The 144,179-nt window shown below is 46.8% G+C and overlaps 1 protein-coding gene across 1 annotated transcript; it reads left to right on the top strand.

Moving 5' to 3' along the window:
• Positions 1-24,578: 24,578 nt before the first annotated feature.
• On the top strand, positions 24,579-129,991 carry MYOC (myocilin). The gene is made up of 3 exons (XM_085601441.1): positions 24,579-26,079; positions 108,914-109,039; positions 125,941-129,991. The coding sequence occupies exons 1-3, from the start codon at positions 25,503-25,505 to the stop codon at positions 126,723-126,725; spliced, it is 1,488 nt and encodes a 495-aa protein (XP_085457567.1). The 5' UTR covers positions 24,579-25,502; the 3' UTR covers positions 126,726-129,991.
• Positions 129,992-144,179: the final 14,188 nt, after the last annotated feature.

Here is a 144,179-nt window from a genome sequence, read left to right as displayed (position 1 = left end):
AGGGCACGTTTTAACTTACATCCAGCCACACAGAAAGCCACCCACACACACAATCTGTAGATGTGGAATTTTTTGCAAACATCAAGTTGGCATTTTTTTCTCTTAGTTATATTGTTAAAGTCTCTTCTACACAGATCTACTTGTAAACCTGTCGGATTAAAATCTTCGTAAAACACCTCATTGTTTTAACACAGGTGTTGCAAAAATCTGTGTGCATCCTGCCAGCCACAAGTTATGGTTCTGCAGCTGCTGCGGCCATCTCCGTGTGAGATGAGGAGCTAGGTCGCTTGTTCCTTGGATATTGATTGAGTGCTCTTGAGTTGGGTAGCACACCTGCCAACTCACACAGGGCAGCCGTGTGTCACATGATAGCTCCCTTCACACGGCCCCCGGGGAATAGGTGATTTCACACTGTGGCAGGGAAGTTGGGCTGACAAGCAGTTCACAGTGAGGGCTTCCAGGTCATCTTTGGAGGCTCTGAACAGCTGATGTCCACTGAGGGCAGTGCAAACATCCCAGCACATGCACGATGGTGACAGACTCAGCAAGCTTTTTTTGGAGGGGGTGCTCGGTGGGGAGAAGTAGCAGAAGTGTCTTTTAGGTAGGTCCTTCCTCGAGGCCCCACAACCTCCAAGGCCCGACCCACACCTCACACACTAAACTCTTTTTTTTTAAGGTAATGATCTGGGGTAGTAATATGAATAAATGCCAAATGAATGTTTTCTCCATTTTAAGTTTTATTGTGCATTTGGCCTAGTAGGTCTTTGCTCACAAAAATGATGGCCAAGGGGAAGAAAGGGGCGAATGGTGATAGTGATGGAGTGGTGACAGGTTTCATGACAAGGTATGACATTCACACCCCTTGGACCGTCATAAACCAAATTCACCGTAATAAATATTCCGTACAAACCCTCTGATGGCATCCCCTTGGAACGGCTGCAGCCAGTGACACATACAGGGAGATGCACACAAAACGGAATCAAGTCAGAGTCATATGAGGCTTCATTGATAACTTATCGTCGAGCAGGAACCCCTGGTTTTTGACCTTTTGAGCTGGATCAGGAAGAGAGTCCAGTTTTTTTGGTCAATGGTGGGGGCCCCACAGTGACGGATTCCTTCCCATCACCAACATCTCTGTCTTTTCCACATTAATTCTTTGTGAATAGTGGTTCATCTATTCTGCCACCTTACTCAAACAGGAGTTCAAGGCTTCTGAGTTGTGCTCTTGTGCAGATGACAAGGGAAAGGTAATGTGTGTGTCATCAGCATAAGACGACAACATAACACCACAGCTTTCCAGAAGTCCGCTAATGGATGCACATAGATGTTAAAAAGCGCTGGACTTAGGGAGGAACCTCTAGGAACTCCGGAACTAAGAGCATGTAGCTCTGAAAAATCTGTGGTGGAGATCACCTGGAAAGACTGATCTTCTGGAGGGGATGTCAGCCAGACAGGGGCCATCCCTTGTATGTCTAGCCCACCCAACCTCTCTATAATTGAAGCATGGGACACAATGACAAAGGCCGCGCGGACATCAAGAAGAAGAATCAGCACAGCTGGTTCGCCCTCATCTAGGAGCCGTCTGAGATGTTCCGAGACTCATAGGAGGGCAGATTCCATACTGTGCCCTGCCCTGAACCCCGACTGAGAGGGATGAACAAATTCTTTGGACTCTATGAAATTATAGAGTTATCTGTTAACATGCTTCTCCGCTATTTTTTCCATAATAGCAAGACAAGATAGCTAAATCCCTCTTTAATAAGGTCGAAGCTATCTTCTCCACATTCTCAAACACTGCAAACTTAACATCCTCGGCTGAGATGGCAGACCCGAAGAGTGTAAATAGCACAGTGGTTCAGTTTCACATCTTTTCACCCGTCGCAGTTTCTGAGGTTCAAAAACTTTTGGCGAAAGCCAGATCAGGTTCACCAATGGATCCATGCCCTCCATCAGTATTGAAACTAGCACCTGAACCAGTCTCAGCTATTTTAACAACTATTATAAATGCCATGTTCGGAAAAGGCTATTTCCCCAAAGCATGGAAATCAGCATCAGTCCTTCCCCTTTTGAAAAAAACGAACTTGGATCCCAATGACTCAAAAAATTTTAGACTCATATCTAGGCTTCCCCTCCCTGCTAAAATTGCTGAAAAAATAATGAACACCCAACTCAGTCGATTTCTAGAAGAAGGTCAGGTGCTTCCGTGGGGGACATAGTACTGAGTCTGCTCTCCTCAAGTCTACCAAAGAAATCAGGTCTATATTGGACCAAGGAGGAAAAGCGGCCATGATTATGTTGGACCCCTTCGCGGCCTTTGATACGGTCCATCATGTGTTACTGATGGACCGGCTGCAAGAGATTGGAGTTAACAGGACAGCCTGGAAACTTATCAAGTCATTCCTAGCCGATAGAGTACAGACCGTTACTCTGGGAGATTTTACTGCCAAATCCTTCTCCTTTCCTTGTGGAGTCCCTCAGGGGTCATCCATAAGCCTGACGCTTTTTAATGTTTATGTGAAACAACTGGCCTCCTTGGTTGAATCCTTTGGGTTCTACCTCACTTCATATGCTGACGATACCCAGATTGTTGTGTCCCTACTCCCAGGGGGACTACAGAAGACAGCGTCTGGGTTCCAGGACTGGCAGTTGGATGGCCCAAAACTACCTCAAATTAAACTCCAGCAAAACGGAGGTGGTTCTCTTTGGGAATGATTCAAACTTCTGGACCCCAGCATGGTGGGCAGGTTCACTTGGACCCCTCCCAATCCCTAGTGGGAAGGTAAAAAATCTAGGAATTATAATTGACAACAAGCTTTCCTTTAAAGATCAAGTTAATGCCGTAGTCTCTGCTACATCGTACACACTGAAGTCATGTAAAACTATTTTGCCTCTATTACCGAAAGAAAGCCAAAAAATAGTCGTTACAGCCCTGGCCATGTCGAGATTGGACTAATGTAATAACCTGTACCTAAACATCCAGGATGGGCTATTGAAAAAACTCCAATTATTGCAGAATGCAGCCGCCAGATTGATTTCTGGCATTCCAAAATACGCCGCAATCTCGGCTAAGATTAAAAGGCTACATTCGCTACCCGTAAAAAACGAATCCTGTTTAATGCCATGTGCGTGGTTCATAAGTTCCTTCATGGAAATGGACCCTCTCATTTGATAAAGCGCATTCGCTGGTATATACCCAGAAGAATGCTGCGGTCATCAGAGGCAAAACTAGTCTCAGTTCCCATTGCAAAAAAAGTTAACTGGGGGGGGGACAAAGTTTTTTAGTGGGAGCGGCCAAAGCCTGGAACAGTCTCCCATTACACCTCAGAAGCACAACTAAACATTTGGATTTTAGGAAGGCCCTGAAAACATGGCTATTCACGCTTTAAAGACCAGTTGCACCTACCCAACTCAGGCCAATGATGGACATCACACAATAGCGCCAGGACAGCAGTCGTGCTCTATAAGTGCCAATAACATTAACATTAACATAATAGGAAGCATTGAGACTGGTCTGTAATTATACCAATTCTTAGTGTCCAGGTTCTCCTTCTTCAGAAGGGACCACACCAAGGCTTCTTTCCATGCCTGCAGGATCTATCCTTGTGTAGAGAGATGTTCATGAGTCCTACTAACACTTGCAAAATATCAGGCTATAAGGCCCTCATCTTAGCTGGGTGCAGAGGATCTCCAGGTGAACCCGACCTAATTGAGGTCAATAATTCCAGAAACACAGGCAGATCCAGATGTCCCAGCCATTCAGATTCGGCCGGGCTTGTACCAAGATCTGTCCTGTCTCATCCTTGATCTCCAAGGGGCCATCCCTAGTACTAGGTGACCCAGTGTGCTTCTCTACGATCTTGAGAGAAACTTGAATATCTGTCACCTTTTCGAGGAAGAAATCTGCTAATTTGTCACACTGAGCCTGGGACAAAACTGGTGGAGATACAATTTTTTTTGTAGTCCAAAAGCTCTTTCACCACTCTGAAAAAAGAGTTTTAGAGCAATTTTGAGCAGTGTTAATTTGGTCCATGTAGAATGTAACACAAGATGCGTTTGGAGGGGGGAGGCATGATCCTGGGTACACTCTTAATGGAACGAGAGTGGCATGGAAAGAGGACACCTTCCGATACTTGGAAATACAGATATACCGTCAACCACTGGACCTCTTTGACGGAAATGTGAGTAGAGCTGTTACGGCTATTAAGTCACAGATACGTTTCTGGGGTACGTTGCCGCTGACAGTCACGGGCAGGGTGGCATTGTCCAAAATGGTGATCCTTCCCAGACTATTGTACTACTTTGCCAACCTGCCAGTATGCATACCGGCGGCCTTTTTTGCCACCTTCTCTAAGCTGCTCCGGGTTTTCATATGGTAGAGTAGCCGACACAGGCTGTCACTAGCGAAATTATATCTACCCACATATCAAGGGGGCTGGCGGCGCCCTGCTTAGAGCACTACTACTTAGCAGCGCAGCTGCAATGGATCGCTCGCTGGTTTGCAGATAAGGGTCGGGATGACACGGCGACTGTGCTGCCCCCGTCCTCTCTGGAACGGCTTCTTACACTTTTTCATCCAGCTGTCAAACGCGCGACGCCAACACCACTCCTTCTGAAGGTGGCATATAAATGTTATCGCAGAAGCCTATTTCTCACCAGAACTCTGATCCCTTATGCACCTGCGTTACCATTAGAGGGTTCCCCCAGCGGGATACAGACACTTACCCCTCTAGCTCTGGCGCATTGGAGGGAGGCTGACATACAGACTCTAGGAGACCTGTACCGAGATGGCTCGCTGGCAACGTACGACTCGTTAGTGGAGGAAGAGGGACTTCCGCCAGGGCAATTCCTCATGCACCACTCAATAGTTGCAACTTTGACTGCTAAATGGGGGGACATGTCCACGGAGCCAAATCAGCACCTTACCATACAATACCTCCACGTTATGGGGCGCGGTAGACACCTGGTCCGCTGGTTCGCAGCGTCTTTATGCACACATGCAGCGATCACACTGGAGCCACTCCGACACAAGTGGGAAACTGATCTGGGGAGACCATTAGAAGACAGGGAATGGGAACGGGTATTGAAGGGACCAGTGTGCATTCCCAGGAATATGAGGCTCTGACAGATTCAGTTGTTCATAGTACATAGAGCATACCTCACACCGGAAGCTATCAATAGGTATTTCCACCGTGCAGATGCGGTGTGCCCCAGATGCATGGAGCCTGGGGTGGGTCTTGTTCACATGCTATGGAGCTGCCATAGGATACGCACTTACTGGAGCGCGATCAGTGAACTGCTACATATCAGTACTGGTCGTAGCTTGCCCTTTGAATGGGAGGTATATCTGCTGCACCAGTTTCGCAGAACCCCAGTCATGAAGGTGACATCTCGGTTTCTGGATCTGGGAATAGCGGTTGTCAAACGATTGCTCACCAGGAGATGGAAGGCACAGGACCCACCCCACCTGCAGGCATGGAGACACTCGTTCTATGCATGGGCTAGGGCAGCGGGGACCACCATCAGAAGGGAGGAAACGCTGGGATTAAGGAAGGAGCCAATAGCTGCTCAATGGGAAGGTCTACTCCAGGAACTCCAGAAGGGTGAGGAGGAACATATGAGGGGACAACCTGAGGGGAGAGACGTAGGTCCAGGGTAGACGCTAGAGTCTATAATCTGGTGTGACCGCGTTGTTCCATGTTTCAGGTTTCATGTTCCATGGATGTGTCATTTCGCATCATCATCAGTGGAGACAATGATAAGTGCCATTGTAGCATTGTAGTGGGATAATAGCCTATTTGTAATGCTGGGCAAGGTTACTGGGGAAGACAAAATGGGGGGTGGAATGGGGACATCGTCACTAGCGCCGGTCTGAGTTGGGATTGTTGGGTGTTAACTGTTTTTATTCTGCTATGTCTGTTTGACAGTCCATGAGGAAATAACAGAAGGACTTATACATGGGACTCTCGAAACTACTCGCGACTGATTTAGGTGGCTAAACTAAATCCAATGCTGCCCTCAGCCAGCCATCTGGCCTACGTTGGCCTAATTCTACTCCTTGATTTAGTTACGGCAGTGTATTACTCAATAGGCTCACTTTTTATATTGGTGTTCTGACCCTTTGACAAAGTCAGTATCTCTGCTTTACTTAAAGTGACACCCTTTATATTCAGCCATGCGTGCCTGCAGGAACTTGGGCACCAGACCCTCCACCCAAATCCCCCCCCCAAATGGCTTGTGAACATGGTTGCCCACCACGTGGTACGTTGGGCACCAGCTGGGATTGGGCGCAGGGCCTAGCCTGCAATCAACCCCACGTCGCACATGGCTGGAGGTTGAAGTGACATTATAGTCAGGTGAAAATGTCAGCTAAAACACACTGTTTTAAACCAACTAAACCCTTGAAATTCCCCAGTTAGAGTTATCTCAAGAAACTGTAACTCGTGCCCTAATTTAACTATAACTCGCACCCTTGCCATGCACTGCTAATGACCTCACATATTATCTCACTCATGAAATGTTCTGTGACATTATTATTAACATCATTGCAACATCTGAAATTATATCATTGATGACAACACTGTGCATGGCGAGGGCACCAGAGATAAAATTGGAAAATATGATACAACTCTGTAGGGTATTTTTTAAACCCTTGTGATTTTGCAGAGGGATGAAGGTAAACATGCTGGGGTTGCTCTTGGTAAGCCACTGCATTGCTTTACATTTGTTTACAAAGTCACACAAGGCTGCTCAAATCGCTTCTTTCTTGGGTTTGTAAATATTACTGAAGCCACAAAGCAAAGGCTTGATATATCTGGGCCTACATGTTTCATGGTCGTAGATTGCAGGCGGTGGGCCTCAGAACTCATTTTTGGGGGGCGGGTCTTATTTTTCAACAGCAGACTTGGACACAGAGCAAGTGACAAAAAGGAAATAAATAGAGAGAGAAATAGGACGAGAAAGATAGGAAACAAAGGGCCAGATTTACTAATATTTTCATGCAAAAGGCAACAAGCTGAGTTGCTATATTGCGTGAAAGGGAGACAGCAGAAATACACCATATCTACAAAGATATGGCATATTTCTGCTGTCTATTAGTCTTGGCCACTGTGTGTTGCCTAGCGACAATGTAGGCACTCTAGCACCATGGTACAAGAGTGCCTACGGTACAGGCAGGATTGATTTTCTGAAGAAAGGTTTTCTTTCCTGCACAAAAACAATCCTTACAGATATTTTCCTCTTTCTATGTGTGCTGCAGGATGCATCATGCATAGAAAGAGAAAGTACTGAGGCGAAATAAAGATATTTCTCATCATTTCACCAGTGGCGGCTGGTGACATTTGAAAGTGGGGGCGTAAAATTTGTGCTGGAGCACACTGCGGCGAGCGAGCTTGGCTAGCGAGCCTGAACAACCTAAGGAGGGTTCGGGGGTGTTCTTCCCCAGAGTAAATTTTAAAAGATCAGAGGGCAAATGGTGCATTTTTTAAGCAAATTTGAGAACTCACGCTCTTTACTCTTCACAGTCAAAAACGAGGTGAGGGTTGTTCTAATCTAAACTAATTAATAATTAGTCTAGGCCAACGCTCACCTCCTTTTTGCCTGTCAAGAGTAAAGTGAATGTGGTTATGTAGATGGTTAAATACATACATCCTTTCCTAGTCAGCCTAGCCTGACTCAAAAACAAATATATATAATTGAGCCTCTACTTATCTCTCTTGCAGTCAGCATATCGGTTGTGTTTATGTGGCACAGTTCTGCCGAAGAGACAGCTGGGACTGCAGACTTTTACTGGGTATATTAAAGTTTTAAGCGACAAATCCTACGTCTATCAAGATTTACACAAATGTTTCGTACCTGCCAATGAAAGATGTGTGATAACGCAAGAGTCCAGATAGTCCAGGCTGTGTTTTTTAGCTAGAAGCGCTTTGCATGCTGGGCTTTTTTAACTTGTATTTCAAAACCAAGAATGCAGCATTTTGTTTAGATGAAAGCCAGGGCTCACCGAAGGTGTCACAAATGCTCAAGTTGCCACTTGGAGGCTATGAATGTCTTAAGGTTTCGCGTTCTGCCAGTCTGATTCTGGGCATGGGTTTGGAGTCTGGGCCGAGGGACATTCTAATGTCAGTCCCAGGTAGAGTTACCAAAAAAATCTAAGTCAAAGGAGTAACCATGGGTCAGACTTAGGGCTTCACATAACATAGTAGTGCGTTCTGGGAGTTGTAGTCTTAATTCACATTTACGTAACAAATATGAACTAAAGGAAAAGATATTGTGCCGTCCATGGACAAGTCAATTGGTAAGCTTAGCCTCAGTCACGTTCCCTGCACTTTTCATCGAACTGTAAAAAAAGGTAATCATTGAATCTAGCAATAGGTCCAACTCTCGTCAGATGTGCACAGAGTCCTTTCAAATTACGTGGTTTACCTTGCACCTGTGGGCTGTAGTCTCCGAGGAGTGTTTGCAGGGGGCCCAGAAGACGCAAGCCACTCCCCAAGATTGCTGCCCTGCCTTTTAGCTCCTCTAGAGCTTGGGTCGGAGAATAAGAGACTCCCTGGGCTCCTAGTTTGTACACATTTCGGAATGCGTCATCTGACCACGACAGGGAACTATCGTAGGTTAGGCAGAGACATGGAACTGTTTCCTGCTAAATAATTATTCATCAAAAGTGCGCCAAGACATCATGAATTGTAAATGATAAAATGTACAAGGTACTCCTAACAAAGCCACAGGAAAAAAACACGCTTAGACTTTGCCCATTAAGGAAATCCACCCATAGAATGACAGTGTGAATTCTTAAGTCGAAAAGATGCTGAACCGTAACACTTTTCAGAATGCCCATACCAACGGAGTAAGTTAGCGTCCCACAGCCTAGCAGTATATTTCCTTTTCTCATAAAAACCAGTGGTGAGGATTAAACAAACGCACTAACCGCTGCACATCAGCCAGCAAGTCAGGGTAAGGAATCTGCGTGACCATCACCAGTCCATGGTTTCACAATAACTAGCAAGTCGCATCGTAATACTCGCGGGGGGAGATCGCGCTGGGGGGGAGGGGCAGGGAATTAAAATAAAATTTTAAAAAGAAAGAAAACGTACCTGACCGCCAGTCCGCACCGCCTCTGCTGGGCCCTTGTTGCCTTCACTGGAGTGGCAACCCCTCAGCCAATACTGGCGATGCTCCAGCAGTGCCAGGATCGGCTTAGAGCAGGGTTACTCGCCGCCCACCTGCCCATTAGGAGGCTGAGGGTTGAACCTTTGATCAACCCTCGCTCTCCTAATGGGCATGCGCCAGCCAGAGCAGACACTAGTGCGCATGACTGGGCATGGCGGAAATATTCACCGACCTCCACCAGTCATGCGCACTTGTGGTGCTGCCTGCCCCTGGTCTGACAATACATCATGCATGTCAGTCAGTTTACTTAAGTTCACAGATGCCGAGGGAGCTGTGGGAAGGGAATGGGCGGCTTGTGAGGCAACGCCCCAGCGCCCTAATGGACGCACCGCCACTGCATTTCGCCTGGTTCAGTGAGGCATAGTACTTTGGCACATAATCAGGTTTAATTGTCTTAGTAAATCTAGGACGGTGTCAAAATCAAAAGGGTGTGTGCATGGGAATGCAAATTCCCCACCCATTGAATGCCTACCCAGTGCAAATAACGCAAGGTAGCGCTATCCGCTGCCTTGCACTAATTTTTGGTAAAATCCCAAGTAAAGCCATTCAAATCTGATTTATGTGGCTTTGTAAATCTCAGCTAAACTTTTGCATTGTGGCTGCGATAAACAAGTAAAAAAAGCCAAGAGCAGCCCAATATGTCTAAGTGAGCTTGGGTACAGCAAACAAATGATTGACGGAATGCTGACAGTGCAAACATTCCCCCCCAGTCAAAAGATCTGGGTTAGATCCATTGTTCTTTTGCCCACTACGCCACCCCAGTTTGGACCCAGCTATATGCAAATCAGTCTTGACCTTGTGCCCCATGGGAACAGTCCAGACCGAACTGCCTAGCCAGGTCCTCCATGGACCGTAAACAAGCATCCTGGGACCGGTTTCAGGGTACGTCACCCTTCTTCAGCCAGGCTAGCTTGAATCCAGTGGCACAGTGAGCAAGGGACCCACGTATGGCATACCCATCCTACTTAGGGCGAAAAGTGTTACAGCAAACAAATGATGGACGGAATGCTGACAATGCAAACATTCTCCCCCAGTCAAAAGATCTGGGTTAAATCCATCGTTCTTTTGCCCACTACGCCACCCCAGTTTGGACCCAGCCATATGCAAATCAGTCTTGACCCTGTGTCCCTTGGGAACAGTCCAGATCGAACTGCCTGGCCAGGTAACAAGCATCCTGGGACCGGTTTCAGGGTATGTCACCCTTCTTCAGCCAGGCTAGCTTGAATCCAGGGGCACAGTGAGCAAGGGACCCACGTCTGGGCATACCCATCCCACTTAGGGCGAAAAGTGTTACAGCAAACAAATGATTGACAGAATGCTGACAATGCAAACATTCTCCCCCAGTCAAAAGATCTGGGTTAAATCCATTGTCCTTTTGCCCACTACTCCACCTCAGTTTGGACCCAGCCATATGCAAATCAGTCTTGACCCTGTGCACCATGGGAACAGTCCAGACCAACTGTCTGGCCAGGTCCTCCCTGGACTGGAAACAAGCATCCTGGGACCGGTTTCAGGGTATGTCACCCTTCTTCAGCCTTGCTAGCTTGAATCCAGTGGCACAGTAAGCAAGGGACCCATGTCTGGGCATACCCATCCCACTTAGGGCGAAAAGTGTTACAGCAAACAAATGATGGACAGAATGCTGACAATGCAAACATTCTCCCTCAGTCAAAAGATCTGGGTTAAATCCATCGTTCTTTTGCCCACTACACCACCCCAATTTGGACCCAGCCATATGCAAATCAGTCTTGACCTTGTGCCCCACCCATTGAATGCCTACCCAGTGCAAATGACGCAAGGTAGCGCTATCTGCTGCCTTGCACTAATTTTTGGTAAAATCCCAAGCAAAGCCATTCAAATCTGATTTATGTGGCTTTGTAAATCTCAGCTAAACTTTTGCATTGTGGCTGCGATAAACAAGTAAAAAAAGACAAGAGCAGCCCAATATGTCCAAGTGAGCTTGGGTATCAATGTAGCAACTTAAAAATGTGTTTACATGGAACTCATTTATAAACACAATCTGATTGCTAAAACATCTGTGTAGATTTAATCTACATAATTTTTTTTCATAATAAAACACACTTTTTCTGTAAAAACTTGATCTCTTTTTCCTATTCAAGTGACAAACAACCAGTATCTCATTATCCCATTCGATTCAGCCAAATCAAAGTTTATTTCGAGCACACGTTATATAAATTATAGCATTTGAAATAAAATAAATGTTGAGAATATTTCAAGAAGCACCCCAGGTGGAACAAGCATTGGTAAATGCAATAGGTTTTGTGTATGTGATTAATAATTAGTTGCTTGTCGTTGTAAGTTGTTGCTTGGAAAGCAGTTCTCCAATATAAGTTATTGAAACAGTGTTTGGCTTTGTCAATGTTTTTTTACATTTTTTTTAACATGGCTAAAATTATAGTAAAAAAAAGCGCTATTGGCTCTGTCAATGCTTTTTTAGCTTTCTGATTCGTTATTGTGGGCCACTTTTACTTTGATTCCTGGGTTTGCTTTCTGGCCCAGTCTGTCCGTGGACCCCTAAATGTGCATCACTCCTCTACATATAACCTGACTGCATGGCTGCCCCGGGGGGGTTGCGCAGCAGCCCCCCTAAAAGGGCGGCCGCCTTAGTGCCACAGGAAGGCACTGGAGTCGCCGGTCTAGTCCCTGGGCCACTGCCAGGGAAGACGTCCGGCCGACCCATTTCCGGGGAGGGTGGAGCGGACAGGGGTATTTAGGCTGTCCCCGCCCATCCTTCGCCCTCTTGTCCCTCGCCTTCTTGCCTTGTCCGCTGCCCGTCTCGCCGGTTTACCGTGTCCGTGGTTGCGCAGGAGCTGTGCCATGGTGAGTCTGTAACCGCCCCGCCTCCCTTTTCCTCTCGTCAGCTTAAGCGGCACTGCCAGACCATTGCATTGGAGGGGTGTCCGCTGTGAGGGGGGGGCGATTCGGCTCCATGCGCCAGGGTCGGTCTTTGTCCTGACGGGTAGTTTCCCGTGTGTGACGGGGTAGCGGCAAGAGATACCTTTGGTGTTGGAAACCAGCGTTCGAGACTCGGGGTCGCATCCAAAGGCATGCGATTGGTAGAAATAGTGAGTGAGATAAAACACACTGTTTTGCAAAATCCCAACATTTTAGGGGGGCGAGGTGAGACACAAAGGCAGCAACAGCTGGGGGCCTTTGTGGGAGCGGGTCGCGTGAGGCCCCCCTCCCGGGACTACGTCTCCGGCCCCGGGGTATTTTAATTGCCCGGAGGGGTATCTGGGTGCGGGCCGGGGCTGCTGAGGCTCTCTCCTGGGAGCTATTTATGGCAGAGTTCACGCAGTCCGGTCTCGACTGCAGGACACGGGTTCGAGCCTGGGGGTCGCGTCCACATCCTGTGATTTTAGGCTAATCACTTAATCTCCCCTGCCCGAATGTGTAATGTAAATACGGTGCTCCGGCACGGCGCTCCAATACCTTTGGGTCGAGTTTGCGCCCACGTGGGGGGCACCCAACAGCCCCGGGCAGCGGAAGGCTTAACTGCCGACTTTGGGGCAGGAAACCAGGGTTCGAGCCTGGGGGTCACGTCCACATCCTGTGATTTTGGGTTAATCACTTATTCTCCCCGTGCCTGAATGTGTAATGTTAATACGGTGCTCCGGCACAGCGCTTCAATACCTTCGGGTCGAGTTCGCGCTATAGATATGATGGTACCGACTCCTGTCCCGCATGTCGCGCCAGTCGGGTGCAGTGTGGGGAGAGTCATCGGGGTCTGGTTGTGCTGGCTTGCGGTTGGTGCACGGGTGGGTTGGCAGACCGGGCTTTGGCCTTGGAGGCCCTGGGTTTCCTCCGGCCTACTGCGGGTCTCGCTGCGTGGCGGGAGGGGGGCTGTCCCGCTGCTGTTCTCAGGGGGCAGCACGGTGACTGCGTGCACAGTGCGGTAGTGCCTTGGTGGGGCCCACCGATGCGGGCCTGCCAGTGCCCCTTGACGCTTACCCCCCACCCCAGTGTTCATTGGTGAGCTGGTAGCCATGGGGCAAGCACTCGTGGTGATAGCGATTTGCATAGACGTGGCCAGGGGGCCCCAGGTTCAAGTCCCAGCACCGACATGAGTTGTGCCATGTTACCTAGCGCTTCGCATGCCTTCTCAAGCGCTGATCGGCATGCAGGGTCCCAGGCTTGCTGTGCTAGGGTGAGATAACGAAGGGTATTCGGTACGGAAGAGGGTAGGCGTTCCCTGATATCTAGTACACGCGGAATCAATCACCCCTGTGGTTAGTTACATTGAATTTTCCTGTTTCGGATCTGAGCGTCTGCAGGCGCAGCTGATGTTGGGACTGTTGTATCATGGTTTTAGTAGTATTTAACCGACAGCGACGGAGGGTAAATTAGCATTTGTATTGTGGATTGTCCAGGCTATGTGAGGTAGCGTGGTGCAATGGTAAGCTTCGCCGGGCAGCCTCCAAGTATGACTGAGCCTGGGTAGCGCTATGCCAGGGCCCGACCATGCGGGGCTCGGTGTGTGGGTAGGCCTGGGGGTTCTCGGTCAGGGGAGTCCTCTCCTCCTCGGTCTTGCTGGTGGTAGTAGCCCAAATTTCCATAGCTGGTCACTCACCCCCGACGAGTACTGTCTAGGCTGGCCGGGGGGCCACGCAGTGGCCCCTCATCAAGGCGTGCGCACTCTAACCGGGAGGCACTAATGCAGCACCTTCGCAGAGGTTCGTGAGGGCCGCCGTTTCGTGCCGCCAGCTCCCTGCTCAGCCTGGGAGGGTAGGCTCACTATATTCGGAACACCTATGCAGAGTGAGCCGGGGTATCCAGGTAGGGATGCGGGGGGGCTATGCGGGCGGAGCTGCTGCTTCGGTTGTTTATGGTAATCACCCTTTGTTTGCCTTTTTCCCGTCTTTTATACGACATCACTTTAACCATTACCAACTTCCTATTTTAATCGTCAGCAGCCAGTTGGATGTTAGGCCTTGTAGGAGGGTGCTTTTCAGATCGTTTTTATTAGGGCTCGTAGTCTTACGCCTCATTTAAGGGATAAGCAGCAGGCGTACCAAACAAACTTTAAATGTAAGCTGATAAACCTGCAACCACCAATGTTGTAAAAGTACTGGCATTAAAGATGCCCCTCCACGCGCAGTCCGTGTATTTTGAATTTAAAATTACTTATAAAGCGCACGTATACCTGCGGTTTCTTGGCGCTGTAACTAACCGGATCCTAAATTAAAAGCTGGGGGGACAGGCAAGTTTATTATTCGAAATATTTTGTGAACAGGTAGGTTTTAAGTTGGTTGCGGAATTGTGGGTAGAGAGAAATGGTACGGAGTTCAAGGGGAAGGGAGTTCCAGAGGGCAGGGGCGAGAGTAGCGAATTTGGAGCCTCCCCACTTCTTTCTCCGGAAGCGTGGGATGGTGAGGAGGGACTGGGAGGATGAACGAAGTTCCCTGGTGGGGACATAGGAAACAATCTCGGAGGAGATGAACGCAGGTGCGAGTCCGTGTCGGGCCCGGAAGGTGATGGAGGCAAGCTTGAACTGAATTCTGGCTCGCACAGGGAGCCAGTGAAGTGATTTTAGGAGCGGGGTAGAGTGGTGAAATTTGGGGAGTTTGAAAACCAGGCGGGCCGCCTGGTTTTGGATCTGTTGTAGGCGACGCAAACTGTAGGCGGGGATACCGGCATACAGGGCGTTGCCATAATCCAGGCGGGAAACCACCATGGCCAGGACGATGAGTTTTAGAGCAGAGAAAGTGAAGAAACGGGACACCCTGCGTATAGTGCGTAGTGAAAGAAAAGAAGAGGACACCACAGAGCTCACCTGAGAGTGCAGAGTGAGTTGAGAATTGAGTTTTATACCAAGTGTCTTGACTGAGGCAGCGGGGGTAGGAGGGGGGCCAAGAGAAGGGGGCCAGAAAAGAGGGGACCAGGGGCTGGATGAACCACCCGTCAACACCAACTCGGTTTTGTCGGGGTTGAGTTTAAGGTGATTGTGGTTCATCCAGTCCCTGATGTGAAGCATAACAGATTGAAAGTTTAGAACAGAGGAAGGAGAGGAAAGATTGAAGACAAGCTGGAGGTCGTCCGCATAATTAAATACGCCGACCTCCATCTGTTGAAGCGAGAAGATTAAGGGGGCAATATACAGATTAAACAAGAGGGGAGAAAGAGAGGAACCCTGGGGAACCCCGCACTGAACTTTCCGGGCGTCCGCCGTGAAGTCACCCAGGCGAACAGCCTGGGTGCGGTCACTCAGGAAGGAGGACAGCCAGACCAGGGCAGTCCCCCCGATCCCCGCCGCTCCGACACGGGAGAGAAGGATGGTGTGATCCACCGTATCGAAGGCGGCTGAGAGATCGAGGAGTACAAGGGCCTGGTGCTGATTAGTGTCCATGCCCTCCCTGAGGGTGTCCAAGACCGACAGGACAACGGACTCCGTAGAGTGTGCGGGGCGGAAACCGGCTTGACGGGGGGCAAGAGCACCATGATTCTCCACAAAAGAGCTCAGAGCACAGGTGACGTGGCGCTCGAGCAACTTGGCTAGGAATGGTAGGAGGGAAATAGGACGGAAATTGGCGGGGACAGAGGGGTCTGCCCCGGGTTTTTTTAGGATGGGCACAATTACCGCCGATTTCAAGGGTTTAGGAACGATGCCTTGGGCAAGAGAGCTGTTAAGAAGGTGAAGGGGAGGGTCAGGGCAGGAAACAAAGATATGGCGGAGAATGTGAGCGGGACAGGGGTCTAAAGGAGAGCCGGATTTGACCAGGGGAACCAAGGTGATCAGGCTCTCTCGGGTGATAGGGGGAAGTGAGGTAAGCACACCCTTAGGGGGGGGACATTGAGGGTCGACAAAAGAGGGGGAGGGTGGCGGGATATTAGCCTTGATAGTGATGATTTTGTGAATGAAATAGTTGTTGAGAGAAAGACAGAGTTCTTCGGACGGGGCTGGCTTAAGAGTGGTTCTGTCCGAGAACGCTAGGTTGTGGATGATGGTGAATATCTCCTTGGACTGGTTTTCCGCGGCTAAAATTTTGGAGGAGAAGTAGGATGTTTTTGCCTCCAAGATGTCTTTTTTATACTGGCTTAGGATGTTAGTGTAATCCAGTTTTAGAGTGGGGCAGTAATTTCTTCTCCATGCCCGCTCCGCGCGGCGTACTGTTAATTTGGTGGTCTTAAGCTCTTCGGTGAACCACCGATTAGCGTCCTTGTCGCGTTTGGAGGTAATGCGCTTGAGCGGGGCAAAAGCGTCGCGTCCGTGGGAGAGCCACTGATCTATGGCATCAACCTGGGAAAGTGTAGGAAGACCCTGAAGGGGGGGGAGGGATGAGGTAAGAAGGGAGGAGAGATTCTCCAGGTTGACACGACCCCATGATCGGACCCAGGTGTTTTTAGGCCGGGGGGGCTTGGCTGGAGGGAGGATGGGAAGAAGGAAAGAGATCAAGTGGTGATCAGACCAGGGGCAAGGGGTAATAGAGAGTGAATCCACCGGACAGTTCAGGGACCACATCTGATCGAGTATATGACCTTTGATGTGAGTGGGGGAATGGACATGGGAAATGAAGTTGAGGGAGTGAAGGGTTTCGGAGAATTCCTTGGAGGAAGGGCACTCAGCGGAGTCGGAGGGCCAGAAATTAAAATCGCCAAGGAGCAGGATGGAGGAGTTGTTGACTGTGATGGTGGCCAAGACCTCCAAAAAGTCAGGGAGAAACTGTGAGGGGGACTGAGGGGGACGGTAGGTAAGGAAGCAAGTCAGGGGGGGAGAGGTGGAGACTGTGCGGATCACCAGAAATTCGGTGGTTGCAATGTCAGGTAAAGGTAAAGTTTGGAAGAAGAGATTGGTGCGTGCGATGACCGCCACGCCACCCCCGGCCCTGCCAGAAGGGCGGTCCGCCCTGAGGGCATAGTAGGTGGCCGGTAGGGTGGATAGTAGGGCAGGGAGGGAGTCATCGCAAAACCATGTCTCAGTTAAAAAAAGAAGGTCGGGAGCATGGAGATCCAATAAGACTGAAAGTTCATGTGCATGGGCAACAGCAGACCGGGTGTTGAGATAATAGGCTGTGAGGGCTTTGGGGGATGATGAGGGAGCGGTGCTACAAGACACGAGAGGGGTGTTCACTGTGGGGAGAGGACAGAGGAAGGGAGTAGCAGGAGAGAGACCAAGGGAGGAGATACGAGAGCAGGTAGAGGCCAGGATAGGCCAGGGGCCCTGGCAGCAGCGAAGTTGGTCCGGGGTATAGGTGATAAGCGGAGCAGAGTGACAAGCCCCTAGTCCCGGCCAGTCGCGGACGGGCGCAGACGGGCTTGCCTTAGGCGCGCCTCCGGCGCGCAATCGTCGCGCCCGCTGCGCTCGTCCGCTGCGCTTCCTGCCAAGGCACATGATTTATGGTGAGAGAACAGGCAATTGGAGGGGGCGTGGCCGGCCGAGGGGGCGTGTCTCGAGGTGCGCCTCGCCCTCGTGAATGGCGGCCAGAAGGAGGGGGTCGTTGCAGCGTGGAGCGCTGTTTCGAAGATGTCAACAGGAGATAGGTAGGTGAGCCAAGAAGTAAAAACACAGTATCACAGTAAATTTTAAAAATCACGCCGAATCTATCTCCCGGCTTTCCGCCTCAGGAGTCCATAGTTAGTGCAGCGCCCAGCTTTTGGCGCGCGCTATTTATATGCGTGGTGAGGGGGCGTGGCCGGCCGAGGGGGCGTGTCTCGAGGTGCGCCTCGCCCTCGTGAATGGCGGCCAGAAGGAGGGGGTCGTTGCAGCGTGGAGCGCTGTTTCGAAGATGTCAACAGGAGATAGGTAGGTGAGCCAAGAAGTAAAAACACAGTATCACAGTAAATTTTAAAAATCACGCCGAATCTATCTCCCGGCTTTCCGCCTCAGGAGTCCATAGTTAGTGCAGCGCCCAGCTTTTGGCGCGCGCTATTTATATGCGTGGTGAGGGGGCGTGGCCGGCCGAGGGGGCGTGTCTCGAGGTGCGCCTCGCCCTCGTGAATGGCGGCCAGAAGGAGGGGGTCGTTGCAGCGTGGAGCGCTGTTTCGAAGATGTCAACAGGAGATAGGTAGGTGAGCCAAGAAGTAAAAAACACAGTATCACAGTAAATTTTAAAAATCACGCCGAATCTATCTCCCGGCTTTCCTCCTCAGGAGTCCATAGTTAGTGCCAGCTTTCAGCTTTCCCCGGTGAGTGCAGGGGTATTGTTATCCCTCCTCCCACACAGTATTTCCCCCGCAGTAGGGGGCAGTGCGGGGGGGCAGTCGTGTGCTGTGGTGGTTGTCCCCAGGCCCCCATGAGCAGTAGGGGTCCGGTCTCGCGTGGAGTGCTTCCCCGGCTGCCCATTGGGTCCCTGGGCTGCAAGAGCACATCCGAACTCTGACCTGATCTCAGGCTGTCTGTTTCCCTGTTTCGGGAATATCAGGATTGTTGCGGCCAAGTTGTAAGCTTTCCTTTAGTATACTCAAGCCTTCGTTGCTGCTTAATTTTCTTATGCACGAACAACCATTGATGAAGTCTATAGTTTTGACTGGTAGAATTGAGGCTAGTGGTGTATTGGCCACCGGGTGGCACTGCCACATTGTGTTCTTTCGGCACATACCGTTCTATTGAGTTGTCGAGTGTCAACTTTTCACAGGTGTGTGTTGCACAGTGGTGACAAAAGATGTGATCGGCAGAGATGATTATATTTGTCTGCGGAAACATAGACCTTCGACACATTGTTGTGCTGATTTTATTTCCCTCCCCTTGCATGAAGTGAAGCCGTGTAGATGGCTGCAGCCGGCAGCCGTATTTGTGTTCATCTACCTCATTGTAAGTGCGTTCTTGGCCAGACACGATGTTCAGCAGCCAGGCATATAGGCGCATATCAGGTCCCCCGGGTTATTGTGGCCGGGGTTACGCAGGTCAGGGCCAGCGGACTAGTTGAAATCGGGTTAGGTGTTCCAGATGCCATGGGCGCCCAACCTAGGTGATGTGGGTACCACCAACTCCTGCGCATTCATGGGTTGCTGAGGTTCTTATCAGAGGGGGCGAGTTAGGCCTGCCTGCGCACTTTTGATTTGGTTTATTTGCTGGTACATAGCACCAACGTTCTGCTTTGAACTGTCATTACATTTCAGCATCATTTCGCTTAATCCCTCAAAGGTTCGATAGGCAACCCTGGACTTTTAGAATTGCGGCTCCGTCACTATTTGTTTTCTTAAGTTGCAGAGTCTGGTAGTATAAGGGGAGCGAGTTTATCGTGCTATGGAGTACTTCAGAGACCGATTGTACAGATGTAGTAGTGGCTGTTGCATATTTACAATTGGCACAGTTAACCCTAGCACATGACTCACCATGCTAGGCGTAGCTTCCTCCTTGTAAGGGCCTTTTTGAGTTTAGCGTCACCATGTTTCGCTAGTAGAGTGCTTCAATCACTTGCTTAACACCCTCCACTGACTGTGCGAATATATCGAGGGCACATCAAATCTGGTGATCCACAGGCAGCATTGCAAATTTATGCACAGCAGCAACCGTCGTGCCGCTTGGGCTCCGAATCTGATCCTGTACCTACTTCTGAGGCCGCAGATTTTAGAACTCTGAGGGTTGAGGTTACACCCATCGAGCAGGATAGTCTCCTCCGGTAAGCAGGCTATGGGCATGCTTTGCCAGGTCGTGTCCGGATCGGTCAACATGCCGGTGCTCGCCAGGGTAGGGCATGCATAGGGGCTGTGCATAGGTCTGGTCAAACTCAGCAGTGCAGTTACTCGCTGGTTCAGGAGACATGCTACAGGGCTTCTGGTATAGCTCTTCACTGCACGGTCAGTTTTTATGGGTGGATTCGTGCAACATCAGAGACAGTATCTCACAACAAGACTGGAACTCCAGAATCAGAATTCGAGGGGGATCTTAGATTATTTGGGCTCCAAGCCAACTGGCCTCATGTGCAACGCTCGATACCTGGGCAGCATGTGCGCATGTGAGTATCTCCGCGTAGGGTAGTCTCAGGATTTACAAGACAGTGAGGGATCAACATAGACTTACATTTATTGGATTCACTATTGGGTAGTCTATCTCCAGGGGGAGGGACCCATACAGTTTCTCCCCGGCCACATAAAGCCACAGTGATACACGCTTTACATACGGTACCGTGCAGTAGGTCTACCTGCTTGAAACACAGCGTGCAGCCCCCGGAGCACCCGGTCTGGGTCTGCTCCAAGATTCCATCGCTAACGGCAGGACAGTCTTTTGTTCGACCCTAAATGATGGTAACAGATCGTGGGCATGTTGGCCTGTGCTAACCCAAAGCTTGCATGAGTATACAGGAAGGGGGGCTTTACTTTGAGTGCCCGGTAAATTTATGAGTGGGGCAGTTGAACCGATACCACTAGGGCTATCATGGCGATGTTTTGTTGGCCCCTGTGGAAGGTAAGGGTACCCTTTTTCGCAGTAAGTGGTGTTGGTTACAGTCAGCTTTCCTCCTGCCCAAGCTATCCTTCTAGCCTGGGAGGGGGGGGGGCTGGATTGTCTCATTTGTCATACGTGGAGTTCAAGGGAAATAGAGGCGTGTCAGCTCTCTAGTTCGATTGCCACGTTTGCTGCGATTCAATGACAGTTGTTGAATGTCTCCTGACAAGTGCTGCTTACAATTTTAGTTACATTGGGTTTGGTGAAATCATTATCCTGTCACTTGCGGTCAGAGGGAACAGACATGGGGTTGGATATAATTGGGATTTGAAGGTCCCACTGTGTGCCTTGGCCACTGCAGGTTGTTGATGGTGATCACTAAGGGCTTAGTAAGGGTCATGACAATATGCACTGGGGCTGCTCCACAGGCGGGTATGGTGGTCCCCCCCCTCAATTCACATGATGCGCCCTGTCGGGTTTGTCCAACGTTCATCTAATAGGGCTTTACGTAACAGCCTCTCTGGTCTCAGCCATAAGGGAGCAGTATGCAAGCGGTCTGTGCATCAGTATGTTAGGGTGAGCACGTCCGTTCCCGGGGTTGTGGCTGTGATTCCTGTTGTGACTCTTGGAGTACTAGTCCTGCTTGCGGTAGGTGGCTGAGGAGTGTTGATTACATAACTGGATGCGATGGATGAGGAGGCAGAACCCTGCAGCACACTTTGCTAAGCAATGTTCCAGGCGATTTGTTTTGTCCCAAGGCTGAAGCGGGAGCTTCTAGTGTAGGGCCAGAATCATGAGGCCAGGCAGCATGACATAGGTCTTTTGGGCACTGGTAGAATGGTGCATACTAAGTAGTCCTGAAGGCCCACCCACCCAAAAAGATCCTCGGTGCCGTGCGGACCAGCAATCCGTTAGGTGCCGAGTTTGCTCTGAGGTATTCGGTCATAATAGAGCCGTGAAGAGCGGTCTTTACCTGAAGTTTTTTGAGAGAAGTAAGGGTATTCCAGTCGCCTTGTGCGCTGGTCCCTGCTGTGTTGCCATCAACATCTAGGAGTGACGGGGTTCTCAGGATTTCAGCCACAATGTCCTCACCGTAGCTGAGGCCTAGGTTGTCCCCCAAGGTAGAAAATGACATGTCTCAGGGAAGGTGGGGGAGAAGGGTCAAGAAGTGGAAATGGGGAAGGAAACAAGAGAGGAAAAAGATGAGGAAAGCAAGTGAAAGAGAGGGTCCCTCGGCTGAGCCGCCGTGCTTAATACTGTATCCAAAAAAAAAAGGGGAGGGGGGGACCAGGAGCTGGTTAATGGTCCAGTGCCTGTGCTCCGAGAAGTCAATAGGGTAATTACTAGAAGGCACTGTTCCAGGGTCGGTATGGTTGAAAGTCAACCAAGACCGTACCTCAACAAGAGGAAAGTAAAGAGGAAGGGATGGATCTATCTGTTTGTGGTCTAGGATGGGGTACTCAGGATGGGGGGGAGACAACAAAAGTGTCTCTTGTTGCCCTCACACACCCCGAAGGATGTCATGCTTCATCATCGGGCAGTGCTCCTCGTCGGGCCGGCGGTGCAATGCCCTACGGGTCCCCCGAAGGGTCTCTTTAGCGGAGATCTTTTAAGAGAGCTGCCGATTGGTGCATGCGGGTATGTGGAGGGGGAGTGCCAGGGTCAGTGGTGACGGTAGAGTGTGCAGGAATAAAAATACCTAAGGGTTACCTGGGAAGCTAATTTAATAAGAAGGTACCCTTGGTACACTAAAAAACGTGGAAAGATGTTACTAATCAAAACGTAATGTGTCAGTAGTAACTGAAGATACAGGTCAAATGGTCGACATGTTTCGCGCCTTTTAGTGGTCAGAATGATCCATGGCGCTTCATCAGGACCAGTAGAGGTGAAGAGTGTGGGGAGAGGTGCCCAGACTATGTGTAGTGGGGGGGGTAAAATATCACCCTCTCACTCGGCAATAAAGGGGGGGGAGTACAGTGTCTCCTAAACAGGTAGTGTGTGAAAAAAGGAGTCTGTTGTGCCCCCTTTGCGTTGTACCTAGACCAAAAGAAAGATAAAACAAAGAGAAATGCAGAAGTTAAAATACATATGCGGACGTGCCTTGTCGATCCGCATAAGTACACAGTGATTCGAGAAATCACATATTTACAATGAGACAGTCATAGTATCATGCACCTGGAGGCCCAGGCTACTCTCAAAGTTCTGGAGAAGCGGGCAGGCGTGGGTGTGGTCCCATGCCAGTCAAAAGATGGTTGGTCCCGGGTCCCGGAGGCGGTCACAGAACCCAGCTGGAGACTCGCTAGGTAAACTGCTGTACCCCGCGGGGCCCGGACACCTCCACTTGGCTGTACAGCGGGCTCACCTGGCGTGTCGTCTACCAGGCCAGTCAAAAAGACACGTGTGTTGTGTGTGTAACTAGATTCGTAGGTTCAACACGAATGAAGTGCGCTAAGAGTAGTCTTACCTATAATAAGAGTTGGAATTACTCCTTGAGTTAAAAAGCGGCGTAGGAGGCCCACACCATCTAGGGCTGTAAGTCGGAAATGATGCGTATCAGCAGGGAATACCCAGAGGGTAAAGGAAACAAAGTGGAGCGTTAGATTTACTTACATCGTTGCCAAATGTAGAGCAGGATAAATGCTTACGTTGTAATCTGGGTAGCTGGATCGCCTCGAGTCATACTCACGGGTTGCTCAGGTGACGGCACTGGAAACCTGCAGCAATATTTCTCCACTTACAAAAGTGTTGTGTGGTTTATTGATGTATTATGTGTGTTATGTGACTACAGTTGCCGATATTGAGTTCAATTGGCACACTGCTCGTCACACCAGCAAGTTGCCCCTTACTGTAGTCAATGTAGTGGCGACGGCGAGTACGCCTATGCCATGGTGTGTATAGAAAAGTATGTGTCGCATTAGCCATCCCTGGACACGTGTTTCGAGGTAGTTGCCTCTCGTCAGCAGGGAGCAGGTAAGTGTAAAGGGGTGCCGCGTGGACTGCCAAAAATTAAAAACAGGTAGAGTACCTCTCATGGCGCGCAGGTGCTGATCCAGGACTCGTCAGTCCGGTGGCTCAAGGGAGCCGTAATATATCAAGTTCAATTGGCCGCACACTGCTCGTCACACCAGCAAGTTGCCGATATTGGCACTAATGCACGGGGCCACGTGCTTTAAGTGCGCTAGCGCTATCGACATTACTGAAGGGGACGCACAAGCATCTGCGCCCCCTTCTGTAATACCAAAGTGTCCCAGGGGCGTGCAAAGCAGCCCGGGGCACTCTCTGTAATACAGCACCAGGTGGTCTTCAGGGCCGGACTAGGAACACAAACCAGCCCTGGCAATTAAGTCGGTCAGGCCGCGGGAGGTGGGGTGCTGGTGAGAGAACACTGCTGCTTTTGGTATTTTGGTACATGGTGCTGATACTGCAGCACAGATGTAAAACCAGCCCCTACCAGTCCAAAATCAGCTCCCACCCTCATGGCCCACCGGGGAAAAGCCCGGTGCCCTCTACCGCCAGTCCGGCCCTGGTGGTCATCTCCCAGGGCCGGGCATCTTTGTCGCATGCAATGCATTGTTGTAATTGTAAGGTCCTCACATCCTCAAAAGGCTAGGGGTAGCAATGCTGAGGAAGGTGCATGCTAAACTGGGAGAGCCTTCCTGTTTGCACCGCTGGCTCCCAATAAAAAGTCTCCGCCCTGGGACTTGTATGTTTTTACAAATTAAGCACTGGAGAAAGTACTCTGCTACAGTGTGGTGAAGACGTTTCTTTAGCCCGCGAGAGACCCGGGAGAGTTTGTTTTATTGCTTGTACGTCTGGTGTCAAATTTCAGACTGGCCTGGCTTTCTGATAGGAATGTGGAGGCGCGGTAAAGTCTTGTTCGATCTCTGCAAACAGCAGCCTCGTGACTTCTGCGCTCTCTTCTGCATGCAACCGGTCCCTGGGCTGCATCTATTAGAGCCCGCGCGCAGGCTGAAGGGGGCGCCGTCACCGTAGCTGCCGGCAGAGGGCAGCCCTGGCACCTCCTCTCCCAGCTCTATAAGGGCTGCCTCCCACTGCGGGACAAGCCACTGGCGGGGTCGAGAAAACAGGAGCAGGATAATAGCAAAGCAACTGCGAACGAGCGACTCTACGCGGCTACATAGGAGCACACGGGAGCTTCAACAGGCACTTAATTTACACAGGAACACTAACACAATTTACCTTAATTTACACAGGAACACTAACACAACGTACCATAGCGCATCTGCTGACGCGCGCACCTGCGCAGATACGCAGGAGCACACGGGAACTTCACAGACATTTATATAGGGACAATCTTGCACAGGAGAACTCTTTACACGAGGTCTCCTGCGCAGCCACATAGGAACACACGAGAGATTCAACCGGCACTTCACTCACATAAGAACACTCACACAGGAGCACACTTCCACGAGCGCAACTGCTTACAAGCACACCTACGCAGTACCATAGGAACACACAGGAGCTTCAACAAACACTCTTACACGGGAGCACACTCACAGGAGCGCACCAGCCAACAAGCACCCCTAGGTAGATACACGGGAGCTTCAACATAAACGCAACCTACACAGGAACACGTTTACAAGCGCACACACAATTCCCAAGGAGCACACCTGCGCGGACACTCAGGGGGACTTCAACAGACAGTGCCACAGGGGCACACTCACAGGCGCGCAAACGTAGAAGCACTCGGAAATTTCAATAGAAAGGTTCTTCCACAGGAGCACGTAGGGGCACTTATATCACATTTACAAAGAACACCAGATACCTGGAGAGGCGCGCATACTTGGAGAAAGACTTGCACGGTTACTCGCACTCGCTCACATACACGAACTCTTAGGTTGCACACGGCATTACACACTTACACACAGGAACGGACACAAGTGCACACTACATCACAGGGGCACAGCTGCAGTGCTGAGAGGCGCTTACACCCGGGGCCGTCCTCGAACAGCCTCCTCTGGACCCCGGGATGCCTCTGCTCCGACCCCTGTTGACCCTGCTGCTCTGGGCATGCTTGGCATGGCCGGCTCTGGCCAGCACCGTGCACCTCCGCCGTGCCAACAACCCCAGCACCGGGCGCTGCACCTACACCTTCACCGTGCCCAGCCCGCACGAGGCCAGCTGCCCTGACCCGGGCCAGGCCGGGCCCGCCGCGCAGGAGCTGCAGCGGGAGCAGAGCGCGCAGCGGGCCGAGCTGGGGGCCCTGAGCACCCGCTTGGCGCTCATGGAGCGGCTGCTGGAGCGGATGCAGGGAGGGCAGGGGTCACCTGCCCCAGCCCCGCCAGAGCTCCAGCGGGAGCTGGAGGCCCTGAGGAAGGAAAAGGCCGAGGCTGAAGCTCAAGCCGCAATAGCCGAGGCTTCCTACCGGGACCTGCTGAGGGACAAGGCCGCGCTGGAAGAGGAGAAGAGGCGGCTGGAGCGGGAGATGGCGAGCCTGGGACGGAGCCTGGAGAGCAGCAGCCGGGAGGTGGCACTGCTCAGAAACAGCCAGTGCCCCCCCAGCCGGGAGACCCCCGTCCGCGATGGCCAGTCAGGGGGCAGACAAGGTGAGTGCTAGGCTAACCCTGCCCCTCATGCAGAAGGGCGCACGCATTTCATCCACCGACACAGGGTGACAAGAGGGAAGAAATGTCCGGATGAGCCCTTTATATTGCTTTGTGTTTTAAAAAGATCAAACGCAGAGGCGGAGTTATCAATAGCTCCGCAGGTGCAGTGGCACCGGAGCAGGAGGGCTTGTACATTTACCCCAATTATAGCTCTTCACTTCCAAACCAAGGGCTGGGGCGGGGGTTCATTTTCCTAGATCGCATTAAGCCCCGTGGCACCCTTGCTACCCAATGGATAAAAGGCGGAGACGTGAAGATGTGCACTTTAGTGCAAGCATGGATTCAGGGTGAAAGGAAGAACAGACGTGTCAGGAGGTGCCCTGTGCTCACGGAGGGTGTACATTGCAATAGTAGGAATATGCATGTGGTCAGATGTCCTTAGTCTAAGAGAGGCTGCAGTGTGAATGAGTAGCGACTCTTCTCAGGAGACGCTCTTTACCAGAGCATTACCATGTATAGCCAGATTTCAGGATTTCCTGCAGACCACGTATAGATACTGTGCATCAGATAGAGCATGCTTCGCTGGGGATGACCTTTATTAAAGTGCAGTGTTAGAGAAAGATAACCGTGTAAAATGTCTGGATTTGCACAGTAGTGGTAGAGATTTGTTAAAATGTCTTTGGTCCATGCAGCGATATAGACTATGATGCAAGGGCTCGAAATGACTGGTGATGTCAAGTGGAAGAAACTTTAGTTCGGCCCTATTAGAATAGGCCATAAATGTACATAAAACAGATAAAATATCAGATAACTAAAAAAAGCCAGTAAATACCCTTTAAAACAGTCCAGTCATCATGACATTATATCCATGTAATGGGAAAAAAGTGCATAAAAGAAATTTTAAGAGTAAACCACATTTTCATTAAAACCATTCAGTCTGGTGCGGCCTCTTCCTGATATGGATTGCTTTGCAGGTAAATGTGTCAACCCTAAAACAAATGACTGCAGATTCCAATGCACACAAAAGGCCCACAGCAGCTTAGTCCATTATGTTATGTACAATAAATAGGCATTGCATTTTATTAAATCATCATAAAACTGATCAAAAAAGCATGAAATCTCAAGTGCATTGTTTGTAATTGCGGTCACGCGGGCATAATCTGGTCCGGGCATATAGATGTTGATAACGTGTCACCCAAGATAGATAGGGTTGGAATCCTTCTGGGAAGGCGTAAGCCATATATGTGATAACCATGTGTTGCCCCCTATCGGCTGCAGCTCTGCTGTCAACCCTTGCATCTAATGGTGCAGCCTTCATTATTGACTTCTCAGTCCTTAGTATCTTGGTCTGTTCTTCAGACCAGAGAAGCCGAACGTCATTCTAAAGGAATTGTTAATAAAAGACAACTAAGGTATTTTAAAAGCGTGAACTAGATTTAGACAATCATGATCAATAGATCTCCTGAGTACGGTTTCAGGTTTGGCCCGTAAAGAGCGCCACAGGGAAATAAATGGGTTTTGTTGACAAAATGTCATACAGATGGTTCAACCCTACTTCCTTATGCAGAGCAAGCGCCTTAAAACTGGTGATGTATATCAGTACATGATTGTGTATAGTGTGATGAGAGCTCCAGATGTCTGGAGATGCCCTAAAGTCAGGACCAATAAAATTTTGTATCGGGGGAGAACAAAGTTATGCTGCAGAGTCGACAAAATTATGTGGCAAGAAGAGGCAACTTACGCAGCTTAATGCGGCACATTTTGTGACAGTATTTCTGCATTATCTTGCCTTTTTTACACGTTAACACAGCCTGGCCAAAGGTTCCTTGACATTAGTAAGAGTTTAACACTCAAATGCAGCCATAGGCATTTGAAAGGTGACCAGGCAACGTTTGCGAAGGGCCTTCCACTGTGCGGCAACATGAGTCTCTGCGTTTTTAGTAATGTTTGATTAAATAATGCTGTAGGCCTGGAGATGCCCTTTAGTTCACACATACTTAGAGCCTGATAGAAGGGTTACACATTGCTGCAGATATCCTTTAGTCCATGCTTGTGTATAGTGTGATGGGAGGGCTACACATGTCTGGAGATGTTTTCAGGACATGCCTGGGTTCAGTATGATAAGATGTTCACATATGTCTGGAGATGCAGAGTCAGATAGAAGGGTTACACATTGCTGGAGATATGCTTCAGTCCATGCCTGGATACAGTGTGATGGGGGGACATTTGCCTGGGGATGTATTCAGTACATGTCTGGGTTCAGTGTGATAAGAGGTTTAGACATGTCCGGAGAGGCCCTTTAATTCCCTCACATCTACAGTGTGATGAAAAGGTTACACATTTCTGGAGACATCCTTTAGTCCATGCCTGGATACAGTGTGATGGGGGTACACATGTCTGGGTTGCACTGCATTCCATGAAGTTCATTTGTCTTTGCATACATTCAGGATTATGGAAACAATAGGAATGGCTGGGGGTGCCCCTTACTCTATTTAGTGGAAGCAAGGAGTGGCGTTAAAGTTTACTATGCCATGCACGGATAGTGTGAGGTGCAAGAGACTGAGATATCTATGAATGCTCTCCATGCCACACTGTATAGTGGTGAGGTAGGGGGGCACCGATGAGTGTGGGCATTTCCTTTATTGCATGTACCCATACAATGTGAGGAAATGGTCTGGGGATGCCTTCCATCCCACATAGTGAGGCAGTGAAAGGGATAGTATGCCCTTTCTTCAACTCACTGTTGCAGACAATTATACAGATGTGGATGCCCTTGATTGGTGCACTCATTCAGGGCAGTGAGTGGAATGGACCACCTGTTAATATTCATTATTTTCAGGGTAACTGGAACGATCCAATTTTGTGGCCACATCATTTTCCTCATAACTATAGATGTGTCACATTTGCCACACGATCCATCACCTGCTGAATAATTTGCAGATTTTAACCAAAAAAGTTTCTACCCCAAACGGGTCATAAGTTACTAAATACAGTGGCACGTGTTTCTGCACAGAGGAAGGCCCTTCACAAGGGTTGACTGATATGTTTGGGTGTTAGATGAGGCACTAGTGAGGTGAAAGTTTGGTCTGGATGATGTTAATTTGTACTGACAAAATAATAAGTAATACAAGTACAAAATGTACTACATTATGCCACAGTATTTCTCTTTTCCTTATAATTTAGTTAACCTTGCCATAGTTTGGTCCTCCCTGCTGCATAATTTCAGTGACCCTGATTATTCTATGCAGTTATAGTGAGAGATGAGAGGAATGGAATTGCATAGGGTGCCCCCTTATTTAGTGCATTGACCCTCAGACCAGAGGGACAGACCTATTGCAGCACACTTTATTTCATTCACTGATGCTACAGGATGAAAAGTGATAGGTATACAGGAATGCACTTTAGCCTATAAAAGATATAGCAGGATGACGTGTTATAGTGAGGACCATTGGATTTATTCGACCCTGCAACTGTGGCGGTTTCTGTAAAAGTACTGATGCATCGAATATGCTACATAACCCACCATCTGTTGCATAATTTGCAGATTTCAACAAAAAATGGCTTCCAGCTAAAACAGATAAAAAGTACAGAAAGAGCCACAGTTGCTCCTGTGCAGTGGCATGGCCCTTCCTAAGGTCAACTGGTCACCTTTCAGTTGATTTCTGTGGTCGAGTGTTCAACTCTTGCTAATGAGGCGAAACATTTGGAAGACAGGTTTAATGGGTGCAAAAATGACAAAATAGGGAAATAAACCACCCGTACGCAGAGTGTATCACTTTGCGCTGAATAATTCGCATTTTCTTCACTGCCTATTTTAATGGACCATGTTCCAGACAGATATGTCAGAATTGCTGCATGATTCCAGTAGTCCTGGCTCGGATGAGACAAATGTCACAATGATCACCTTTGTATTGCTATAAAACATTTTACATTGTCCATGGTATTTGTTTATTTCATGCAGATTACTTTCTTGTAATTTGTGTTTTCGCTATTACGTGAAATGTATGTGAAATTATGCTTTAATGTGTTAAATGCAAGATTGTAATTTGGCACCATATTTTACTGGGTAACGCATCCCTGTGCCCTTTTTGGGCGCGAGGACACATTTTATGCCAAACAATAGCAAAAAAAACCACCAGTGCCCCCAAACAGCAGCAGATCATGTTGTGATCATTCACATTTTTTTTCTGTGGGCTTGCGCAATTTTTTTGCCACAAACTCTGCGTAATTACGCAGATGGCATAGTTACGCAATTATGCAACTTGTCATAATTACACAATTTCGGGAATTTTACATAGAAAGCCTAATGTGAAATTACCAAAACTACATGAGATTGCAATGTCGTAACAGAAATGTATCCGTGACTTAATGCACATGAAATGAAAGAGAGAGGCCAGGCATGTCTGAGAATGTTGGCTACTCTATGAAACGATATATTGAACTTTCAAGGTAAGAAATAGTCACAACTTCAGGCTGTATATTATACAGGATAAAGTACCCCGACGCTACTTATGAGGATGGTGTGGTTGACAAAGTAGCTCTGTCTGCAAATAGAGAAGCTAGGCAAAGCTCTTTTATAAAGTCACAGAACACCGAGGGGACTTGCAATATCATCCTTACAGACATCTCTGGAATTTTAAGCCATTCCAGTCATGGTTAATCTAATTTAAGATGTTTTCTGGATGAACCAGTGCAAATGAAATGTGGAGCCCTTATCTTAGAAACAAAATAAACCAATGTGTATCCTGTAATTTACCAAAGGAATGCGTGTAAAGACTTTTAGGCAGGTTGCTTGTGTTTTTTTTTTAACATGTAGGGACAAGCAGGGTCCATGTGTCGGATGCTGACAGCCACTAGAAACAGAGAAGAGGCCATTAAAAACTTCCTCGTCAGCTAATGACTGTCAACACGAAAGGAATGTGAAAAGTGAGCGCTTGCTATTTTTATTTTTACTGAAATATGATTTCAGAGCTCAACTGTGATTAGTTATTAAAGGCAAACATCTGATGTCAGTGGTAGCCTGATACGAGTACATGATGGTCAGGAATTATAAATGGGTGTCTGGTATTTAATGTTTAAATAGGGGTTGGTTGATGACTGGCTGTGCCTCGGCCTGTCCCATGTACCGAGGCAGGGAACTCCAAGGGCAGGCATTCCCCGGCCCGTGCTGTATTTCATGGAGAGGCACTCTCTGTAAGAAACAAGCAGTGTCCCTGTAAGGGTGTACCCGTGAGGACTGGGGCAAGAGAATCTACTCCACATGGGACAGGAGCTGGCCTCCCCTCTGTAGCCCCCCCCCCCCTTCCTGGTGTCCCCTATGACTTGTTACTGGGAGTTCTACTGAAGCCCCTGACCCATGTGCCTGGAATCTCTACTTGGACCCTAAACCCCTCTTCCAGAGTGATCTGTAAATGTAATTTAATCAGGGACCTCCCTAACCCCCATTGCCTGTATGTCTTGTGTTACTGTGATCTCTGCAGGGACTCACTCTCCACTCATCTTTCACTAGGCGTGGAGCTCCCTGTCCCATGCATTTTTGGCATGTGCTGTGTAGTCTCCGCACACACCCATATCCATCTTTGCATCTAATCTGTGGGACTGGAATGTGAGCCGGGAGCAGTTCAGCCCCCTGTGCCTGCATGTTATTGTAATCTCCCCTCCCCCAGTAAAACCTGTGTTACAGTAATGTAAAAAGTCTCACAGGCACATGATTGAGGGGAGATCCCTGTGGAGCTAACATTTGCACAAGTCATACAGGCATTGAGGCTGAGGGAGTTCCCTGCATACACTGCAGTAACAGAAGTCATACAGGAACAAGGAGAGAAGAAGCTGCATGCTTACATAACAGTAGTAGTAAAAACGTATTGTGTGATTTAGATTAAAAATCAATGCAATAAAATAGAGTAAGTAATAAATAAGTAAACAAATAAGGACCAAGTGTATAAAAAGGGAAACATATTGGTGCCCAACTGACAAAGAACCAATTCATAAGTAAATACATTTATCATTGTCTAAAACTTTAAAATTAATTTTGATCGGTTGGACCTATTTAAACTGGCCATTTAGACGCAAACCCATGAGTGAAAGAAATGTAGTTGTACCCCTAATTGTTTTTGTTTGTGGCCCTAGAAAATCATAAAATTATTGTGTTTTTTAATGTTCTTATGCCTGCTTCTCAAAAAAGCGGCTTTTGGTACTTGAACCTCAAATCCTGTAGTAGTGGACATAAACAAATGATATGGGCTATAGTTTCAAAGGACAAATTACAAAATCAACTTTGTCTGTTCTTGGGGCGTGGCCAACCGGGCAGCGAAATGGCCGCTCTGTGAGCGAGCTCCGCCGGCTGCATTATTAATCCTTCAAGTAATCCTGCACCGCCCGCACTGGGAGTCCCGATCCACACTCCGGGAGGCGCCGCGAAGCTCAGTGAAGCACCTACTGCAATTTGATGCCTGGCCGAGACCGGGGGACTGAGATATGCCCATTGGCGTCCCGCGCGTGAAGATCCTGTGACGCGCGGCCGCCGCTGCGGCTGCCGGGGACGGCTGGGAGCGGCTACTGGAGACCGAGGCTGCGTGGGCCTGAGGCGAGCGGGGAAGCTGTGGCCCCCACACTGCAGGTCGTGGTCGGAGCGCAAGACGTGCCGAGTGGAGCGGATCCGCCCGGAGACCTGACCGCTGTTCTACGGGTACTGCTCTGGGCGCACCGTTGCTGATCCCGGCTGCCGCTGGCGCGGTGAGAGAAGACGCGAGAGGCGGAGCCGCCATTTTGTGGCCTCTGCAGGAGGCGGACACACGGCGCTCCCTGGCTGCGGGCGGCTGGATCTGATCCTTGGTGACCCCGAGCCGCCACACACACGCTGCTGTGGAGCCCAGCGACTGCATGAGGTGAGCTTGTGGGGGCGGCTGGCGCCGGGATCCCGAAGCGAAGCTGTGAGGGCACATACGGGGCGCGCACCTGGCCTCATTGAGTAGGAACGGCCACACTAGCGGACTTGGGGCTCTGATCTACTCATCGACGGATGCATGCAGAATTGTGCGTGCGGCGCCCTGCGGTGGGTGGTCTAGAGCGGCCCGACTGGCGGCCGTGACGGATGAGCTGCGGCGAGGCCTAGAGATCCTGCCCTCCTGTCCCGCTTCGACAGCGCTTGTGGCATCGCCTGTGCCCCTGTGAACCCGAGATCGGTGGAGCGACAGCCCTGGGAGAGGGTGACTGGCCTGCCTGGATAGCGGCCGTGGCCGTTAGAGCCGTCCTGAGGCCGCCTTGCTGTACTCGACTGGCACTGCCCCATAGTCATGGGAGGGAAGAACGAGGCGAAGCAGTCCAGGCTCACGTTTGAGCATAAGCGTCAGGCCAAGCAGCAGGCGGCGGACCTGGAGGCGGCGGAGTCCTCCGCGCACGGGGCAGAGCCGGAGGTAGACTACCGAGCGCTGATGCTGGAGGTCCGCTCGAGTCTCAAGAGCATCGATACCAAGCTAGATGCCATGGCTACCCAGTTGGACTCCGTCAAACAACGGGTTGACTCGCACGAAACTAGATTGGACAGCCTGGAAAGTGGGCACGCTGACTGCTGCGAGTTCAGACATGACACCAAGAAACAACTCACGGCAGTGGAAAAAGAACTGGAATTCCTCCGGGCCAAAACGGATGATTTAGAGGCGAGGTCCCGAAGATCCAACATCCGAATCACGGGCATACCAGAGACGACGAACATTGGAAAGATGGAACTGTATGTCACAGAACTACTCCATGAGCTCTTTGATCCGGCGCTCTCCCCGGTGTTCACAGTGGAAAGGGCGCACAGATCGCTCGGTAAGAAGCCACCGGTGGGGGCGGCGCCGCGTCCTATCCTGGCAAAGATCCTGAATTTCCAGGACAGGGACCTCATCTTACGCCTTGCTCGCGAAAAGGGGAAAATTATACACAAAGGGAATAACATCTCCTTCTATCCGGACTTCACTCCCTTGGTACAGGCGGCCCGGAAGGAATTTTTACCTGCTAAGAAGCTGCTACTGCAGGCTGCCATCCCTTATGCACTGCACAGGAAACCCTTGAGCTGCGGAGTGCCACAGGGCTCTTCCTTGAGCCCTGTGTTGTTCAACGTCTACATGAGGCCGCTGGCGGGTGTTGTTGAACCGTATGACATTAAAATCGTGTCATATGCCGACGACACCCAGCTTGTGGTCTCGCTGGCAACGGAGAACAATACTCACTACGCAGCAGACCTGTTAAACTGCCTAGTGGACGTGAAGGGATGGATGACCAACTCCTCCCTTAAGCTGAATGGTGAAAAGACGGAGCTCATGCTCCTGGGACCAACCTCTCCTGTGTCTTTCACCTCCCTATGGCCCAGTGCCCTGGGTCCCCCGCCCACTCACAAAGAAAGTGTTAAAAGCCTGGGAGTATGGCTAGATAACAAACTTTCCTTCTCCACCCAGGCCAAGAAGCTGTCCGCCACCTGCTTTGGCCTACTCAGAATTCTGAGGAAGGTGCTCCCGTTACTTCCCCTAGAGGCCAAAAAGGTGGCAGTCCAAGGTCTGATTCAATCTCGCCTGGACTCAAATAACGCTTTATACTTGGGGGCCCCGGAGATGACCCTCAGGAAATTGCAAATTGTTCAGAACTGTGCAGCACGCACTTTGCTGAAAATTCCACGGACCCAGTCGGCCAGACCTGCTCTGAAGAGCCTCCACTGGCTGCCAGTGAAGCAGAGAGTGTCCTTCAAGGCGCTATGCTTGGCACATCGCACCTTTTGGAAGACGGGACCTGCCATAAACACTGGCTTGGTTACCCCCTACCATCCTAAAAGGAACCTCCGGTCTTCGGAGGCGTTCCTGGCCGTTGTACCTAGGGTGAAGCGAGCTAGGTCTGGAGGCAGGCTGTTTTCTTTGAACACCGCTAGGCTATGGAATACTCTTCCCATCACACTCCGCTCCAACCCTGACCTTCTTGCATTCCGGAAAAACCTAAAGACACTGTTGTTTGTTCAATCCTATGTACCTTAAGCTCCCTCAGTCACTTTCCCTCTATCCAGCGCTTGGACGCCTGCGGGCAGCAACCGCGCTCAATAAATACTGTTACAATTACAATTACAATTACAATTACAAGTTGTACCCAGCGAAACTGAGGGTGACGCACGAGGGTACCACACATTACTTCACAGAGGCGAAGGCAGCGCTGAAGTACGCCAAGCAACTTGGGGGGGCTGCGTCTAGGCGCAAGCCGCCACAGGCGGAGGTGGACGAAGGGCGCTTAAGTGACAATGATTGACCCTGAAGGGAGGGGGAGCTGTGTAAGATCCGTGTGGGGTGTTCCAACTGGCAGGTGGGATGCCAGCCCCGTTCCGCCTATGGTTGCTCCTGGTACACAGTTTTTGGTTGCTAAGGGGATGTGAGAGGCCTGCAAATGTTAAAGGTGCTGCACTTGCTGAATTGTTCCTTCTTGGCAAGGTCTCCCGATTAGGTATAAGCTTGGATCCGAGTGAAGCGGGCTCAGCTGGTGTGAAGCGGTGGGTTACATTGTGCAGCCACCCTGTGCAGACGGGGGAGTACGCTTGGTGCACCACGCCCCATGGGGTGCATCCCAATGTTGGAAAGTTTGAGTTGCAATCACGCGTTGCGTGATCCACGGGGGGATTTGTCACAACCTGATTGGGGGGTTGGTGAGGGTGGGGGGTGGGGGGGGGAAAGCGGGTTGGTTTGAGTTATGTTGGTTCTGGTACGATGGAAGTGTATGTTCGCAGATCACCAGGATGCTCCCTTATGCATGGCCCTGTTTGAACACTAGGAGAGAGATGCAGTTTGTAGATGGGGGTGGAGGAAACTTACAAGCAACAAGGCTGGAGTTATAGCAGGCGTTAGGATATTAACGTGGAACATTAGGGGACTCGGGGACTATAAAAAAGCTCGGCTCATGCAAGGGTACCTCTCCCGACACAAAATAGATATCTGCTTCCTGCAGGAGACGCATGTGCGGTCCACCCCCTCCCCTAGACTGAAGCGCTCACGCTGGGCGTGGGTACATTCCACCGCTTATTCTAATTATGCTAGAGGGGTGGCAATCCTCATAAGAGCAGGGCTGGATTGGAAGGAACACCGCACTCATTTGGACGCAGAGGGGCGCTACGTTATCACTCACGGAGTGTTGCAGGGGAGGGAGATGGTGCTGGCGGCGGTGTACGGACCCAATGTAGATGATCCTGACTTCTTCCGGGATCTATGGGCACGGATACTGTTAATGGACTGCTCCACGATTATCCTTGGAGGGGATTTTAATGTACCACTGGTAGATGCGGTGGACCGGAAGGGGGCGGGAGGTCCCACACACACCAGAGCGAGACAGGCAGTCCTTGACATCATGGAGGAGGGGTTGCTGTCGGACATATGGAGAGTCAGGCATCCGGATGATATTGTAGGGACGTGTATTACGAGCCAACACGCGGCCTGGTCCCGGCTGGACTACTGGCTGGTCTCGCCGGAAGTGGCAACCTGGGCGGAGGGAGTGGATATTCAGGCCCGGTCACTTTCTGATCACGCTCCATGCCTGTTGGTGGTGAGGATGCCTGATGCCCCTGCTCGCGCGTTCTCCTGGCGGCTGCCCCCGTACGTGTTTACCGACTCTGTATTTACGGAGGAAATTAGAGAGGATATTGTGCGCTATTTCGATATCAACGCGGGTACGGTGGAAACAGAGGCGGCCCTTTGGGACGCATTTAAGGCAGTGATCCGGGGCCAGTGCATCTCTAGGAGAGCGGGGGTCCTCGGGGCAATCCGCGGCACACTGCGCAGGTTGGAGGGAGAATTGCGGGACTTAGATGCAAGTTTCTGTACTGACCCGTCGCCCGCACTGGCGGTTCAGATGAAAGCTAAGCTGTTGGAGTTCGGCGAGGAGGCGCAGCGCGAAGTGAAGTTCCTGGGACGGCAGGCGGAGGCCCGTCGATATGGGGAAGGTGATAGGCCTAGCAGAACCCTGGCGAAGCTCATCTCCCCGCGTGCGCGATCGGATTTCATAGCGTCCATAAGAGATGGGTCAGGTGAACTCCGGTTAGGACATGATGCAGTCCTGACTGCTTTCGCTCAGTTCTACTCGGCCCTCTATACGTCCAGGCAAACTACAGCCCCGGAATCACTGGACGCCTTCCTAGACTCCATTGCCATTGTCTGGTTCAATGACCATCACCGTCGCTATATGGATGTCCCGTTCACTGTTCAGGATGTCGCGCAGGTGATTAAGAGCATGCCGGCGCACAAAGCCCCCGGCCCCGATGGGTTGACCACTAGTTTTTATAAGACCTATGTTGAGGAACTGGCCCCTAGGCTCCTCTCGGTCTTCGCTGAGGCCCAGGAGACGGGCTCCCTGCCAGACTCGATGCGGGAGGCGCTGATAATCACGTTGCTGAAGCCGGACAAAGACAGCCAGCTGCTCGACTCGTACCGTCCACTATCCCTCATCAACGTAGACGTTAAAATCTACGCTAAACTGATTGCGGACAGGCTTCAGCCCCTGTTGCCCATGGTGGCATTGCCTGATCAATCGGGGTTTGTCCCCGGCCGTGCCACGTCGCACAATCTAAGAACGATATTCTCAGTGCTGCACTACCTACACCCCTCCATCCGGGCGGCGGTTATTTTTCTCGACGCCACAAAGGCGTTTGACTCGCTTGAATGGCCCTACCTGTTTCGGATCCTAGGCAGAATGGGTTTTAGCCCTCTCTTCATAAACTTAATACGGCCCTTATACGCAGCCCCACGGGCGAGAGTGCGAGTGAACGGGCTGATATCCAAGCCATTTGGCATATCTCGCGGGACTAGGCAGGGGTGCCCCCTGTCCCCGCTGCTATTTGCCATTGCCATGGAGCCTCTGGCGGCTCGGGTCCGTCAGCACCACACTGCCCGGGGTATTGGCTTTAGCTCTCGCAGCCTGTTGATATCCTTGTATGCGGATGATGTAACGTTATATGTTGCTGACCCCGCTGAAAACCTAGATCCACTGCTGAGGGAGTTTGTCAGATTCGAGGGTCTGGCCGGAATAGCTATCAATTGGTCCAAGTCTGTTGCGTTCCCTCTGACGGATGCCACCCCGGAGGTAACTTCGGATTATCCCTTGCGCTGGGAAACGGACTCGGTCAAATACCTGGGGGTCTGGATTAGTCGCAACCTGAGCGATTTGTGGACAATGAACTATGGGAGAGCGGTAGACTGGCTGGAGGGGAAGATCGAGATCTGGAATAAGCTCCCCCTATCTTTAGTTGCGAGGATAGCCCTGGCAAAGATGGTAGTCCTCCCGAAATTCCTATATCTCTTTGTAAATCTGCCGTTGCCCTTGACTGCGCATTTCCATGCTCGGGTGCGCTCACTGCTATTGACGCTGGTATGGGCCGGAGGCCAGGCGAGATCGTCCTGGGCGCTGCTCACTCTCCCGTTGAGGCAGGGTGGACTGGGGGCTCCAGACATGGCGCTGTACGCGCTATGTGCGCAGGCACAATTCCTACACTTCTGGGTTTTCCCCACCCCCTACCAGCCGCATGTGGCGGTGGAGAGGGCGGTGGCAGCTCCATTGCCCCTTAGCGTGGCATTATACGTGAAGGCGCCCCGCCCGTCTGGAGACGTTGACACGGTGGCCTTGCTCCGCTGGTCGTGGCGGGAGTTGCAGAGGAGGGCACGTCTCCCTCTCCTGTATGCGCCTGCTGTGCCCCTGAGGGGCAACCCATTGATTCCCTGCCTGCAGGACAGCGGGGGGGAGGTCGTGATCAGAGGAAAAGTTCTGCGCACTTTCGCGGACATCTACCCCGACGGCACCTTTGGGGTTCCTGTAGAGGAGGACTCTGAGATACCGGAGACTTTTGCGGACACGTTCGCGCTCCATAAGCTTAAAGAATCCTGCAAGGCGCTCTGGCCTCTGTTCCCAGAGGAGCCCCCACATTTTCAGGCGTTGCAAAATTTACTGTCAAGGGCTTCCCCCAAAAAACTTGTGTCCCGGTTATACAACTGTATGCAGGAGCAAGCTCCCATTATGGTGCCGTCCTCGCTGCACGCGTGGAACGCGGAATTGGAGTCCCCTCTTTCGGACGAACAGTGGACCTTTTGTTGTGGGCAACTGAAGGAATTGTCGCCTAACTATAGGTTGCGCCTAATACATTTTAAGTTCCTACACAGATACTACCGTACACCTCGGCTGCTGCACCGTATGGGCCTCAGGGAAGACGACACTTGTTGGAAGTGTGGGGCTGAAAATGCCACTTTTCTACATGTGGCGTGGAGCTGTCCCCGCCTGGAGGAATACTGGTCGAGCATTTTTGTAGCTATTAACCAAATCCTCCATAGAGCCGACACGCCGTCTCCACATCTGGGGCTACTAGGTTATGTCAAAAATACTCTACCAAAAGCTAGCAAACTGCATGCGATGTTGCTCCTTTATGCTAAGCGACAGGTGGCGGTACGTTGGGGACGCAGGTGCTTGCCTAAATTTGAGGACTGGGTGGCAGACGTTACATATGGCAACACACAACTTGAATGCTACTGGGAATCTATGCCGGTCACTTCCCGACCTAGGGACATCTGGGAGCCCTTTCTGCACTGGTCCCGTGAGAGGGCGGAATCCCCACGTGCCACAGGTTCACTGTCTGGTGAAATATCTGATGATATGGGTTAAGGTTGATCGGAGGTGTGTGAGGGGTCGCATGTGCCGCTGAGCTCTGGATGACACTATAAGCGGTGAGGGGTGGTCAGATGTCGGGGCGGTGCAGCTGGGCCTCGCGGTCTGCGGGGTGGAGCGACAGGGTGGATAGCTCCCCGGGTCGGCGGGAGGCGGAAAGGAAGCCCACTACGGTCCCGTCTCGTTGGGGTGTGTGTCCAAACATGATTACTCTAGCTGTGAGCTTCTCCGAACGTGCTGTCCCCTCTGCAGGAGTCGTGCATCAATCGATAGTGCGAACTGTTAGGGTGTTGATACCTTCCATCTGTACCATTGTTTGTTTTTGTTATGGTTTATTTGTTGGCGACTTTAGGTGTAAAAAAAAACACTGATTGGTATATATATGCTACGTTACAGTGATAAATTGTATCAGTAATTTGCCTGCTCTTGCCATGGCTCTGCATATATTTAACTGTAATGTTCGGTATTTGCTGACCTGAATAAACAAAATAAAAAAAAACATTGTCTGTTCTTCTCTACAGGGTTTGACCAAGAACGTTTAGGCTGTAGAAGTAGGATGTATAGTGGTCTGAAATGTGCAGGTATTTTTTGTCCAAGGAATTTAAATGCGATTGCCTTCTGTTTAAAAATGTGTTATACTTGTAATGACAATTTTTATATTCAGTTATGGTGTCCTTATCACTCTCATAAGATACTGATTTCATATTTCTTTTAATGAAGAGCTCCCTAGTCGTTTTAGGAAGCGTCGCTAAGGTAGATATTGATGGCAGGTGGTAATTTTCTAATAAGAGCTTTAGCTGAGTTTCGGTGGCCACAACTCTTGTTCTTTGATATAATTTCAAGTCTTCTCCAGTGCTTCAATCTGGACAAAGGTGCATTGCAACAGTAACATAAATAATTGATTTGATTTAAAACAGCTAAATGACTGCAACCACTTTCTAATCTAATCCCAACGTGGTGTTGAAAGTCTTAAATTGAAAGTTTGCCAAACAACTTTTGTGAAGATGGTGTTTAAGGACTCAGCCATTTTTTTTATTTTTTTTATTATCACGCCATATAAAACAACTGGAACATTTTGATTGTTAGAATGGTTAATGTATGGCCAGTTGCCCCTTCCCCTTGTAAACATGCAAAGCGTGGAATTGTACGAGCTGTTATTATCAAGCTATTTATAATCTGTCGCTTATATGAAGACCAATTTATTTTCAAATCAAATTCAAAGGTTACTCCAAGGTAAGCGTATTCAATGACCTTCTCTATTTCCTTATCCAATTTCCATATGAATCTTGATTTTGACTTTCAATTATATTATTTTTTTTAAATTATAATTTATAGATAATCCATTTTCTAAGGTATATTCTCCCAGGCGTTTGAATTTTCTAAAATACCGATCTGTTTGGTGGATATTAGGACAAGGTCATCAGATAATATGAGATGTGTGATTCTTCTTATGTCAAATTTGGGTTGCTCTCCATCATCTTGATAGCGAGTTAGGTTTAAGTAAGCAATGTAAAGAGCAAACAAAAGAGGTGCCAATATATAACCCTGTGTAAGGTCTTTATAAGCATTGATTCTTGGTGTTAGTTCTTGACCCTTGGTTAATTTAATTTGTATCCAAGTGTTCACATGGAGTTCTATCAGTAAATGTAAAAGTGCTTGATCGATGCCCCATATAGATAGTTCTCACCAAAGCTTATTTCTTATGGCCTTATAAAAGGTGGTGGAAAAATCCATGAAAAGCTAAATCAATTGGTTTTCCTTTTGAGTCCAATGAATGAGCGACCACAGTACTTAAAACAAATATATTATCAATGGTTGAAGAGTTAGACCTGAAACTGGTCTGATTATTTGGAATTAGTTTGCTTCCGTCAATCCATTTTGACAAATGTGACAGTGGATGTTTGGAAAATATCTTACCATTGACATCTACCAAGGCAATAAACAGTAGCTTTTTGGCTCTGTTTTTGTAAGCTTTTGATATACTTGTTGGATGTATGAGCCTTTACAGGTCAGTAAAACTTGACCAGGGAAAATTGTTTGATTGACTTGTAAGGAAAGAATATAACTCAGATTTTTGGGTGCTAATTTAATGACCGTTACTGGAATGCAGTTTGACCTGGCGGCCTGAGAGTTTCAACTATTCCTTATTAAGAGTTCAGCACATTAGATGAAATAATATATTTTCTGATATCCTTATCTTTATCTGAAGCTATTGTTGGAACTGCAGGTCCTCCATATGAGGTTGAAATAAGGACTTTCCATTTGCCATATGGAATATGATACTCCGGTCATGACTCCAGATTATTCTCCTATAGGCTCTCTCCATCCCTACTTAAATACAGTTGCCACTGATAAACAAATCAACTGCCTAATCTAAGGTTATACTTAGCAGATCATGATCACTTTCTGTTCTTTCGATGATTTGGAAATCTAGACATGTATGGAAGTTTGACACATGAATCAGCGAATGGTCAGTGATTGAACTATTTCCTGCTGACGAGAATGTGGGCATTGCAGGTTGATCCGTACTGAACCTTTCATTTAATTGCCATAAGCCCAAGTTCTATAATGAATTTTGGATATATTTCCCAGTATTAGAGATGTTATTTTTCCATAAAAACCTGATGTGGAATATAGAAAAACTCTTCTTTCTAGGCTATCCGCTAATAGGTTTTAATCAAAGTCTTCTGTTAGTAGAAAGAAGCCTAGTGATGTATGTGAGAAGTTGGCCTGGTATATGCTGTCCACTAATTATAGTGGGCACCCTGTACCAGTCCAAACAACCCCTTATTGATGATAGGTTAAAGATAACCTTTATTGAAAGCTATCCTAGTGGTAGCTATGGATACCAGCCTTCAGGCTAAGTCTTCCAGGAATGTAAAGCAGCTTGTTTTACCAGTCTATAATCTCTTGAATGGCTAAATGAAAGACAACCACACCAGGTATATATATAAAATATATGTATTTATTTCTAAACACCCCCTAGTAGTCTCTTTATGAGGCTAGAGGTCAAAACACATAAGTTACACTTCAAATATTACAGTAAAATAGCACAAATACACGTCAGGCCCTATAGGCGAGCCAAACCATATACTAAAATAGTGGTATAAGAACCATGACATAACTAGACACAAGGCCTAGAGCCTGTAGAATCGCTGGGACCCCAAGGAACCACCCAAGGTAGTAACACAGAGGACCCACGGGGGCCGTGTGCAGTGTGAGAACACAGCGGCGAGCTCCCGTTATCTTCTATGGGGAAAGTTATGGTTAGATTTTTAAAGATTAGGGACACTTAGAAATGAGTCAGGACCAAACCCTTTGGGACTTAGGAAGTTCTAGGGTCAACACCCACGGGAGCACAGGAGTACTCGTTTTACCTCACCCAGGGAAGTCGGGTGCATAGGTGTCAAATGGTGTCGGGTCGCGTCGTCGATTTCAATGGGAGCTGGCAAAGAAATGCTGCTGCCGGGAAGATGCGAAGTGTCCGAAGAGATCCAAGCCTGGATCGAAGTCGAGAAGAACCTGAAAGCAGAGGGGATAGAGTCTGGGTCACTTACCAGTGACCAGGGGCACGATAGACGAATGCCCACCGATGTCGGGTGCTTCAGGTGAAGAAGGTGAAGCTTGACTCTTCAGCCACGAGGACCAGGAGGCGTCAAGGACAACCAGGAGCTGGATTGGAGCTGTCCCACTAAGGATGTCGAGTGCTGCAGCGTCGGTGCCCGGATTGGACACAACAAGCCTTGGCAACAGCAATCCACGCAGAAAGGAGAAAGATGCTTCAGTGCAGACCAGCAAGTTCTGAGGGACTCACCACTTGGTTGGGAGTTAGGGCACGTCTGGAGCAACCAGGGAAGCCCAAGAAAAATCAAAGTTGCCTTCACAGGGACCCACCAGTCGACAGACCAGGGATCGCGAAGGAGCCTCAAGAGGAAACACAAAATGGCGGCCCACGGGTCACTCGGTGTGACTAGGCCAACAATCCTCGTTGGATTCTCTGCTCAAGGTGGGGGCTACAAGTAACCCCAAGCACGACTTCAAGAGACGTCGAGAAGTAAATGCACTTGCAAAAGTGCACGGTAACCAGGAGTTCCGGTTCCACGCTACTCACGAGGGCTGCGGGTCTCTGAGATGTCTGGAAATCCTCTTCCTAGGCTGCAAATACTTCGGAGTCCGGCTGGAGCTTCGGAGATGCAGACTGGCAAAATGCTTCGTTGGTGCCTGCCAAGCAGGGGAGTCACTCCTTGACCCCAAGGGAGATTTCTTCAGTCCTCTAGTCTTTAGTAGAGCGTCGAAATTCCAGGATTCAGCTTCAGAGTTTCGTCCAGGGATATCTAAAGTTCTGGTTTCAGAGGTTCCTTACTTATACCTAAGGAAGGGGTTGGACTAGCTCTGGGGACCCACCTATGGGAGGGTTTGGAAAGAGGGGTGGCTACACCCATTTACTTTGTCCAGTTTCGCGCCAGAGCAGGGGCTGGAAGCCCCTGAACCAGTTTGAGCTGGACTATGCACGGGGACACCAAATGTGCCCCTAGTGCAGGACTTCAAAGCACTCTGAGAGTGCTCCCACCCATCCCCAATACACATCACCCTGTCTGGGAGGTGGTTACACCTCTCTGTGACAGGAAACCTATTGTCCAGGCCTCCCCTGCTGGAGTTTCAGTCAGCAGCAGGAGGCCAGACCCGTGTCTGTGGCTGCAGCATCTTTTTTGTGATGCCAGGGCTCTGTTAAGTTTCTACCGGGTATACCAGTACTGCCATATCTCTCCCTCTAGAAGGGTGGGATCATATCCTCACATCAAGATCTGATGTGGGGGTATGATTCCAAGGTGTTTGACACCAAACACGACATGTTTCCGTGCAGCCAGTCCAAAGTTAGCATTAACCGTTTAAGATATAATGCACTTAAGAGTATGTGGTCAGGCTGCACCACTGACAACCCCGGAGAAGAGACTCCGAAGGCTGCAGAGGGGCGCAGCTCATGCCTGGGCACCAGTGGCGGCTCCTCTATAGGGGCATTTGGGCGTCGCCCCACTGCTTTCTCTCAGTGCGAGAAGCAGATACATAAAATGGTAAAAACTACCATTTTATGTTTCTGCTTCTCGCACTGCGAGAAAGCAGAAGTGCCTGGTTGGGGGCGGGAGGATGGGCGGCCGTGCTCGAGGGCAGGGGGGGAGTGGCTTACCCACTGTTGTGGGTACTGACTGTTTGGTCGGCCCCTGGAGCCCAGTGAATAGACATTCAAGTCGGAAATACTAGAAGGGAGACGCGGAACATTGTAGTAGGTACAGGCAAGGTGTGCTACAGGAAGGGGGTGTGTCAGACAGGGACCGGGAGGGTCGCAGAATTTTCAGTGTCCAGCAGGGAAAGTCTCTGGACACTAAGGGGGACAATGCTAACTTGTTTTTATCTCTTACTTAGAATTTCGCTGTTTTCAGTCTTGGAACGCACACAAGCATTCTGACGTGTTCTCTGAGTAAGTGCCTAAGGGTGTTGGGGAGGGGATACAGCAGCTGGCAGCAAGAGTCCTGGCCAAAGCGGAGCGTAGTATTTGGTTATCTGACACTTTCTTTATCTCCATAGATTGAGGGACACGGTATCCGACGATCGGTCATGGAGAGCCAAGGGTCACCACCCCTTTTGACACAGACGTCGCAGGTGGACGATTCGTTGCTGGAGGCCACGCAGGAAGCTCAATGGGCGGCGTTTATTCAGATGGCCAAGGGGAAGGGCTTGTCTTGGGCCACGGGAATCCTGAAGACCGTAGAAGCGGAGGACTCTGGCGTCGTCTGCGAACCGCCCCCTCCTGTGCTGGACCTTAACGTTGAGGCCGGGCCATCGAGACCTTCAAAGCGGGTCCGGAAGCCAACGTCAAAGGACTTCCCGGCAGACCCGTTGCCAGCCAAATCCAGGGCCCTGCACGCACAGATGGAGATGGGGCCCCAGCAAGCTACCTCTCAGTCCTTGGGGCCAGCGACCCAACAAGACAATCCGGCCTCATCCATGTACGCTACACGAGAGGACTTTGGTAAGCTCACTGACACGCTCAAAAACTTCATGGCAGAGCTAAGAGGGGGACAGCTAAGCCCCTGCCCTCCACCTTTGAACAACAGCACTCCTGCGGGGGGGGAGGGGCTCAGGCAGCTGCAAGGGTGTGGGCTAGCCAGACGGATCTGCAGCATAACCTGGTGGGGGCGCCCGCCCCGTCATCTCTTGGGCGTCGTCTGGAGTGTCTGCCACGCTTGCAACATGCAAGGCTCTGGAAGGGGCGGGTGAGGCTTCCCTTTCCACGACACCCGCCAGCCTCCCAGCGCCTCCTAACGGACAAGAGGCAGCAGTGCATCCGGGCACTGCGCCAGTTAGCTCCCCGCCTGCTGCCAGTGTGCTTGTTAGCTCCCCTGCTAGTGCTACTCAGGCTGCGCTAGGAACGCCTTCTTTCCCGGCCATCTCGGTGCCGCTGGTAGTCCCGCCTGTCCAGCAGACCGCGCCCCCCCGCTCCAGTCCAGCTCGTCGCAGCAGCTCCTTTACTGTCTGGTCACTGCTCCTTGGCCTGGCAGGTCCCCTTAGCGGCTAAGGAGCTTATCTGGAGGCGTGAGCTGATAGACATCTTCTCTCTCCTCTTGTTGGCTCAGGATGGGGTAGATGCCAGAAAAGCGGGGGTAAAAGAGGACGACAAGAAGGTTAAGTACCAGCAGTGGCCAGAAAAGACCATAGAAAATTGGCTAGACGCGTTTGCCATCTTGTCAGCAGTCATCCTTGAGAAACATCCAGACCAGGTGCAGGGTCTGATTCAATACGGGGCTTTAATCCGCACTGAGGCGGTGAAGTGGGGGGGGACAGGGCTGGGTTACCTATGACAGGGAGTTTAGAAAACGGATATCCTTGTGTCCAGAGATGCGGTGGGATCAGAAAGAAGTACAGCTTTGGCTGGACCACATGGGATCACGCACGCTGCTAGGTGCAGGAGCACAGACTAAAAGTCAGGTTACCAAGGAAGCCAGCGGTACTACCTCTCACTCAGAGACACGGGGGGACAAACAGTCCTTTCGGGGGGGGGGGGGTACAGGTGGAGAGGGGGCAATAGAGGGGGTTTTAGAAGATCACCACCTGGGACCTGCCGTTTATTCAACACAGGGTCCTGCTCGTGGGGTAAAACATGCAAATTTTTACACGCATGCAACAGATGTGGGGGTCCACACCAAGCGACTTCTTGCCACTCACAACAAGGAGGCTCCAACAAGGGCAAGCAAGACTCTGCTAGTTAGTGGGGGGATCTCTGGTCCCTCCCCCTCTCCCGCCCCCTCCCCCTCCTGTGAAGAAGCGAGTACTGGGTCCACACAGTTTTACCCTTGCAACACACCACCTTTTCTTACGGGGGACTGACACCGGGTAGATGGGGGCACGATCAAGGGTCCCTCACCAGTCTGTTTGTCTAACCTCTTACCTCTCCTCAGACAGTACCCCCTCACACAGGACAGTCAGTTGCTTCTATCTGGATTTTGCGAGGGCTTCAGAATTCCTTTTGTGGGACCCGAAGGGGCGAGAGAGGCCGATAACCTCAGGTCAGCCAATGAACTGCCTTTAGTTGTGCGGGCCAAAGTTGAGAAGGAGAGGGCACTTGGGAGAGTGGCGGGCCCTTTTGTGCGCCCGCCCCTGGAGAATTTTGTGGTCTCCCCTCTGGGGGTGGTGCCCAAGAAGGAGCCTGGGTCTCTTTTCGCCTTATACATCACCTCTCTTACCCGGAAGGGGGCTCTGTCAACCATGGACTAGAGGTAGGCGCTTGTTCTGTCACGTATTGTACACTGGACGTGGCTTTGGACCTAGTCAGGAGGGCAGGCAAGGGTGCATGGTTATCTAAAGCGGACATCGAATCGGCGTTTCGCTTGCTACCGGTGCATCCAAGCAGCCAACAACTGCTAGGTTTCAAGCTAGAAGGCAGGTACTTTTACGACCGGTGCATGCCCATGGGTTGTGCAGTCTCTTGTGCTTATTTCGAAGCATTCAGCAGCTTCCTCCAGTGGGTCCTGCAGACATGCTATGGAGTCGTAGGGGTGACCCACTACCTAGACGATTTCCTATTCATTGGGACGGAGCGGTCACAGGACTGCAGCAATGCCCTTAAGGATTTTGAGCCACTGGCCAGTCATTTGGGTGTCCTCTTGGCGCCAGGGAAGACGGAAGGTCCAACGCAAGTTCTAACCTTTTTAAGGATTGAACTTGACACCTTAGCAGGGGAATCCAGGCTCCCAGCGGACAAGGTCCAGGACCTTGCACAGCACATCCAGTCAGCCTTGGGGGAGGAGAAGGTCACGTTAGGCTTCTTGCAGAGCCTGCTGGGCAAGCTCAACTTCGCTGCCAGGATAATACCTGCGGGGAGGGTCTTTGCACGGAGGAATGCCAGGGTAACGGCTAAGGTCAGGAAGAAGCACCACCTAGTCAGGCTAAGCAAGGGGTTGAAGGAAGACCTGGGCATGTGGGCAAGCTTCCTGGATAGCTTCAATGACGCAGTTTTATGGAGGGCACCTTGGGCGGGTTCTCCTGAACTGTCCTTATTCACAGATGCATCTGGCAGAGAGGGCTTTGGGGTCATCCTGGACTCAGAGTGGTGCGCGCAGATTTGGCCCAATGTCTGGCGCAGGAAGAAGATCACGGCCAACATTACAGTACTTGAATTGTTCCCAATAGTGGTGGCCTTCCACATATGGCCCTCTGTTCTGTCTGCACGCAGGGTCCTTTTCTGGTCCGGCAATCTGGCGGTGGTCCAGGCAATCAACTCACAGTCTGCATCCTGCCCGCTTGTATTGTGTTTACTGAGGGAACTGGTGAGGGTGTGTCTGGTGAACAACATTGAGTGTAGGGCGCGACATATTCAAGGGGTGCAGAACATAGCGGCTGATGCTCTCTCTCGTTTTCAGTGGCACAGGTTCCGGGAGGCGTGGCCGAGAGCGAGGGAGGAGATGACCCCTTTTCCAGCACATCTATGGTTCCTACTGAATCTGTCAGGCGCTTGAGGGGGATGGGCGAGCTGTCCTTAGCACCTCGGACTGTCAAGCGGTACAGGGCGTGTGTGAACAACTTCTGTTCCGTAACTGGCACATGGGACGATGGGAGGTCATCCCTGGAGAGCAGGACCCAGGACTTCATTTTGTGGGCAAAAGACCAAGGGAAGAGCCAACTGTGGATCGGGGGACACCTGTCAGCAATAAGCCACCAAGCGAGATTAAGGGGACAGGAAGACCCCACTAAGTCCTACCTGATCCGGGCGGCACTCAAAGGCTGGGCCAGGAGTGAACCTAGAGCTCCAGACAACAGGGCAGCCATAGATTTCGTAACGCTGCAAGGGATGCTGGATTGGGTTGGCAGGGCGACCCACTCTGCTTTTGAGGCGGCCCTCTTCGCGGCCACATTTAGCTTGGCCTTCTTTGGGGCTTTTAGAATGGGGGAACTTGTAGCGAGATCTAGACAGGACACGTCGGGGGTGGCGTTGAACGTTCAGGACACGGCGTTGGCAGGCGGTTCCCTCACAATTAGACTTCGGGGATCCAAAACGGACCAGGCAAGGGTGGGGAAGCTCATCGTGCTCAACAAACTGGAGATCGCCAAGTATTGTCCGGTGCGCCTAGTCGCGGCCTACCTGGCGTTATGACCCACAATAGAAGGTTACCTGCTAGTGCACGCTGACAGTTCTCCCTTGACCAAATACCAGGTACAGCGCGTAATGGCGGTGTGTTTAGAGCTGTCTGGTAAAAAGATCCAGGGCACTCGTTTCTGCAGTCACTCATTCCGTATTGGGGCAGCGACCACGGCTTTCCAGGCGGGTTTGCCGGTGGAAAGCATCAAACTGGTGGGACGTTGGGAGTCCAATTCGTACAAAAGATACATTAGCCCATAAGGGCCCACATGCACACACGGAACGAGGAAGGGTTTAATTGTGTCAAAGAGGTTGCGACTTCAGTCGATGTTTATACTTTTGGTGTGCTTTTGCATGTGTAAAGGCGTTTGCAGTGCTCTGTGTAAGAAATTGATTTTCAAAATCCCTCATCCACAAGGATAATATGGATTGGGACACCAGACATGCGTTGGAATAGCTTGGTGAAGAGAGTCCTTCAGAGTTTAGGGGAGGGTGTCCCACCGCCCGATTTATTAGTGATACACCTAGGGGGGAATGATCTGGTACGCCTGGGGAGAAGGGACCTGCTTCACGAGATGAGGGCCACCATGTGCGAACTGAGCAACAAGTTGGGGACCTGTGAATTATGGTGGTCCGAAATCACACCACGGCAGGTCTGGTGGGGCGCGCGTTCCAGGGATGCCATGGAGACCTCGCGCAGAAGGGTGAACAGCGCTATGCGGAAGTTCACGGAGCAAAGGGGTTTTGGGTTTATACTCCATGGGATGCTACATGCTAAATGCACAGGGTGCTTCGAGGCAGATGGGATTCACCTGTCCAAAGTGGGCATGGACATATTCTTGTTGGATCTGGGGGAGGCCTTGGAAACAGCAGGGTGTAAGTAGGTAGCGCTATATGGTGGGGGGGCCCTGGGGTGACGGGGGCCACACCAGGGCTGTGGCGGAGTTACAGGGCGATCCAAAGGCTGTAAGGTACAGATGGGTACCCTCTACGGGAGCACAGTAAGGGTGCTAAAGCCAATTATCCCCAGGGAGGTCCTCGCGGGGGATCCTGGAGGAGCGACGGCGCCCCGTTAGTCCTACGGGCGGTTGTGCACCTGAGCAACCGGGGGTTGCCTGCAACGCTCCGCCCCCTCATAGCTGGGAGGGGCGTGAGTAAGGGGCGGACTGGCGGTCTGCTGGAGGGAGGGGCTAACCCCTCCCCCAAATGGACAAACACCGGTTGGTCGCGGCCACCGGGTTTTTATGGATCATCAGGTGGGCAGGCGGCGAGGGGCCGCCTGCCCTGGGATCGCCCGTAAGATAACCCACCATGTTGACATATTGTTATGTTAATAAACCTGCAGCAAATTTCTCCACCAAAAATGTGTGTGTCTGAGTTATTACATGTTTTGCTGTGGGAGGGCTGGGGATTGTGCCGATATTGGCACTATACATTTTGGCATCTCTGTGATGTAAATTAATATCGGCATCATGGCTATTGGTTGTTATGCACTGTTGAAAGCATGCTCAAAACTGTCTGTTAATGAGAGAGGTGAAAAATCAGCTGCAATCCCAAATTACTTCTTTATTGGTTCAAAGGCTTCAGAAACCTTTTGTTGCTAGGATTGCAGCATGTGGCTCAGAACCTTTTGATGGCAAGTCTTGTCGTGTGTGCATTCGATTTCTCGGTCTACACACCGCTGCATGCCTGTGTGTTTCGGCTTCAGCGTGCGTGCATCGTGACTTGCGCACAGGTGTCCGCATTAGGAATTTTGCTTCATTATTATCATATTTTGCACAGGCCGAGTGAGGACACTGCGAGCAATATATCACAGCAGGCTCGTCGTCCCCCTCCTTGTGCACATAATGGCCGCCAAACGTTGTTGCACAACAGTGCAAACTGCGAAAGTCAGGGGGAATCTGAAAGGCACAACCGTCCCATTTGAAATTCTTCAGCTGCAGTGTAAGGCAGGGGTCTCCCTCTGCCTTGAAACCGAGGGACGGCACACAACTAAAACAAGCCTTCTTGCCAGTTTGCCTGCTTCCCAGAAAGAAATGTAAATGTGCGCAACTGGTCAATATGCAAATGTAAAGGGTGCCTGGAAGGTATTGACTTTAATTGATGGAATAAATTGAAGCTTCCTAATACACCTTCATTCTTTTGGAGTGGTATTGTAAGGCGCTACCAGTACCAGCTAAACTGTGAAGAGTGTGCTTTTAAAAGACCGTTAAAAAAAAATTGCACTACGTACTATCTGCAAAAAAAATCTATATTTCGGTAACACTTTTTATCTTAAACATTTTTGTGCGTTTTGTAGCAGTCTATTTTATACTGAGTGTAATGCAAGTTTAAAATAATGACTTGCATGGACACAGTGCTTACTGTCGCAGACTGGAACCTTTTACCACTAAACATATACAAGTCACTATTCTCCACAGCACCAATCAGAACTCCTCTTATGCCGATCGGGCTCACTCGCCACTGTTCACTCATCGCAACTTTTGCGCCCTACCACTTTCAAATGTCACCAGCCACTATTGCTGGGCACCCTTTCACATATAACCAAGCACCCTACCATAAGGATTGATAAGGGCTGCCATAGGGGTGACTGATAGGTTACTATGTGCAGTGATAGGTGAACCGATAGCTCAGTAAGGGGTGCATGCACCACCTTACCCAGGCTGCTGTAGCAGACCTGTGATGTCATTTTGGAGGGTTTTCCAGGGGTGGCATAATACATGCATCAGCCCCTGGTTGGCCTCTGGGGTACCTATGCCCTGGGTACATAGTATACCGTATACTAGGGACTCACAAGGGTACCTCAGGCTCCAATCTGTGGTGTACCTAAAGCACATGCAATCAATTTAGAGAGGAAGCAGCTAGGCTGGGGCCCTGAATAGCAGGGTCCTAGCCAGACTAAAGTCGAAAAACAGTGAAACACCAGCAAAAAGTGGGGGTAACCATGTGATGCAGATCCTACTCTCCTACAATGTAGCATCTCTAATGGATTCTAAATGTAATACAAATTGATGGATTTGATGCTATCCTTAGCGGAGGTAGCTACATTACAGTAACACGAGTCTTACAGGCACAGGAGGAGACAGGGCTCTCTTCTTTCGCAATGATCTGCATTACTGTAATGTCACCTGGAAATCCCCTCGCCTTCTTTGCCTACACGGCTCACTCATGTTACTGTAATGTAAGCATGGCGCTCCTTTTGCTTTCACCCATGTGCTCATATAATAATCTCTGTAGGTGCACCCTCTAAACTATGTGCAATCTCTTACTGTAGACTCTCTATGATTCCAGGCTCATAGTTCGGTTGAAGCGAACTCCAAGTTTTCTTGCTGATAGTGTGTCAGGGGGAAACAAACAAAAGATATGAAGGTCGTTTTATAACTCCGGTATGTTTTAAGTTCAGGATAACAAGTACAGATGAAACGTTCAATTTTATGAGGTCTCCCACAAATGAATTTGTGTGTTATAATGTAAACACATTTTAAAAAATATTTAAAAAATGGTTTTATGGCGGAAACGGAAGTCTTCTTAGCAAGGGGGTGCCCGAAAAAGCGGGACAGGAAGTGGTCGATGTGGAACAAATATCGGGGAGATCCTGTGGTGTCTCCGGTGGTGGAGTTGGACATGCATAGACGTACAGAAGGTGCAACTGTGATGTAATGTATATTTTGTCTAATGATGGTTTATTTACTATACATATGCCAGCTAAAATTGTCGTCCTTTTCTGTATCCATGACAGTGATTTTCACCAATAAACACATTTAAAAAAAAAAAAATGGTTTTGAATGTTTTATGGATCTGTACACTTGGTTTTACAGTTTGATTCCAGAAATGTAATTTCATTTTATATTGTTGATCCCTGTCGGTGTTTTAAGCAATATAAACGTTTTGACTTGAAATATGAAGGTGACTGAATGCCAATTTGTCCTGGATGTAAATTATTCAAGTCTGAGAAGATTTGAGCATGAAGGAACACATTGCCCTGCTGTGAGGGATAGCTAGGGGGCAGTCAGAGACTTTGGGCTGAAAGTGAGGAATAACATTTGGAAAGAGATTTGTGCGGTGTCTGCATAGATATGATAGGAGAACCCAAATGATGAACTGCCGCCTAAAGATGTGATCTAGAGAGACGAGGAGCAGACCTGGTACTGAAAGCTATGGGACTCCATCAGGCAGAGGAATAGGTTTGGACAGGAACGACCACCAGGATACAGAAATGTCCTATTACTTACCGGTAATCTTCATTACTCCGGGTCCCGTAGTCCTCGACACCGTCATGGACAAGTGAGATGTAACTATCTCACTGACAGAAAAAGAACGAAGGAATGCTGGACCTACCCTTCCCCCTCCCACTGGGAGTACTTAAGGAGTACCGTCCCAGCATTCCTCCTGAAATACCAAGCCCCAATGAAGGCCGGCAGACAGGGAGGGAGGGAGGGAAGTCATGACGGTGTCGAGGACTACGGGACCCGGAGTAATGAAGATTACCGGTAAGTAATAGGACATTACCCCCAGGTCCCTCTGTCCTCGACACCGTCATGGACAAGTGAGAAATACCAAAGCAAACACCGGCATTCATACCAGAAAACACAACAAACCACCAGGATAGCAAACAAACCCAGAGATTTATTGGAAATAAAGTAGCAAAAAACATTTAGGAGCGAACAGAGCTCAACACCCCCAATGCGAAACCTCCATCATCCCCCAACAGATTGAGGATGCGATAATGCCTGATGAAAGTATTGGAAGAGGCCCACGTGGCAGCCCTACAAATCTCAGAGAGAGGAACACCCTGAACCTCCGCCCAAGAAGCAGCCACCCCTCTCGTAGAACGACCCTGAACCCCCAAAGGAGGAGGAGAACCAGACAGAGAGTAGGCCAAGGAAATGACTTGCTTCAGCCAACGGCCTATGGACACAGAAGAAGCCTTACTCCCAAGCGAAGCCGCACCAAAGGAGACAAAAAGGGAGTCCGACTTGCGAAAAACCGCCGTACGGGCCAGATAAATGCGCAAAGCCCTGCACACACCCAACAAAGACCACTGGGGACCACCAGGAGAATCCAAAACAGAGCCCAGGGCAGGTAAAACCAACTCCTGACACCTGTGAAATTGCGAAGAAACCTTCGGCACAAAAGAAGAATCCAGGCGGAGCACCACACCCTCCTCCGTGAAGGAAAGAAAAGGAGGCCGCGCCATCAAGGCTCCCAACTCCCCAAGACGACGTGCAGAGGTGACAGCCACCAGAAAAACCACCTTGAGAGTGAGAAATTTTAAATCCACCACATCCAAAGGCTCAAAAGGAGGACCGATCAAAACCCGCAGGACCAAAGGCAAATCCCACAGGGGAAAGGAAGGACGAGGAACAGGCCGAGAAACAGTAAAACTGCGTAGAAGACGAGAAACCAAGTCCTCAATATCCGAAAGATTCCCCCACGGGGAACGAAAAGCCCGAACAGCGGCCCACTGGGCCCGCAGAGTAGACACAGCCAAACCCTTCTCGAAACCTTCCCACAAAAATTGAAGGACAACCTGCAAGGAACAGAATAAAGGGGAGACCCCCAACGCCGAACACCAACGATCAAAATTACCCCAATGCCTATCATAAGCCTTAAGGGTAGAAGGCCTCCGGGAACGCTGAAGAGCCACCGCTAAATGCTCCGGGAAACCGCGCCGTCTCCAACCCTGCCTCTCAACTTCCACACCGACAACCGCAACCGGAGAAGTGACAGGCACGGGGAAGACCGAAGTGGAGACGGAGACAGGGGAAGAAACCAGGGACCCTGCACCGCCAAAAGACGCACCGTCGGAAACCAAGACCTCCGAGGCCAAAACGGCAGGACCGCCACCACTTCCCGATCCTCCTGACACAAACGGGCCAGAAACCTGGGAACCAGAGCCAGGGGGGGGAAGGCAAAGAGGAGACGCGACGGCCACGGGAGAGACAGAGCGTCCACCCCCCAGCAACCCTCCTGCAGAAACCGGGAGCAAAACCGAGGGAGCTGAGCATTGTGCCGGGAGGCAAAGAGGTCCAAAAAGGGACGCCCAAACCTCCCGCACACAAGCCGAAACGCAACCGGGGTGAGAGACAACTCCAGAGAATCCGGAAAGCACCGACTCAGGGCATCCGCCACAAAGTTGTCCACTCCCCGAAGATGAGCCCTCCGCCCAACAAAACAGGGGCACCACTATCGCGTTCAAGGAAGCCGAACAAATCCCCCCTTGATGATTCAGATAAGCCACCGTCACCATATTGTCGGACCGCACCAACACGTTCCGACCGAGCAACAGATCCCGAAAACCCATCACAGCGCGGGACACCGCCGTGAGTTCTCTCCAGTTGGACGACCGGCGGCTCTCCAGGATGGACCAACGACCTTGAAGGGAGCGAGACCCCAAGGTCGCCCCCCAACCCAAAGCGCTGTCAAGACCAGAGAAGGAGAAGACTGCAGGGGCAGACCCAAAGACAGATGAGCCCTCACAGACCACCAAAGAAGAACCGGGAGGACCACCGGAGATACAGGAATAAGAACATCCAAGTCGCGGGACAGGGGATCCCAGAGAGACAGGAGGTACACCCAAAGGGGGCGCAGATGAAAACGCGCCCAGGCCACCGTAAAAACAGTTGCCGCCATCAGACCCATAAGACGCAACCAAAGGCGCACCGGAAAGGCACCCCCCACCCGGAAACGACGAGCAAGGGACACCAACGTCACAACCCGAGGCTCGGGGAAGAACACACGGTTCAGATCCGAACGGAAGCGGGCCCCAATGAAAACCATGTCCTGGGACGGCGTCAGTTGACATTTGGGCAAGTTGATCAGGAAACCATGGGCCCGCAACGCCGAGCACACCACCTCCCTGGCCTCCAGCAACAGGACCCGAGATGGAGCATGGACCAACCAGTCGTCTAAATAGGGGTACACCATCACCCCTTGGAGATGAAGCCACGCAACCAAAGGCGCCACCACCTTCGTAAACACCCTTGGCGCCGACCGGAGACCGAAGGGCAATACCATGAACTGGTAATGACGCCCCTGAACACAAAACCGCAGAAACCTGCGGGACCGAGGATGGATCGAGACATGATAATACGCATTCTGAAGATCGAGGGTACACATGAAGTGACCTGGCAGCACCAATGGAATCACCCTCTGCAAGGTCTCCATGCGGAAAGGAATCTTGGCCACCCATTTGTTCATTACCCGCAGATCCAAAATCAAGCGGAAACCCCCCGTGTTCTTTGGAACCAGAAAGACCAGGGAATAGAAACCCAACCCCGTCTCCAACGGAGGAACCTCCTGAATGGCACCCTTCCGAAGAAGGTCCAGAATCCCGAGAGAAAGATGAGACCGCTTCACACGACTCGAAGGCCAAGGAGTCGGCCGAACACCCGAGTCTGGAGGAGGAGCCGTAAACTCCAGAACATAACCCTGGCGAATTATGTCCAACACCCAGACGTCGGAACAAGACTGAACCCAGGCATCCAGGAAGAAGCGCAGCCGCCCTCCAACCAACAACCCGGGAACCACCGCCAAAGAGTCAGGAACGTGGCTTGGCAGGAGGAGGGGACTTAGCCTTACGGTCCCGACCACGGCCAGAAGCAAACCTACCCTGGCCTCTCACAAACTGCCTACGAGAAGCAGGGCGAAAGAAAGAATTGGGTTTAGAAGGGACAGGAGCAGTAGCAGAGACTTTAAAAGAAGAAGAATGCCTCTTTTCCTTAAACAATTTGTGCAATTTTGCCTCCAACTCCCCCCCAAACAACATTGTACCCTGAAAGGGCAACCTCAAAGCGCATGCTTTCTGCGCAGAGTCCGTCTTCCAGTCTTTAAGGACAAGACTGCGACGGGCAGCCACACAAGCCCCCCCCGGACAGAGCAGAAGCACGCACAACGTCAAAGGAGACATCAGACAGCAGCTCCACCTGACGCTCAATCTGCTCAAGCAAACTAGAACAGTCCGTGGCATTATCCATAGACTGATAGAGAGACTTCAGGTCAGACAACAGGGACTGCGACACATAAGTCCCGTAGATGCCCGCCCTCAAGGCCAGGTGGGAACCAGAATACACCTTACGGAGCGCCACATCCGCCTTCTTGTCAACCGGATCCTTCAGCACAGCATCTTCAGCAAGGGAAGTACGCCCCACCAAACTAGCCACAAATGAGTCAATAGGAATTGTATCAGGCAGTTCAGTAGCCATATCCTGCAGAGGATAGAGTTTAGCCATGAATCGCGGAATCAGGATGCGATCAGGATCAGCCCACTCGCGCTTCAAAACATCCTTGATGAAGGGATGGACAGGTACATCGACAGTGGCAGCACTCTGAAATTGTCGCAACAAAGGGCCCCTAGAGGTACTAGGCGCGTCCTCGTCAGGGAACCCCATGTTCTCTTTAACATGCTGCACAATAATGGTCATAGCATCCTTGTCCACATATTTGTCCTTCAACCTTCAACTCTTCATCCCCCAAACCAGCAGACTCATCGCCACTAGAGGCCGAAGAAACAGGAGCAGGACACCTGCGACGGGAACCAACATCACCCATCTCAGTCAAGGTTTCCCTGATCAAGCGCTTAATATGCGCATCAGCACCAGCATCACGGCGCCTGGACCTGGCAGGTGAGGGAGACCTGGAAGCACTAGAAGAAGAGGAAGACCTCTCCCGGTGATGTCTTTTCCTGGAATGCTTCCCCATCGCAAAGAACACACCAACAACAGCAAAATCGCCAGAGATAACAACCGCTATGCGGTACTCACCCCAAACGCTCGTTATAACGAGTTTCCCAAAGCCGGCAACCTCGAGGCGCCTGACTTCCGTCCACACGATCAAAAACCGGAAGTCAGGCATGACGACTTCCGGCCGGGGAAGGAGCTCCAACCAATCCAGAGGAGCAGCTCGGCCGCGCCCCCCAGCAAGCCCGGCAGGCCAGGGGAGGCGGCCATCGGGCCAAGAAGAAACCAACGCGGTATTACACCGCCGCGAGGTTCACAAAAATGGAGAGGCCCGCGCCACTCCCCCCAAGCCCAGCAGGGAGGGAGAGGCCAACAACGAAAGGCCGCCGGCACCAGGTAAGAACCAGCAGCCACAACGTGAAATCCAGAAAGAAGGCAGGAGCGCCCCCGCTCCTGCCGCGTCCTTACACCGTCAGGAAGACAGAAAAAGAACAGGAGGAATGCTGGGACGGTACTCCTTAAGTACTCCCAGTGGGAGGGGGAAGGGTAGGTCCAGCATTCCTTCGTTCTTTTTCTGTCAGTGAGATAGTTACATCTCACTTGTCCATGACGGTGTCGAGGACGGAGGGACCTGGGGGTAATGGATCAATCGGACATATCTGAGGAGAGCCAGTTGAGATCTTGGTTTGTGATACCCAAGGTGGTAAGCATGGCAAGGAGTGGAGAGTGATTAATGGCATTGAATGAGGCTGAGCAATGTAGTGTTAATATGGAAGAGAGTTTATATTGATGAGAAGATGTGAGAAACTTGGCAGATGCTGTTTCCATCCAGTTTAGAGTGTGATGGCCAGATTGAATGAGGTTGATTAGGTGATATGTGCAGATGAATGCAGTGAGGCCATTAAATATAAGGCATTCTAGGATTTCAGAGAATGGAGAAAGTTAAGTGACAGGTCGATAGCTGACAGCATTGCTTGATTTTTGCCATAGTTGCAGGTGATAAGCACCAGCCCTCATTTATAGTTATCTCCTACCGACCGCTTTTAACTCTCTGTTGTCCAAGGCCTATTGTGGACAACACCAAAAGTTGCAGTGGCTTTGAATGCAACCCAGAGCATGTGTGGGGAGATTCCAGGGGAGGTATTGAGAGTAAAGTATTTGTGTATCGCATCAATGTTCGAAGCTCTGTTCACCGGGTATCTCAGTGTTCGGGGGTTTAAGCGCCAGTTGCTGGGGGGCTTCGGGAGGAGTGAGGTCCCTACTCCAACTGCGGTCCAGATGAACATGATCAGATATAAATATGTTGGAGAGAGAGGCCGACTCTAGAATGCCAAGGAGGGAGTGTGTTACGGAGACATAGTCGATGCGTAAGTATGAGGAGTGAACATGTGAGAAAAAAGAGTAGTCTGTAAATCTGGGTGAAGGAGGCGCCTAGCGCCTACCAGCCTAATTCAGTGATCTCTTTTTTGAGAAGGTTGACTTTACCATCATACTCTGGTAAGTATTAATGGTAAGTATTAATATTTCTATCTCTGGGTCTCAAGTCTGTTAAAAGTGCTCCCTTACAGTAATGTTCCCTTTGGCATCCTGCAGCTGCTGTCCCAGTGTGAAGATTATGAAAGCATCTTGAGAGGTAGTAGGGGCATAGAGATTAAGAATCGCGAGAGTAGTTTTCCCTTTGGGAGAAAAAGCTTTAGCTTTAGGAATCTCACTGCAGGATGGGAGGGGATGGAAAGAATTGGTGGGGAGAGTGCTGCTGAAGCATACGATTGTGATCTTTCTTGAGTAAGTGCATTTCTTGGATAAAAATATAATTGAGGTCATGATGGAGCAAATATCTCCAGACCTGCTGACACTTCTTAGGGGAGATGAAACCCAATACATTCAGTGAGAGGAGTTTAAACATACATGGGGCATTTGTCATCAGTATGGAGTGGTGTATGTGGGGAATAGGACTGCAGGAAGACTCAACATCCCAATCAATGATTCTAACAAACTAGGAGCTCCCCAACCCAGGCACCCAGGCACCCAGGCACCCAGACTCAAAGGTCGGAAAGAGACAAAAAGAGAGATAGAAAACCAAGGACACGACTAGGCCGACATGGCTGAACCAAATCACCTTTTCCATTGGTACAGTGTGGTAAGACATTTGTCCCACAAGAAGGTCGAACCTCTGTATGATAACAAATAGAGCAAAATTGGGAGGGTTCAAGTTCGGTAAGATGAACTTGTAAGACAGGTAAGCTCAGGGCAGAGATACATTAGAGACTGTGCCCCATCGATCTCTCTCGGCCTCCCAGACATGCCCACTTGGAGAAACAGGAAGGCCGTGACGCCATAGATATCTCTGGAGGTCTCGATGTGGGAATTCCTATATCATCTTTAGGAGGTGTGAGATCACATCTGCTTTGACGTCGTTGGAAGAGCTGGTTCTGTCCATCAAGGTCTGTGCTATCTACTCCAGGCGACACGCCCACAATTGAATCTGAGTCCCACCTCTGGTGTCAAATCTGGGTTAAGCCTCAGCATTGCCTTCACCTCAGTCAGTGATCGAGCTACTGATTGTCTCCCAGTCAATTGGAAAACCGAACTGAAGGGATGATCCCATTGATATTTGCAAAGCAGTAAGTCTCACATTTGCGAGAGTTTGAGCTATTGGCATTGTGGATGACAATGCCTTTCATTTATGTGTTTTGAAAACATAACTAAAAGTCATTGTCATTTACAATGGCAATAGCTTAAACTCTCACAAATGCGGGACCAGTTGCATTGCAAATGCTTGTTTATAAAAGAACCCCATGCTGCACTTTCACTTTAATGTCGGCCACGCCCCTTTCCGTAGACGTGGCTTATCTAAAGAAAGGTGTGCAGCTGCCATTAAAGTTATGGGGCACTTCCACCAAAAAATTACATTTGTTAAGCAGCATAGCGCCTGCAGAAGTGCCACGCTGTGCAGGGAGCATTTTTCAAAGATAAAGCGCAGCCACCATGTCCCGGCACCACGCTGTCAGGAAAACAGGGTGGGTTAGGGAGAGCCTGTAGTGCCTGCAACAGCAGCTAGAATAAAGACATGAAAGAAAATAGTGCTCACAGACTGTAGATAAAACAGACCGTGTAACAACCCAAGTAAAAAGTCCAGTCCTCATGAGAGGTTACAAATGTAGACAAGGAGGTACCAAGAATTGGGACTACTAAGCCTATTCATGAATCAAAAACAACCATTTAGAAAGCACCGTAACAGGAGCCAATTGAAAAGATGGGTGAAAAATGGGCAGAGCTTCAAGTCCATACCTGAATACAGCATGCCTGGCAGAGCCGAGCATACATTGCCCAGGCTGGACCTAAAACCACAGATTTCCCACAAAAGAAGCAAACCAGTCACCGGTTTAAGTTAGTTAAATACTAGCAGCTATGGCGCACGTCTGTGATGTGCTAGTTCCAAGTTCATAGCCCATTAGGGCAGAGTCAAGCCTTTAACCTTCATAGGACATAAGCTGATTTATAAATAATGGTGGGGGCTGGATCACAAAGCATTTTTAACTGACGCTATTTCATGTCGTTGATAATAAGGTTTGGCAGTGCTTGCTCCAAACGTCTTTCACCACTATACTATGAAAAGAGGATTCTAGAGGTGGTACGGTGTGACAAGAACGTTTGTGCATGTTTGTTGTGTGGTATTTTGTTGTTTTGGGTATGTGTTAAATAGTTTTTTATGCTGATTCTTTGGTGCTGCTTTATTGCAATGTGACTTTATTCATTGGTACTGCAGTAGCTGTGTTGCGTGCTCTTTTGACTGTTTGTTGTGATGTTTTAAATGTGTTGTTATGCTGCTTTGTATATGTTATTGTGTCATGTTGTGCTGTTCACTTCAGACATGTAAACAAATGTTACTACATTTTGAGTCAAAAGAGACAAGTTACTTTAAAGTTCCTTTGACAAGCAACCATTTACCACTTTCCAAGGCAATAAAATAGCTCTGTAGTCCCACTTCAACTACTTAAGACATCAGTCAGCCCAAAAATGTGGCATAGACTAAGGGGCATATTCATGAGCCGGTTTGCATCCCCTTTGCACCATGCAATGGGGTACATGTGTCACGCAAACATTAAATGCCATTTATGATGCCATGCAAAGCCACTTTGCTCGGCCTTGAGTGACTCCATAAATCTGGAGTGAAGCAACGCAGTACAAATAGGTGCGTTGCCTTACTCTGCACTAGGGAGGCATTCCATGCGTGTTGCGTGATGTTTCCACACAACTCCGATGATTTTTGACACATTCCCAGATTTACCAGAACTGGTAAACCTGGGAATGTGCCAAAAATATACGCCTTCTCAGGAGAGGCATAACAAGGATAAATATCTTTATTTCTCCTTGTTACTTCCTCTTTCAATGTGGAATGCATTCTACAGTACACATAGATAGAGGACTATGCCTCTCAGGATTGTTTTTGTGCAGGAAGGTGCCCCTTCCTTTCACAAAAACAATCCTGCATGCAATTGAGGCAACATTGCACCATGGTGCAAGGTTGCCTGCGTTAGTGCTAGGCTGCCAAAAGGGCACCGCTCAGGGGAAAAGGCAGGAATGTGCCTTATTCTTTAAAATATGGTACATTTCCCTGTCACGCAGTGCAGCGCAGCAAGGTGACTTCCTGCCAGGGCCGGACTGGGAACCAAAACCGTCCCTGGCAAAGTGCTCGGCCGCCCCCCCGGGGCTTGGGGGGCCGCCGAGCTATTTGCCAGGGCCGGTTTTTGGCCGATTTTGTTACAGGGACGATTTTGCAGCTATGCTGCAAAAACGTCCCTGTAACAAAAATGGCCCCCAGGGGCCCAAAACCGGCCCCCACCTGTGCGGCACACCGGGGGATTGCCCGGTGCCTGCTACGGCCAGTCCAGCCCTGCTTCCTGCACTTCATGACAATCTCGTAAATCTGCCCCTAAGTCTAAACTTAGCACTCTCAGTGCTCGCTTTATTTGATACAGCCCGTTATTTTACAGTGCTGTGAAACTGAAAACTGTACTAGTAAGTGCTACATCAAAAATAAGTTATTACCTGCCTGCCTCGAATCCTGGGTAGTTTAACATTGGAGTGTGCCTCTCAGTATAGAAGATACAATTTTCCTAGTCTACTCACCCTTCTGCACCTGCTAGGGTGTTAGTCGGATCCCGAATGAGACAACCACACATCTCCCACAGCAGTTCTAACTCTCTCCCGATGAGAGACTTGGTAGTATTGTCCTATATTTTATTTATTTTCTCCTGGCGAGCGATTTGGGAATGAATGAGAGATAGATTATAATTAGAGCTTTCGATTCTATGGTTTTTATTTTTCACATTTCTTCTTTAATTATCCACATTTATTTTTAGGTAATTTTATCTGTTTTTAGCTATGTTTATTTTCGGTTTTTGTGAAAAATGTTGCTGCTGCTAGTATGCTTACACATTTATTCAATTGATCAGTGCAGTTTTAGCACTGTGTGTCTCCACAAATAATACATCAATACCTTTTAGCATTCAGCTGTCCAATCCATGTTAGGGAACTTTGTCCTTCTGTGTTTTTTCAACTCCGCCACATATCAATCTGAGCAGCTATTATTCTGTAAGATATGATTAACAGCATTGAGAATTATTCAAAAGACATATTTTCCCTTTTTATGCACATTTAAAAATAAATTCAAGCAGTAGTGTAGATGGCTTTCTGTCTTTATTTAGCTGTAAACATCAGTAAAAAGTGAATACTGGGAGTATTAATTATAATGGGATTGTTGGGGTGGTGTTCTTAGAGAGCAGGGCCACAAGATGCCATAGAAGAGAAAAAGAGCAAAAAGCTGCTAGGCCAAGAAGAAAAGAGACTAGAAGAAATCGGCAGTGAACAGCGAGGTGATAACAGAAGGGAGTTACAGGAAGAGAGGTGGGAGGAGTTGACTGTAAAAAATAAAAATTGAGGATCAAAAAGTGTGTAAGGGTAAGAAAGCACTGTATACAGATATGAACCCGTCCTTCTGAAGGCACAGCAGGCTTGACTGCAGAAGAGAGAACAGTAAACAGAGGAGACATCAGCAGCATCCCTGGACTATGTACCCTCACCCAGCAGCGAGACTAGCAGTCCTTGTCCCCAGTCCTGGTCAAGGGAAGAAGTCATGAAGAGCTTCCCCATCTCACACAGTCCATGTGGCTGAATGGCAAATGTCATATTTTTGGGGACTCAATTTCCCCTTCTTATAGTCTTTTTTCAGACACCAAATGTGATTTAGGGTCAGAGTCTTTGAAGTTTTATGTGGGGGTTCTGCTTTTTCTGAAGTGGACACTTCTCACTTCTTTCCTCATGAAAGATGTCTGTCTCAGCAGGCATGACTCCGAAGCTGCTTAACTTACAACACAATTCATGGGAGTGACCAGAGTTCACACCTGGATGTCAGCCACAGTGATGTGTGCATCAAAAGCTTAATCCCAGGCTCACAAACCTCCTCTTTATGATTCCATTATCAGTCCCATCCCCCTTCCTGAGATTGTGTCCAGGCCCCTTCCTTGTGATCTATCATTAAATCAAAGAGCAACCTCTTGAAATGCAGAGGAAGTCTCTCCCTTCCCTCCAGTTTGTGTCCCACCCCGCTAGAGGAATGCAGCAATCCACAAATCTGTCCCCGGGGATTCCTCTCCGTCTCATGTCTTCATCATGCTTTCCTGGGCTTCCCAGAATAGAGCTGAGAGTCTTCCATATAATGTACTATTGCAGGCACACTTACTCAGTGTATATTCAGAGCTCACTTATTATCCAGCACTAGTGCCTCCGTGCATATTACCATTGCATGTACACATGGCTTCAGTACACACACTCAATCTGCGTGCACTGTTCAGTACTGAAACCTTTGCTGTCTTTAGCTAAGGTGTGTTATTTACAAACATGCACTCTGCTAGCACACACACTTACCATATGCGTGCTGCACAACAAATCATGCTTCATGTGTTCTACTTCACGTACGCACACTTAAATCCAGCACATGCTTTTATTGCACATGCACTGCACAGCAGTACATCTTTCATGTCATGTATTCCTCAGATACATAAATACACTCAGCACATGCACTCATCTCACATATGCTACACAGTACTGCTCAATCCCTGTACTGTACCCTTCCCAGGCACACATACAACCAGTCTTGTACTATAAAGTACCACACATCTACCTGATGTAGGCCAAGGGTGAGTTACGGACACAGCAGTAGAACTTCTAAAAAGGTGGCTGAGCCTGTAGGCCTCATTCCAGTGACACAGGGTAAAAAGGTCCTGTTTACAACTACTGATCACTTCACAATATTCTGCCACCAATGTGCTTTTGTTACCTAACTCTTGGTGAAGGCAGTAGCCTTCCACCACTATGAGGATAGCAAGTTGGGCACCCCTCCCAGTCCAATAAGACCATAATCCATGGTACAGCCTATGTCATGGCGTACACACATGATCCTTGTTCACCTATGAGAAAAACAATCAGCATTAGGGATCCAGACAACAGTACCGTTGGGCACTCAGGCCACGGGTACACGTCTTTACCATGAACAGGACTTTTCTGTCCCACGAGCACCTTGGGTGGAGGTGCCAACATATGCAGGTCCAGCATTCGATCATCATACAAGTTGTGTAGCAGTTTCTGGGGGAAGGAAGATTCTGCCATAAAGATTTCAGGATATCAAAGCACCTCTGAAAACTGACACCTATAGGATCGAGCAAATGGGCACAAAGAGTTTCAGAAACAGGGGCTGTGAAGTTACCTAAAATATACAGTTACAGAAGACAATCTACCTGCAACAATTGCCTTGGATGGTGTTTCCCCATGGGTAAGCCCAAAGTGGATGTCAAAAAGATGAAGTTTTTGAGAGTTATATTTTTTCAAGGTAGAATTTTAGAGCCTGACAGTCATCAGCATTTCAATACAGCCTCGACAGTGCAATATGTAGCATTTTAAAAAAAATAATATTTTGTGATTACAGTAAAAATCTCATATTATCTTCTGAACAAAACGGGGGTGGGGGCACAAAGAATCACTTTATGTGTGTGAAGGACAATGCGTTTTCTCCTGCCAACAGGACCTGGAGGGTATTGTTCCTCTTTGCTTACACAATATAGCAATACAAGCCATCATCCAAGGACACAGTAGGATATCACAGAAGGAAGCCTAGGGAATCCCCCACCCTAGCACCTTAAGAGGAGCCTGCCACTGAGCCTGGTTCCAATTAATCATTTATTATTTGTTTATGGACCTTTTCTAGCTGCAGACAAAATGCTTATAAATAATAATTAGAGAACTCAATGAATGAAAGAGGATTGTGGGCCTTGGAAACCCACACAAAGAGGAAAATCCAAAAGAGAAATAATTAAAAAGGGAGAACACGCAGAAAGAGAAACAAATAAAAAAGAAAAGAGCATGAAAGAAAAGGTAAAGATGAGAGAAAAAAGGGGTAGATGGGGGGGGGCACCGAAGGAGGAAGAAAGAGTGACAGGAAGGAAATGTGAATATAAAAAAAAGGAAAAAATGTAGGATGGAAGAGTGAAAGAATACATGGATGGAAGGTTGAAAGGCTGGATAGATGCAAGGGTGAAAGGTCGTCAGGTGAAAGTGAAGGGCTGAGTGAATAGATACATGAATGTACTGCTGGGTTGATGGGTGAAAAGATGACTGTATATTGGATGGATGGATGGAAAGATGAGGAAGGAATGAACAGATGGATGGGTAAATAAATGGAATGGTGGATGTATGGCTAGATGGATTTGAGGAGGCTGGAAGGCTGTTTTATCTTCATAGTGGTTTTGCCCATAAAAGCATACCATTTTGTGGGCTTGATGTTGCTGATGATAGTATAGTAGTATTCGCTTCTTCTATCACAATCATGGGATTTATAGATCGCTGAAAATCACCTTGAGGGTCTCATGGAGCTGGAGTTGCTAGCTGCTTTCGTTATGGGCCATTCATTAGAACACGTAGGTCTGACGTTCTTTCCTGCAATGCTGGAGCAATGAGATGGTTCTGAGGTGCAGATGACAGGTCCATGAGGAAGAGGGTGGCCATTTCATCGTGTTCCAGGAGAGCTCTGATGTTATCGGGAGCTGCAACCAAAGCTTTCTCTGTGCTGTGGTTGTCTCGGAATCCAGTTGAGAGAGGTTCAGGAGGTTGTTGTGTTGCAGGTGTATGGTGAGTTGCAGATTGATAGACTTTTTCAAGGACTTTCGCTGGAAAGGGAAGCAGGGAGATGGGGTGGTAGTTCCTTGGATCTTCTTGGTCGGCAGATTTTTTTTCAGGAGGGACCTCACTTCAATATTTTCCAGACTTCGGTGAAGGAGGCCAAGGTGATGGAGATGTTCAAGGATATCTTGAGCTTGTTGCTGATAGTTTTGCTCCCGAGGTTGAAGACGTGGTGGGGGCAGGAGTCTGTGGGTGCTCCTGAGTGTACGGAGTTCATGATGGAGATTGTGACCTGCGTCATGAGGGGAACCGAATGGGTGAGCATGTGTTCTGGGCTTGAGTTCATGGGTGTGAGCAGGCTGATGCTGTTTGCAGCAGAGGGTTGGGGTTTTAAGTTTTCGAAGATGGCTGAGACCTTGTCATGGAAAAAGTCTGCAAGGGTGTCACACAGTTCTTGGGAGGGGTGGTGTCGTTTCCGGTGGCAGCAGAGTTGGAGAACTCCTTCACAATGGCACAATGTTCTTTGCTGCAGTTTTAGGTGGCTACTAAGTAGTCTGTTAGGGCATTCTTCTTTGTTAATCTGAGGAGGTAGTGGTAATGGTTGAGTGCTGTCTTGAAGGTGGAGCGATCTCCTGGCTGTTTGCTGGTGAGCCACTTCCTTTCTAGTTACTGGCAGTTGCGATTTGTGGATTTCAACTCTGTGATAAACCAGCTGGCTCTCCTGGCAGATCCATTGGACTTGGTTGGATTGATGTGGGCAATTTTGTTGGTGCATTCTGTGATCCATTGTGAGACGTTGATAGTGGTCTGATCTGGGTGGGATGTTGCTTCTGGAAGGTGGGAGTTTAAAGCGTTGCTCCATTGGTCTTCTGATACCTTTTCCCGGTTTCTGTGTGTGGAGCAAGGGAGCGTGATGCTGGAGTTAGTCGGTCCTGAGATGGTGAAGTGGACACAGTAGAGGTCGGTCCTAGCTGTAAGACGTGGGTTTACTTGACTCTGTCGCTGGATGTGAAAATGGTGTTGAGCGTGTGGCCTGCGAAAAGGTAGGGTCGGTGACAAGTTGCTTGAGGCCGATGTAGCTCATGCTTTCCAGGAGGTCTGTTGTGTTGGTGTCGCTGGGGTGGTCGAGATGAACCGTGATATTTCCTAGGAAGATGTAGTGTTCAGAGTCAATAGCGATTGGGCTAATTTGGTTGGGGGTGGCTTTGCAAAAGCTGGGGCATGGTCCTGGTGGTCGGTAGGAGAGGGTACCTCTGATGGTGCTTTTTCCACGTGCCTGGAGTTGGAAATAGAGGTGCTCCTTAAGGGGCATGGCGTGGGTTGACAGCGCTCAGGGCAAGGTTAGTATTGCATCCCCTAACCCGTGGACCGTTAGCACTTCCTCAACTGCCCCTGTGGCCCAGCCCACGCTATGCCGCTAGCTCCATTATGGTTGATTTGTCCAAGGAGGTTGTGCAGTGGACGGTGGCTTTGTAGATGATGGCAATTCCACCTCCATGTTTGTTGGTTCGTCCCTGTGAGATATCTTGTAGCCTTTGGGGTGGCATGGAGATGAGGTTTAGCCAGGTCTGTGAGGGATGAGGTTATGTCCCTGATTTCCGCGGCTTGTTTACCGAGTGATCATGCGTTGAGTAACATGCACTGGAGTGGTGCCGTGATGGTCTTGGGTGGTGTTGGTGTCGTTCTGTTTGAGATGTTTCTGGCATTGATGATTGCTTCAATGTTGCAGGTGAAGCGTCAGTGCTGGCAGGAGAACGGTTCTCTGGTTGTGAGTGGAAATGTCCGGCAGCAGCTGTTGTTGTCGATGACCCTGGTGTCCAGAGGTCTGTGGCGGTGTAGCTGCTCTGGGGGAAGAACCAGGGATCCTGGCGATGGGCACGGTCCGGGCACCAATAGACTTGCCTTTGGCTCGTCTGTTGCATGCGTCCACTGGACAGCCACACTGCAGCCTCCATTAAATAGGTCTTGGGAGGGGGAAGGGGCACTGGGTGGCAGCGGAAAGTGGCAAGTGGTGGGAACAGTGGGTGGCGAGGGGGCACAGAGAACAGGAGGACAAAACAAGAATGTACAGAACAAATGCACAAAAGCAAAAACGAGAACAGACCAGATAGGAAAGAGCTAGCAAAGCAGATAGGGAAAGAGCAGACAAAACAGATAGGAAAAAAAGTGGACAAGACAGAAATGTAGAGAACAAAGGATCACAGCAATGCACAAAAGCAGGAACGACCACAAAAACCCACTGAATGACAGTGTACCATCACTGCTCTGTTAATCATTCATCCATTGAGGGAATTCCAGCTGACCAATTACAAACTGGTCTTTGGAACAGGGGCAATATGAGTCGAGTTGCACAAAAAAGAGACATTGAGTTGGTTAGGAAAAAAATCCAGTTTAAACTAGGAAGTTCTATTAGATCCAACTAACCAGCAGCAAGTGTTAGCCATGCTTAAATCCATTAATCTTTTAATACTGCGGTCCAATTTCTGTTCTAAAACAAGTATTCTTGAGACTGGTTCCAATATAAACCATTTGCAAATTATATAGAGGAATGTAATGTCCACAAATGACTGAAGGTGGGAAGGCAAGGGGCCTATAACTGTGATATCATTAGCAAATCAGAAATCCATAGTATAGCCACCAACCTTCTGATACCGGAAGGCTTGAGGGTGCAGGAGTAAACGTCAATTAAATACTATACAAATAGAAAAACAACCGAAACGTGTCAAAACAAGTCTTTATAAGAGACCTTACAATATATCACAAAACTGACGCTAACCAGCACAAAATGTTTTGGGGGGAATTTACTTTCCAGCGCAAAACTTGGAAAGTACCCTAAAAGTAGCGCAAAGCAGCACAGAACACTGCTTTGCGTTACTTAGCACCAAGGGGGCATTACATGGGTGGTACTTGGGCGTTCCAATACAACCACCCATGCCTTTAGAGGCAAACCTTAATTAAAAAGAATTGTAGACAGGGTTTAGCGCAAAAAGTTAGCGTCACTTCAAAGGAGGCGCTAACAGGAGAATTTGTTTTATGTCTCCTTTCTTTTCCTGCTTTGCATGCGTGCTGCACTCAGCAAGGGTTAGTCATGTATGGTTAAAGTGTCTTCGGTCAGTAAGAACTGTTTACAACTGTGGACTCCATTGCCCAATACTTGGATTTTCATAAACCTTATACATTGTTCTTCAGATGTCTGATTATCTTGCTTTGTTAGAATAAGCACACATAGAGGCAGACTGTTGCCTTTATACAACATATTGGCCCTCTCTTGACATGAACGTTTTGCAAATTTGATCACTGCTCTACTGCACCGAGCACCCGCCCACTCGCAGAGTGGCCTCCTCACTGCTTAGTACTGGCCTTTTGTGCACCAGTCAACTGCTTTCTGGGAATTGTAGTCTTGTTTTGTTTGCATTAAAATAATCTATTCAAACTAACATACATGACAGCAGTGATTTGTATATTAAAATCCATGGCTGGAAGCAGTGATGGTGACGACATGAAGTGAGGTGGCCGCCCCACCCATCCGCTTCAAGCACGGCAAATAGCCAGGGCCGTTTCTAGGTGTTTTGCCGCCCTAGGCGAGAATCGAAAAATGCCGCACCCTCCCTTTTACTACCATCACTCTCTACCCCTGTCAATCAGGCTAGAAGAATTAATGCATTAGATATTCCCAAATTCATGTTTTTTGCCGCCCTCCCCCTTTTGCCGCCCTAGGCGGCCGCCTAGTTTTGCCTAATGCTAGAAACGGCCCTGCAAATAGCCTTGCCTTTAAAGGCCTTGAACTGTGGTTAACCCCAAATTGTGTACAGGTTTACTGTTCAAATGAAGGAAAGAAAGATTTGTAGGTTGAGTGACAACAATGGAGTTCTAGATATTAGCCCGAAATACACATTTATCTGCACGGACTGCTCTGTTGCCACAGAAAAAACACAACATTTTGTTTTCAAATATTATTTTATTTGAAAAGTGTATGTGGGTAAAACAATCTCCAATGAACATAAGACAACACATTTCCCTAACTAAAGAAGCTGAGATTATCATAAACTCATTCCAAGGGCTCCAAGATCACCTATTTTGGGGCATTGTTTTAGGATGCATTAGTTACATGGTCCACTCTCATAAGACTGCTGGATTCCCTTTGTAATAGCAAACTACATACATCAGTTTGTTTGTCATATACTACGCTTCAGCCTGTCACGCGCTTCACCAAGGCCTATATGTTTTTGCATGCCTCGTGTGCTTTAAGGGGAATTCCACACATATTTGAAATATGTGAAGTCCTTATCTGAGAACTTATCAGGCAATGTTATGTATTATTTATGTATACTGAGATTCAAAAAGCAAAGTGCTATATTGGCGTGCGGTGCCGTCATTACGGTGCATGTCTACCACAACCTGCCCCTGCCTTTGTCCTATCCTTTCCCCATGATTGTTGTCCCTTATGTTGACCGGTGCACTGTGTATCAGGTAAGCTTGCATTTCTGTTGGTTGCTGCCCCGGAACTGCTTTTCGCCATGGGGGCATATCTATGAGAGGCTTGCGTCATGCTTGCACCATGCAACATGGTACATACATTATGCAAACCTCTATGACAGATTTATGAAGCCACGCAAAGACACTTTGCATGACTTTGAAAGGCTTAAAAAATCTGGAGTAGGGTGTTGCCTTCCTCTGTGCAAGGGAGCTGTTCCATGGGCATTGCGGTGGGTGTTACCAAGCAACTCCCATGGATTTTGACTCATTCCCAGATTTACATGGACTTGTAAACCTTGGAATGTGCCAAAAAGATACACCTCCCCTGGGGCATTCTGCAGCACACATAGAAAGAGGAAAAGGCCTCCCAGGATCGTTTTTGTGCTGGAAGGGGCCCCTTCCTGCACAAAAACAACCCTGCCTATAACACAGCACCCTTGCGCCTTGGTAGAAGGGTGCCTGCATTGGCGCTAGGCTGCGAAAATGGTGCCATGACAGGGGGAAAGGACAGGAAGGCACCATATTGGATAAAGACGGGGCATTGCTGCCCTTTCCATGCGATGCAGGGCAGCGCAGCAAGGTGACTTGCTGCGCTGCCCTGCGTCACCCATTTTGTAAATATGGCCCATGGTATATACCTTGTTTGTGTTTGAGATGTACATGCACTGGTACACTTTTTTCCAGTGTGTGCTGCAAGTAAGCTTGCACTGCTGGAGCCCAATCGTTGTACCAGTGCTGTGTGTGAGTGAGGTTCACTCTTGTACCGCTGCTCCTCCTCTCCTATTAATTCCATTACAATGCACTGCTGACGTTGGTTCTCTCCACTTGTTTCCTACATGAGGGAAGCTTGCACCGCTGTTGCTGCTGGTATTGTTTCAGTGTTATTTGTGTGGCGAAGCGTGCCCTGCTGGAGTCCATTCTTCATATCTGTCCTGTGTGTGAGGGTTCGTATCTGTTCTGAGTGTGAGGGAAGCTTACATTGCTGCTGGCTGATGCATCTCTCTCGTATGTTTATTTACCATGGCACTACTGCTGTTGGTTCTCTCCACTTGTTTTCTGCATGAGGGAAGCTTGCACTGCTGTTGCTGCCGGTATTGTTTCAGTGTTATTTGTGTAGCGAAGCGTGCCCTGCTGGAGTCCATTCTTCGTATCTGTTCTGTGTGTGAGGGTTCGTATCTGTTCTGTGTGTGAGGGAAGCTTACATTGCTGCTGGCTGATGCATCTCTCTCGTATGTTTATTTACCATGGCACTGCTGCTGTTGGTTCTGTCCACTTGTTCTCAGTAGAAAGGAAGCTTGCACTTCTGTTGGTACCAGTACAGTACCCGATCGTGCTATATATCCTGGCTACATGTGTAGGGGAGGCTGCACCCCATCTGCATGTGTTCTACCTGTTCTGTGGACGTGTGGGTTTGAGGAAGCGTGCACTGTCTGTACCAACCTGTACCTCTTGTAAGAAATATGGCAACTTGCACTGCTGCTGCCTATCTGTAGCTACTCTTAGTGGAGTAAGACGACATGATGGGGCCTCCTGCAGACTGTAATGAGGAGTCTCTGAGTCTCCCATATTGCACAGATATTCATTGGCCTTTGGCTGAATGGGGCCCCTTTGAAGGACTGTGCCCCCCTGGAGGGATGCTTTTGTTGTGTCACCAGGGCCGTCACTCGTGGCTGTGGAGGCAAGGCCTATTAAACAAATGAGGACACGGAGCCTGTGGACAGTGTTAACTGCTCCTGCGTTCCCGCGCCAACTGACGTCACGTCCGCGGAAGCCTTTTTATAGCCCAAAGGTCACCTGACACAGGACCCTACCATCAGGCATTGAAGTCGTGGGGAACACTGCTCCAACACCCCTCTCAATCACCCCACTGGTCACACCCATTCCGTCATGGCTGCGACATTACAGCTTTCACTGTGATTGACATGTGTGGTTGGTTCTTGGAGCACCTGATCCCGGGGAGGGGGGGGTGGGGTAGAATGTGTGTGTGTAGCTTTTAATTCTACAACCACTTTTTTGATCCTTCTGTGTACACTAGTCTAGTATGAACAACTTCCTTTTTCGTACTCAAAAATCCATAACGATTGGCTTTGGCAATCCATCTAAGCGCTTCTTGCTCTACAGCGGGTGAGAGGATTCTGCAGAGCTGGCGTGCTCCCCCGAGCCCGCTGGCACAAGGGAGGGATGCCTCACACTCATACCATCCGGCTCCAGGCGCATTCCCCAGCTCCCTTTTAAGCAACCACATTCTCGGTGATTGGCAGTAAACAGAAATAAGGCTGCATGGGGTAGGTGGTGTTCAGTGGCATGGGAGTATTTTTGGCTTCCTCAGTTCTCCCACATGCGTCAGCGCGCACACACACACACCAGGCACGAATGTAAAAGAATGAGTGACTTCCTGTGGGTATGTCAACATTTGTCCAGTTCATTAATACACCAACAGCTGAGACAGCAAGACTCCGCCTCCACTGGCATGTAGTCGCGTGCGTCATTACTGGAACGCTCTAGAATGGTTTGCAGTCTGTATTTGTAATTAACAGGTATTTATTTATTTGATTGGGAATTTGGGGTACAGTTTAACTGTTGCCTTAAAGCTGCTTTGGTCTCGTAATCCTGCAGAAATGTCGAAGCAAAAGTGAGATGCAGGCAGTGCCAGTAAACTGAAGGAACGTCATAACATCAAAGCGTGGATGTGATCTAAGAGCACGTGTCCTGGCATAACCCCCACTCCCTTGGCTCTCCCTGGTTCCTGAGGGGTATATTTATTAAAATATCACGCAGCACCTTGCCCGCTGCGTGATACGGAAAAGGCAGGAATGCGCCATACTTAACATTGTACCCTGCACTGGCGCCAATGCGTGCACCCTAGCACCATGGTGCAAGGGTGCCTGCGTTGTAGGCGTGATTGTTTTTGTGTGGCAAGGGGCACCTGCCTGCACAAAAACAATCCTCAGAGGCATTTTTCTATTCCTATGTGTGCTGCAGAAGGCAGCACCCTTACAAAGAGGAAACAACGTGGAGAAATAAAGATATTCGTCCTTGTTGCACCTCTCGAGGGAAGGCGTACAATTCAGACGCATTCCTAGGTCTACCACTCTTGGTAAATCTGAGAATTCATCAGAATGCATGACTGGATGCGAAGGAACACCCCCCCCCCCTTCCACCCTTTAAACGCCCACACCACGCAGTGTAACGCAAGGCAGCAACTTGAGTTGCCTGGTGCTACACTAGATTTACCAAGCCACATAGGGCCGCACAGGATGGCCTTAAGTGGCATGATACATATAATTGTAGCTTTTGCGCCACCTTCCATGGAGCAGGGTGATGCAAAACCTATAATAAATATGGCCCTGAGTGCCTACCTCGAAGCATATGATGCTAGTGACGCAAAGGGGAGAGGGAGTTGGGGGGAGGGGGCGAAACTCCTCTTAGGCACGAGTGCTTAAGTGACATGTCCTTGAAATGTCCAAGAACATCATTTGGAAGGAACTGGGGGGGGGGGGGGAGGGTGATCACTGCTATCACCTTCAAACTAATAATGAGGAAAAGTGAGTAGATTTCTGTTGAGGCGCTGGAGCCCTTGAATGCTGGACTGAGTAACATGCATGACAACAGGAATCCCGGATTGAGTGAGATGATGTTGAAGTGCGTGACAACGGGAATCCTGGATTGAGTGAGATGATGTTGAAGTGCGTGACATCAGGAATCCTGGATCGAGTGAGATGATGTTGAAGTGCATGACAACAGGAATCCTGGATTGAGTGAGATGATGTTGAAGTGCGTGACAAAGGGAATCCTTGATTGAGTGAAATTATGTTGAAGTGCGTGACAACGGGATTCCTGGATTGAGTGAGATGATGTTGAAGTGCACGGAAACAGGAATCCTGGATTGAGTGAGATGATGTTGAAGTGCGTGACAACAGGAATCCTGGATTGAGTGAGATGTTGAAGTGCGTGACAATGGGAATCCTAGATTGAGTGAGATGATGCTGAAGTGCATGACAACAGGAATCCTGAATTGAGTGAGATGATGTTGAAGGGCATGGAATCAGGAATCATGGATTGAGTGAGATGATGCTGAAGGGCATGGAATCAGGAATCATGGATTGAGTGAGATGATGCTGAAGGGCATGACAATAGGAATAATGGATTGAGTGAAATGATGTGTAAGTGCATGAAAACAGGAATCCTGGATCGAGTGAGGTGATGTGGAAGTGCATGACAACAGGATTCCTGGATTGAGTGAATCCCTGTTGAGATGTTGCAGAAGTGGAATCCTAGAATGAGAGAGACTACTTTGAATTGTTGGAGGAAAGCAGTCTTGGATTGAGTGAGCCTGTTGAGGTGTTGGAGAATAGTCACTTTGGATGGAGTTGAACTCTATTGAAGTAATGAAAAATATAAATCTTGGTTTAATTGAGATTTTAATAAAGTTGTGGATATCAAACATGTTGTACTGACTGAGGCTTCATCATAGTGTTAGAAGCGAGGCTCGTTGGATTGAGTCAGGCGCCACTTTTATTAGAGAACAGGAAACTTGATGAATAAGATTCTATTGAAGTTTTAGAGATCAGGAATATTGGGTTGAGTGAGCCGCCAGGAAAGAGTTAGAGAAGAGGATTTGAGTTTGGAGTGGGTCTGTTGAACGTTTGATGTATAGGAATATAGGATTAGGTGTGATTCTATTACAGTATTTTAAAACAAAGAATGTTGGACTGAGTACGGCTTTGTTAGCGGATTGGAGACCAGGGGTCCAATTCATCCAGGTAAATCTACGGGCTGAAATTTCAACACACATAGATTTACTCCTCAGCCTGAGACGGCTAGCCAGACCATCATGCGCACTGAATAGCAGTGCAACCACTCCTCCACCAGCCTGTCATCCCCCTGGCCCCGTCCCCAAGCCTCAGCTCCTGGAGCAAAAATAAAACAATAATAAACAAGGGTTTAGTATCGTTTTATTTTACATTTTTTTGGATGCTGGCATGTGGGTGACTCTCCTCCACCATAGCGGAGGAGTAACCGCTGCTAGGCATGTTGGATTCAGTAAGACCGCTTGGGGTGCGACCAGTATGTTGGATTGACTGTGGCTCTATTAAAGTGCTTAGATCAAGAATGTTGTATTGAGTGAGTTTCCTTTTAAGTGTCGAAACTAGAAATATCGGAATCAGTCAATTAAAGTGTGTGAGGGCAAAAATGTTAGACAGAGAAAGACTCCATGGAAGTCTTTAAGGCTAGGAATTGTGGTTACAGAGAAACTCGATTTAGGTGTTTAAAATGAGGAAAGTTGGATAGAATGAAACTCAGTTGAAGGCTTTCTGACAGAATTTGCAGGTGTTTCAGAGACAAGTAATCTTGGACTGAGCACAACTTCATTGCAGTGTTGTGGACCAGCAGTCTTGGTTTGAGTGGGACTCAATTCAGGTATTGAAGACTTAAGGCCATATTACATGCAGTGCACAGGGGGGTGCCCCATTTTCTATGCCCCTGGGGCATTGTAATATTATAGAAGGGGGAGCTGATACTTGAATGGCGCCTTCTGTTATATAGATAGCACAGGTGCACATATAGCGATCACATGCTAATGAGGGAAAGACTTTGCCGCTGCACCGCATTATATTATGGATGTGTTGGCTGAGGCAAAGAAAGAACCAGAAGGGGCACTATCTATGTGGCACTAGAGGTGGCACGCAGTCAGTGCACCCCTGAGAGACCCCTCTGAAAGGGGACAAGGGGTTTTCATGGACCCTCCAGACAGCCACCTGCTGACAGGTGCAGTCACTCACTACACCCACCCGCAGGGATCTCTGCCCCCCATTTGAAATGCAGGGTGGGTGCCACCTGAACTCCGAAAGATTAAGATGTGGCTTGAAGCAGCCACTTCATCTTTCACTAATACACTGCCCTGAGTGGAGGCAGTGCTTAACTTGTAAAAAATAAAAGTGCCAGGGCCCTTGTCAAGAGAGCACAGTAGCTTGTACCACCCATTGCCCCTGCCAGTGCCTCCAGTGACAGAACCAACACACGTACCACCCATCACACTCTACAAATGTGTCAATTCAGACTATTCCAGGGCCCCAAAGCTAATAGAATGGCTTAAGTGAAGGTATTAATAATTGTAAATGTATATTGAACTAATAAACAACTGTTGGTTCATCTGTAATTTAGACAAACAGCGCCACCACGTGGCAGACTGTCATAAGTGCCGGTGTCGGCAATTAAGTGCCGGGGCTGAGCAACGGATATCACTGGCTCAAATCAAGCACTGAGTGGAGAGCATTGTATGCAATAGGGTGCACTGTCCATGTTTGCATCTGGCATACCTGGTTAAGTTAAAGATGCACCGCAATGCAAGCAGGGACAAGGAATCCTAAGTGTAATACCCCCTGGAATGTTAGCTTGAATGAGAGTAATGAATAGCATCTGCACACCAGTACATTACATGTGCTGTTTTGTAAGCATGCCATATTCTCACATCACAGAAACTGAAATTTGTTTCTAGTAATAAAAGGAGCTGCAAAGTCCTCTATCACGTTCCTTACTACACTGATGATAATTGAACTTATTTTTGCCAGAAGTGCATCATTTTGCAAAAGCAAGGCTGGGTGGAGTATTTTTTACAGCAGGTGTTAGCCAATACCCTTTGGGGCATATTCTCAAGGATCTATCGCCGAGTTATCGGTACCTTAGTGCAGCCAAAGTCGCGATAAATTTATGGCCCCATTCACAAGCTGGTGCTAACAGCCGACATCACCAGTTTTCAGGCGATAGCATCCTCAAGAAACATTGCCACGGATGACCCCGGCAACTATCGCTAATGAGATGCAGAGTAGGCGCTCCCAAGCAGAAAGCTGCGACAACACCACTCCGCAACATTCTCAACGACCAGACAGATCGGCGATAAGATCCCAAAACAGGCGATAAGGCACGTTAGCAGCAGGAAACTAACACCTGCTTTGACCTGGTGTAAAGTCGGACAATAACCGTCAGCAGCCAAGGGAGCACAGCCCATAGCCAAACATGAAGAACAAAAGATGCCCCCGAGCAACTGAACATGCAGCACGGAGCCCCAATAGGGCAACAACACCCACCACCACCACTCCCAGGACCCCACCACCCACCCAACCCCCTCCCTTTGGACAAAGAGAATGCACATCAACACCACGAAACCATGAACCAAACAAATCGCCTGAAGTCGCGCAATCACAACACCTAACATACAGGTGCGGCCAGAAAAATGAAAATCATACATTCAAATCATATAATCCAAATAAAAACTTTATTACAGATTAAACAAAAAACAACAATCTTAAAGAGGCATGGCGGGTCTTCCCTGGGCATTCTGTAAGTCACAGCCTGCAAGACAGAAATACAGATAAGAAGGTGTGTCATGTGCCCATCAAAGTACAGGGAGAGAGAGAGAGAGCGAAAGTGAGAGAGGGAAAGAGGGGGAGAGAGAGAGATAGAGGGAGAGAGAAAGAGAGGGAGAGAGACAGAGGAGAGAGAGGGAGAGAGAAAGAGAGGAAGAGAGAAAGAGAGAGAGAGAAAGAGAGGGAGAGAGGGAGGGAGAGAGAAAGAGAGGGAGAGAAAGAGAGAAAGAGAGAGGGAGAGAGAAAGAGAGGGAGAGAGAGTGCCGACAATACAGACCCAGGCCTCACTGCTCACCTGCAGCCACCGGTGTGTCTCCAATCATGTGCCGGTACACACTGCAGTCCCCCAGGTCCCTCATCTGAAACAGTTGCCAGAGACATGAATGGCAGAGTCCATACAGTAGCAAATGCCATAATCGCTTGCCCGCCCCTGCGCACACAGTTTGCTGCACCCCTGCCCCTCCCGCCGCCCAGTGGAAATTGCCCACCCCTGCGCAACCAGGCCTCACTGCTCACCTTCCTCCACCAGCGTGTCTCCAAGAGGGCCCACCACGTGCCGCTGGGAGCCCCAAGCACCCTCCACATCATGCAGCCCCGCACCGTGGGCCACCAGGTCACACACTTGATTCTGGGTCTTGATTTCGCTATGGCAGAGAACATATCAGTGCACCCGGCATCATCGCAGGCTGCACACCCGCTCAGCCCTAGAGGTGCCACTAACTCTGTGAACCACATGGAAACGCCACGTGTTGGTAGGCCCGCACTGCCTGCTGGCTCAGGCCTACACTGCGGTCCAGCAGGGCTCACACTAATGTCACCATTCCGGACCACCTGGACGGCGCATCATCACAAGCTGCACAACCGCTCGGCACTTTAGGTGCCCCTACCTCAGTGCACCGAAAGACACCGTCCTGTGGCGGTGTGCCTGTGCCTGCCGCAGTGTATCCGGTGCCACCAAGTCTGTGCACCGCAAGCCATGGTTCCTTTATGATTGAGTCCCGTGGTGCAACACCATCATGTCACCCCCGGCACCGGGCAATGTGCTGTGCCCGGGCCCTAGGCCCTCAGGCAGAAATGATACCCACACGGAGACACCCAGTTGGAGAGTGGAAATGGGGTCCAGCACGTGCGCCAGGCCCTTTTTATTGGCAGGGTCACATGTCCTGTGATGCCGGTGCTGAATGGGTGTGGTGTGGGTATAAACCAGCTGTGAGGGGGTGGCTATGGCATGCTGACAACTAGACCTGTGAGCAGCAGATCCCTACAGGGAAGACCTGGGACATATAGCGTTGTCGCCCACCCCCTGTGAGCGTAAGCGGAGTCAGCTGGCCTTGCGTATGCCAGTTCAGCGTAATGGTGTGAACAATGACCCCGGGGCTCTGGGTATGCTTCCGCTCTGGGCTGGAAAAGGAAGTGACTAATGCGTGTGTCTCCGTTGTAGTGTCGGCGCCACCCGGAACGCATTCAGCAATGTGCCACCCTGTGACCCAAGTCCCACAACATGAGCAACATGGACGTAAGAGGGAATCATTGACCTTACATTCATCCATTCCTCCACACTTGCACGATCATAGTCATGACACATCGGTGTGACAATAAATGTTTATTGCACATTAATTGGAGTGTCAAAGCTGGAGCAGTACAGGGCCATGCAAACCCCACTTTACATTATTAGCCCGTGGAGGGCCAGCCAGAGTCCTTCAGGGAATGACAAGCACATCAGAAGAGGAGGAGTTCAGTCCGCAGTCTGATAGCTGTGTCATTGGTGACCAAACAGAATATGGCAGTCCATGTCGAGGTCCAAGGTGAGTGTCGCGGAGTGCATCGGGGGACAGTGGAAGGTGATGATGCAGCGGGCAGAACCAAGCAGAAACAGGCCATATGGCGGAGATGAATGCTACCGCTTCCTTCTGACCACGAGGGCAGATTTATCTGCATCTTCACCCTCTGCTGTTTCATGTGCCTCACATGTGGGTGGTGATGTTCTGTCTCCAGCACTGTGTGGCAGTGACACCTCAGGGGTTGGAGGTGGTATGTCTGCCGCACTGTCACATCAGGGGCCGGAGATGTGGATGGAGTGGTAGCAGCATCATGCATCAGCGCCAGGCCTTGTGGCAGCAATGCCATGAGGAGGGTGTTTATGGCATTGAGGGACCCTGCTACCTCTTGCTCATGTGCAGCCATGGCAGCCACTCTTTCTGCCCGCGTCCGCTCCATGTTCTCAATGAGCCTCCGCATGAGTCCCAACTCCCAGGCGAGCTCGCTGGAGCCACTCTGACTAGACAGTTGTTCTTGTCGCAGAGTCAGGACTCTGGCGATGTCAGCCATGGTTCGTTGGAAGGCATGGAGCAGACTGTCGGTGTCCGTTCGGGATTTTGAGTGGTCCCTGATGAGACTTAGACACCCACATATGGCGTCTAGTTTGCCTGCCATGCGGTCGAACCCCACCTGCACCTGTTCAGCCAGCTTCTCCTGGCACCCCAACACACAGCGTTCGAAGGCCATGTGTTCGTCGTGGGGGTCCTGGGAGGCAGCCGTGGTGGTGGGTGCTGCCTACTGTGTGTACTGTGCAGGGGGTGGGTTCTTCTCGTAGGAGCTCGGCTGCCCTGCTCCTGGAAGTGGGCTGCGGAGGCTCTCCACGAGCTGTTGGAGGGCTTTGGAGTCGAAGATGTGGTGGTCCTCTTCGTCATCAGAGAAGAGAGGTTGGGACTGCTCTGCAGGAGGTGTTGAATTTCCCTATGCAATGTGAAGGGGAGATGCAGTTTAACATTGTGTTCACATGTACGTCGACGCATTGTACATGTTTACATTCAGACTGAATGACAGTGTACATTGTGACTGTTAGTGGGGAGCTGCCTATTTGATGCGGGACAGTGGACATTTCGACAACATCACGGATGTGTGTTTGTACTTGTACATTGTCAACTCACATTTCCCTGCGATGCCATATGTGATTGGCCAGTTTCCGCCCACAAGCGGCACCAGTTGTGTCCTCTGTTCTGTTGTGGACGTGTTGCGGATTGTGTCACATCGTTGTCAATGTTGATGTGCTCTGCATGTGATGTGTGTGTGCCACATTTTGAGGGAGTCGACCCTGCAGCTCTGATTTTGCTGCCCCTTATCACTTCCATGCGGTGTGCCTCTGACTTCTGTGCTTATACAGAGCTGAGCTGTTGCATACTTGGGTGCATTGGTCTCTTGGTGGCAGTTGGGGGTCTGGGGCATGGTTTGTCCGCAGATGTGCTATGCTTACTTGTGCATGTGTGCCATTGTGCCAATCTCCCCACGTCCCCCAGTCCCTGTTCGGAACTCACCCTGTTGCTGTTGTGTCTGGTCATGTTTAGCAGTGTCCGGGCCCCCAACTCCTGCCATCGTCTCCCCACTGATGACTGTGGACACCATTTCCTCAATCGCTGGGCTCCCACCTCCAGTTTGCATTTCTGCCTTCCGTTTGTTTGCGAGTTTCTGGCTGGTTTTGCGCTTGACATCATTCCAGTGCCTTTTGACCTCTTCCATTGCCCTCTTCAGCACTCTGACTGCATTCACCTTGTCCACAATGGTCTGCCATATTCCATTTTTAGTTGCCTGTGACACAATGGAGGTGACAAACAGTAGTTGATGGTATTCTATCACCTCCGTTATCAGGATCCTGTTTTCCTGCGGACTGATCCTTTTCTTCCTACTCTTCTTCTTCTTGCCCTTCCCTGACCCCGAAGTCCCAGGCTGGTCCTCCGGGGGCTTGTGGGGTTCTGGTTGTCCTCTGCACTTGCTCTGGCTGACTCCATTGTGCTTCGCTGTTTTTTGGCTTTTGTATTTGTTTTTTTTCCAACTTTTATGGTGCAGTTTCCTGCATGTCGCTTGGGGATTGAAGGCCTGTGGCTGGTTTTCGCAGATTTTTGTATCACGATTTGTGTCATTGCCGCTTTCTTTGCATTGGTGTTTCGCATTTTTGCGGCGTGGCGTTGAATTTAACATGTTAATTTAACGAGTTGTGGTGGGTCTATCTCATGGTGCCGCCGTGTTGTGAATACCACGTTAACACAGTGTTATTTTCCCACAATAGACTGCGATGTGAATAGCTACTTTTGCGGTAGTTATCACACGTTCTTGAGAATATCCCCCTTTGTTTTTGTGGATAAAGTTCTAAAAAAATATAGAAATATTTACAAACATACAGGTGCTTTCAGTCAGCCCTCTTCATCCATTGGTTTATTCATCTGTCATTTACACTTTATTTCCAACCATCACAGCACACAACGTGGGCAGTCTACATTGGCTGTCGTGAGAGCGGGTGAGGGCGCAATACTTGTGCACAATGTGCATATTGGGCGCAATTCTTGTGTACAGTGGGCGCAACACTTGTGCATCCGCCTTAAGGAGGGTTCCCTTCAGTACAAGGGCTAATTGGCAGATGCGTTGTTTTTGTGTCTGTAAAACTGATTTGTTTGTTATGTCCTCATGTTTGTCTACTTTTTTCGTTTGAAAATAAACAATCTCTCCATGTTTTCTTCTGTTACCTCTATATTGGAAATGTAATTACTTAACACAGTATTGTTCCTACAATGTTCCATCAATTCACTTAGTAACCACCGCCCTCTAGTGGACAAGAAATAACTCGCACTCCTCTGAAGGCAAGTATACGCTTCAGCAGCCTGCGAAATGTAGCAAAGCTCCCATTAACTTTCTGCCTTATTTAGTAATTAAAACTGGGCTGGGTCTTGGAATGTGTCTTTTCCTGGGTTGATAGGCTGTGCTGACGTTTAAATTATACCTCACGCAGTCACAGGGGAGTCATGAGAATGGACTTATATTAAAACCACTGTGAATTCTGGCCACCCTGCAGAGACCCGACTGCTTAAATACATCCGGTGGATGGCTAAACCTGGAGTCCCACTGACTTTACACAGTTCAAGCAGAGAACAACTGAGTGGACTGGAAGTAACTCAATCAGTGTACAGAAAAAGAAAGGCAATTTAATTGCTATTTTGAAAATAATGACCAAAACACTTTTGCATGACTGCAAATACTACTGTAAAAAACACTATGCAATGAAGGGCAGAGAGGCAGAGGGGTAATATTGTTGCCTGCTCTACCTTTGAATACTTTCACTGTGATTGACATGTGTGGTTGGTTCTTGGAGCACCTGATCCCGCACTGCTACTGGAAGAAGCTGCTCTGATGTCACGATTGAGTCCAACCAGCGAATAAAAGAGCTCCAGTGAAGGATGTGGCGCATCGGCTGGTATTCACGGCCTGTTCTTCTGCGTAATCCTGTTACATGTGTGTGTTTATATTCTGATGGCAAATTCTTCACTGAGGCATGCAGGGTATTTCTGTAGTCACAGATATATTTGTACATGGTAACTCTAGCTGTTCCTTCTCGAGTACTGCTATGTCAAGTGCTTTATTCAAAGTTCTCTTGAACCTCTTTGTTTCGGCATTGGCCTACGGCCGCTTGCACACGACTTTCCACTGTTTGATGTTCATGCAGGTAACTATGGGGCATTTGTACAAGCCCCTATTGCCACCACAACGTTACCTATACTAATGTTGTGGTGGTGATAGGGGCTGCGCCTTATGAACAAGGCAGGATTAAGCCACTTAACGTGGCTTAATGCTGCCTTGTACACCAGGCCCTCTTTCACACTGTGGTTAGCGTGAAAGGGGTGGGCAGTGGGTGTTGCAGCGGGCATTTCACCGCAACACCCATTCATTTTGGCACTGCCCCCTATGTACAAGGGTGGCGTTCATAGGAGCCAGCGCTAAAATTAGGAACAGGTAAAAACTGGTCTTAAAATGGCAAAATGAGGAGAAATGCATTATGCAGTACACATGGAAAAAGCAAACTGCCATGGTTTGTTTATGTACAGGAAGGTGTCCCTTCCGGTACATAAACACACTTTAAAAATAAATTCAATTTTACCACTTTCATGTGTGCTGCCTGAAGCAGCATGCATGAACGTGACAGAATGGCATTTCTAGGATTGTTTATGTGCAGGAAGGGACACCTTCCTACACATACACAATCCTCCCCTGCACACAGACACCCTTGCACTCTGGTGAAAGGGTACCTGCATTGCGCTAAGTTGCTAAACTTAGTGCCATCACGGGGGAAACACAAGGCTGCACCACATTCTTGTAAATATGGTGCAGCTGATCCAGCGGCGTACCAACAACAGATACTCTACTACAATATACTCACCTGGGCCCATAAACACACAACATTGAGTAAACCGCTGGAGTTTAAAGTTTTAAATGTTTTCACAAGTATTCAGGATTAGTCTAAACCACCTTTATTAACCCTTCACAGATCAAAAAGTTCTTTACTCTGGTCGATGGACCATTAGTTGAACTAATTGATGGTGATAATGACATAAATCTAACTTACTTAAACTTTAATTAAATGAAATAACCACAGACTCCTTTAAGATTTTAAAGCTTTATCTAAATTTTAGAGCATGTGAACCACTTCTAAAATACAGTTCAGACACCGTCACTCATTAGGAGAGAAAAATTCAATCTATTAATCATCAATCAGAAACTTCGGATTCATGCAATGACTTATGCACAGAAAAGGGAGAGGACAGAGAGAAAAGAGCATCTGCAAATACACAAAATTATAATTACCAAGAATGGTGTGAAGACTAATCCCCTGGCCAAAGGGCTGGAAAGGGTCCCCCGGGATAGATCAGGCGACAAAGACTTCAGGACAGGATTCAGGACAGGATGGTTGACCTCTCTAATACCGACAACTGCGCCGCACCCATCTCTGACACTCTCTTCCTCCTCGAGATTCTTCCGCAAGTCTTCTTCTAACCCTAATTAAATTAGGATAGTAAGTTCTGCATTTGGCTTCTTCATCAGCATCTCACAGTGCCTCTGTCAGCATCAGCATCACCCGCTACACCGACAGCATCTCCCCTCCGCAGCATTCACCAAATCTTCATCTGACTAACTAACTAAAACTATCTCAATTATACCTTTTGTTCTTCATATAGCAACCACTAAAGTTTCAATATCATAAAAACTTGAAATCTAATTGGTCAGGCAAGTGAGGAAGATCATCACACCATGCTTACATGTCATCTTTTTCAGTTAGCCCATTGTCTATAGATCCATCCCTTTTTATTCACAAACTTTATTCCCACCCGTATTCACATTACATTTTCAACATTTATAATAACTTCCACATATTCTTTCATTCTAGTGAACTTTTCACCGCTCAGTTCCCAGGCTAGGGCACTCTGCGGCCTTGACTTGTATTCAAGTTTGTAGTGATCATTCCGGGTTCACTCTAAATAGGCATGCGCAGATGAATGATTCGATCACATGGCTCTGCTTACTTCTGTCATACTCAAGAGGCCCAAATGCGCACTAATAATAGAGTCAGAAAGACAAATGTTATTTTTTTTAAAAAATGGTTTCGCTGTATACCACCCATCTCTACTCTATTCCCTTTCATTTATCAATACTTACCCCGCTTTAGCATTAGTAAAATAAAGCGTTTTCTATTCAGCTAAGCAGGTGCCATGCACATGAGCCTTTAAGACTCCATTTTAGTGCCTTCTGCTCATGCACATGAATTTCCCTCCAAGCATTAGTCTGTCATATTGCGTAGATGCAGTGACGCATGCGCAGTAAAGATATCCCTGTTAGAAGCCACTTTAGTCATTCGCCCGTGTTATTAACATTAGCAAACACATAGGCAAGCTTCACAAACCTGCGTGTTGGTGTGGTGCGTATTAGTTTTGCACAAAACAAAATTAATAACGTGTTAGTAGGTTAAAGGAGTGGATTGCGTCCGAGCATGTCTCTTTTCTACAAGTCCTTACTCCATCAATCCAATCTCTGATGGCATTTTGACCCTTCACAAAATTATCCATCCCAAACTAGATGCCAACTTTCAGCACTTCTCATTCTCGTTTTCTTCCTTTGCTTTCTCATTTTAATTTTCGTTTTCTAAATCTCACTTTCTTATACATTCTCCCTTTTTTATTTCCTCCATCTATATTTTCTCGTATTCTCTCTTTCTTTTCCTTCCCTTTCCATCCACTTCATATTTTCTTACTCTCCCTTTGTTTCTGCAACATTTACACCAAATCATTATCGTCAAAACTATTATTGTTATTCCAACTACTGGAAGGATTATTTGACCTAAAATACTTTTCCCTAAATCAGAAAACCAAGTCCCTATTGAAAAAATACTTTTTGTTAGTCTTTCCCATACACTGTCAACGTCCAGTGGTTTCAAATTTTCATGAAGTTTTTAATATTCTTAATATATCATCTAATTTCCTTTCTCTTATCAGGAATGTAAGTACAACAATGTTGTACTTTCAACATTCTACAGACTCCACCCTCTTTTGCTAATAGGATATCAAGCGCAAGGCGGTTTTGTACAACCATAGAGCTAATCGCAACCATGTCAGTATTAATGATCAAGTAACCCCCAGCAGTATCAGTCGAAAGACGATCGACAGCTGTTGACAATTTACAAATTCTGTGTGAATTCAAAATGACTCTCACTGAAGGTTTCAATGCACCAAATATGTCACCTATTATTTCTGAAAAACTAGCTCTCTTTTTCCGTGTTAGTTCATTAATGTTTTGATTGCTTCCAGTGATTTTCTTAACATGATAGATTTTTGGAAATACTATCCCAAAGTAGCAGCTCCCGTACCACCGTGCAGGCAACTTGTAATAAGCATTGTTCCCACACATGTAGTAAACCCCAAGAAATACTGGATCAGTTCCCCCTTTTAGTCCCCAACCTCCCAAGATTAGGAAGTTATGTTCACATTCACTGGAACCAATAAATACGTTATTATAATCTGTCTTTAATCTATGGAGGCAGGTTTTCCCTTTTTTCACAAAATCTAGGGACATTGCAGCATGAGCTTTGCCAGCTGTATAAATTCCCCCTTTCTCAGCTCATGGTGGTACATGGGTTTTCTGTTCAGCAGCTTTCTTTTGGAAATCCTGTCTCCTTTCTTCAACTAAATTCAAAAATACTTTCTCTTCTTCACGTAATGTACATGTTAAGTTATTCTTGTGTGCTTCTACTATATCTATTGATTTCATTGTTAAGAAAAATTCACCCATAAACTATGCATCTTGACTACTAAGTACTGGATTCACATTCTTTCGAATAGGAATTTCTGAGAATACTACATCTAAATAATAATATTGAGGTTTTCCTGTTTTATAGAACAGACTTGTTAATACACTACATAAAATGCCATAGAAGTAAATGGTGATATGTGACACCTTCTGATACTGATGCTGGTAATTTCATACAAACGTAACAATCACTAATCTCCATTTTATCTACATACTGAAACAACAATTTTGTGAAAACATTTAAATATGTATCATTATCTAATACTGTGTGATGGAAATCTGTCTCATCTGATACTTCTAATTCTACTTTATCTCTTTTCACTATATCTGCTTTGTTTAAAAATTCGTTTTGGTTGCACAGTGATTTCGTTTCTAGCCATTTTTTGGTCTAAGAAGATTTCTCTTCTTTCCTTTATTTTACTAGGAATTTCAAATTTGTATTCAAGGTGGCTTCACTTTTCTTTCATCAATCTGTGCAGCATTTACTTCTTCAGACTCTTCACTTGAGTCTAAATTTTCAAATTCTTCAAGAATTACATAGGTCCACTCGGGACCCTTGTATTTGTTATTCAGATTTCTCAGTCTTGGACTTCTTCGATGGTTTCTCACATTCGACTGTGTTGACTGAGTTTGACTAGTATCCTCATTCACGTGCTCTAGTCTTTCTCTTGTTTTCCTCGGATAGTATCTTAATCTTTTCACTCCACCTGGCCAGTTGTGACCTTTTCTGACACTTTTAATTTGAACTGCACTCTCACCTTCCTCGTCTTTTTAAAGTTCTCTTATTTTCAGGGTGTTTAGGCACACTCCGTTCTTCTTCTTCTGAATCACTTTCTACCTGTTCCTTTTCAGACCTTATGTTATCCGCCTGAACCTGCTCTTCTTCCTCTATCTGGTCCTGTTAGGGTTTTAGTTCAAATTGATCTTTTTCTTCTACCCAAACTTGTTTTTCTTCTCCTCACTGGTCCTGTTCAGGTCCTATTATGATTTGTTCTTCTTCTGCCTGAACGTGTTCTTTTTCTCCTGTCTGTCCCTCCTCAGGTCTTTGAATAGGTCTGTTCAGCTCTGCCGGAGTATGTTCTTCTCTCCCTGTCTGGTCCTGCTCAAGGTTTCCGTTAGTTTTGTTCTCTTCTACCTGAGCTTGTTCTTCTACACCTATCTGATCCTCACTACCTTCCTGCCTCTCTAATCTGTTTCTGCTTCTCGTTTGAATAACAACTTCAGGCGTGTCAATCACTGGTACCCATGCCCACTTACTTGTGCTCGATTGTTCTTTGTCTATCTCTTCAGAATCTATCACTATAGATTCTCTGACTTCACAACCTTCAGCAATCTCAACTGGTTCATTCAGTTGTTGTTCTTCTTCAGTGGGGCCGGGAACTCTTTTGATATGACTCGCATGTATCCAATTGGGTAAATCTGCACACTTCACTGCTGTAGTAGTGTCCAGTATGCCTTGATGTGGTTTATCCCACCTGGGTGCTAAGCACGACTTTCTGGTGTGTTTCTTCACTACCACCCAGTCTCCAGGATTCAAATCATGCGCCTGCATTGGCTGCCTGGCAACTGCATCTTCTCCAACCTAGTGAGAGACAGAACACACTAGGTCAGCCAATCCTTTGCAATAGTCCAATACCAAATCATCAGTTATATTCATTAATTTATGTCCAGGAACAAATGCTTGTCTCATTGCCCTTTCCATGAGTATTTCATGAGGACTCAATATTGTGTTTCTGTCAGGAATACTTCGTAGTTCCATCAATACAAGAGGCAATGCATCTGGCCATTTCAGTGATGTTGATGCACACACGTTTCCTAACCTTGACTTGATTGTGCCATTTAATTGTTCAACCACTCCAGAAGCCTCCGGGCGGTATGCACAGTGCAGTTTTTGTTCAATTTTGAATGCTTCACAGATTAATCGAATTATTTCATTGTTAAAATGAGGTCCTCTATCTGATTCCAACGTCACTGGGCAACCAAACTGAGGTATCAGTTCCCTCAACTGTAATTTAGCCACTGTGAGGCTGTCATTTCTTCTGGTGGGGTATGCCTCTACCCATTTCGAGAATAGGCACACTATGACAAATACATATTTTAATCCTTGGTGTAGGGGTAACGCAATCAAATCTAACTGCAATCTTGTGAATGGGCCTTCTGCCTTCCCAATTTTCCCCCAACTGACCACTGTTTTCCTGCTTGGATTTAGCTGCTGACAAATTAAGCATCTCTGGCAAAGACTCTCTGCAACTACCCTAATTTTTGGATTATACCAATTTTGTCTGAATAGTCTAATCATGGCGTCCCTATCAACATGTCTGTCTCCATGATACATTCTTGCCATTTGAGAGAGTAAACAATCTGGCATGACAGGTCTGCCATCAGTGTGCACCCAAACATCATTTTCTGTCCTTCTTTTGCAACCTGACCATATCCAGATCTCTCTCTCCTTCTCCTCAACTTCATCCTGCAACTGTTTAACCTCTTCCCATGTTTCTAGAGCTGAGAAAAACATAAGTTGGCAGCTGATTTCACTTGTTTCAATCTTCCGGTTAAGTGCCATTTTATTTCTTGCATGATATTGAGCAATTTGATCTGCATAACGGTTACCTGCCACCACATAGTAATTTCCTGACTGGTGAGCAGCAGACTTAACCACTGCAATTTCTTTTGGCAATTGTATGGCTTCCAATAATTTCTTTACGTTTTTGCCATTCCTAATAGGAGATCCTGAAAAAGTCAGAAATCCCCTCTGCATCCAGAGCTGGCCGAAGTTGTGCACAACCCCGAAACCATATTGACTATCCGTAAATATGGTTATTCTCCAATTTTTCCCAAATTTGCATGCCTTTGTTAAGGCAACCAATTTGGCTACTTGTGCAGACTTGACTCCTGGTAAACAGGATGCTTCAATAACTCCTGAAACCTTACATACAGCATAGGCTGCACTAAGTCCTCCTTCCTCTGTTCTCATGCAAGAGCCATCTACAAATAGTTCATGATCTGGCTCTTTCAGGGGCTCTTCCTTTACATCAGGGCGGGGCTTAGTACACATTTCAGTCACTTCCAGACAATCATGATCCATTTCATCTTTCACTCCCTCACAACACTCATCTGGTAATAAGGTAGCAGGATTCAGGATTGTACACCTGATTACTGTCACATTTTCTGCTGCCAGAATCCCTCTTTTATACTCAGTCATCCAACTAGGGGTAAGATGCTGTGTTTCGAGTTCTTGTTAAAAGAATCTCAACTGAATGTGGAACATAAACTTTTACTGCACGTCCCATCACAATTGACTCACTTTGCTCCAGACTCATACAAGTAGCAGCTACTGCTTTTAAGCAGCCAGGTAGAGCTGAAGCCACAGGATCCAAATTAGCAGAAAAATATGCTACTGGACATCGGCTTAGTCCATGTCTTTGAGTCAGCACTGAAAGTGCGCAATTTTCTCTTTCACAACAGAACAATGCAAACTCTTTCGTAAAATCAGGCATGCCTAAGGCAGGGGCCTCACACAGACTACTTCGCAACCTCACAAATGCTTCCACGCACTCATCATTCCAGACAATCGAATCTTTCGCACTCTTTCGGGTGAATTGAATCAATGGTTTTGCTAGCAGGGAAAATCCCCAAATCCACTGCTTACAGTACCCCACTACTCCGAGAAACATTCTCATCTCCTTTTGTGTCTTTGGTAACTGCATTTGCCTTATTATTTTTATTCTTTGTGGGGTAACTTTTCTCACTCCTCTTTCTATTTTGTGGCCTAAATATTTTACTTCTTGCTGACAAAACTGCAATTTCTCTGGAGACACCTTGTGTCCTCCTTCGGCTAAATGGTTCAGTAAAGCAATTGTATCAGTGACACAATCATCTCGTGATTTTGATGCCACCAGTAGGTCATCAATATACTGAACCAGAACTGAGTTTCTGGGCATGACCAATGTCTCTAGACACTTTTTCAGGATCTGGTTGAAAATCGAGGGACTCTCTGTATACCCTTGAGGAACTCGGGCACCATGCCAAAATACGGTCTCGAACTTAAAGGCGATCAAATACAGACTGTCTGGGTGCAAAGGGATAGAAAAGAAGGCTTGGCTTAAGTCAATTACAGTAACCCAGCCTGCATTCCATGGTATCTGGTAAAGAATCACTGCTGGATGGGGCACTACTGGGCAACAAGGCACCACAGTTCTCAGATATTGCACTATTCTATATTTTCTGCTAGGCTTTTTAAGTCCCATTATTGGGGAATTACAAGGACTACTCATTATCTCTTTCAAAATGCCTTGTTTAATCATTCGGTCAATTTCTGGAGCAACTCCTGCCTTTACTTCTGGACTCATTTTGTACGGTTGGGTGTTTGGATAAACTACTCCTTCCTTTGCTGTTACTTTTACTGGATCTACATTTGAAATGAGTCCAATATATTTTACTGTAAAATCCCATACACTTGGATTTACTGTGGTACTCAATTCTTCGGGCAATTCATTTTCAGTCATCAATGAAAACATTCCATCTACCTCCGTACCTTGCTTAGCTAACAACATTTTGTACACAACGTCCTCATCATGAGTTTGGAAAGCGACACCATCCGGTGTACAATAGATTGTGCAGTTCATTTTGCACAGCAGGTCTCGTCCTAACAGATTTACTGGACTGGAATCACACACTACAAATCGATGCATGTCTTTAAAATTCCCAATATGTACTTCCATTGGCTTTGTGATAGGGGTTCTAATCAGTTGATTCGACACTCCAACTACTTGGATGCTTTCTCCCGAGAGGGGTAGGTTTGGGATGTCTGCTGTTCTCACAGTAGACCGGGTAACACCAGTATCCAATAGAAAAGTGATATCACTTCCTTCCACTTTCCCATCAATAAATGGACCTGACTGATCTACCGGCAAGGATGCGCCAAGTACGCACTCCTCTTCCTTCTCCCTCAGGCACCGTCATTGCAAGTACTCCTCTTCGTCGCTACTATTCTGTAAAAGATATTGTGAAACTACAGTATTTTTCTTACCACTTCTTCCTTGAGATCCGGCATCCGCACTGTATTTTGGTGTTTTCACTAAATTTGGCATAGGAGCTGATGCCACCTGATACTGTGGAGTAACTACCTGTTGCGGCTGACTCATAACTTCATTCTGCGTCTGTGGATTCAAATTTTGATATGGCCCATTATTATTATTCTGAAAACTCTTACACTCGATCTTCCGATGTCCTAGCTTTCCGCACCCATAACAAGGAAACTTCTTTCTTGCTTCCTCTCCATTCATTCGTCCTCTAAATTTACCACCATTCGCCAACTGATCACTCTGATTCTGCTCTTTCCCTTGACTATCAGTTTGGGTATTTAATTTACTTTCCTGCTGCTCTGCCACATCATTTTCTCTTTTAGCTTTCTGTGCCTTGCCTCAATGTCATTCCCGCAATACTTTGCATACTTCAAAATCTCATCTATCGTCTTGCTCTGCCAGCACAACATGTGCTGCTGAATCATCTGACTAATCTCCGGTTTCAGACCATACACAAACCGATACACAAAATGTCACATATCCTTATCACCAATATTCTCAAAACCACTATACTGCTTAAACACATGTAGTAACCTTTTATAGTACGCATGTACAGACTCATTTGGCTCTTGAGTTGTTCTGTCTATTTTCACCCAATCTCTTTCTTTAGGAGGGATTTTCCCTTTCAGAAAAGTAATTACTTGGTGATATTTCTTCATCACCTCATTTGAGGGTGCTCCTGTTTTCGAATCTCTTGGATACTCCTCACTTAGCCAATTAACTGTGATCTTACACTCTGTCCATAAGTCAGCAGGTACCACTATATCAAACAGACCATCCAGATCTTTCAACAGAACCTTCGAAACTTTCACAAATCTATCAACCTGTTTATACCATTCGACTGGTTTCTCTCTTAACCTAGGGAAGTCATTCGTAAATGACAAAATGTCCTGTCTGCTCCATGGAACATGAACATATCCACCACCAGGAACCTCTCTCATTGGACACAATCTTTCTGTCTTTTTGATTCTTTTAATAAGAATGCAGATGATGCTTCCCTCGCTTGTGCCTCCTCCTTCTTCCTTGTCCACCTAGTTCTCCACTTGTCAATGTCTCCCCACTTCTGCAAAATATTAATTAACTCTTTTTCCTGTAGTTTTCTACCAGACACATTCATATTCTCCAAATCTTTATCAGTAAATTCCACTCTGTATGGTTTCTGCAATAATTTTGATCTTCCTATATCTACTCCAATCTCTGAAGCTATCTCTGTCAATTTCTCATGATCAGATACACCTTTGCATTTCTGGTTATATTCCTACATATAAACAACAACTCTTCTTCACTGTATAGGTCCAATCTTTCTATTCCCACATTTCCAGCTATCATCTCTTCCAGCTCCACTTTTAATTTGTAAATGTCTAAAATCTTTGGTATCGAACTTTGTCTTTCTATTCCCTGTGCCCATCTTTCCAAATCTTCTGGAGTGACCGCTGTTGAACTTCTAGTTCCTATATGTGTCACAGACTCCTTTTCCTTCAAATTTACAGGTGTGACTCTTTTTGGAGTTTCAATTAAAGGCTCCCTTATAGGAAGGTCCATTAATGAAATGACTGAATCGCACTCACTAGCTTGATCATCTGTTATTATTACTTCTTTTCTGGGGTTATTCAAAGGAATGGTTACAGCTTGAGGTTTTGGGCAACTTATTTTATCTCCATATAATGGAATAACAGGACCTATAGTTACTGGTACTGTCAAAGCTTCTGCATTCAAGTTCAACTGATTTATTCTCTGTATTAATTCTTCTCTATTTTTATTCAATGCTTTTCTTTCTTTATCATGAAGTACCCTATTAACTCATGTATCATGTATAAGGGTGTTCCCATTGCTGGTGCACTTGGGGTGACTCTACTGGGTCCTTCTTGGTACGGGGGAGGATTTTAAGTTAAAATATCCTCTATTAATTAATCATCTGATTCACCATATCCTGTCACATTCATATGTTTAGTTTTCTCCTTACACTTGCCTCCAGACTGTTCCTCTGCCATTAACACTGGATATAAGCCCTCTGATACCATAGCTCTTCTCCATTGCTTCATCTGTCCTTTATGTGACCCATGCAAATATCTGGGGAAAAATCCTCTATATTTCCCACTTCAACACTTTTCTCGTTCATATGCTCAGTCTCCCATTCTTCCAGAGCCTCATAATGAGTTAATCTAGGTCTTTGTTCCAAATCATTCATTCACATCCTCAAATTCTGAAGACTTCTCCCATTAAACGTATCATTTTCTGAAAAGCTAGCACTCCATCACCTTTCGTATATTCTATCCAATTCTCCAACCATCCACAAGTATGATATCCTCTTTCCATCATCATAAAAGAAGCAGGTGTTTTTGGTGGCGGAATAGGAATTCCCTCTCTAGTCAATACAGGCTTATCTTTCTTAAAGAAATTTTTAATTCTCTTCATTAGCAACATTTTTCTCTTTTCTACATACATTCTGGATGAACGATATATAAAGTTGTATTTCGCAAACCCGGAAAATCTTCTATCTGCACGTCTCACACTGGCACTCAAATCAGAATCCTGCATACAATTTCTCTTTCTACCAATCCTAGCGCGACTTCTAACTAATCATCCACTCAAACTCAGGCTCATGCTCGTGGTCTTACAAATGCCAGCGCGGCCTTTTGTGACATCAGTATTACTCCTCACTACTGACCTCTCCTTTACAAGGCTGCTTCTGTCACACGCCCGCTGTTTCAACCAATCCCAGCGCAGCTTTCTGTGACGTCAGTGCAACTCCAGCAACTGACCCTCCCTTCACAAGGTAATACGAAAACGTATTTCTTAATACTTTTCATTAAATTCTTCGTTAATAACAACATAAAAACATTCACTACTCTCCTGTTCCACTAAACAAAGGATAGATTTACGACTTATTCTGGAGTCTCAGAATTGCTCCTCCTCTACTGCAAGCAAAAAACCTCTGTTTACCCTTCATTCAAGCTCGAGAGAACCTGTTACTCCTTCAGTGTTACCCTTACTAGGAAATATAAGACCAAAGTTTCACCAGCGAACCTTTTGCTTGCACTCAACTCAACTTTTATATGAAAAAATCCCTATTTTAACACTGCCAGCCCTGCGTAGCTTCTCAGTGCTATTCCAACAGACAAGAAACCTCACTGCGGTATAATTACCAAGGATGGTGTGCAGACCAACCCCTTGGCCAAAGGGCTGGTAAGGGTCCCCCGGGATAGATCAGGCGACAAAGACTTCAGGATAGTATTCAGGACAGCATTATTCACCTCTCTAATACAGACGACTGCGCCGCACCCCTCTCTGACACTCTCTTCCTCCTCGAGATTCTTCCGCAAGTCTTCTTCTAACCCTAATTAAATTAGGATAGTAAGTTTTGCATTCGGCTTCTTTATCAGCATCTCACAGCGCCTCTCTCAGCATCAGCATCACCCGCTACACCGACAGCATCGCCCCTCCGCAGCATTCAGCAAATCTTCATCTGACTAACTAACTAAAACTATCTCAATTATACCTTTTGTTCTTCATGTACCACCCACTAAAGTTTCAATATCGTAAAAACTCGAAATCTAATTAGTCAGGCAAGTGGGGAAGATCATCACACCATGCTTACATGTCCTCTTTTTCAGTTAGCCCATTGTCTATAGATCCACCCCCTGCATTTTTATTCACAAACTTTATTCCCACCTGTATTCACATTACATTTGCAACATTTATAATAACTTCCTCATATTCTTTCATTCCAGTGAACTTTTCACCGGTCAGTTCCCAGGCCAGGGCACTCTGCGGCCTTGGCTTGTATTCAAGTTTGTAGTGATCATTCCGGGTTCACTCTCAATAGGCATGCGCAGATGAATGATTCAATCACATGGCTCTGCTTACTTCTGTCATACTCAAGAGGCCCAAATGCGCACTAATAATAAAGTCAGAAAGACAAATGTAATTTTTCATAAATAAATGGTTTCACTCTATACTCTCTATTCCCTTTCATTTATTAATACTTGCCCCGCTTTAGCATTAGTAAAATAACGCTTTTTCTATTCAGCTAAGCAGATGCCAAGCAGGTGAGCCTTTAAGACTCCATTTTAGTGCCGTCTGCACATGCGCAAGAATTTCCCTCTAAGCATTAGTCTGTCATATTGCGTAGAAGCAGCGACGCATGCGCAGTAAAGATTTCCCTGTTAGAAGCCATTTCAATCATTTGCACGTATTATTAACATTAACAAACACATAGGCAAGCTTCACTAACCCGCGTGTTGGTGTGGTGTGTATTAGTTTTGCACAAAACAAAATAAATAACGTGTTAGTAGGTTAAAGGAGCGGATTTCTACGAGTCCTTGCTCCATCACTGCCTTGCGTTTCAGAAGTGGAGGAGAGAGGCGTTAAGCCAGGAAGGCTAACGCCTCTCTCCTCCACTTCCTTGCACATATCCCCTTATGTCTTAATCCTCGAAAAAGGGAGGGCTCGTTGTCCATCTTGATCTTCTGTGGGAGACCATGGGATGCAAAAGTTTTTGAATAACTTCCTCTGCTGATATGATCTGGAGTACTTCCACTTCTGGAAACTGACTGTAGTTGTGCACTACGACTAGGATGGTAAATTGTTCAGCAGCACTGCAAAGTCTGCACTCAAGTAGAGCCATGGTTGGAATGGAGGGTCTTCAGAGTGGATGGGTTTTGGTGTGGCAGGTTGTCCTACTGCTTGGCACAGTACACAACTGGCAAGGTTCACTTGTACCTGTGCACTTCGTTCTGGAAACCAGACCTTCATTTGAATCTCATCTTCATTGTCACAATTCCTTTGGATGGCTTCTTTCCCTTGCTTGAGGCAACCATCTTTTGTAGATGTTTGCGCAGTTTTGGTAAGGACACAAAGTTAACGCGAAAAGTCCATTGTGTGATTCCAGATAAATTCTCATATTTTCTATAATTGCCCCCAAAATTCTTTTTACTTCTTCTTGTCGGCACATGTTTCATCCTATGGCTGTATAAACCCCAAGACTTCCTCAGGTCTTGCTCATGACCTGGCTTATATGAAAATATCTGAAAAATGTGCTCAATGTGATAGACTTTGGGTTATGTGCTGTGGCATCTCCCTGTATCTTGCTTGTTTATTGATGCAAACAGGACAATGCCACAGGAATGGCATCCCCTGAACTGGCATGCGATACCTCACCCGTGGATCTGTTATCTTTTCAGTCAACCTCACACTTTAGATCAATATTTTGCCTAATAAATAACATCTGTTGTTTTACAGGTGTGCATTTCTTTATGATTGATGGATGAATGGTCCTGTCTGAACTTTGCCATGACATAATGCTTTGGAAGAATAAGTCAGTTGGTTGACAGCGGGGTAGTGCCGGAATATGAGCAGGGTTTGTTCTGATTTGCATAAGGCAAGCCTTAGTCTAGAATGGCATAGTGGGTGAAAAAGGATTGGCTGGAATGCGGCCTGAGTGATTACCAGTGGCTGAGATTAATTCAAGCATTTCATCCATTACATTGTTGTTGTTGCAGTTGATGCCTTAAGTGGGATGGGTATGCACGGATGTGGGCCCTGTGCTTCTTGTATTATAAGACTCAAGTTACACCCTACTGGCGAGCCCCAAGTATGAGGAAACCAGTTTGGGGTTGCTTGTGGTCACTTCTGGAGGGGGCTTCACCTCACAGTTTGGGACAGGCTGTTCTCATGTTGAGCAGGATCAGTACTGATTTGCATAAGGCAGGCCTTTATCTAGAATATCATAGTGTGTGAAAAATGATATACTGGAACCCAACTCAAGTGATTGACAATGGCTGAGATTAATTCAAGCATTCTATACATCACCTTGTTTTTGCAGTTGACACCCTTAGTGTGATGCGTGCGCTCAGACATCGGTCCGGTGGTCACTGTGCCATAGGGCTCAACTATACCCTACTCATGAGCCCCAAATAGGATGAAACAGGTCTGGGGTTGCTTGTGATTCCTTCTGGAGGGGATCTCACCTGGCATTCCGAGAGGGATTGTTCCCACAAGGAGAAGGGTCCGTACTGATTTACATAGGGTGGGTCTTTTTCTACCTTGGAATGGTGGGTAAAAAACGATAGACTGGAATGCGGCCTGAGCGAACGCCAGTGGCTGTGATTAAAACAAGCCTTCCTTCCATCATCTTGTTATTTGTGCGGGTGATGCACCTCCATGAGAGCACCATACTATAGACACCACCTGGCATGAGTCCTCCCAGTATAGCACTGGACACATGAATAGTCCAAGGGTAGGACCTGTGGGCATGAAGTCAAATAACATGGTGTACTCGACTCATTGGTGCCACGGTGCATAGGATATGTGCAGGTACCAAACCTGTAGTGGGTATGGCCACTAGGCAGCCCCTAAGTTCAGTGTCTTTGCTAGCCACCATCCCTGTGGACAAGTATCAAGAAAGGATTCTGTATGAGAAGTCTTGGTGGTCCATTTGCAGATGTTTCCCTTTAAGAATGGATGGGAATGTCAATGTCAATTCCCCACTTTAAACTCACAGATCCTGCATTGCCTGCCACACAACGACGTTCTTCATTTCCCCTAGGCAGAGAGGTGCCATAGCCTAGCAGAGTTTCATGAAGCCTCATATAAGTAATAATCCAAAGACGTCATGTGTCTTCCCCTCACCCACCACCCCTCCCTTTCTCTGTACTATGAACAAGTGTGAGCCAGCAGGGCTAAAGAGAGTTTGTTCACATAGATGTGTTGGGGTTGGATCCTAGGTCAGTCCTGGTGGAAGGTCTCAGAATTTTAACCCTGTTGTAATTCAACTCAAATACATAGATATACTTCCCCATTTAAGGAGTATGCCATCAGAGCGGACTGGGACCACAAACTGGACCTGGCAATTACGTCGGACAAGCCCCCGAGAGGGGCAGGTGCTGGTTGAAAACACTGCTGCTGCGCTTTTGTTACAGGGGTGCAATTTTGCAGTACTGCTGCAAAACTGGCCCCCAGTAACAAAAACGTCTCCCTCCGGTCCAAAACCGGCACCCACCCTTCCAGACCACCAGGAACACGCCCGGTGCCCACTATGGCCAGTACCGCCCTGTATGCCATACAGCTCTTTGGTTGATGTGCTCATTTGCGGTAAGAAAGATAGGTACTGAGTGCCAATTCCTGTATTGCTATAATAGATGGAGACACTAGTTATGATTCTTCATTGAGAAACACCTTGTATGGGTGATTATACTTTGCTAGTAGCTCTTTGTGGGGATGTAAGCCCACTCCTAGGAGAAACCACAGGTTGTGCCTCCTTTGGTCCTCCCAATAGGGACTGGAAGCCAAGCCCTTCACAGCAGCTCTCATCATACTTAGGCCCTCATTAGGAGTGGCCTAATATTTTATGATGTGTGTTGCACCTCCTGTTAGGGCACACATCAGAATTTTGAGTTTTGCATTTTTTTTAAATCACACCCGGTACATATTGGAGACAATAATAAACACATCTCCATTAAAGTTCAGCAGGTCAAATCTGCCAGAATTTAAATTGAGAAAAGGCCCCTAAAATTCCTGTCCATGTAGATTTTGACGTGGTAAGCAACATAATACTCATGTTATGCCACATTTTAGGAGAACAACTAATATTAGGTACAGTGTATCACACCTGATAAATAATGCACCCACAGTATTGTTATTTATCACGTGCAATACATTTTGATCCCTACACTGGGTCACTCATAATAAAGGCCTTAGAAGAGTCTGAAGACTAAGTAATGGCCCCTTAGTTCCCAGTGTTCCTAAAACAAATGTTGTGCAGAAGGGGTGGAGCATGGGTCATAAGATGATGTGTCACCATAGGATTGGGAGGACGTGCCTAGCTTCTGTAAGTTTACACCCATCTTAAAAAGCTGTGCACAAGGCAGACCCTTTAGAGAACAGTCTGGACCTGGGAGAAGTGATGCTGGAGGAATGCCCACCTGAAAGACAGAAGATACTGACCCCTGCTGCAAGGATGGATTCAAAGGGCAGATTTACAAGAAACTGACACATCTGTAGAGATGCCTCAGATTCCCTGCGCCAGCCTGTGATACCCTTGCGCCACCATGGATGCGCCGTATTTACAATATGGCGCAAAGATTGACAGATGCTTCAGAAATTGTGACGCATCTGTTGGCCCAAGTCAGCCATTGCAGGAGTTGTGTCTCAAGCACAACGCAACTACAGCAATGCTTGGGTGAGGCCTATACTTAATATACTGTGTCACTTCTTACGCCGTGGCATCCTAGATGTGACGCAGTGAAATCTTGTCGATTTCACTGCGTCACTTTTACGAGGCTTTCCTGCATGGGAACGCCCACCCTGAATACATTATACCTGATGCAGGTATAATGTGGCGCAGGGCTTTACAACGTGATGCATCTCCCTAGATGCTTCACATTGTAAATTTGCGGCATTGCTTGCACCACTGCTGCGTTACAAAAGTGATGCAATAGCGGCGCAAAAGTGTTGCAAAGAGCTTGTAAATCTGCCCCAAGGATTTCTGACTTCAGTTGACACCCATGCCCATATTTATAATATTTTCATGCAGCGCAACACAGCAGGCCACCTTGCTGCATGAAAAGGAAGGGACAGGGATGCACCATATTTCACATTATTCAGCGCACTCCTGTACTTTCCAAGCACTGATGCACTTTTGGCTGCCTTGTGCCAATGCAGGCACACTAGCATCATGGAGCAACGGTGCCTGTGTTGTAGGGAAGATTGTTTTTGTGCAGGAAGGGACACCTTTCTACACAAAAACAATCCTCAGAGGTATTTTCCTCTTCCCACGTGTGCTGCATAATGCAGCACATGTAGAAAGAGGAAAAAAGTAGGAGAAAAAATATATATTTTTACTAATTATGCCTCACCTGGGGAGGCATTTCAGTTATATACATTACCAGTTCTACCACTAGTGGTAAATCTGGGAATGCATCAAAATCAATGGGTGGATGGGTGGAAACACCCATGCTCCACCCATGGAATTTCTCTCTGGTGCAGAATAACATAAGTCAGCGGTTTGCGTTGCCTTGCGTTACTCCAAATTTATCAAGCCATGTAGAGCCATGGAAGGTGCCTTGCATGGCTTGATAAATCTCATTTAGGATTTGCATCATCCTCGCACCCTCTTACGTGGCACAAAGGCGATGCAAAACCTTGATAAATCTGGCCCCCAGGACTAGGATTTGTTTCTCCAGGGTCAGAGGCGTTGGTGTCCCTAAACACTCTGGAAGATATAGGAGAGAATGCATCTGCTGGAGATGACCCTGGAGGGTTCCCCTTGATCCTCTGTGGTCCTCCACAAAAAAGAGGCCCCTGACTTTGCTGTCCCAGGTGTTCTGCAAGTGGTCAAAGGGGAATGTGGACCTAGAGGGTGCAGGCAGGGAGTGCACTCTGCCTTGGGTATGCTGCAGAGGAAGACCCTGGGCCTAGAGGAGGTGCCAGGCAGCCAGGCAGGACGCAGGTCCTCTGCAAGGAGGGAGCACAGTTAAAACCAAACTCCCCAAGGATTTAAACCTTTTGCAAGCCAGGAGGCTAGTAAAAAAGGCGGGAAACAACCTTTACAACGCAGTCATTACATCGCACTACCTTTACATAGCAGTCATTACATCGCAACATCCTTGACATCGCAGGTCTTTACAACGCAGCCATTACATCGCATGTCACTACATCGCATGTCACTACAACGCAAGCATTACATCGCAAGTCATTACAATGTATACCATTACAACGCATAGTACCCTTACACTATCCAACACTTACCCTACTGTTGCATTCACTGGTGTTAGAATAGTAATATTGTACCCCTACACTATCCAACACTTACCCTACTGTTGCACTCACTGGAGTTACAATAGTAATTTTTACCCCTACACTATCCAACACTTACCCTACTGTTGCACTCACTGGAGTTAGAATAGTAATTATTACCCCTATACTATCCAACACATACCTTAAATGCGATGTAATGGTATGCATTGTAATGGTATGCGTTGTAAAGGTATAATGCGATGTAATGGAATGCGCTGTAAAGGTAGTTTCTGAAAATTTGATGTAATGGCATGCGATGTAAAAGAATGCATTGTAAAGGTTGTTGCGATGTAAAAACTGCGTTGTAAAGGCATGCATTGTAAATGTATGCGTTGTAACGTCATACATTCAAAAAGGGCTGGCCAGCAGGAGCATAAGGACACCGAAATCATCCAAATTAGCCCTATGGGGTCATAGAAAACAAAGGGAGAAACTCAGTAACTTGGGTGCTCTAGTTGGGACTGGGTGCCTGTAGTGGTCTGCTCTGTGGAGCTTCCTAAGCCCCTGAGAAGGGCTAAAGCCCCAGGGGCCTGCACAAGAACTTGCTTGTGTATGGAGGGGGCGGGAGCACTCAGCATAAAGTCTCCGGCCGTGGTCAGCAGAAGGGAGCAGAAGATGAAGATGTAGCTGGCTCCCATGTGGCTATGGGTGGCCCATGTGAGACCGGTGCGTTGCTCAAAAAGAAAGAAAAGAAAAAGTTGTGGCACAAGGTTCACTTTTGTAAAAGACCAAAGAGAAAAGTGCTTCCATGTGGGGCGAGAGTGCTAATAAATTATGAATGCCTCTGGGTATTGAATGACCCAGAAGCCTCTAGGACTTGCAAGAAAAATATGCAAAATGGTTCTTGTGGTTTCCCAAGAACCTTTAGGAGCCTGACTAACGTCAAGTGTTCAGGGGGCTGCCAGGATCACAGCAGCCGCAAAGGAACCCCTATATTGTTTTTGAAATAGTCACTCTAAGTCTTCCAGAGGACTGTATTCATTACCACCGAAGAGTTTTTTTTTTTTTTAAATTGGTTTTCAAGCACATCTGGAGCTCGGGATTTTTTCTGAAAGGTTTTGGCTTGTGGGGATCTCTGTTGGTGAGTCCTGAGGCTGTGTTGCAGCATGTTTAAAGATAGAAGAAAGACTCGTGCACAGAGTTTAGTCATGATTATAATGCTTTAATGCTAATTATGAAGTTACAATGCATCATAATCTGTTTTAAAGAAGGTTATGAAAAGACTTTATTGACAAACACAAATTTAACAGGCAATAATTATTGGAGGTCAAGGGAACATTTTGAAAGGCTTTATTGACATTTACAAGGTTAGTAGCGCGTCATTACATGCCCTTATATCATTGCAAAATGGTACCACCCTTAGTGATATTAAATGTTTGTATTGGTTTATTCTATCATATTTATGCTTTTACTAATGTGGTGACACCCCAAAGCCAGTAGGCATGCCTTTTGTTATCTAAATCCCAATTGTATTGTGCCTAGTATAGGTGGGGATATTGTGGTCATAGGGTCCAGGGCTCACTAGGGGTGTGAACTATTAGGAGGGTGCCACCGTGAGTATTTCCACCTGCATTCATGTGTTTATTGATGAAAATTAATGCATAGTATTGCGTAGTGTGTGTAATAAAGTAATTTTCATTTTACAAGTAAAAGCTCTAACTGGACATGATTTATTGGGTGTTGTTTGTTGTGTACCTGCGGACTGTGGTGCCAACCCCCACCACCTCTAATGACTAGGCCTTGTGCTGTTCTGCCTAGCTACCTTGAGAGAGTCAAGTGCTAAACTGGGTACTTGGGGGCATATTTACAAGGGCTTTATCTCTGCTTTTTTGGCTTACAAAGCAAAAAAAGCGGAGATAAAACCAGCGCCCTATTTAGAGGGTGCTAACATGCATAATCGCATGTTAGCACTCTTTTTCCCAACGCCTCACATTGCATCTCCAATGAGATGCAAAGTGGGCGTTACTGGGCGTACCCAAGATGGACTACCTTGCAAATATCGCTGATGTTTGCATTGCGATATTTACAAGGCAGCCCCCATGATTTTAGCACACATTAGATTTTGGCAAAACAGCCGTTTTCGCCAAAACCTAACGTCTGCTAAAATCCTGACTTAGCCATCCCTAACATAGGGGGTGGATTATGCTGATACGACCCTGTGGGTCATATCAGCAAGGTCATCGCCCTTTTGCAGGGAACATCGCTGGAAAACCAGTGATGTTCCCTGCAAAAGGGCGATAACCTCGCTATCTCTGGAATTTTTATCGTCCTGGAGTAACGCGTTGTTAATAATGCGCTACCAGGGCGATAAATACCAGAGATAGTCTGCAATAATATAATTATCGCTAAGCACGGCCAGCGATAATCATCGCTGGCCGTTGTTAATATGCTCCTAAATTCCCAGTAGATGGAAAGTGGAGGACTTATTAATTGTGAAGGACGCACATTTTTCACAACCAATACCTCACTTTGATACAGCGGCAAATCAAAAAAGGTACCTGCTCAGCAGTTTCACAATCCTGTAAAGCTCGATGTCGTTCCACAATGCTCTTGCTACAGAGGATCCCTTTCAGTCAGTTCTGAAGCAAAAGAAACAAATGATGGACGGAATGCTGGACAATGCAACCATTCACCCGCAGTCAAAAGGATCTGGGTCTAAACCATCATTCTTTCCCTCACCACACCACACCAGTTTGGACCCAGCCATATGCAAATCAGTCTTTACCCTGTTTCTCATGGGAATAGTCCAGCCCGAACTGCCAAGCCAGGTCCTCCTTGGACCAGAAACATGCATCCTGGGACCGTTTTTGGGGCATAACCCCTCATCAGCCAGGCTAGCTTGAATCCAGTGGCACAGTGAGCACAGGACCCGCATCATACCCAGCGCACTTAGGGCGACAAAAGAAAAAGGAACAGTCAGTTTTGTCCAGCTGGAGGACAAGGTCATCACTGGCTGCTAAGCAGCCTGTTTCCATAAGAAGACTTCTACACAGGCTTCAGTCAGCAGAACCTTGTCATTATCCTTTGTCCTACTCATCCAGTGTTTTTTTTTCTCAATGTCTGACAGCGTTTGAATGACAGGTTGTGGAAGAGTGCTTCTCCATTTTCCAGGACTAGTTCGAGCCATGATGGAGAAACAGTAACAAAACGGATTCTGTCGCTGGCAAACATCCTGCTGAACTGGTGCACAGATTCACTTTCTGAAGCCTAGATGTAGTTGAAATACTAGTTAGTTGGACAATAGTTATCCTTCTTGAAGCATACTGGTAAGAGCCCTGGACCAACCAAAGAGTCAGCCTTTTTGAAAACCGTGGCAGAGTGCATTTTCGGCATGTTTTTGGAAAGGAATAGAATGGGGTGGTAATAACTTTGAATCTCTGTGAATTAGCACTGGCTGAAATCATAGTGTCGGTCTCAGCCTCAATCTCTTGACCGCAGAACAACTAAAAAACACAAAAGACGAAGGAAGGAATGTTTGCAAATAGTCTAACCACTAGCAATTGCTCAGGGTATCATCCCAACTCATTGAATGTTTGCCCACAATGTCCCCTCTGACTAGACCCAGAAACATGCAAATAAGCCTTGATACTGCTCCAGTGGATCAGTCCAGCCTAAACTGCAAAACCAGAGCCTCTTTTAAGTGGAACACAAGCAAACCATGATCGATTTTGGACTATTATTGCGTCTTAAGTTGGATTCAGCTTGGTTCCAGTGGCACAGTGAGCACGGGACCCATGTCTGAGCATATGAAGATCAACCCAAGAGTTTAAAGGGATCTTAGACACTGTGCCAAGGCAGACGTTTACTTGCAGGGTGCAGATCTGTATTCTGTCATCTCTCACAGACATCTATGGCATCTCCAGGACTGATCACCATATACAGCAGCATGCAGGCAGGTTTTCACATAAAGTGGACAGCAAACAACCTGTAGAGAAAGCATCATTTTGTTCATAAGACGCCATTTACTCTACAAGTAGTCTCTAAGCCAACCAATGCATGAAAACAGACCAAACAATCAGAACATAGTGCATACTCACAGTGGGTGAAATGGAAGGATCCCAGTTACTTTGTCGCCTCCTCACGAGGCGTACAACTAATAAAATGTCCCTTCCCTTCTACCTGAATCAACTGCCCCAGTTATCAACCTCTCGAAGCCCAGTGTGAGAGGTAGCATCCTCGACTGAGGGAGAGAGTAATCTTGGGGTGAATCCCTAGGCTAACAGGATCCAGGGCTCTTTTGGACATCTGGAAAGTTCATGCAACACCAATAGTTGTCTCACAGATTGTCGAGTTCATCAGGGGAAAACATAAGGCAGGCAGGGAAAAGTCAAACAAGAGCAGAGTGGCAGAGATCTCCCATCTGGACGAGGACCTTTGACACTACATTTTACAGACAGGAATAACATTTAAAAATAACTATGTATGTATATGGATATACGTTTCACCCTTTAAAACGTTTTACTTTACATTCTAATCCATTCATTACGAATAAGGCTCCCTGTTTTCCGTTTTTACTGATTTTTACAGATAAATACAGACAGAAAACATTTATTTTCTTGTCTGTTTTTATTTTTAAATGTGGATAAAAACGGAAATTGGGTTGCTTTTTGAGTAATTCTAAATACTGTCTGCCAGGCCTATGGCTGTGTGGATTGATAGGTTAGGGGGCTAAAAAAGAAAGGAATTCTAGTAAAGAGGCTGTAACAGAAGTAGATATGCACAAGGTTGATTATGAAATTTGCATATCTCCTTTTAAGTGCATTGATTTATCTTTTGCAGGTGTTTACAGCATTGACACACGGTAGACATTCAAGTATGAGTGCATATTTACCGGTTAAATAAATGTGGAAATATACTAATTTCAGCTTCATTTTTCCACAAAACCATAAATAAATATGGATAAATACAGATAAAATTTGCAAAAAATAAATATCGATAAATACAGATGAAAATACCAAAAAATAAGTACCATAAAACCGGGAGCTCTAATTATGAACCATATTAATTTGAATAATTGGATGTTTGAGACTCATGCGGTCTTGTTTCGAGATACTGGGCATGATGCACAAAACATTTTTCCCATCACAGCTTGCACTATGCAAAGTTACATGATTCCTGATTCCTGACTGTGATTTGTTAACAAGTTACCAAGTCACATCTTGCCTTGTATACATGGCAAAGAGCATTTTGCCGGTCGCGAACGGCCCATCGGGTAAAATGCTTCGTACATCTGGCCCCAAGTACTGTAGCCTGGTGTCCCTATGACATGGAACATCTGATGAGTTTACAGTTACTGATTGTTGCTACAATACCAATAGCTTCCTTTATGCAAAGAGCTAGGAAGACACAGACAGTAGAAAAACCGTAAACCATGAAAATTGACCCGCTCAAAAATCACAAAATGTGGCTCCCTTCACCGAGCACCTGCTTGAAACTGAAGAGGTCATTCAGGCAAAACTGTTGCAGGCATTTGAGAATTTATCCACAATGAGAAGTTTTGTAATGGAGAAGTTCATTATGTGGTCTTGGCTCTGATACTGGTGCCCGAATCAGATTGGAAGATGAAAATAATGGTGAACATTGAAAAACAGAAACCGTGATAGTCAGACTTTGGGAATCAGTCGTGGGGAGTGATTTGCAAAAGCTTGATATTCGTGCTATAAGATGAAAGGGAAAGAGAGTGGTGTGTTCATGTTGGGGGTGTATTTGAGAATAAAGTATTGAGGTCTTCTGAAATTACTTTCAGTTGAGAGATCTGTCTTCAAACTATAAAAATAACCTAACATTTTAATCCAAGCAGCCTCTTTTCAGAGGTTTCCAGACCCATCTAATGCTGCCAACCCTTTTTTACAGTGTCAAGGTGGGACACGGATGGCACCGGGTACCAGGAGCTGAAGTCGGAGCTGACAGAGTTCCCTGCCGCCAGGCTGCTGCCGGAGGCCTCCTCCTCCCCCAAGAGCACCGAGGACTCTGATTCTGGTACATTGTCATTCTCACTGATCTTAGCGCTTCATGGACTTGATGTCTCCCCACCCTTGCATGTCTGATGCATGTAGTATATTATTAACATGAGCCAGATCTGTCACTGGCAAGGGAAAAAAGACACTTACAGATCCAGGTTATGAGCAGCTTTACCAGTATCAGTAGAGGTCCCTTCCTATCCTAATTAAGGAGTATGCACAAGAGAAGACTTGGGATATATAAAGGCGGATTTTCTGTTTATTAGTTGAGCCTCATTAAAGGCTATAGTTATCGCCAACCAATAATTGTTATGCATTTTGTTTAAAAGATCAGGCATTTAAAGCCTATAGGGTTTGCGAGTCGGTATTAGGAAGGGGCGTTTCAAGGGTGTCGCTTCCTAATAGCGTGTCGTAGGGGGCATGTATAAATGTTTTGCGACCCAAATGAGATCGCAAAGTATTAATATTTTACCGACTTTGTGAAGGAGGTGGTAACCTATTCGCAAGGAACCCCTTTCCCTTTGTGAATGTGGGGGACAAAAATTTTTAAGAGCAGGCAGTGGTCTTCTCTTCAAAAATGAAAAGGAAACTTTTAATTTTTCTTTTTTAAATACATCCCGTTTTCCTTTAAGGAAAATGGTATGCATTTCAAAAACAAAATTGCTTCATTTAAAAAGCAATCACAGCTATGGTGATATGCTGCCCCTAGCAGGCCACCATATTTGTGATTACAGGCCATTCCCAATGGGTCGCAAATTGCGACCTCTGCCTCATGAATATTGATGTAATTTTATGCTTCACATTTACAAACAGGCTCTCCCTTTCATATGAAAGAGCTACACATCAATGGGCATATTTCTGGGATTGGTGGCGCGAGGCAATGAAGCAAGTTACCTTGCTGCACTGCCCCGCATCGCAGGGAAAGGGCAGGAATGCATTTATTTATCCAATACAGTGTATTTCTGTCCTTTCTAGTGCCGTTTTGTGAGCTTAGTGCCTATGCAGGCACACTTGCACCATGGTGCAAGAGTACCTGTGTTGTCGGCAGGATTGTTTTTGTGCAGGGAGGGACACCTTCCAACACAAATACAATCCATAGAGGTGTTTTCCTCTTCTAGGAGTGCTGCAGAATGGAGCACTTATAGAACGAGGAAAAAAAGAGGAGGAATAAAGATATTTCTCCCCGTTACGCCTTACCCGGGGAGGCGTAAGATTTTGATGCATTCCAAGGTTTACAAGTCCTTGTAAATCTGTGATTGTGTCAAAAAGCACAAGAGTTGCGTGGGAACACCCACCGCAACACCCTTGGAACGCCTCCCTTGCGCAGAGTAAGGCAACGCAGTAAATTGTGCTGCGTTGCAGTGCTCAATATTTGTGAAGCCATTCAAAGCCTTGCTAAGTGGCTTTGCATGGCTTCATAAATATGACTTAGGGCTTTGCTTCGGGCTGCATTGCATTTCGTTGTGTGAAATATTGATAAATCTGCCCCTTAGTCTTTAAATGGACCCATTGTTCCTTTAGTGAGCCTTGTTTGGCAATCCATACTCCAAGGTATGAGTATTTCCTTCAGGGGTGGGTGAATAATTCTGCTGCACCAGCAGAGTTTGCAGAGTTTTGCCCAGTCTGCATTCCATTTGGAACGCATAGTTTTTTCTCATGCGCAGCAAACCAGCGTTAAGTTGGCAAGCGCAAGTGAGAATTTACTTCCCATAGTGCAACTTTTGGGCGCTAGATTGCCTCCTGTTGAGATTTCTCAATGCAGGCGGTCACCGCAGGTCGCAACCGTATGCTTTAAGAAAGCTGCCGCTTAAGTAGAAAATCTACTCAAGCATCAAAAAGGAGCAGAGCCCTCGGACGCTCTGCATGGTGCTGTTTGTGCTGATTTTATAGCACAGAACATGCTCCCGGCGCTAAAAGCCAGCGCAAGTAGGGCAATACGCCGAATTTCGCCCACTCGCTGAACTCCACAGAATCTCACAGAGTTTTTATTTAACTCAGCAGAATGCTGTGGAGTGAAACTTCACGAGTTCTGCCTACTTAGCTGGAGTGTATTCGTCCCAGGCACATACTGATGCCCCCGTGGTCAGAGATTTCTTAGATACGATTGCCATCCCCAGGCTAATGGAGGCTAGGTTGGAGGGACTCGATGAAATTATCACACTGGAGGAATTAAGTGAGGCCCCCTGGGATGTGGCTGGAGGGAAATGTCCAGGACCAAATGGTCTTCCAGTTGAAAATTTCCAGACGTACTCAGTTCCCCTGCTTTCTGTGCTCCTCGAAACATAATGATAGGTGCACGAGGCTGCCGAAATGCTGGTGCATATGCCCAAGGCCCTGACTCATACAGGCTGCTCTCCATGCTTAACATCGAGGTTAAATTTTTGGATAAGGTGTTGCCTAGGCAGTTAAGTCGAGTTGGTACGCATTTGGTCAAGGATGACCAATGCGGCTTTATGCCAGGAAGAGGTACTCGTATGAATTTGAGATGACTCTCCCACTTGATGCACAAAACTCGAGATACAGATATGTTAGCGGCGCTAATAGCCTTAGCTATTGAAATGGCATTCAACACTTTGTCCTGGAAGTGTCTTTGGGAGGTCATCCGAAGCATAGGCTTGGGTGAGGAATTTCTAACATGGGTGCAGCTCCTTTATACAGCACCAACTATGAGAATAAGCACTGGCAGGGAGGTCTCCAAGCGATTCGCCTTGAGAGAGGTACTCAGCAGGGCTGCCCAATGTCACCACTCCTGTTTGCACTCCAGTGGCAGCCGCCACAAACTAAGGGTGGTGGGGGGGTGGAGGGAACGCAGGAAGAGCGCATCGAGGAGGAGTGCAGGAGGGGGAGTGCAGGAGAGGGAGCGCAGGAGGGGGAGCGTGGGAGGCGGAGTGCGGGTAAAGGGCCACGTTAGTAGTAATAATTTTTTTTAAAAACTGAACTTACTTGAAGCTGCCGTCCGCCTCCCGCATCACACCTCCTGTCCTCCTCCATGTCCAAGCAGTCCCTGGGACAGATCTCCATCCAGTCCCCATGCTGCAGAGAAGCACGGCGATTGGCCTGAGCGGGCTGGAAAGACGGTCCGCTCAGACTAGGGAGTCTGTGGGTTTTCTCCAGCTTGGCTATTCAATACAGCTGGGCTGGAGAAACCCCCAATACGGCCTGCCAAACACATATGCGCACTTTGGGAGTGTACACAGCACTCCTTCTCCCCCCTCCCAGCCTTGGCCTCACCCCTCCTTACAGCGCTGCTCAGACCCAGCAAATGAAAAATAAAACGATGCTAGAACATCATTTTATTTTTCATTTGCTGGCTCTGAGCCAGGCATGGCGGAGGAGCCACCGCCGTTACACTCACTATGGAGCCACTGGTGCTATATCCTAGAGCCGAACTGCAAGAATGGGGCTTGTGGGTGAGAGATGTGACACATGTACTGTCCCTATACACTGATGACGTGCTGCTATATGGAATGGATCCAGAACACTCAGTGCCTCTCCTGTTGCAGCTAATGGCAGGCTTTGGAACAGTTTCAGGTCAGGGCTCTATGTTAACTACCAAAAGACAGTACTTGCTGTGCATCTTGAAAGGTACCTCTTACCTCGATAGCCGTGAGGGGAACGGCGCTTCATTACGGAACCTTTGTGCTGCTCGCTGCGGTGCCGTGAGGGGAACGGCGGTGGAAATTAAAAACTACTACCCCCATCATTCCCTCTTCCGGGCGCCTGCCTATCGCGTCATCAGGCAACGCCGGGGAGGGTTAAAGACTCGGGAGAAGACCCGCAGCGCGGGACGCTCTTGCTGTGCATCTTGAAAGGTGCCTCTTACCTCGATAGCCGTGAGGGGAACGGCGCTTCATTCCGGAACCTTTGTGCTGCTCGCTGCGGTGCCGTGAGGGGAACGGCGGTGGAAATTAAAAACTACTACCCCCATCATTCCCTCTTCCGGGCGCCTGCCTATCGCGTCATCAGGCAGCGCCGGGGAGGGTTAAAGACTCGGGAGAAGACCCGCAGCGCGGGACGCGCGCGGGCCGCGCCCGGGCCAAGGGCGGGCCCGTCCTTGCCCGTCACTGCCTGGACCTGACTGGACTGGGCCACCCCCCTAACATTGCCATATGCGCATCAGCAGGAAAGGTAGATATGTACTTTTAGTTTACATTGGCCATACGACTAGTGTGCACTGCCTATGTTTATTGGGGCTCGTGGCCTCCTCGCCTGGATTATTGTAAGGTTGTACTGTGACTCAACATTCATATTATTGTCACACTACATTGCTAACATTGTTTCGAGATTGCATTGTCACAGGGGTGTACACAGTACATGATGGCAGGCAAGGGGAAGCGCATGGGAGGGGGTGGGTCCGTGTCTGGCACACTTGACCATTTTATTACTAGAGCAGTCTCTGTTTTAGAACATGAACTGGCAATCACTGAGCGTCGGCTATCCTTCGAGCTAATTCAAGCTAGGCGTTCTTCCTTGGGAATACTTGCTTTAGCAAAATCCCCTAAGGACTCAGTAATGCAGGTTCAGGGAGATGTTGTGCAGCAGCGGAACATAGGGGACAGCACCATTACATCACCTGTCCGAAATGATCCAATTGATGCCCCGGGGGAAGTTGCCCCTTTAATTATTAGCGCTCCTACCAATCCTAAATCTGTCTCTACTTACCCACAGACAAGAGCTAGTAAAAAGGGCGTTAAAAGTGCTCTTCTTAAGAGGAAGAGAGATGGGCTGACTCAGGGTGGGAGACAGGCTAAGCACTCTAACATTATGACATATTCACCATCGGAGACTGGTGAGGCTCAGGCTGTCGATAACTCACTTTTGGGTGAAACTTCTAATAGGCTTTCGGACCAGCCCCAATATAGTGATCTGACGTCTCAGATCGAGCAAATAGTCCGTTCCCTATTATTGCCACTTTTGGAAAGGGTAAAGGTGGTCACTGACAAAGTTGATCGACTTGAGCAAACTATCCTAGATAACTTTTGCTCATTAAAAAATGTTATCAAATTAGCCAGCAAGGTCAGTGACAACCCTATCAAGGTAAATTCCACTCTTCCTGCCCTGTCACTTTCTCCTCCCATCACTGATGCACCATTTATAGCTAATTCTAGGGTATCTCCCCTTAGAACTCTGACAATAGACAATACCACCACTCAAGGTGGTAGTCAGGTCAGGGTTGGTTTAAGGGACTCATCAGGAACTAAATCTGTTAGCAGGAGTATACATAAAGGATTAAACACAGACCCCGGGGACAGAACAACTAAATCCTCCAACATCCATATTCACCTACCTCCTGACTCTATTCCTTATGTTGTTGTCTTGACCGGTGTTCCGGAACTTAAAATCGGCACAGAGGAATCCTATCAACAACTCAAAAATAAAGTAATTTTCTGGCTTAATCAAAAGAGACCGATCCCGAACTTTTTGGACGGGAAGATTCTCTTTGCCAGAAGAGTTAGTTGGGTGGGCCCCAGACCAAAAAATGTCCCAGGGGACTGTATTATTATTAATTTTAAGGATAGTCGTGTGGTGCGTTTTATTTGTGATCAACCACCTAGTCGTGATAGGTCAGAAATAAGGGTATATGATCTATGGTATTTTTATCATTTTTATCCTAACATTTCTGGAAGTTCTGGCCAAAACCAGGAAAGAAGGGGATTTAACCCAAACTTTGCTACATCCCCCCCCGAGATTACTGATAATATATACCATCCGGTTGCCTTAGCTTGACCGGGGCTGGAGTGGTCCTCCTCTAGCACGTCTCCCTCACCAAACAATTTGATAGTTAGATCTGAGGGAAAGGGAGCTGAAGTCATAGAGCCGCATGAGCTCAGCAAAAAAACTACCTGCAAAATTTTAAGCTGGAACATTGCTGGCATTAGACTCAAAAGCCAGGACGAGCTATGGGTGGGCTACGTTGTGTCCCATGATATCATTGCATTGCAGGAAACCTGGGACACAGCTAATAGTCTTTCTTTGGATGGCTATGTTCATTTTTATATTCCAGCCACACCTAGTTTGGCGGGGAGGGCAAAGGGGGGCCTCGCATTGTTGGTTTCATTGAACCTGAAAGGATTTGCAAAACAGGTAGAATCTGGCTCCCAACATTGCTTAGTTGTAGAACTAGTGGTGGCAATCTCCCCTTCTTTGCTTCTGATCAATTTTTATAATTCTAAAGACAGCGTCAGCTTAAATCAGCATCTAGAATCTCTGGGGGAGGTTCTGGACAAATTCAGAACGTCACATATTAGCTTTGAGGTCATCCTAATGGGTGACCTAAATATCCATCCCTGCAGCCTAGGTTGTATTTTGGATGATGATGATGGATCTCCCTATTCATCATCCACACATTTTGAACACACCAAACAAGGTGAGGCTCTGGAGAGCCTATTGGCTTCCTCAGACCTCTCCGAACCCGGCTGCTGCATGGAAGGTCAGAGACTTTGTACTTTTAAAGAAACTGATTCAGGTTCAGTCATCGATTACATTTTTGTTTCTTCATTGATTTTGTCCTTGGTTTTAAATTACATGGTTGAGGACTCCATATTTAGTGACCATAATCCCGTGATAGCTGAGGTCGCTTCGGAAGGGTTCTTGGCCTTTAAAGACTCAAGAAATTTGGGAACCAGAGCCCTTGTAGCAAAAGACCAGGGCAGGAGATTAAAATGGGCCCATGTGACCCCGATTACTTTTTTACAAGAAGTTCTGTCTAAGGTTGAACCGGAGGTGGTTATATGCTTAGACCATGTTAACACTAACCCCAGGATAGTTGAGGCCTTTAATACCATTTGCCTACATATAAACGCTGCCCTCCTGGTTAAATCTAAGCCAGGCGGCCAAATAGGCAAAAAATGGTTTGATATTAATTGTACCAAGGCTCATTCTGCTCTTTTGAAAGCGATAAAGGGAAAACCGAGAAACAGACCTCTGATTACATCCTTGAGTATACAGTATAAACTGGCCATTAAAGCTCGTAAAAACGAGATTCAGGAAGAAGCCTGGAATAATTTACTGTCACCGGAAACTTTGCGGGATAGCTCCAAATTTTGGGGAGTTATAAACCATTCTTTCTTTTCCGGTAGCGAGAATCAGGCTATGGATTGTAGCATTCCTGACGAGCAGTGGTTAGCCCACTTTGAAAAAATCTATAGTTCATTTTCGTCTGGGAATTTAGATGGGCGACTACCTTTGAATCAGGTTGGTCTAGTTTCGGCCTTCAAGGAGGAGGATGTAGAAAAAGCTATTCTTGAGACATCTAAGAATAAAGCGCCAGGTCCTGACGGCGTCCCTGCAGACCTATATAGGTCTGCTCCTAAACTGTGGGCCAAAATATTAACAAATGTCTTTAACGCCGCTAGAAATAAGAATATCCCCGAGTCTTGGGCAAAGTCTATAATCATCCCAATTTTTAAAAAAGGCCAGAGGGATGATCCGGCCTGTTATAGGCCCATTTCCCTAATTGACTCCGCCGTTAAAATCTTAGGCAGAGTCATTTTGGGCAGATTGAACACTTGGCTCGAGGGTAGTGGCATATTATCAGACGCTCATTTGGTTTTAGGGCTAATAGGAGCACGCAGGATAAATGCTTAAATCTTCACTTACTTATTTGCAAATATACTATTGCAAAGGAGGGGTCCTTGTATATGGCCTTCATGGACCTCTCGTCAGCATTTGACCTGGTTAACAGGTCAAAATTGTGGAGTATCCTCTTGGACATAGGGGTTGATCCCCCTCTGGTTGGATTTTTGGCAGATCTCCATCGTAGCTTATTAGCCTCGGTGAGAGTCACCCAAGGGGGAAGGTGCACCAGCTGCTTTAAGTCAGAGAGGGGTGTTAGGCAGGGGTGCATATTGGCACCTCTTCTTTTTACACTATATATAAATGCCTTGGACCCAGCCCTGGCAAATGCAGTGGCAGATGTACCACGTGCAGGAGACACCAAGATCCCAGTTCTCCTATACACTGATGACGCCGTGCTTTTGGCGCGTTCAGGGGTGGCTCTTGATAGACTATTGGCCTCTTTCGGTGATTTTATGGCATCACTAGACCTGAAAATTAATACTCAAAAATCACAGGTTATGGTCACTGGTCAGGCCAGTAGGAAAAAGAAATCTAAATCTTTTTTTGCCTAGGCCATGAGGTTAAAAGGGTCCCAATTTTTACTTTCCTAGGGGTTATTTTTGATGAGAAAGGTACATGGGGCCCGCAACATAAACAAAAAGGCAACTCGGTGGCAAGATCGGCCGCAGCTATACTTGGTTTTGCCAAACGGTTGGGAGCTTGCCCCCTGGAGGCCATTTTAAAAGTTTACAAAGCTAAATCATTGGCTATAGCCACCTATGGCTCTGCCATTTGGGGCTACACTAACATCGACACCATACAGAGGGTGGAGAACAAGTTTTTAAGATCCTTGCTGTCTGTTCCCCAGTCCACACCCACTTTTATAATACACTCTGAACTGGGTATGGGGTTTGTTGTAGACTTAATCAAAGTGGCACCTGTCATATGTTGGTTAAAAACTTGGCTTAATCAGGAAATTCCTCTAACCCACCTGATAGTCAAGGATTGCCTTGCCCTGGACAGAGTCTATAGAATCCCTTGGATGGCATACGTTAAAAAGATTATCAATAGTAGGCAGACCAGAGCTATTTAACTCCCCTGACTGCATTAACAAGAAGGACATCATGGGGATTAAGACCGCACTATTGACACGATTTATGGCCGAGAGGGAGGACTTGGAACTAAAAAAGCCATTAGTGAGAAGGAACTATGGGTTAATAACTGTTCCTGGTCTTGAACCCTACCTGGCATTTGCAACCAGCCCACTTCATAGGTCTCTCCTAATTAAATTCCGTTTTAACCTGATACATTTTGTGCTAGGTTTTTATCCCACATGGGCCACCCCTGATAATGCTACCCCATGTGATTGTGATAATTTTTCCTGTCAGGACACACTACATTTTACTATGTTCTGTGAACATTACGCACAGATTAGGACAAAATACTTGTTACCTTTACTTAAAGGGGCTGGTTTCGCCCAGGTTCGGCCAGCGCTTCTGTTCTTGCAACTTTTGCCTAACACTACTATTGCTTTTTATGTAGCAAACTTTTTAGTTGCAGCTGTTCGCATCAGTAAGAAGCGTGTTAGAGCACGGCTCAGTCTTAACATGACTGACGTGGTGTGACGGATGGTGGTCTTTTGCCATGGAGTTTTCTATTCCTGTTAGACTTTTTAAATTGAAATTATATTTCTGTATCTTATTTATTCTTTTTAACATAGAATTGAACTTATGAAATATGTTCTCTTCAAACTTTTTAAACTTTGATAATGTTATTTATAACTACTATTGTAATTGATGAATTTTTGCCCTGTATCTTATGTAATGTGACTATCTGTTTGTATTGTCTCTTTTTTTGATCTTTAATGATCGAATAAAAGTAACTGACTGACTGACTGAATGACAGTACTGTTCCTCCTGGCAGTGCTGGTTGAGGTGGATGTACCCGATCTTCCTACAGTGGGGCTGCCATGGTGGACTAAGGGGGCCTATTTACAAGGGAATGGCAGAGCGTGGCGTTAAGCACAAAATACTCCACTATTCCAAAAACACAGGGATGTGCCATATTTACAAAGATACGGTGTACCCCTGTATTTTCTGTTGTGCTGGCGCTAAATTAGGCTGCCTAGCGCCAATGTAGGCACCCTTGCACCACAGTTCAAGGGTGCCTGTGTTGAGGGGATGATTGTTTATGCGCAGGAAGGTGTCCCTTCCGCAACATAAACAATCACAAATGGCAATTTGTAACTTCTATGTGTGCTGCATTGTGCACATAAACAATCATTCATGGTGTTTTGCTGTTTCTATGTGTGCTGCACAATGCAGCACATATAGAAACAGCAAAACCGAGGAAAAAGTAAGCATTTCTCCTCATTTCTCCTCATTTCTCCACGTTAAGACCGGATGTATGTCGTTACAACGCACACTTTTACAACGCATGCACTTACAACGCATTTTTTACAACGCAACATCCACTACAACGCATTCCATTACAACGCAGGACACTACAACGCATTTTTAAAAACTACCTTTACAACGCGTTCCATTACAACGCATACTACCTTTACAACGCATACCATTACAACGTATAATATTACATTGGATTTAAGGTAAGTATTGGATAGTATAGGGGTAAAAATTACTATTCTTACTCCAGGGGGTGCAACAGTAGGGTAAGTGTTGGATAGTATAGGGGTAAAAATTACTATTCTAACTCCAGGGGGTGCAACAGTAGGGCAAGTGTTGGATAGTATAGGGGTAAAAATTACTAATTCTAACTCCAGGGGGTGCAACAGTAGGGCAAGTGTTGGATAGTATAGGGGTAAAAATTACTATTCTAACTCCAGGGGGTGCAACAGTAGGGTAAGTGTTGGATAGTATAGGGGTAAAAATTACTATTCTAACTGCAGGGGGTGCAACAGTAGGGTAAGTGTTGGATAGTATAGGGGTAAAAATTACTATTCTAACTCCAGGGGGTGCAACAGTAGGGTAAGTGTTGGATAGTATAGGGGTAAAAATTACTATTCTAACTCCAGGGGGTGCAACAGTAGGGCAAGTGTTGGATAGTATAGGGGTAAAAATTACTATTCTAACTCCAGGGGGTGCAACAGTAGGGTAAGTGTTGGATAGTATAGGGGTAAAAATTACTATTCTAACTCCAGGGGGTGCAACAGTAGGGCAAGTGTTGGATAGTATAGGGGTAAAAATTACTATTCTAACTCCAGGGGGTGCAACAGTAGGGCAAGTGTTGGATAGTTTAGGGGTAAAAATTACTATTCTAACTCCAGGGGGTGCAACAGTAGGGTAAGTGTTGGATAGTATAGGGGTAAAAATTACTATTCTAACTCCAGGGGGTGCAACAGTAGGGCAAGTGTTGGATAGTATAGGGGTAAAAATTACTATTCTAACTCCAGGGGGTGCAACAGTAGGGCAAGTGTTGGATAGTGTAGGGGTTTTAATGTAATATTATGCGTTGTAATGGTATGCATTGTAAAGGTAGTATGCGTTGTAATGGAATGCGTTGTAAAGGTAGTTTTTAAAAATGCGTTGTAGTGTCCTGCGTTGTAATGGAATGCGTTGGAATGCGTTATAGTGGATGTTGCGTTGTAAAAAATGCGTTGTAAGTGTAGTGCGTTGTAAAAGTTGCGTTGTAAAGGTTGTATACCGTTAAGACCAGGTTTTCCCTGGTCTTAATTTTGGTGCTGCCTCCTATTTACGCCTCTCTTGTAAATAGGGGGCAGTGTCACAATCAATGGGTGTTGCGGCAGAACTCCTACCGCAACACCGATTGTCCACCACTTTCACACTAAGTGTAGTGTGAAAGGGGTCCTTATTTACAAGGTGGTGTTAAGCCACGTTAATAAGACGAAGCCTTTATCGCGACAGGAACGTCAGAAAAAGTGAAGTTCCTGTGGCGATAGGGGCTTGTAAATATGCCCCTAGGAATTTCCATTATCTTGGGCTGCCGATAACACCAAATGTATACGAACTAAACATGGGCAGAGTGATGGATGGACTTACAGCCTCAATTCGGGTTTGGACCACCCTGCCACTATCAGTCATGGGTGGATAGTGTTAGGCAAAATGGTCCTATCACCCCACTGCCTGTACGCAAGGCAAAACTCGTTTTGTATATTGCCACCTTCGATGTTCTGGAGGATCAATGGATTGCTATTGTCCTTGGTGTAGGCAGGGAGGAGGAGCAGGGCATGCCTTGAGATCAATAAGTTGGGTCCTAGCCAGGTTGGCCTTGGCCTCCTTGATCTTAAACTATATTATCAGGCCGGTCTCCTACAGTAATCTGCTCTATGGTGTGAAAACTGCATTAATTGGGAAAATAAACTGCTATCAGGCTCCACCATGGTAGGTGAGCTCCTAAGGTTACTCATGTGCAGATGTAGACTTCCGGCGCATACTCCCTTTATTGTCACACGGGTGGCACATTCATGGGAGAGGGCTTTCGGGCAGGTGTTGAGGCGGGCGCCCTATGCCACATCTCCTTCCGGTTTAGTGGCTGCACCCATTTGTGCAAAGACAGGACTCCATGGATGTCTCGAAATTGCCTGAGAAGGTTTGTCAGAGCGCGGGAAATCTCTTTCTGAATGGTAATTTTATGTCGCTGGAGGTGATTGGAACTCATTTCGTTATAGATCGGGGACAGTTCTTGCAGTATGCGGGCATATCACGCCCGGGCCACTCCCATGTGTTGCAGGTGATTTTGAATCCTGACTCCACAAAAGGTATCATATTCTGACTAAATGCAGCCCTAAAAAGTGACAGACAAACAAATATTGCACCAAAACGCGCCTCCTGGGATGGAGATCTAGAGACCCCACTCACGGACTGTATATGGAGAAGGGCCCAGGTGCAGGTACATGAGGTGGCCAGTAAAGGCAAGTTTCAACTGGCATAGTTCTATTATTTAAATAGGGCTAACCTAACACCACAATACCTACAAAGAGTTTACCTGGCATGCCCCGCGGGTTTCACTCTTCCACTCATGTGGTGCTCTCCCAGCAGATTTTGGACATGTCACATGGGATTGCCCACAGCTGGAGCATTTCTAGGGTGAGATATTGTAGGAGGTGCATAGAGTGACAAAAGTGAATGCAAAGCTTACAATCCGACCCTGCTTCTTGGAGCTACTGCCTCTTCCCAAGGAGGGTAAAAATAAATGCTACACAGATTTGCTCAGCTGGGATTGGTGCTGGCTAGAAGGCTCATAGCCATACACTGGGCTAGTCCAAACCCCCCGATGAGGTCCAAATGGATGGCTGACCTTCTGGAGTGGGTAGTAGCAGAAGAGTGCTAGCTCCAGAGAGTCCATACCGACAACAACACGGAGCGGGATCTCGAGATCTGGGGTAATATGATCGATAGACTGACACCAAAAGGGATGATAACTTGGATGCCAACTCATCGGAGGGAGGGAACACTAGTCCCCCTATGCCAACTGTAGCTAAGACATAACTGGACAGACTGAGAGAGTCTTCCACCCGCCCCCCTTCTATTCAAAATAGACCATATTAGAGACAATTGAGCTAGAGCCCACTCAGACACTCAAAAACCCACTCACATACCAACTCTGACAATCACAGACCCACTCACAGACCCACTTAAACACTCACACCCCCACTCACAGACCCACTCAGACACTTTCACACCCATTCACAGACCCTCTCACACACACTTACAGACCCACACAGATATTTACACACTGACCCACTAAGACACTCACATACCCATGCAGAGACACACACACTTTCACCCACTCACAGATCCATACAGATACTCACACAGCCACTCACAGACCCGTACAGACACTTACACACCCATTGACAGACCCACATAGACTCTCACAAACCCAATGGCAGACCCACACACCCACTAAGAGACCTACACATGCACTCAGACAACCACTCACACACCCACTCACAGATACACATGCGCTTACACACCCACTTACAGACCCACACAGGTACTCACACACCTACTCACACACCCACTAAGACACACACACACTTGCTCATTGACCCACACAAAGACTCAGACACCCACTCACAAGCCCACACTGACATTCACACACCCATTCACAGACCCACACAGCTACTCACGGACCCACTGAGACACTCACATAGCCACTCAGGCACTGACACACCCACTAACAGACCTACTCACATGCTCTCACACCCACTCACAGCCACTCAAAAATGATTATAGTGGAAAACTGAACTATCTGAGAAATTCAAAAACACCATGCATATCTGGCGCAGCATCTCGGAAACCAACTTTCTGAGCTCACCCTAGTGGAACTTTAATTATGTGTTGATCTGCTTTGGGATTTGTTTGTATAACTAAGAATGCCTGGGTTCCAGTTGCTTTACATTAAATGTACGAAAGAATTAGAAACCTTTCAAGCAGTGGCCAGAGGTGGTCAAAACATTGCACGTCACATGCTACATGAATGAAACACGCTTGCAAACAGTTTTACTTTGTAAATGCCAATCCTGGGCAGGGCGAGGGAGGAAGAAGAAACCTTAATCACAGCATAAGCAATGGACGGGCACTAATTAAGTTAATTCAATCTGTGCTTGGTCCATGCTCCACAGAAAGGAATGGAAGTGACGCTTAGCCTCCTCTAGCCAATTTGAGGCAGCAAAAAAGAGTGACACTGAAGCCAACGATTAGAAAACAATTGATGGGCTCGAAGCCCGTTATTGTAAACAATAGTGTCTCGCAAGCAACAGCTCATGTAGCACATGCATTGTCATAGGCTGTAACTAAACAGGACTAATGATGGAAGCGAGCCTGGACAAGACGAGCCATCAAGCCACTTAGGCGAGCTGGGCCACTTCTAATCGTCTTGCCACATGCACAACCACTCCCTTCTAACCAGGAGGGGCAGGGGCAACTCACACTGTGGCGTTGTAGCAATGTTACTGAGTGCACAGGTATTCTTGAGTAGGTTCCAGGTTGCAAATCCCCTCACAGAAGTACTTGTTGCTGGGGGTGCAAGTGCAGCCGAAACGCCAACCTGCTAGTGAGCACTACTTTTACTTGGAGAGTATCTGCAAACAGGTTCTCTGGAATAGGATACCTGCACGTCTAGCTTTTCATCTGAAACACTGAACTCAATTACATAATGTCAGCTGCCATGTTCTGTGCTGCAGCCATTTTACTAATCTTATGCTTTTGTGCGACCTTCAGACATTGTCCCGTAGCCATTTAGGTTATGAGAACACAGACCCCTAATAATGTCTCTACACCTCCGGAACCATGCATAATTCACATACCCAGCAATATAGGTTTTAACATCTTCCTCCTTTTCAGAGTATTTGAGGGTTAGGCTGCTCAGGCTTAGCAGAGGATTATAACAAGCATTGGCAAAGTCAATAGGTCTGGCCTTATCAAGATGATGCAATGGTTAAATTTTTTATTTTTTACATTTCATAATGCTGTCATATGCAACAAATGGAAAGGAAAGAAAACAGACTGCGACATTAATGTGGTCACCATATATCTTCAATAAAACTTACATTTTAAAAAGTCACCGGTGTGGCTGTTTTATTAGTGATGTTAAAAAAATCCTTTTAGTGGGGAGGAAGTATCCTGTCACCATTCCCAAACGAAACACTAAAATTGCATCCAGCTACAATATCACAATGTTTTATAAGAACTTTATAACAGTAACTTTAAAAAGAAGACAGAAAGTAAACCACCATCTAAATGGGTACCTGGAAAGCAAGCAAAATAAATAGCAATTCTTAAATATAATATAAAAAAACAATTAAGAAACACACTTTAAAAGAGCTTGGTGACTGAAAAGAAATTAACAATTTTTATGGGAATGTGAGCAACATACACATGCTTTGTGCAGTCACTAATGCTGTATTCTGTGGTGACTGGAAGCACAATTTAAATGACATTTTAACAGACAAATGGATGGAGACTGCTGATCGAAAGCCCTTCTAGGACCATGTCACATTTGACGGGTTAAATTCCGATCCAAATGTAGGTGTTTGCACAATTCCGGTAGGTCAAACCTGTCAACATTTATTGGGAAAAAAATCCCTGGATAAAAGGTGAACCCTGAAGAATTTGGGGGCATATCAGCAAGGGCCGGCGATAATTATCGCTAAGCGCACTTAGCGCTAGGATAATTATCGCCGGCTATCGTGGAATTTTATCGCTGAGATAGCGTGCTATCAGCAACGCTTATCTCAAAAGCGATAAAATTCCTCACGCTAACAGCCAAAAGCGAGATTATCGCTGGAAATCCAGCGATAATCTCACACATTTTGGCGTTAGCTTGCTGATGAGGCAGGGCATACTTAGCCATTATATCCAACTTACATTGGATATAATGGCTAAGTCAGGGTGAAAGCAGGCGTAAGGAAAGTAGCGTTAACTGTAGTTAGCGCTACTTTTCTTATCGCTATGCCTGTTAGCGATTCCCTTGATAATTTGAGAAATGTCCCTTAGCGACATTTCTCCAGTTATTTTGGGATGGAACGCCCACTTTGCATCTCATTAGAGATGTAAAGGTGGGCGTTATGGGAAAGAGAGCTAAAGCAAGGAATCACGCGTTAGCTTGAACTTGATGATTAAGCGATAAAAGTATCACCGCTTTTCGGCTGAAAACGGATGCTAAAGCGGCGATAATTTTTCATCGCCAGCTTGCTGATATGCCCCTTGGTGTGTTAAATACAACTTACTCATGTTATGCCTCATTTGCTAGATAAAAGTCAGAATAGGAGGGATTTACCACATGTGGTAAACAACTCATTCCGGGGTAATGTTATTGACCAGGTGAGGTAAATATCTCACTAATTCCGGCTAGCTTGTAATAAGAGACTTAAGTATGGAAATGATATATGTTTCTTTTTTGGAAAACATTAGTCTAGTGAGACAGCTAAACATGTCTCAAAGGCCAGACCTAAAAATACAAGCAGCTTCAAGCTGCCAGTACCAATAGGACAAACAACTGTACATGTTTTAGTTAGATGTTTATTGGGTGATATAAACAAAATTAATAATACTGACATGGCTGGTATGGGTAATTCAAATGTTCAATCCCCAGGCTAAAATGATGATATACTAGTATAACGCCTTTTATTTATTAAACATAGTGCCATATTTCTTAACTCAATAAACTGAATTGAAGAAATGGACGATTTAAGATTATTTGAAAGCTCTACATGAGTATTTGTTGTCTTTTTAAGTAACAGATGCACTATCAGTGTTTCAGAGGATGATTTTGTGAATGTGAAGGCATAGCGGTGTCATAAAAAATTAGCAGGAGGTCATGGTAAATGTTTCCATTGAGTCCCGAGGTAAAAGATCCCTATTTTTCCTTCTCTTGCAGGCTGTGGAGAACTAGTCTGGGTAGGAGAGCCTGTCACCTTCCGCAGGGCAGAGAACATTGCTGGCAAGTACGGCGTGTGGATGAGAGACCCGGAACCCATGGCTCCCTACACATTGGAAACCACCTGGAGGATCAACGCGGTGGGCACCGACATCCGGCAAGTCTATGAATACAATGACCTGGACCAGTTCATGAAGGGCTACCCCGCTAAGGTGCATGTCTTACCAAGGTCCATGGAGAGCACGGGGGCAGTTGTCTACAGAGGTTCCCTCTATTTCCAGCGCCGGAAATCAAGGATCCTAGCCAGGTATGATCTGAGATCTGAGAGCATACGTGTTCAAAAAGAGCTCCCAGGTGCTGGCTACCATGGGCAATTTGCTTATTCCTGGGGAGGGTATACAGACATTGACCTAGCCGTTGATGAGACTGGACTCTGGGCAATCTACAGCACTGACAAAGCAAAGGGTGCCATAGTCCTCTCCAAGCTGGACCCTAACACCCTGGAAGTTCTTCAGACCTGGGAGACCATTCTTCGTAAACAGTCGGTTGCCAATGCATTCATGATCTGCGGCAGCTTGTACACCGTCAACAGCTACTCTTCCCCGGATGCTGTGGTCAACTTTGCCTACGATACCAACACTAGGTCCAGCAGGCAGCTAAACATCCCTTTTGAGAACCGCTACCGTTACAATAGCATGATCGACTACAACCCCACTGTAAAGAAGATCTTTGCTTGGGACAACTTCAACATGGTCATGTATGACATAAGGTTGTCCAAGATGTGAATGAATTATAATGGCGCACCTCATGAACCTGGGGATTAAGAAACTCACCATCAAAACAAGGAGAAAAGAGCTGAGAGAAGAACCATAGACTCCACCACCCCATTCCTGCTCTCTGTGCTTCAACAACCAAATGACAATGCATCCCTGATTGTATTACAGGGCACTTGGAAGAAGAGCAGCAGTTACTGGCTAAAGATATTGCCATCCGCATACCAAGGAGTGACTTACCTTCTGGAGTCAGTCAAAGTATCAGGAATACAGTCTAGATGTAAACAGCTTGGCCATAATTGGCATTAGTGCAATTTTTTCAGCATTATTTCTATGTATTCCAGAAAATCTTTCTATTCTATTGTATGTGTTTCTTTTTTACTTTGTATTATAGAACATTTATCGCATCAAATGATAATGCATTAGTTTGCCACACTTACTTTTCAGCCTAGACGCCCGAACGGTGCATGGAGTTGAACCACACGCATTTGAATAACATTGCTCTGGCCTAAGTCCATGATGCTGTGATTTCTAGATCATAGAAGCAGTAATAAATGCAGGTGAGGCTAGCTGGATACACCCTGCTGCTTACCTTGCCACCGCTGAGACGAGTACATTTTAGATGGGCTCCATCTTTTCCTCTCACGTGCTCTCCGGCGGATCCTATAGTATGTATTTCCCTGTGTCTTCTTAATGTCTGCTTTTGATATCTGATGGCCAATTTGCTCACAACATTTACACCACATATCTGCAAATATTTTCCTAACTTTCAATGGAGTTTCATCAGCTCAAGTTAACAGTCCTTTCTCCTTGTCAACAAACCTCTTTAAACAGATGCACATTTGCATTTGCACATTGATATTCTGGTGAAGGAATTCAGTACATTAACCATACCATATGACCCTTATTGTCCTTATTCTGCAGGCAATATATGTTAAGGTCATAATATCAATTGAGTGGACTTTACTCGGCTCTGTATACTTTAACATCCATGTTCTTCACAAACTTGCCTTTCAGAAGCAGATACAACACCTATGGGTGATTTTTTCCACTCATACACAAGGCACACCACTCAGTAACTTCACCAATGGTACAACTAGAGGTGCCACAACTTTATTTTTCCTCATGTTAGCACCTGTTCCAGTGCCTACCAGGATGCTTACCACAACTGCTGTTGTTATGCTGTTTGCAAACTTTACAGTATTAGCTTTGGATTCACAGACATCTCTGTTTGGTAAATGCCAGGACTTAGCTCGCATTTCGATCATATGCTATTGATAGTCTTATCATTCAGGTCCCCTCTTGAAAGCTCATGCAACTAACCTTTTGTACTCACCAGTACTAATCTTGGGTCTCAGTTACAAGTGAAACATTAATCCTGTTTCGGGTGAAAGGAGATTACAGGTTTCTAGGTATTACTGCAGCAAAAGCAGACATTTTAATGCATGGGCAAAGGGGCGCAATTGACCAGGGCCCCCTCTTTTCAAGGCCCCCCCTGGGAAGGTGAGCTTTCTCTCTATTTGACCTCTGTCTATTCTATTTTTTTGTCTAAACCTCTCTACCTCTCTGCCTGCCTCTACCTCTGTCTGTCTATGTTGTTTCATTTTAGGCATTTATGGGGTCTTAGAAAATATATATTTCACCTGTTTAGTCATGCAGGTTTGAGTTAGCAGAAAATGTTTAATACAATTCTAAGTTGTTCTGTACAGGGGCTCCTAAAACGTGCTTTGCCCAGGGACCCCAAAATCCTTAAGATGGCACTTCGTAAAAGTACAGTTCCACCTGCCCAAAGCAGATGGAAGTCATATCTGATAAACAACCAGGTAATGGCGGAAAACATAACGAGGCACATGCAATAATGTTTCATTTCTCGTGCAGATTGCAGAACACATCAAAAGAGGAGAAAACAAGGAGAAATAAAAAATATTTCTCCTCGTTACACCTTCTCTGAGGCCTCGTAAGGTTTTGGTGCTACCCCAGGTGTACGTGATTAAGTGGGAAAACCCACTGCAACGCCCATGGAACTCCTCCTTGATGCAGAGTAAGGCAAGGTAGTAACTTGCACTGCTTTGTCTTAGTCCAGATCTATGAGGCCATGCAAAGCCACGCAAAGTGGCTTTGCATCGCCTCATGGATATGATTGAGAGCCTTAAACCAATGGAGTGTCAAAAAAAGGGACGCTGTGGCAGCACAAGCCTCTCAAACAAGCTCCTTAGTTCTCATCTGTGGGGCTCTCAAATGTTATTCAGACCAAGAGTCAAAGTAGACAGTAGGATTTTTTCCCATAGGCAAATTTACATTTTGCCAACACTATGCACCGGCAATGGGGTGATGTTTGACTATTCCAAGGACAATATTTTCCACCCTTCGGGCTACTGATGGATTTGCAACGCCATGACCTTTGCCGGTCAAGGATATAATTGTTGTACCTGGAATAGTTGTAGGGGCTTTCTATGTCTGGAGTTAGCCAAGACCTCTTAATTGTACTACAATTAATATTACATAATATCATTACTTAGAGGGTCTTTCAGCCACCTCCCTTCATCTATCCGCACCGAAAATGCTTCCACTCAGTGCCAGGGACTACTATGTAAATAGGTGCTTTTTGAGACCAAAAAACACATATTTGCTTTTACCCATTTTGTTTCTTTTTAATATTAGCGAGACCTCTGCTGATACCCCTATCCAACAACAATAAAGTGTTTTTTTTAAAACAAGACAGAACAACGGGCATGCGCAGACAGTGCACGAAAATGAGGCCTTCTTTTTGTGAAGTGAATAATTACTCCGCAAAAGTAAAAAAAGGTTATAGGGCAGTGCAAGAGTTGCAGATAATTGCCTGATCATGGTTTTCTACTTTCTCTGAAAACTCCACACTGCTGCTCTCAGAAGAAGTGATGATCACAGCGGTTACCTTCAACATTTTGCTGGATGTACAGAGGCAGGAAGTCGATTAATGAGCACCAGGTGGTAAATCGTAGGATGCAAAGACGTCAAACCATTGTAGATCAAAAGTGGATGCCTCGAGGTAATGGAAACGATTTACAAACAAATGTATTTTCCCCTTACAGTGGATTTTTCATCCTCACCAACCAGGTCTTTCATCAACAACCACCCTAACTACCTTGTGCCCCTATTATCCTCGATATTTCTCCTGCCACTTCTGTCTGCCTCTTCTTTGGGGTCAGTATGCGCCTTTTACCTTAAATATCCGATTGCCTCAGCTTTTCCACACAATGGGCTTGCAAGCAGAGCTTCCGTTAACTTCCTTTTTTCGGGAGAAAATAATAAAATGTCACCCCTACAACTGTGGATGGCATCCCAGATTTTAAGAAGTCTAGATGCTTGCATGTCTAAAATTTTGGGCTTGAATGACATCCACAAAAACTAAAAATGGAAGGCAAATAATTGAGTGAGGTGTCGTGTAGCATCCTCGTGATTTTTATTTTCCAATACAGAGAGTGTCCCAACCTGGGCAAAGGGAGCTGAGCCGGGGACAGCGGGAATCACTGACGGGTGGAAACTAGACACAGGGCTTAGGCTCCAAATCTGGAAATCAATAAATATCCGGAAAAAGGCATCTTTGACCATCTGGCTATATTTATGTCAAAATATCGAGTTCAGAAATATTAATGCGCACTTATATCGACTACATAATATTGATTTCCAACACATGGTCAAGGAAAACATACCTAAGGGAGTGGTGAGTTTTGATTCTAACTTCACAGGTACTTACTTTGATAATATGTGTACTTTGATAGGAAGACCTCTTTGTTTTCTTAGGACATCTATAGAGGTTTTGGGGCATTTCTGTATAAGTGTATAATGGAAACCAAGCCTGTCAATATAGCAATAGAGTGCAATACAAAAAAGATGCAAGGATGAGATAAGCGGAAAACCAAAAGTGGTACAGAGGAGAAGTAGGAGGTTATATGCCTTTATGAGGTGAGGGAGGCGGTGGGCGAAATAAGGCTGTTCCCTTTCAGGAGGGACCCAAATAATCTGATGGTTACACTGGGATGTGGTGTTGCTTAAGCAGATGATTCTTCTAGGGCCTCATTTAAAAGAAACTGATGCATTGGCATTGATGTGTCAGTTTTCTTGCGCCTGAGCCAAATATCCTTGCGACACTGTGGATGCCCTGTATCTACAATACAGGGCTCCATGGCACAAGGATTAACAGATTCATAAAAAATTCGGACACATCTGTAGGCACAAAAGTGACGCATTGCGGAGTTGGTTGTAAAACTGAGGGAACTCCAGCAATGAATCAGAACATATAAGCGAGTCCCATTGTAAAAGCCCTGCGTCATGGTCTGAGCACGCTTAAGGAATATGACACAGTGAAGTCATAGAGTGACGCAGTGAAATGTTGTAAATTTCACTACGCCAGTTCTACGTGGCATTTGTGTATGGGAACACCTACCCTGCATACGTTATACCTGGCGGAGGGATAATGTGACGCAGGGCTCTACAAACGAACGCATTGGACCCAATGTGTCAGTTTGATAATAGAGTATAGTGTGGCGCACTGATTGCGCCACTGCTGCGTCAAAAAGAAGTGACACAGCGCAAGGGGCTTGTAAATGAGGCCCCTAGTCTTTAAGGAAGTGGAGTAGGGGTGGAAGTTTCTGGATCTGGATTAGAGTGGAACTCCAGATTCTTGGAAAATAGCAGGAGGACTGTCATCCGCTCTTCTCCTAAAGGCACTTTCTGATTTCAGGACAGGTGATGCTAATTCTACAGGTGTTGTATGCAGACCTGGATCTTGCCTGCCAGATATAGTGTGCTGCTTATGTTCAGCACCTTAAAGATGACACAGTAGATTTAAAGGAATTGTGGGTGGTCACAGGGAGCCGGTGGGTGCTCTGAGTTTTTTTTTTTGGGGTGCAGTCCCCCTGTCAAGATGAGACCGGATGGTACCAGAATATCAAGGTTTAAAAATAGTACAAAAATACTGTAGCTACAAATATGGTGAAGGAACGTATGAAAGTTAGGCTTGCTATTTTTAACCATATTTATCTATATCTCATCTATATAAATCACTTTCCCTGAATATATCAGATGTAGACACATTTAGAATTTGGACAAGCATGCCTGTGCACTGTCAGTGACCTGGCCAAAGAGGGCATGAAAGAACTGAAATTCAATCATAAATTCAAGCTGTTCCAGACAGAGCCCCCCCATCCCCCCAAAAAATAAGTTTGGCCCAGGGACCCCAACATCCTTAAGATGTCCCTGGTCTTACTCTGTCCTACTCTCCTCCACTTAGAGAAACTACTACCATGCACTCTTAAAACCAAGTATTAAGAAGTATACATGTGGCAAACTAGTCATGCATTACACTTCTCCTTTAATCAATCAGTGTTCGCAGATCTGTAAAACAATACCATATAGTAAATATAACATTACATTTTTCCAATAGGGGTGATAGTTCTCATTAAATGTATTTGAACTCAGAATTTAGGGCAGTCTGGAAGAAATGCGGGCATCCGGTAAAAAGGTAAATCTTCTTTGAAGCAATGGAACCACACTTGACATTAACAGTTCACATTTTATGTCTTTTACAGTTACCTGCACTTGTTTGGAAACTTTAGCCATATTTACTAATTTTGGCGTAGGCCTTCTGTCGACGCGACGCATAATAGCACTGTCCATGCAAGGCTTTATAATAGTAGGTAAACTGACAACTTTTATGGCGTTGTATTGCATCATGTGAGAACCCGCACAAAACTTTAATAATTATGAACTCTCTTTTTTTTTTTGCTTTTTAATTTCAAATAGTCTATTAATTTTCATGAATGGAAAAACACAAAAATAATGATATGCAAAGAATAAAGGAAAACCAAGACAGTTGAATATAAGACAATAAATAAATAGGTTACAAAAGAGACAGAGTGTCTGGTTTCAGTAATTTTGCTACATGGGCATTGCATCGGAGCGTCAGAGATATACATGAGCATCATGCAACATCATGTCGGAATACACTTATCCATTGAGTGAGCACTCTGTAGAGTCTAAAGAAGGAGTGAAAAGGGCAATGCATAGAAGAGTAGAAGAAAGGAAGGTCTGGCGACGTACTCCTATAGGCTATAGCGAAATTAGATGGGGGTAAACCCCCTTCCTGTACGGGAGAAGTGGAGTGCTTGGGTTTCTATGTTAGAGTTCCGTATTGGTAATGTGGACTTTCTTCTCCCGAACATTGTTTTTTTGATAAAAAATGAGTGTCCATTGCCACTATCAACCAATACAATAAATGCCCTTCTGATTAATTCCTCTCGTTTTACTCTCTTCCTTGTGGCGTTTTCGTTCTATTCACTCTGCCTCAAATTATTTCAGAGACGCAAAACTAATCGTAGCACGTGAACTTCTGCCTTTTATATAATTAGAATTTGTTTTGAATAAATGGCTTGTCGTTTTGTACACACTGTATCTGATTCACCTGTATATTATGTTTTTTGCTGTATGTTTGATGACGATCCAATAATAAACGTTAAATGGCAAAAAATCGTTTTTGTAGAGTGCACACCTTTCATGGGCAATATGAGGCTGAAGAGATGGCGACTCACAATAAATCATGGTGACGTCATGTGTAGAAGAAGGCCTGCTTGGACTGCTTTTCATTTTGTATGAGATGCTTTGAGGCTGCAGTGCTACGGATGGCAGACAGCTTACATTCAGGGACTAAATGTCCTATTTGAGTTTTTGAAATTGAATACACTTGCTACACAATCTGGGAGTTAGAGCCTTGCTTTGTCGAAACTGAAGCGTTTCTTAAATCTTGGTGGACTTTCTGAATACTAACTGGTAGTGGCTGCCCCTCCGTTGGAGCGGAGGAGCGTCGCCCCACTTAAACTCTCCCCAAACCATATGGAGAAAAAAAAATGGTAATTTATTACAATTTTTTTTTTCATCCCCTTCACGAGCCAAGCGTCAGTGCAGGGGTCGCTGCTGAGTGACAGCAGCAGGGGTGACGATGGGCTGTCTGCACTTATGTTTAAAGTGCGCATGTCTTTTTGGCTGGGTGTCTTAAGACGGCCAACCACACATGCGCACTTTAAATATCTCTAAACCAGCTGTCTTAAGACAAGTGAGTTAGAGTCAGTGCAGGCCTCCGGGGTGCGGTGGAGTGCCAGTGAGGCTGCTTCCTCCAATCAGGGTGCTGCTCTCACAGCATGAGAGCAGCACCCTGACTGGTCAAGGGAGTTACAGGCTCCCGTTTTCATTTTCTGTGGAGGTCCGGAGCGGACGATGTTGCGCTCGCCCAGTAAGTTTTTATTTATTTATTTGTGCACCCGCCCCCTCTCCCCGCAGATGTCAGCCGCTTCAGCTAGCTGGCATCTAGGAGTAGCAGTGGGCAGATTGCAAACAGAGGTTGCAAATTGGACTCCGCCTTTTTGAAACTTGTTCAGCCTTTTGCTGAGCAACTGATGTAATAACCAACTTCATTGCAAAATTTATATTTGCACGAGGTCACAAAACCTCCTGCATAAATATTACTAATGAGGGAGCGTGCAACTTGCATCTCCCTGCGAATGACTTCTCAGAGATGGAAGAAAGCCTGTGAGGGACAGCAGACCTCTAGCCCTACATGAAAAAGCACTTTGACGCCTCGTTAGGGGTAGTAGGCGCTATATAAATGTAATTGCAATACAATACAATACAATACATTCTAATTGCATGGATGTTAACACTTTTTTAAACAAGCAGTGGGAAAGTCAATAGATTCTACCTATGTGAGATCTATTGGCTTTTTAGACATGTTGCACAACACAGGCTACTGTGCAAAACGGCTGAAACCAAAGGGGACAAAAACGCTATGGAGTGACTAGCAGTGACCGTATCATGGCACCTTTTTTTCCTTTACTTTAAGCCATGTGGCACAGCAGCCTGCGCTGATGTGCAATATGTCTAAAAAGGTATTTAATTTTTTATTTGATTTTTAAAATGTATATAGTGCACGAATGCCCAAAGGCGTCTGTGTGCTGTGGGGAGAGGTTTCCCAGAACAGAGACGAGCGACTTAAGTTAGAAAATAGCCAGTTTTTTTTTGAAAGGGCTACTCTTGATGTCCATCTGGAGTGAGTTCCATAGTTTCACTGTGCCCAGAATGAAGCTTCTACCTCCCCAACAAGCTTTTTTGAATTTGGGTGTCTGTAGGAGTTTGCTCTGTGATGATCTTAAATTTCTAGCAGGATGGTACCAGGTGAAGTGTTGTTTCAAGAACGAGGGGCCAGTCCCGTGCAGAGCTTTGTAAGCTAAGCATAGGGATTTGAAATCTATCCGCTTTTTCACTGGGAGCCAGTGAAGTTTTCTTAAGCCTTGGGAAATAGACTGGAATTTGGGAATGTCCAACAGCAATCTGGCGGCTGCATTCTGCGCCCGCTGGAGTTTGAACATATGCTGCTTTTGAAGGCCGGCGTACAAAGCATTACCGTAATAGAGTCTAGCCAAGGCTAGAACGGTCACCATTAGTTTTTTTGCTTTTAGGGGATAAAAGTGCGAACTTTCCGGATTGTCTTTAAGGTCAAGAAGACCAAAGATGAGACCTTATTAATCTGATGATGAAAAGTCAGTTTATCATCGAAGATGATACCCAAATTCCTCATCTTACTAACTGGGACTGGAAGAACTCCCATGCCGGCAGGCCACCAGCTCTGCGACCAAAAAGATGTATCGGAGCCCAGCAGGAGAACCTCTGTTTTTCCTCCATTCAGCTTTAGGCAGTTTGCGCTCATCCATTGGTCTACGCGGGACATACATTGATTAAAACAGTCTGCAGTTTCCTCCAAATTGCTAGAGATGGGCACCACTATTTGAGTATCGTCGACGTAGGAAACCAACGAGAAGCCGAACTGCCTAATGATATCAGCCAATGGGGTCACATACAAGTTGAACAATGTGGGGCTCAAAGAGGAGCCCTGCGGCACCCCACATGGAAGTGTAAAATGCACCGAGCATGAATCACGGATCTGAACATATTGAAACCTAAAGTTCAAATATGATTTAATCAGATTGAGGGCAGAGTCCTTAACTCCTGCCTTTAAGCGCCTTCCAATTAAGATATTATGATTAACGGTGTCAAAAGCCGCCGATAAATCCAAATTTATCAGGGCGGCTTTGGCACCAGAGTCCAGTATTGCTCAGCGTTGCTCTGCTGCCTTAACCACGGCAGTTTCAGTACTGTGCTCTTGTCGGAAACCATATTGTGAGGGATCTAACAGGTCCACCGAGGAACTGAAGGCTGTTAATTGGGTGTTTTGGATTTTCTCCAGGACCTTAGCAGGAAATGGAATCCTAGCAATAGGTCTGTAATTGCTGGTGTCCCTGGGATCCAGATTAGGTTTTTTTAAAGGGGAAGAATTGAGACCGTTTTCCAAGAGTCAGGGAAGATGCCAGAGCTAATTATTTCTTTAAAGAGTATGCAGAGTTGCTTGCTAATGATGTCAGGTGCCATCTGAAATATTTTTGGGGGGCATGGGTCTGTAGGTGCTTTGAACTTTAATAATCTGACTACCTGGGATATTTGTCCTATATTAAGAGGGTTGAAAGATGCCAAAACATTATCGGAACAGGGAAGTGTTTTGGTGGGAATGTTGTCTGTGCAATCGATGCACTTGTCAGTAAGAGATCTAGAGACAGTCTGCACCTTATCCTCAAAAAACCATGCAAGTTGGTTGCAGAATTCCACATTGCTGTCCCCTTTTAGATGTCTCGGGTAATTTGACTAGCATCTTTAAAGTTGCAAAGAGTATTTTTCTAGAATTACCTGCCTCCACAATTTTCTCTGAAAAATAGATACTTTTTTTTCCAAAATAATTTTTTTGTAGTCCATCCGTGTCTGAGCATATGATTTTTTATCCGCTACAGTGTACAGCCTTCTCCACCGTCTCTCTGACTGTCTACAAAGTTGTTTTTGTGCATGCAGCGCGTCACAGTACCAAGGTTCAGAGTTTTTTTAACGTTTGGGGGCCGATTCCGATCTCGGTCGGAAGGGCACCGAATCGGGTTCGGCCGGAAAAACTATGAGCCATACGCGTGTTTTCCGGCCGACTCGTACAGCTGTACGAGCGAGCCAGTACGATGCGAGCTACATGAAATTCACCGACCGAGTCGTTTCCGGGTCCGAACCGCTCCGTACGTCCCGGTCGGAAGTTAACCATGGCATGCAATGGATGCGATTTACAACCGAGCCAGTACGATGCACGCGTCAGACAGCCTGTGCGAGCCGGAGTGTCCGGCTCGCAAAAGCTCCCGGAGTCGGACTTTGGGGGTCCGCGTCGGACCCCCTGACACCCGCAGCCCTACGACTCAGACACAGGGGGAGACCTATGGGTCTCCCAACACAGGCATGAACGGTGCGGGTGGCACTGACGCGTACCCACTGTAGGGGGCGCACTTGTTCGTGACGTACCCATTCAGTCAATGGGAACCCATGTACGCGTCGTACGACCAGCTCCCATTGACTTCTATGGGAGTCTGACCGAACCGAGTCCGACAGCATACGTGTGCATCGTACTCGCTCGGTCGGACTGTAGGGGTCCGGCTCAGTCGGAAAACACTCGGGATCCAACTCGGTCAGAGTGCTTTCCGACCCGGATCGGAATCGGCCCCTTGGTAGTGAAGCTTTTTTTCCGGAGCTAATGTGTTTACTGCAGTTTTAATCCAGTTGGTAAAGCTGCCTGCTGCCATGTTTGCCTCGGATGTGAGGTCAGGCTTTGAAGATATCAGAGCAGATTGCAGCAACTGGGGGTCGATGTTCCTCCAGTTGCGCCCTTTTTGTGTCCTATGAGGATTATGGGGGCAGGGGATATGATGTGTGGAGGTTACTGTGAACAATATGGCCTTATAATCTGACCAGGTGATTGGCAAAAATTCTTGAATTTTCAGATGAGGATTCGATGTAAAAATTCCACCTGGAGCATGACCAGCATCATGTGTGGAATGCTTGACCAGCTATTTCAGCGAGGCACTGGCCATCATATCCACAATGGAGGCTGTGTTGTGGTCTTCTAGGTTTTCTGAATGGTAATTAAAATAACCTAATCTAAAAAAATCCTCTGATTCAATACTAGATTCTTTAACGGGGCTAATAAATTCAGCAAATCTGTTTTTTGCACCAGGAGGTCTGTACAGTAACATTCCTTTGAATGTGTAGTTATCACTTAAAGTGATTCTGAAGGATAGTCTGTGCAACCTCCTGTGGGGGAACTCTTTATTGTCAGGGTATCTTTAAGAATGATTGCTAAACCTCCTCCCAGTTTGTCTTGTCTATCATTTCTGATTATTGTGAATCCTGATGGGATAGCTAGGGACAGTTCAAAATCGAATGTCCTGTCCGTCCAAGTTTTGGTAACAAAAGCCATGTTAATTTTGTGAGTTGTCAACAGCTATGCGAATTCTAAGTTATGTTTAATAAGAGACCTTGCGTTAATGAGCAGGCCTGAGAACTTTTTGGGCGATGGTTGTTGTTGGCGATGAATCTGTTTCATACTGGTGCAAGCTCTTATTTTCCCAAATAGAAATTTTGAAGAGCAATGTGAGCATGGTTTGGGTTCCTTAAATAGATCAAGCTGGGGACAAATGGGAGTCTTAATAGGCCTAGTAAGACTCAAAAGTGTTTTTTGGGGTAGGTGAATCTTTGCCCTTTATTTGATATGGACCGGACAGGGGTTATGGCCCTGTGCCCGGTCCAGGAGCGGACAGGCTTGCCTTTGGCACGCCAGCGGCTCGCGTCCGCTCTGGCATCCTGCTTAAGTAGAGTACCACAGGAAATTGGTGCGCAGACACCGGATGCCCCCTATGACCCGGAAGTCAATGCCAGGTGTTTCCCGTCCTCCAAAGCCCTCCACGCAAAGCCAAATAGCTCTTGTGCATGGGAATGAGATTTGGCTTTGTTAATTTTTTTGTGGTGGAAGGAAGGGCTGGCGGGGGCAGGGGGACCCAGGGTGGTGCAGCAACATAACGGACAGCAAGAGAAGGGTGGGAGGTGCAAGCAGCACAATGTAGGGAGATTGGGGAAGAGCGCAGATGATAGGGGGGGGGGGAGATGGGAAGGAGCAAGCGAAATCACAGTGGGGGGAGTGGGGGAAGAGGGGCAGGCTGCAGACACATGCACTCCTATAGAAAAAACATTGAAACTCTAGGAGGAAGCAGGAGGCACTGACCAATAAGAAGCAAGGAAACAAGAGTGACATGGAAGCCAGTTAATGTTAATTAAAGGGTGGGCTCTAAGCCTGTTTTAAGCTTTTTTTTCAGTTTACCAAAAATTTTGCCAACAGTGCATGCACTGCATCAGACGAAACCTAAAAAAACAGCTGTATCCCTTAAAGGGATAGTGTTCCTCTAAAAAATGTTGTTATCCAAGGAAGATATCGAGGAGCATTCAATAGTGCCCTCTACCACTGTTTGCTCACCCCTGACGTTTCCCAAAAGGAAAGATGTACCACTTGACCAGCTACCCCTTTGCAAATCAGTTACTGCCAAAATTTGTGTATAAGTAACTCTTTAATAGTTTGTGACTACAATCGTGGTCTCAAACAATCAATATTTCAAATTTGTAACTTGGAATGGGCAAGAAAGTTTTTTTTTAGGAATTAATTTTCTGATTTGTATGTGGCTTTTGGAAATAGTAAAAGGGTATTTTGCAGGTGAACTCCCAATGAGTTTGCGAGGCACACACTATGATCGCATAATATCTTTGCATATCATGCCCCAAGTTCCCAGTTTGGGATCTTCTTCACTAAACGCTTCAAAACTCAAAAGTTTTTTTATATGAAGCAAAATGTACAAAAATGACTTATTTGGTGGCTTAGGAGGTTTATTAAATGATTATAAAATATGAGATGTGAAATTAACAGCAATTCAAGTTGCGTTCTGTTCAAATAAAAATATCTTGATTTTGATGAAAATCAATAGCATCGGACCTTACGAAATACTTCAAAATGGTCAAACCAAATTTGCTTTCAGATCTTGTGACTTGTGACTATTTGCAGAATCAGCAAGAAACTTATCATTGATAGAGCTAAAATAAATACATTTAGAATGTTTTGAGGCACTCAAAATGCCAACCCCCTATAAATTTGTATATGAAGTGAGGTTTATGAAAATCACTTCTTCAGTCACTTAGAGGCATTTAGAAATAGTCATTCACTGTGGAAATAAACAACTGGATTTGATTTCCGTTTTGAGGACGTCGATTTTGAAGAAAATCAATGAGACTGGACCTTATGAAAAGTCCCTTAATAGTCAAAAATAATTGGTTTTCAAATTCCTCATCTTTCAGCTATTTGTGACAAATCTGTGTTGGAGGGTCCCAGTGCACCCAAAAGATATTGGGCACCAATCATAACTGTGGTCATTTGCATCACACTGAGGACTCCCAGCTGGGAACCAAGTGCCCTGTGTAGCACTGTCAGGGTGTTGAGGTACAGCGGTAACAGTCTTACTTAGGGGAGGTGCTGTGGAATAGAAAGTAGGAACTCCGCAGTGTAACAAACGACACTTAATAAAGCCCTGTCCAGTCAGTGCTTTAACTTTTAAAAAGATAAAGTACATTACTACACACAAACCCAAACACTGCACACACATTAACAACTATTCACATACTGGCAGGTGGAAAGGTCTAAGGAAACATCTTCTAAATGGCCTCACAAACTATTGGGGCAAACAACAAGGAGAGGTCACACTGGTTAAATAACCCCGGACATGCAGCCCAGACCTCCTATGTCAGAGTACCTCCAATAGTTTGTACACCAGCAGGTGTCACCAAACAACTCAATACCACCCTGGGTGATCATAAATTTCATCCTTGGGAAACCATTTCAGATGATTTCAGAATTATTCATAGATTTTACGTGTCAGCAGTCAACGTAACATTTCTAGTAAACTGAACATTTAATTCAAGAAACTTATTTTTACTTAAAACATGATTGAGTAGTAACTACAGAGAACCAGGCAACAAACGTGCATGCAGCCAAGAGTCTCTGGCCAAAAGCCCAAACTCTAAAAATGCACAAAATAACATAAAACCACATCACATCACTGCCTCTGGTGTTACCTGGAAGTGGTCCCCATCAATTTGGGGTTTCTCAAGATGGCAGAATCAAGTGATGGTCTGCAAGATCTTTTCTATTAATTTATCTATGCACATAACTGACAGCACAGAACTGTTTTCTTCTGTCCTAACGTCTAAGGGAACACCTGGTGTGAATTACCATGAGAACGACATGTCCAGGCTTGTCAGTGTCAACTAATTTTCATATGCAGATTTCTCTTCCTTCTCTATTCCCAAACTAATCTTCCAAAAATGGGCCTGTTGTCAAATGAGAGAGAAACAATGGGCTGCCTGCTGTCCAGCACTATCGTTATCCTTGCCCAGCAGGGTATTTCAAGGGAAATATCATGAATGTAAATGCGTCCAAGTTTATATTTTGCATGTGCTCAAGACCCAGATATACATAGGTAAAATCATAAATTCATATATTGAGCTAATCCAAAACTGTAATTTATGCGGTTTTCACCCAAAATGAAATTTGAAATTTAATTAAAGGTTTTTTCGGTCAACAATGCAAAACAAAGCTGCCTTTCGCACAAGCATTAATACACAAATAGCTTAACATAAAAAGAAAAAAAATACTTGAAAATTTAAAGAAAGGAATAAGTTAGCTGTTGCTGCTAAATTGAGTCTCTTTTTTTGGGTAGCTAGCTCATTAAGCGATTTGCCTGGTTGCCTTTGGATGGAATAGAGAACTTGCGCTTAGTTTATGTATTTTATCTCGGAGTCTTTTCAACATAAAGATTACGTTTTTATGGTTCTTGCCAGGATTTTAATCTTGCAGGGATTTCGCCTGAAGGTGCCAGCTTCTACCACAGGTACAGTCCAGTTTGTTTTGACGCATGGCCTGAAAGGTCGCTCAAGAGGAAAATGATTGGTTGGTCAGGGTTTTCAAGTTGCTCTCTTCGCAGGATCCTAGCGGTGTACTTGGCATGACAAGATGCAGTAGAACATGACGTGTTTCAGGTCCTCTCCTCACACAAGCACTTCTCCGAAGCCGCAAGGTTTCGCCTATGAATGTTATCATTCGATAACAGAATCGCCCTCTAGCCAGGGCTAAGAGTCTCCACTCTTTCTATCTATGGTTTGATGGCCAGATGAGGTATTGCGGAGTACTCAGTGAGGGGTCCTAGATATCAGCGTGGCTCCTGGGATGTCATTTTCCAAGGGTGGAGTTTTTATTCCATCACTGTGCTCAAAAAGCATTAATTGAGGATGAAATGTATCTTCCTTTTGATAGTAACTCAAGGTTGGATGATGTGGTGGAGAATACCAGACCAAAGGGCATATTTACAAGCTCCTAACCCTACCGGAGCGTCACTTTTTCTGACGCTTCGGGGGCTTTGTACTCTACCCCATATTTACACGGTGGTGTTAAGTCAACTAACATGGCTTGACACCGCCTTTTAAATATGCCCCTTACCGCAGCAGTCTGCTGCAGTAAAAGGGCGGGCATTGGGTGTTGCTGTGGGCGTTCCACCCATCGCTTTTTGACATTGCCCCAAATTTACAAGGCTGAAGCAGCACTAAAAACTAAGCCCAGGTAATACCTGGACTTAGGATGGCAATATTTTTGCTCTTTGCATGTGTGCTGCATAGAAAGAGCAAATCGACATTATTGTTTATGTGCAGAAAGGTGTCCCTTACTGCACATAAACAGTTGCCCCTGCAGCGCAGGGACCCTTGCAACATGGCGTAAGGGTGCCTGTGCTGGCACTAGGCAGCTTTTTTAGCACCAGTGAAAACGCAGGGGTGCGCCGTATTTTTGTAAATTCGGAGCATCTCTACATTTTGAAAATGTCAAAACACAGCGTTGCAAAATTCAGCATATCACCCCCTTGCAGCAATTTTTTGTAAATATCCCCCCGATTATCTTTGCTTTTTTCCCATTGCATGACATGGGGCGATTTTACATTCATGGAAAGTGTTCTTTCAAGGTTCAGTCAACCAGGTTATCGCCGGCTGCACTTTCTCTTCAGCGCATATTTTATGGGGGCCACCTGGCAGCTGGTTTTGGTTGAAAGGTAGCCAGCGCCTGATTCTAGACAAATGATAGAAATTGTAGCTTGAGCTTCGACGTCCAAAATTTACTCTCGAAAAAGCCTACTCAGCTTGTGGTCTTGTTGATTTTCCCCTATATGAATTTTGACTTCTGACTTTTGCTTGAAAAACTTTGTCAATGTGTCCTGAGAATCGATGGCTGTGGCCTCCACCCTCAAGATAGCATTGGCTGCAGCCTCAGATTTTTCTACTTCAACTCGCGTACATGAATTACATTTGAGATTTCTATTCATTGTTACCCCTAGACATAATTTAAGAAGTCAACTTCTTCCAGTTTTGTGTCATTTAAGAATAATGAATTCTTTTTGTCGTTTTGAAAGTCTTAATTTTAGTTTTTCCTGTATTGATTTTTAAGTTGTTGCTTTGCAGTATCTTTCCATTGCTGATTGGGGCTTGCAGGCCTTTGGGGGTCTTAGACATCAAGACCAAGTCATTGGCGTAGAGAGGGTGACCAATGGGATGCTGGACCACCCCCTCCGCTGCCCCACCCCCTCCACTGCCAAGCAAAAGGATGAAAACCTGACAAGTGTCACAGAGGCCAGGAGAGGGGAAGATTGCAGATTACAGGGGGGAGGAGGGAACTAGGCACTAAAGGGCAAACGTACTAAATGTTGATGTTACGCAGCAAGGCAAGTTGTTGCGCTGCATTACACGAACAATAGAGCTGTACAGCGCCATATTTACGAAAATATGGCACCGTTCACCTCTCTCCCTGTGCTGGCGCACTTGTGGCTGCCTCACACCAATGCAAAGGTTTTGTTAGACAATTGTACCTCGACACACTAATAGTTATTGTATACAGTCTGTTCTTTTATCTTCATTAGTATTGTTAATTATAGAAATCACAATTTTTCCAATAGTTCTAAGTATTAACTCAGAGAGAAAAATAGGTCAAATAATCCTAGAAATTATATGGCTTTGTATTTTTATTCCAAATTTTTCAGAGAAGCATATAGTTGATTAAACAAAGCAGCACATAATCAAGTAATAAAGAGTACATGGGAATCTTGTGCACTTATAACAATGATTTTGAACAAAAAGACATAGGTGCATTTGTCAAATAGCACGGTCCTATTCCTGAAGCCTTCTAAGTAGTGGCGAATCGAAGCAGCCAGAAACACATGTAATTCCTTATCAAAGTTCAGACCTAGCTCTACCGCACGAAGGCGTATAACCCATTGGGCTTCCATTTTTCTAAGAACCGCGGCTCTATCACTGCCTCTTGGATCATTATAGGCCTGAGTAATTCCATGAAATCTGATGTTTGTTATGGACATATGAGGATGAACTCTGTTAAAGTGAGCTGCCATGGGCTAACTAGTGTCATTGTTACGTATGGCCCTTATGTGC

Source organism: Triturus cristatus, chromosome 4_2 (assembly GCF_964204655.1).
Source record: "Triturus cristatus chromosome 4_2, aTriCri1.1, whole genome shotgun sequence".
Classification (NCBI taxonomy): domain Eukaryota; kingdom Metazoa; phylum Chordata; class Amphibia; order Caudata; family Salamandridae; genus Triturus; species Triturus cristatus.
The sequence above is the reverse complement of the archived record's forward strand: the minus strand, read 5'-3'. Positions and strand labels throughout refer to the sequence as shown.

Excerpts from the sequence above, each read along its gene's own strand:
- MYOC (XM_085601441.1), top strand. The coding sequence starts at position 25,503 with ATGCCTCTGCTCCGACCCCTGTTGACCCTGCTGCTCTGGGCATGCTTG. Across the intron at positions 26,080-108,913 it reads CCAGTCAGGGGGCAGACAAG|TGTCAAGGTGGGACACGGAT; the intron begins GTGAGTGCTAGG and ends CCTTTTTTACAG. Across the intron at positions 109,040-125,940 it reads CACCGAGGACTCTGATTCTG|GCTGTGGAGAACTAGTCTGG; the intron begins GTACATTGTCAT and ends CTTCTCTTGCAG.